This window comes from Chlamydotis macqueenii, chromosome 6, assembly GCF_036417535.1.
Source record: "Chlamydotis macqueenii isolate bChlMac1 chromosome 6, bChlMac1.mat, whole genome shotgun sequence".
Taxonomy (NCBI): domain Eukaryota; kingdom Metazoa; phylum Chordata; class Aves; order Otidiformes; family Otididae; genus Chlamydotis; species Chlamydotis macqueenii.
The window spans coordinates 15,697,279-15,840,164 of record NC_141561.1 but is presented as its reverse complement, the minus strand read 5'-3'; the positions used below and the strand labels follow the sequence as shown (position 1 = coordinate 15,840,164).

At 43.9% G+C, this 142,886-nt stretch overlaps 2 protein-coding genes across 11 annotated transcripts in view; both read left to right on the top strand.

Annotated features, from left to right (window-relative positions):
* Positions 1-7,118, top strand: part of CYP27C1 (cytochrome P450 family 27 subfamily C member 1) — a 19,485-nt gene extending 12,367 nt beyond the window's left edge. Inside the window, exons 6-9 of the mRNA XM_086751326.1 lie at positions 2,154-2,320; positions 3,098-3,176; positions 4,146-4,349; positions 7,002-7,118. Of these exons, the coding sequence (XP_086607452.1) occupies positions 2,154-2,320; positions 3,098-3,176; positions 4,146-4,349; positions 7,002-7,118 (567 nt within the window). The remainder of the gene's footprint in view (positions 1-2,153; positions 2,321-3,097; positions 3,177-4,145; positions 4,350-7,001) is intronic.
* Positions 7,119-25,864: 18,746 nt separating this feature from the next.
* BIN1 (bridging integrator 1) lies at positions 25,865-121,830 on the top strand. Of its 10 annotated transcripts, XM_086750607.1 has the most exons (20): positions 25,865-26,085; positions 64,923-65,003; positions 72,045-72,099; positions 72,548-72,642; positions 74,518-74,613; positions 78,889-78,996; positions 81,129-81,221; positions 86,424-86,509; positions 87,527-87,602; positions 89,602-89,684; positions 92,448-92,498; positions 98,133-98,283; positions 101,983-102,111; positions 105,031-105,138; positions 106,936-106,959; positions 110,464-110,556; positions 111,346-111,456; positions 112,866-112,967; positions 114,173-114,223; positions 116,232-121,830. In XM_086750607.1, exons 1-20 carry the CDS (start codon positions 26,002-26,004, stop codon positions 116,337-116,339), a joined length of 1,785 nt encoding a protein of 594 aa, XP_086606733.1. In that variant the 5' UTR covers positions 25,865-26,001; the 3' UTR covers positions 116,340-121,830. The 10 variants fall into 10 exon arrangements, with proteins under 10 accessions (XP_086606733.1, XP_086606736.1, XP_086606735.1 ...); XM_086750610.1 differs by lacking the exon at positions 81,129-81,221 and having other exon boundaries at positions 25,940-26,085; positions 92,448-92,492; XM_086750609.1 differs by lacking the exon at positions 81,129-81,221 and having other exon boundaries at positions 25,940-26,085.
* The last annotated feature ends 21,056 nt before the right edge of the window (positions 121,831-142,886 follow it).

The window sequence follows — 142,886 nt, the reverse complement described above, 5'->3', positions numbered from 1 at the left end:
TGAGGAAACATTAAGGTAATGTGTATATCTTCTCTCCTTTCATTCCAATCAGGTGAAATCAGTGTAGCTTGGTATTGACTGCACCATGACAATCAGAAGAATAAGAAAAGATAAAAATGAATTATGGTGTTGTATATATAATATATATGGAGTTATTGAGAATATCAATGAACACTGTTATTGTAAATGAGCAATCTTTAAAAAGAAATCTATATGAATTTGATAAAGAAAGTGCTATGTAGAACTATGTTTAATAGTCTTACAGTAGAAAAGATTAAAATAAGGAAAAAAGTAAAGTAGTCTTAAAGTAAAAAAACCTCTGGATAATTGAATTCAGATTTTTCTGATTTAAGAAAATTTGTAAGGTTTCTAAAGAAAACAAAAACCCCAAACAGTAATACTTCTGAATTCCAAAATAAGGAGCATATGCAAAGCTTGTTTATGTGCTGAAGATTATTCCATTGGTTAAATATCCCAAGGGCTTATGAGTTTGGAGAGCTTTTTGATGTTTGGTTCTTAAGCAAAGCACAGTTATTCATCCCATTCATTTTCTAATCTTTCAGACCCTTAATTTTCCATTTTTAGTGTCTGAGAGAGTTTTCATTAAACTAAAAGGACAGTGTTCAACTTCGTGCCAACAAGAGTTTCTCTTTCTGTTTGACTCAGCTTTCTCAGCTGGCAACAATCATTTTGTGAGAGGACGGTACTTCTGATTTCCGCATTTCCAAGTATAAGGCAGAAACTGAGGGAACCTTTTTTCCCCTAGTGCTGTCACTTCAGATCTCATTTTATCATAGAAAATGAAAGAGGTTTAGAGGATTATAAAAACTTTCAACAAAATTGTGAGGCAGTTTTTGGTTACAAAACATTTTGGCTGTCCCTGGAACAGAGCTAATTTTTAAGAGGTTATGAAGGAGCTGGGAACCTGAGAAGAAACAGCATTTATATGGAGAACTTCTGTATACAGCTGGCACAGTTGCCAGCTCCTCTGAGCTCTGAGAGGAATAGGGCAAGGTTGCATTTTAGCATGATGAATTTGCATTCTAAATTATCATAAATGTAAACCCAAAATAAGACATTTCCAGAAGCTGAGTTTTTTACCCATTCGTTGTTTATAAGCTTAAGCTTTGTTCTGCTAATGAGTAAGAAGCTGAAAATAAAACTCTTTCCTGCCGAGAAAGTGAAAATGGTTGTTTGTCTTTATTATACAAGTTGAAAAAAAGAAGTTTAAAAATAATTCAAGAAAATTAGCCTAGCAGTTACAATTTTTCTCTCTTACATGCTGTAAGATACTAAGAACAACACCAGTAAGGCCAGAATGATTACGCTGTCTCTCTCTCTGCCATATTTACTCAGGAACACTGAAAATAAATTTTTCATGGTAAACTTTCTGTCTTCAGTGATGGTTGTGAGGGAAACTGACTGAAGTAAGGCCATTTGCTTAACCTTAATGTCTTAGGTGCTGCTGATGGTAGAAGCAAAATGTCCTGAGTCTGTCCAGTATTTGAATGGGATAGTCCCTGAAATCCAGTAGCTTAAATACAGGGACTCACGGTTAAATGAATGGTAAATATTGGATCACAAGTAAAGAGTTGAAATACTCTACTTAGTTCCATGTTAGTTCAGATGGAGTGAGTTCGTGCTCTCAGAGTGCATCCTAAACCACAAATGTGCATTGAGCGGCAATTTTTCCAGCTGAGGTGAGAGAGGATTAGATGATGGGTTCCTTTAAATAATCTGGTGCTCCTGGCTTTTTTTCCTGTGAAATGTTTTTGTTGGGAAGAAAGGTGAAACACACATTGAAAACTAACAGTTAACTTAATCCATGGCTGTTTAGAGTCTTTATGTTTCAGGATTGTTACTGTGGTTCTGTTTGCATTTAGTTTTTCTGTTGCTTTTTAATATTCCAGTGGGAAAATATCAGCATGGGTTGTTTTGATATGTGGGGGATTTTTAGATGGAAAAGGGATGAAAGGAGGGGATGGTGAAGTCTGACAACATTCCATTAAGTCCAGATGTGAATCATTGCCAGTCTGTTTTATAACTTTAAATGCATGAAACACATAGTTGAAAAAATTGTTTTTCTTGACTTGAAATTATTTTTAATCTAATCTTGTTAGACTTGATGATGATGGTTGTGGTTTTTTCCTTAGACTTCTTTTACATTGTCCTGGGCAACATACTTGTTGGCAAAGCACCCTGAGGTTCAACAGCATGTTTATGAGGAAATAGTCAATAAGCTGGGGAAAGAGCAAGTTCCTGTTGCTCATGATGTCCCAAAATTGCCTTTGATTAGAGCTGTGCTGAAAGAAACCTTGAGGTAAGTAGAAGACAACTGCGATCATTAATTAAAAATTTTAATTCCCTGTAGATGTAATGGATTTTGAGTCCATGCTAATGTTTGTATTACTGCTATTTGCTGCTTCTGCTTTTATTTATTGTAGCAGTTGTGTCCAAGGATGCCCAAGCAATAAATTATATAATGTTTAATGTTTTTAAGCATGGTAGAAGTGGTATCATACATGTAGGACATGTCTGTTAAGGTGGGTAACTCAAAACTTGATTTTTGCCTTTTAAGTATTCGTCTGTATGATGGACTGTAACAACCTCCTCCCCCACGCACTTCTGCAGAGTGGTACTTTGCAGTGCCACTGCGATCACTTTAAGCTTCTTGACTTAAATTGAAGGCATGTGACATGCTTTTATATGTTTATACCAAATGTTCATAGTGAGGTGAGGGGTGTAAGAGGATTTTAGAGAAGGCATCAACAAGGGTTTTTCAGCTCCCAAGAGTGCTAAAATGTCTCCAGCTTGACCAAATGATTGCATGTTTGTATATGTGTAAAGCAAATAAATATATAGATCAAATAGCTCAGCCTCCAGTTATTAGTGGATAATTTTTCTCAAGTATTAATCAAGTTATCACAGATGATTCAAGGTGTTTGAATCTCCAAGGTCTTTCATACTTTTTAAAAACCTTTGTGCTGGAAATGCATATTGCATTCATATTGCATATTTGTGAATAGAAATTGGCATCTAAACATTTTAAGTTGTATTAGTTATTGCTATTGAACTTTTCATAAATATTTATCTGTAGGTTATATCCAGTATTGCCAGGAAATGGAAGAGTGACCCAAAAAGACTTGATCATTGGAGGATACTTGATACCTAAAGGGGTAGGTTCCACTGCAGTCCTCTGCAGAGAACACAGTTTAATCTTTGTGTATGAAATGTGATCTGTTACAACATATATACACTTCATTGATTTAAAAATACTTCACCAAGCTAGAGCATTAGGAGGAGAGTTTTTCAATAATACTCATTTATATGACAAAAGTGGATTTTGTAATTGACTGGTTTCTGGTGGTTGTTTTTAGATTTGGGTCCTCACCTGCTAATCAAATTTACCACCATGACTTGCTCTTAATATTCTTGAGGGTGGAGTTTATTGATAACATCTCTGTGCAATGTTACAATTTGATTAAAAAACATTAATTATTATTGCAGTTTTCTAATTCTTTGCCTATCAATTCCCTTGTAGAGAGAGTTTAATTTGCTTTTTAAGTTATGAGTCTTTCCTTTATACTATTAAAATATTAGAGATCATGATAGAACTGTATGGCTCTGCTTTAAATGACAGCACTTCTGTGTTAGAGCAATGTAGCTTTAGAACAGTCAGGATTCTTAATTCTTAATATACTTATTTAAATATTATTCCACACACATCCCTCCCTGAATTTATTTGGAAACTTCATCACATATTGCTGGTTTTTTTCCCAAGCTTTTTTTTTTTTTTTTCCTTCCCATCCTCCATTTTTCCTTTTCCGTTGTCTCGTATCTCCCTTCTCCTCTTCTCTCATGCTACCTTTTTGAGGCAGTTCCCAATACTTGTGACTTTTGTTCCCATCTCCTTCCCCACTGTATCTTCTCTAATATATCCAGCAACATTTCAAACAATGTGAAGATTACTTAATTTGACCAATTGAGAAAGGGATCTGATTTTCTAGGTATCCTTTTTTCTTCCAGAATTACTCATACTTAGTTTTTATAATCTAATATTGCAGTAATTACAGTACTTACAAATGGTTTTTATTTTGTTATGTATATTGGAGTTAGCTAAATACAAATATCACTTGTTTCCTCAGACGCAGCTGGCACTCTGTCATTATACTACTTCATACAGCGAAGAAAATTTCTCAATGGCAAATGAGTTTCGACCTGAGCGCTGGCTGAGGAAAGATAATTTGGACAGAGTAGATAATTTTGGTTCCATCCCCTTTGGTTATGGCATTCGAAGTTGTATAGGAAAAAGAATTGCAGAGCTGGAAATTCATCTTGCACTGATTCAGGTTAGAACTATGTGACAGCATTACAAGAAGAAAAATATATTGGTATGATTCTTTTCTAAGTATACCTTTTCTGGATACCTTACAGTGCACAAAACCTTTGTTTTGGAGTATTATCTAGCATACTCATCCTGCAAAGGCTTAAGAAATTGAAAATAATAATGCTTGAAATGTAGCATATTAATTAAACTACACTGCAGAAGAAAAAATCTTTATAGTACAAATGAAGTAAAACTAAAGGTAAGATTTTAAAGGAAATATATGGATTTAGTACAGAAAGTTTTATAAGCAAATTAGAAGTCTTCCTTACTGTGTATTAGAATGGTCACCTGCTCAGTGTCAGTATTTCAGTTATGAAGAATTCAGTACTTACAAAGATGGAAAATAGTTTTTATATCCTTGCATTGACCACAGTGTTATGACAAATAGTAGACTACTTCTGTTCTGTGGTTTTCTGTCCCTTCTTGTTCTTTCTTCTAACTTTATTATCATTTTAGATATACTTCATTTATAGCTATAGAAGTAGTTAGTACATATTGATATATATTGTTTTCCATTGCTGCATATGATAAAGAAAGCTTTCCCAACAGCTGCTACATGTTTTGTCATTTACAAGACATCCTTTAACTCAAATACTGAGATCAGATTGTGTAATGAAAACTCAAAGATTTGGAAACTATTTTTAGTTACTTAACTATTAAAATATTTAGACCCATTATATGTACTCAAAGCAAAGCTTGATTCAATTTGCCTTAGAATTTCCTTAAGTAAAACGCCTAGAGCAATCTCTGAACAATTAGCATCTGTCTTTCGGAACTCAGAGTGAGATAGCTCTCAGGGGGCTGGATAAAACAAACACGCTTGCATCTTTTTCAAAAGAAAGGAGGATCAAGGAAGTAATAGAGAGCCTGCTTTTGTTTTCTGGAAAGAAACTAGAACAAAATAGCACACAATCTTTTTACAAGCATCACGATGATATTTAAGTGATTTAAAAACAGAAACACATGAAGCATGGAGCTGATCAATGAGAAATTGTGTCAGACCAGTCTGATTTCTTTCTTTGACTTGATCACTTACCTTATGTGATGGATATAAAATAAACCATGTATTCTGACTTCAGGAAGTATTTTCACATGTCATATACATTGTTCTCACAATCAAATGAATAAAATTTGTTCCAGATGGAAGTACCTATAAAATGCATGCACAACTGGTTGGAAAAAAGAAATAGCTGGAGGCAGTAAGTTGTCAAGTATTTGCTGTTGAACTGGGAAAACATTCAATTAAAATTCTATAAGAGTCTGTTCTGCATTTGATTTAGGTTGGTATTTTCATTAACAGTGTAAATGATGGATTAGAGAATACTTTTAGAGTTTGCATAGGATACCAAGGTGGTGTGAATTAAGTTAAAATCAGAAGATGTGAATACAGAATTACGAAAAAATGGAGATATGTTCCAGAATCAACACAAAAGTGTTCACTAAGGACAGTTGCAAGTTACTCTCTTGAGAAGAAATTAAATGTGTAAATACAAATTGCTGCCCAACTGGCTGGGTAATTAGTACTATAGAAACAGACTAGAGTGATATAGTAAAAAAATTGTTCAACAATGATGATGCTAATTCTGTCTTACCAAACACTGGTGAATCCTCAGCTAGACAATGATGTGCAACTGACCCTGTGCACTGCATTTTAAGGACAATGTAGTCAAATCGGAGGAGATTCAGAAGAGAGAGAGATGAATAAGAATGAGAGGTTTGAAAAAGAGAAGAATGAGGTGAAAATTTGATCAAACATCTAACACTGAGAAGGTAGCTATGTGTAGGAAAATAATGCATTGTTCACCATGCTTCCTAGGAGAAAGATAAGAGAAGATTGCTTAGTTTATAGGAAAAAAACATTTGAGATTTTAAATTAAGAAAAGTTGAGGATGTTGCAGTATTTCTTTCTTGAAAGTTTAAAAATAACTAGCTGCAGTATTTTATGTTTAGCTTCAAAATGGGTGAGATAAATCTCTCAAAGTTTATTTTAGCCCATGATTTCTATGATTTATATTTGCAACTGATTCTCTCCATTTATTAAGTGTATGGAAATAGAGATTTAACGTATAGAGAGCCTGTGTGATTGAATTATATTGATTCTGTTCAGGAGAGGTTCCAATATTTGACTCCTTGAGTTATGATTGTTTCACTTGGTGCACTGGACAGTCGCTGTCTCGAGTTTGTTTTGTTTCCTTCTGCCCAGGAATAGAAATGCGTGCAATGGCATAGGGATTTTTTTATTGCTTGGTTTTATACTCGCACATATTGATTTCTATTAAAGTAAGTGAAATAAAAAACACAGAAAGGAAGCTCATGAGGTTTGAAAGAGACCTTAGTTTCTTTGATAGCTCAGACTATTTCATCTAGTTGTGAGGAAATTCTTCAGAACGGACTAGCTCGGTGCTCCTTCAGTCAGAGAAGGACGATCTTTAACTATAACCTTCACCTTTTAACAACTATTTTTTCTTTCCTTTGTGGGAATTGTGGCACTCAGACTCCACAGAATTGGCAACAGAAATTTTGTTTGAGAGTCTGTTGTGTTCTCTTTTCCAAAGCCTAATCTTCATCTATAATTTTGCAGCTTTTCTAATACTTATCCTGTTTATCTTCACAGTTGCTTCAGAATTTTGAGATCAAAATTTCTCCCAAAACCGAACCCGTTTATGCCAAAACCCATGGACTTTTGACTCCCGGAAACTCCATCAATGTGAGATTTTCTGACAGAAAGTGAGACTCAAATGATTTGGAAATACTTGTTTGATTTTTGTGGGAACAGACTTGCATCTTATGGATGTTTAATCATGCTTCTTCTCTGGTTCATAGGTATTTGGCAAAATGATCAAGTATTATGTTCTGCTTTAGTTCTAGCAGTACAGAAGAGAAATTACCTCTCCTATAATAGATAATTACACATGTTAAAATTGATACTGAAAAAATTCCTTCTTGCACTGGGAATCTCCCTTTACCTGGAAAGATTTATAGTAATAACAACACGTGCATTGAAAAAAAAAACAAAATTAAATTCAGACATGTTGGTATATCATTCAGTTATTTTGTTACAGTGCTTTGTCATAAAAGTCAACTACTCAGTGAGTCTGAGAGGATTACTATACAATATGTGAAAATTAGCTGTATTTATGAGTGTGTGTTATCCTGTTTCCTGTCCTCCAGTGTTTTTTAAAAGTTTCCACTTTTAATTATGCGATCATTTTTCTCTTGTCTGTGAAAACATTTACTCTACTTGTATTAAAAAATTAATACAGTAATATGAAAAGATGAAACAATACAATTTATGTCACTTTGTTTAGACTTAAAATACAGAACAATTAAAAGTGTATCCAACCATAATCCCCATAAAATTTTTCTATATAATTAAAAAAAAAATTTTAAAAATAAAAGTTTAAATGTTACATTGTAGAGTTATGAAGCCAGACATTGTCCTCATCACCAAAGCATAAGCTGAGTGGAATAGCACAAGCCATTTTCACTGGTCTAGCTAACATTACACCAAAACGAAATGTAATTAATAAAAATGAAGTAGTTGTTACATTTTTATCATTTAATTAAAATACTACTATTAACTGTCTTCACAGTTCTTCAACAGTAAGAACTGGGAACTTTCCATTCTAACAAGCTGAACCCATAGGCAGGTGCACAGTTGCCTTCTGCAGGATGAAAATGTGACTGCTGACGTATTTGAAAATTTTTTACTATCTAGTGTCTTAATACAAACAGTGGACACTTGAAGGGTTTTTTTTTTTGTAATTATTTTCTTTTTCCTGTGACAACTAACAGAAAAGTCTCTCTTGCATGATACTTTAGTCTTTAGATAACTTTAGTATCACAGCACTAACCTTATGTTCTCATTTGTGAGAGAAAGCTTGTACCTTGGGACCACATTATGCCTTGAACAACACTCAAACCTGCATATCCTAATATGAAATTAACTGTGTATAGTTAACTGTTTACATGTCAGGCTCTGACTGTTGTTTATTGAGGTAGTTTACATACTGATAATCCTAAACTTTTCAGACACATGCAGAATTAGAAAAAAGCTGTGCAACTCAGTTTTTTAAAGGACAGCATTTTTCTGTGCTCATCAAGACAAAGACAAGTTACAAATTAAATAACACACTGTAGTTTTAATGGTGCACATGAAATTCCACGTAGCTAACCACTACAGTCACATTGTTGTTTTATTTTGGTTACTTTTTTGTAGTGCCTTTTCAAGGTCTTGACAAAAGAAAATAAAATCTCCTTTGTATGGATCTCATACATAAAATAATAACACTAAGCAAAATTGATCTGATCTCTGAGAAGATTAAATGTTTACATGATGACTTTAAAATGTTAATCCTGTATTGAGTATATATCTGTACTGTAAGAAAAACAGGTAATCTGTGGAGGGTTTTTTCCTTGAATGAGATTGCCTTCTGATACTGTTTTCCAGGGCTGCGTATTATCATCTTTTTTTTTCTTTCCCGTTGTTATTTCCAATTGTTCTCATCTTGAATAGAATGAAGAGTGTTGTATTTGCCAGAGCCAGCTGACATCCCAAAGGAGATGTTTTGCAAAGGTCTGTTTAAAAGTCTGTGGACTGAGTATTTGACTCCATGACTCTGCCTGGTTTTGTTGACTTGAGGACCAAAGACCCCAAAGGCTTGAATCCAAATTTGGATTCTCTATGGTGCCCTCCTTTTGCATTGTCATTAGAAACTCCAGCCATTGCTGCATTGTAGTACATTTGCTACTCGGTATCAGTCCCTAAGTAATACAGTGTTGTAGAAGAGGGAAGAAGCATTCTAAAATGCTCTTTAAAGCATTTGAATCTTTCAATGAAAACAGAAAGCCTGTGACATGTGTTTTAATAGAGCATTTATCCATGTAAATTGTATTTTATACATAATAAAATATTTATACAGAATTTATAAGTGCTGGTTCTTATTTTAATTGTTATTTATAATTGCATTTTTCTTTAGCATCTTGAAGTTTTTAACTTGTTGGATAGAACTGGAAGATTCACTGCTACATGGGAAATTGTTAGTTCAGCTAGAAAACAATGAGGATTCATACAAGAATTTAAGGTGTGTAATGACCTGGCTGCAGGAGAGATAATATTCTGTTAAGAGTACTGTCATTCTGGAGGAAAGTTACTGGCAAAGTTACCCAAGAAATACCCTAGGACTGATTCTAATGTAATGTTTTGATTAATGATAATTGCTTAATACATAGAAGAGTATTAATGACATAAAAAGTGAAGGTATAAATTGTAAAAAAAACCCAAAACAACAGAACCCAGAATGTAATAGAGATGTTACGAAATTTAATAGCAAAAGACATGTATGTGGATAATAAAAATAATTTATTTGAGGAGCTCACCAGTTGAAAATGAAATGTGTAGAGAAAGACCTAGGTAATCACAGATGACTAGAAATCAAAAGTGTGTTGGAATAATGAAAATACAGCCTAGAATGTATGAGATGAAGTATAACGGTTGGTGAAGAACAGGTGAGACTGCATCTAAAGTGCTACGTACAGGGTGGTTATGGGTTCAAGAAAGGTGGAGTCTGCTTTGAACAGGTAAGGTAACTACTAAGATTACCAGGTTAATAAAGGTTCTGTGAGTGGCAAAAGGGTTCTACTACAGTGCTTTTTGCTCTACCTCCCTGTAGTTTAAGCAGACCACAAGCTTGCAGACCGAGTCCTGGCACATCTGGAAGCTATGTCACCGTGGGCTTAGGAGAACTTGTTTCTTGTGTCTTTGGACAAAAAAAAACCTGTGCTGACTTGATTATGCTTCTTCCGATTGTGTTAGATAGCAGTTAGTGGAAACAAGGATGTCTGCAAGAGACTAAACGTATCCTCAAAAATTTTCTTGTAGATATTCTACAAAAGCGCATTCTGAGAGAGGAGATAAATGTTCTCTTCAAGTTAAGGTATTTACTCCTTAAGGTAAAGGGCAATGCTTGCCCAAAACAAGTATCTCTAGGTAGCAATGAATAAATTGGTGTAGAAAGTTTCAAGCCATCAGGAGAATGAGAGTTTAGAATAAATTTACTGTGAGAAAATAGTGAAGACAAAAAAATAAAATCCCCAACCAGCCATGAAATGATGGATCATGGTGAAAATAATTCTATAAAGTGATTGTTTAACTGGAATCACTGTATTCAGTCAGTCTGTTCTCTGTTTTTTCTTACTCTGTTGTAGGTACATAGGCGTGGAAGGAATCTATGAGTCAATGCTGAAGTAGTCACAACTCCAGCAGAGTTTTATGGCAGTGGTGAATGAAACTTATGAGCTCCTTAAATATCCCAGCATTGATGTGGCTGTGAAGATGGAGAGTAGCATGCCTGGCAGCTGTGAACATGAGAGAAGTAGGCACTGGGGGTGTGTTGGGAGCTAGAAACATAAGAGTTGTGCTGTCATGCACCGGACTGGGGAATGGGAATAGAAGGGCCACACAGAGTGGAGGCTTTCGGACTACAACAAATAGATAATCTGTGGGACCATACATGAGATCAAAGTTAAGGAACTTGAGAGGTGAGCTGTGGACTGTGTGTAGGATGAGAGAAATGGGATGAGGCAAGAGCAGTTTGGGCACCTGATGTGTGCACTATTTGCACCATTTGAAAAAAAAAAAAAAAGGCCACTACTGTTTTTGATCATTGAGTTTTTTCCTTCTTATGTTGTCACATAATGTTGATAACTTAAAAAAACGCTATCATATAATTACTAAAGATTTAAAGATTTACATCTTTGGTAATGCCAGACTTCCCCCGTGCATGCCCAGAGAAAGACTCTGAAGAGATATAACAAATCACTAATTCCCAGTGTTGCAGAACAACACTAGTTTGCACTGGCAAGCTCCCGTGGAGACAGATGCATTGGAGGGTTTTTAGCCCCCTGAAGTGTCAATAGAGGATTTACAGGGTCATGTGAAAAGCAGATGCTAAGATGATTTAAAATGCTACCAAGTTACAGTCACAGGGCCGTACAGCTACTTAAGACAGATGTAAATACATGTGCCAGTACAATCACTATGGAAGATACCTCCAACTGGTGTTACACATTGGATCCTTCTGATTTTTGCAATTTGATCGTCTGTGTCATGGACTGTATATATTGAAGCATGACAAACTATGGTTCCCTGGAATGTGTGTTGGAAAATATTAGGGAAGAGGTCCAAAGTTGCTGTATATTTCTTATTCGTATACAGGTTTTCATCTAAATTTACACCAGCAGTAGTAAATAATAAAGGTAGATGAGAAGGTGTGAGTAACTATTTTGATACCTGATCATTTAAAAAAAAATTTTAAAATATATATCTATGCACAAAAAAAGAAAAATATTTTATCCTCTGTGATTAATACACATGTTCACATATCTTTTTTTCCCTTTCAAAGAAAACAGGTAAATGTATACCCAGAGCCTGCAAATATTTATTCGTGTTTATACTGAATTTAAAAAAAAAAAACACCACCAAAACTATGTAGATGTCATGTAGATATTTTAAAAATATTTTCATCTGAAAGTTTCCCCTGTGGTTTCCAAAGTAATTTTCTTAAAGGAAACCACGGAGAATACTGCACTGTGGGTTTGGTACCACTAGGTGGTGCTGCCTTTATAGTGTTCCTTAGGAAAAGTCAGTGGTTATGCGTCCGTGAAAAAAAAATTACAGCTAATAGCAATGTATTGACTATAGCTTCTTAAAGATAGAGGAGTGTTGTTATACTTGTTTGACAGGGACTCTTAGCCTTTGTATTTGTAAATGTGCTCAATTTGTGTTCACCTTTTGCATATGCTTGCTTAAAATCAGAAATTGCATGTAACAAATAGTACAGTATGTCCAAACTCCTGTAGGCCTCCTTAGAGAAAATCCAGCCTTTGTAGTCCTATATGCCTTCCACGGAGATTTATCTTTAACAAAGTTTGTTAATCATTGAGCCTCGACGCTCTACCTGTTATGCAAAATTCAAGATAAAGACAGTTTCCACTCTGGAGAGATCACAGTCTCCATGACATAAGAGTAAAGGAGACAGGAAATGACAGAGGGGGACGTGTTGGTTGTTTTAGGCACCATTGTAAACTCCAGTCCTGCATTGCAGTAAACAGCAGATCTTTTGACACCATTTAAAGAGTATTGTACCCCTCTTGGCAATGTTTGAAACACACTGTTTGCTGCCAAGTGTTTATCTCGTTGAGAAACAGTTAAATTGAAGCATAAACTCACTGAGGCAGCCCCCTTTACTCAGATAAAAGGAAGGCTGGCTCAGGGATTTTGGAAGGAAGTGTCTAAGGGATCAAGAACTGCAAGAGAATATTTGTGGCAGTTTTTCAGGATAAGATCTGCTTTTACCATTTTATTGTTTCCGATCAGTCAAATGTAGAATTGGTGTCTCAACCAGAAGCTGCAAGGTGTGAGCAGATTGTTCAAACTGCATTGTTTCTATGTTTTTGAGAGGAAAAAACGGAAAAAGTATGAATGAAACATTTTTCTTAAAGGCAAAAAGTTGTGTGCTTTCCCCTATGCGGAACATGAGTTATGAAACTGCCCAACTTTGCTCAAGTTCACCATTATTTTCTCAGAAAGCAAGTTGCTCTGGCAACTTCAAGAAACTAGTAAGCAATAGTAGCTCTTTAGGATACATTTAATAGAAGTTATATTTCTTTTGTCTGCAAAATTCAGGTCAGGATTTGCATTCAGGTTGCCACTTGTCAGCTGAACTGCACAAAGCTTGTGGGGGCTCTTAGCCCCTGACAAATACAAAATAATAGAAGTAACCTGAAATAAAGAATACTTCAGCAAAGTTGTATTGTCATGAGCCAGGAGTATGCACGTAGGCAATTACCAAACTGACCTGATGTGCATTATCTTAATAAATTGTCTGAATATTGGCATTTATGGGAGATTTGTACAGTTTAAAGTGTGTGCTGGGACACCAGCTGGAAAAGGTATAATATGATGGGACAAAACAGTGCCTATATGGAAGTATTTCATACAAGACATACAAAAGCAAGTCACAAGTGTTCTGAAAAATAGCATCATATGATATCTTTCCCCCCAAAAAATGCTGATGTTCTTAAAATTAGAAAGAATGCCAACATAAAAAGGCCATTTTTAACGTGTTTCATGGGAAATGGCAAAGAACTGTAGACAGAGAGCATGACTAACATGCTAAAGGAACTGCTGATGGAGAAATGTGTAATACATCAATGTTGACACATCCACAATTGTGGCAATCTAGTCTTAAACAAAAAAAAACCAAACAGTTTATTTAGGACAGAAGAATTTGTAACCTGGAAAATCTGGGATGTACAATTAAGTAAACCACCTATAATATATAGTAAAGATGCTAATTTATGATAGAATAGAAATCTTTGACCTGGTTCTGAGGGAAGTTGATAAGAAGGGATGCCTAAGAACTATCCTCAAATAAGTTCTTAGGTAATATAATAAGATTTAACCCACATTTACATTAGCAGCTAGGTTCCTTTTGACAATTGGTTATCAGCTCTTTGTTTTTCTAACTGAGTTAGTGCTTACCTTGGTTTACAATTGCAGGTGTAGACAAAGAGAAGATTAAAAAAAATTTAGATGAGCCTCTTTTACTCTCAGTAGCTCAGCTTGTGAAGGTCTGTGTCTCCTTTATGCAGATAGGGGTAACCACTTGAATTTGCCTGAAGATTCCCAGATACTGCAGAGATAGTCTCATCCCAGATGCAAAAAGGAAGCATTAACTCTAGATAATTAAAGAATCAAAAAGGTATGTGGGGAATTAGTTACACATATCTGGAGGGGGACTATTAAAAATCTTTATCTAAGATACCACTGAAAAGGCAATCAATATTTCACTATCACATTTATAGATGATTCTTTTATGTCATTGTCACAAATTAATAGGTAACAAATACAGAGTAATCATAACTCTGTCAAACACCAGCTATTTTCAGATGAAGTTGTATGCAGAACATAAGGACCAAATTCATCCAAGAAATAATAATATACTAGTTATTAGTCAGATTAGTTTTGCAATATAAATAGGTATCAGCACCAGAAAGTGTGGGCAGACTTCTGTCTCACTTCTATCCTATATTGTATTTTAAATGTGATTAGAAAAAATCACAACTGTTGCAGATTTCTGAGACATCAATCTCAGCTGGCAAAGCTTTCTAATTGATACCGTGATGCAGTTGATCAATCACCTTCTCGCCAGCTGAGACTGCAGGGAATGGCTACATTTATCCATTCATTGGCTATGTGAGATTAAGTTGAACCAGGCAAGATCTAATTCAGCCACGCTACTCTACCAAAGCAAATGTCTCTAATGTTTGTATGTTTGCATGGTGACTGTAGATTTTAGGAGTGAACAATTTCAGTATGTTGAATTTCACTTTCTAGATCTTCTGATGTTGGGTCATCTCGACTGGTAAGGCGTTATTGGGGAATCAGTAGTAGACATTAATGTTTTAATCTGTCATGACACTGGGCCACATTGGAATGCAAGAGTAGTACTTGTGATTACTGCAATTATGTTGATGTATAATTTAGTATTATGTATATTTATAATTATGTTTACACCTGATGTTGGCATTTCACTGCCTAATACTGTGGGAGAGAGCAAATGAAAGTTATGCAATTATTTGGGTAGAAAAAAATTACAAATAGCACACTATACTCATTTTCTGGCACAGAAAATAGTGGTCTATTAATGAGTTTCTGCCATGAGAAGTGGTAAAAATACCAATTGTTCAATTCAGGTAGAATTAAGATTAATTAAATTACAGGAAAATGTATGGTGGATGGGGAATAATCTTATGTTTCCCAGGTGATGGGTTAGGTCAGGGTCCTAAGGCTTTTCCACTGTATTGGCTACATCTCAGTGGAGAAAATCTTTCCTAGGTCATTTTGCTTCACCTTTATGACTAGTATTACAACTGCACAGTGTTAGAAGAAAGCTAGCAGAAAAGAGTTCATTACTTTTTAGATATCTTTAAGACAATGCAACAAGTGGAAGCACCCTCTTATTTCTTATTGGTTATCAACATGTATTTGGCATCTAAAGTTTGGAAGTCTAATGTTGGACAATTTGACTGAAAGAGTGATGTTTAGTCTCGGGACCAGGGAACAACGAGAATCCATTCTTTATTTCTCAGAGATTTGTAAAGAAGGACTGAAATAAGGAATCCTGTTGTGTCATGTTTAATGTTCTTATGGACTATTTTTTAAGAGGATGGCAAATCAAAAAGGGGTAAGAAATGCTAAGTAGAAGATATTTTCCTCGGTTGGTTTATATGATTCTAATTGCTAGTTTTTGTGACTGGTATTTTTGTAACCAAGAGACCAAGAGAAACAGATATCAAAAACAGCAATGATTCAGTATATTCTTTGTGATCAGCTGGACATTCCTAGTGGATGGGTAGGAACCTCTAATTGCAAGAGAATGGGGGAGAAGTACTTGTGTCCAAAGAACACTCTCTGTCCTTCTGTACCAATGAGCAGGAGCCTGTCAAATATATATTTTTTTTAAAAAAAAAAAGCACAGCTGATCTGATTAGCTGTATCAAAACATGTCTAGGGCACAGTTCCATCCCATATGGTATAAAACGAAAAATTGTGTGTGTTTTTATCTATATCTATATATATATATCTTTTCTGGTAGTTATGTAAGAAGGTAGACTTATTTGCTCTGAGTTTTGTAGATAGGACAATGTTTCCTCCAGGAAGCATTTCATTAATGACAAGGTCAAACCTTCTTGTTCTGTGCTGTAAAAAAACCTGAATATATAATTTCAGTAGGCTATGAGGAGTAGATGTAGTATTGGTAGGATTTGCAACTGAATCGTACTTGTTTGTTGCTCTGTTTAGGGAAAGTCAGATTGCTTGCCTTGACCCTGTAAGTCTTGGTAAACTGGAGTGTGATAGCATGCTAGGAAGGGATTTTTTTTTAATTTTTTTTTTTTTTTTTTTTTAATCCATTAGTTCAGAACATCTGTCAGCATATATACATTCAGAGGGTAACACTGTGCAAGATTATTCCTATCCAGGCACTTTGCTTTGTCTTTTTGGGATGGAGGACAAAAATACTGTTCTTTTAAAATAGTTGCCTTTTAGGTTTGCTACCAGTTTCTGGAAGCTAAATATGAGTAGCTACAGTGTCTTATTTTCTCATATCTCTTTGTGGGCACGAAGTTTACTGCTGGTCACAGTAGTGTGACAACAATATTAGAGGTATAAGCAAGCCAGTGACCTCAGTGAAGTAGGAGTAGATGAGGAACAGTCTCTTCCAAACACCCAGAGCTAGAATAAAGAACAACTAAATCCTTTGGATTTGAAAAGATCAGATAATAACTGAGATTTTAATTCCTTTTTTTCTTTCTTTTTGTAATATGACAATAAAAATTTCTAAAATCATAACACTGGTCTAAATGGTGTCTGGAAAAAAAAAATGTAAATGCCAAAGCTATCCAGACAGAGTGGGAGAAATTAGATGAGTTCATTATTTTTCTCTTTTTTTTTTTTTTTTTTTTTTCATGACAGACATTTTTTAGATGTTTGTTTGAAGTAAAATATTTGCAACAACCAGTTTATCTTTCATTCTTCTCCTTCCATATAAGATAGAATTACTGGGTGGAAGAATGTCCTTTTGAGAAAAGGGAGGGGAACACTAGCAGTAGATGGAAATGACAGGTTGTTTTCATATTTTTAGGTTCCCATCTCAAGCAAGAATTTATTTGACATATTTTCAGGCAGGTTCCTTTGTTTCCTTAAAGGTATTGAATGATGGGGAATGGAAATATCAAAAGCTTACCTTCATGGAATGTGGAGTTCCACTATTTGGATATTTCTGGTTATTTTCAAATTGTTATTTAGACTGAAATGTGTATGTGAGCATTGTAACCCATGAAACTTTCTTCTTTTCTAGGGACTGGTCTTTAGGAAGCTCAGCAAGCTTCCAACTAGTCAAACTCTCTCCCTTTGGCTAAAGTGTTAGATTCTCAAGCTTCTAGCGTAGATTCATCCATGTTCAGTTCATGCATTCAGCCCAGGGCTGTGCACAAGAAGTTTGATCTGGTTTATCCGAATTAGCTGGTTAAATGAGGTTAGTCTGGCACCACACACTCCTTTCGGACCGGGTAACTTCAGTTCTGTGAAACATCTGCCTGGATGTGGAGATGTGAGACTGCCTTCTCATTTTGCGCTGCTCTTTCTTGACTTTCTCATCACTGTACCATTTTTTGTCAAGTTTTTGACAAATATCAAACCAGGTGATGCCGATTGTGACCACATTCCCCTGTCACTCTTAGGCAGGAAAGGGATTCTCACTCCTCTTAAACTGTTAGGGCTGTACCTGTGATAGTTCTAAGAAGTCTGCGTGAAGGAATATAAATAAGGAAAACAAAGCATTTAAGGATTTCATACAGTAAAGCAACCAGCGTCTCATATGTGCAAGAGAAGGGGCTTACTGCTCCTACTCAACAAATTAGAAGCAGTGGGGAGAAGAGTACGAGGTTCTCTTGTTGTTTTCCAAGCAGCATATTTTTCCAATATAGAAACTAAATTTTTCTTTACCTCCATATTCAAGAGAGAAGTATCACGTCTCGTGTCTTCCCTTAGCTTATGTCTCAATGTCACTATCATCAAAGTATGCAAGGAAAGAAATGGCCAATGCATTCTTTAAAATATATGAAAATGTTGATGTGATGGCTTAATTGTCCCTGCTTTTCTTTGGTTTTGAGTTTTTGGGATTCAGATTTTGAAGTTTTCTTCCTGTATTGCAAAATTCCTAGTAAAGGTGCTGAGATGCTGCAACATTTCCAGACTTGTTCTTTGGCTTTCAGAGTAAAGTAGTAGAAATAGCATGCAGTTCCATCACTTGTACAGTGACATGTTAACAAAAAGTTTCACAATTTAAGATGTTTGGTTGGTTTATCTGGTAGGGTTGTCTTGTTTCAAAATAGTTTGGAAACAAAACAGCAATTTAGGTTGACATTTATGTTTATTCCTTCTAGCATGCTGATGACCCTGGTATCTGTATAAATAAGGCTGTGACTCATTAACCGTGGAGGACGCTTACTTTAAGACTCTGTAAATGTTTTCTACTAAATTTGTCAGGGGCACTTCAAGATGTCAGGGCATTGAATGACACGTAAAAATGTCACATAATCTGTGAGGAGAAATATATCAATTCTAACTAGGTGACCCTCAATTCTAAGTCTCTATAGTATTCCATTGCCAATCATGGATCAAATATTTGTCACTGAATAAAAGAAAACTGGTAATTTAGCAAAGCTGGAAACAGCTAAGTATTTGTAGCAATCGAGTGCAGTATTTAGAATTTAGGTAAGAATCTAGGTTGGAATAGGAAAGAGCTGTTCACATTAAAAACCATTTTAATGGGATCATCTGCTCTTTTCCTTCAGAATGGCTTACGTTTCATTCCTGGTTTTCTGAGCGCGTACTATCACAATGCATGGACCCACATTATTTTTAAAGTGGAATATTTGAGTGATGCAGCTGGCATCTAGATAATAGAAATTATTCCAATGCATGAAGGCTTACATACAGTAAACATCTACTTTAATTCTCTTGAGCCTGTTCTTTTCTTTCCACTAGAAATTAACCCTTCAGTGTGCACCAAATAATGATATCAAGAATAAAGTGCATGCATAGTTTGAAAAATTCCTTCAAGTCCCTATGATATCCACAAGCATTATTTTCCTGTCTTGTTTTTTTTTTTTTTAACTAGAAATGCAAAAATTTATATTGATTTACCTTTAATAAAAACTAGTGACTCTGGGAGTGTTTTTTTAAAGATGTACAACTAACTTGTAAATTACTTGTTTTGAGGTCCTCACTGTTTTTCACAGAATCTTTATGAAAGGCTTTAACGGAGTGGATAAAGCCAGCCTGTAGAAATGGCTGAGTTGTTGGAGGTAAGAATCATGTATTTGCATTTGCCTGTGTTGTATTTTCTGCAATTTAGTCCTGGTTCAGGAGTGGGTAAATATGATTATAAATGCCAGCATTTATTAATTAGAATGGATTGTATGGTAATGGTGTACTGAGTACGTGCAGAAGACTGCACTTGCCCAAACCAGAAAGTTACCATCCTCATTTTCTGAAACATCAAATCCCAAACACCAAAAGCAAAAAGTTGGATAATTTTGAAAACTGAACAAATCTGAAGTGATAGTGAGCTCACAGCAAACGAAGGTGAGATAGCTCTCCTTGAGAATTTGTGGTGAATGAGTCACTCAATTTTGTTACCAAGGAAATGAAATGAGGCTATCAGTAAAGGGAAGAAAGGAGGAAGACATTGCTGGGGCAAGGGTTACCACTACATAAGTCTACCTGGTATAGCTGTCACCAATGTGAAACCTTATGGTGGTATGTTTTATATAAAATGTTTTCTGGAATTCACTGATGTTTTGTGCTGTTGATATGGTAGCCTGGTGAAATGATATCCTTTGTGTGTTTCCACCAGATGGGCCATGTGTTCTACCATAGATATAGATGTGGATAAACTGGCCTATCTATTAGAATACATAATTAATTTCTATTTAAAAAATATTTTAATAAATAGTAGAAGGCTCCCAGAATTTTCAGAATAATTTCCAAAGCAAAGCACACTTATCATACAACAAGGGAGCAAGTAAGTGATAATGAAAAACTAAAAAAAACCTGTTTCATATGTGCCAAATCCCTTATTTTCAGGGAGCTAATCTTATTGGTGGCCAAATCCCCACGGGCAGAAAAGATAAAATAGCTACGTGCAGCTGAAATGGTACATAGATGGAAAAGACATTTGATCTGAATTTTGCAATTCAGTGAAAAATCTGCCAAAGTTTTGAGGTCCCAGTAAGATATATCATGAACACCACATAATTCTCAAGAATTCAAGCAAGCTTGCAATCAGAGGACAGTCTTCAGTGAGATAAAAGACAAAGTTTTAAGGTAGTTTTTTTTTTTTTCTCCTGCCTTTCTGAGGGGAGTCTTTCAGAACTTGGCTGGCAAAACTCCCAGCTTCAGAGCCTTCCCTGTGCTATGGTAGTAGGTATTTTTTTGTGTGTTTGGGACACGAGAAGAGTCACTTAGGTATCATCTTCTGTTTCTCATAACAAGATAGTGAAGAGATTAAACAGAAGTTAGGAGCTTGAGAGATGTTGGAGAGAACACCTTCTGGACACTGTGTTTAAATCAAACTTGTTTCACCTGGCTTTTGTTTAAAGGGACACAGAACACATAATCAGTGAGGTTTTCTCTATTATTTTTATGGCAGAAACTTCCTAATCCTTCCCAGCACCTTTCTGTGGGAGAGCAAAGGGAGAGTTTGTGTGAGAATTGTAGTCAGTCAGAAAGGAATGCCAAGGCAAGCTAGATAATGGTGAAATTGATGTCTGAATTACCCTTCATGATGTCATCAGGTTAACTGGAAAGACAGAAGTCATCTTTGCAAGCTCACTCTGGATGTTGTCCCAGAAGAATGCACTATCTGCAATGGAAATAAAAAAGTGAGCAGGCTTTTTAAGGCAAGCAAGGTTGGAGTCAGAACTTGATTAGATTTTTATACATAATATATTTTGTGTAATTTGTTGTTTCCAAGGTGTTGGATTTACTGTCTTAACTGAATCCTTCAACTGATGTTGCTAAAGCAAGGGACTGGTGCTGGCAATGAGCGAGGCCAACTGACTTTCAGTGTTACAGCTAGGGTTAGAGCCAGAACAAGACTATGGATCCAATAAACGAGAGGCTGTGGGGTTGTTTAAAATGGGATCCTCAGCTTTGAATACAACAAGAAATCAGGATTGAAATAGAGTCATCTTATGTTATATTAGTACTCGGGGGAGAAGAGCTTTAGAGTTCTTGGAATAATTTATTGCAAATAATATTATTTAGTATGAATATAAACATTTTAAGAATTGAATAATGACCATAAACATTTTTAACCCAGCTCTACTAAATATAAAAAAAAAAAAAAAAAAAACTTAAAATCAGAACTTCTTGCTGAAAAGAAAGAAAAATCAATTTTATAGGCTTTTAATCTTCTCTGTAATTGGAACACAGAATATCTGCTTCTAGTTCCATGAATGGTAGAGACCACTACTCTTACATTTAAAAAAATATTTTGTTTACATGAATTCAATTATACATTAAAGATTTTGCTGCTAGCAGCAGGGAAGAAGATACAGTTTGATTATCACAGCTTGTAGCTCTAAACACACACAAGCTACAATTAAAAGGTTCAAGTCAGAAAAATAAAGATATGTTAATGGACACATTGCTAAAATCACTCTTTAAAAAATAAAATTTTATACCAATTTAAATTAGGAATCATGAAGAAAACATCCTGCTTCCAGATGGACCAACTTGGCAAAACAAGAAAAATACTAACTAAAAAAAAAGATTCAACAGCAATTTGTCCAATAAAGGGAATAAATTGTACCTAAACTACGAAATAGTAGACTCTAACCTGGCAAGCACTCAGGCATATGCTTAATTGTAAACAGGTGAGCAGTTCATCTCTCTTTAATGAGACAACTGAGAAGTGAAATGCACTTATGGGGCTGAGACCTAACACAGGCATTATTGACTAGAGTATCAATGAATTAAGAAAGCAATAAAAAAAGCAGTGTTAGGTATGTACATATTAAATATGTGCGTTTGTGCTATCATGTTTGACAGATTTGCTTCTTCCCCAAGAACTGTGTAGATGAATCCTGCTGTCACCAGGGAGATGGACTACAGGTGGGTTTCATAACCCATCTGGCTTTCTTAATTTGAGCTATCTCAGCTTCTCATCTGATCTCCCTCTGTAGCAAAGAAGGAAGGGAGATGTTTCTAGCAACTGTTTTACCTTTTATCGGCCTTTGGAGGTACTGATTTCTCTCTTTTGACTATAAAAGGTGCCTTGGTGACTCAGCTTACATTAGACTAGACATGCTTAGCTGGTTACAGTTAGGTGAAATTAGGTGTCCTAGGGTCTAGTGATACAGTAAATGAGACAACTATGCACATGTTGAACCTGATGAATCTTATTGCATGGGATGGATGTAAGCATGAAGTTCTATTTTTTTTTTTTTTTAACTCCAGTTCTACAGAATCTGTCACTAACGGCTTCTCAAAGCTTAGACAGCTCTGCCTCACAATGGCACAAAGCAAAATGTATATAAGCATTAAGTTTCTAGCCTGTATGTTTATTACGATGTGCAGTCCTATTGACATCTAAAATTATTTACGTTTATGAGATTGTAAAAAAACTGTCAGCTTGAGATCAGAACAATGGTGGGTAGATGTGAGACTGAAACCTCTCCTGTCCACAAAGCAACAGCCTTCAGCATATATCGCCTGACTAAAATGGCTTAGATGATCGTTCAAATGCATAGCCGCTCAGCCTATGTGATATTCACTGGGTCATGCCAGGGGAATACCTTTTGCAACACACCTGGAGCCAGGCAAATCCTTTGCAGCTTTGGTGCTGATACAATCAGCAGAAATAACTGGGAAATGACTCATGCTGAGAGGTGGATGCTTGCTGCTAAGCCCAGCTTTTAAAATGTACACAGTTTGTCATCATTTTTCATTGTGGTGAATGTGTGTGTCTGGCCATTTTTGTTTCACAGTTGTCTGATGTTTGCCATGGACTCCTTTTCAGCTCGTGCTTCAGTCATTCACTTTTCACTTGAAAGGACGTAATCAGACAAAAATCCCTTCAAAACTGGTTTCACTGAAGAAAAGACCTAAGCAGGAGAAGCAAATATATGAGGTAGGATGGAGAGGAATGTGTTCTGACCCTGAAACATCTGCTCTTTTAAACGTGATGTTACAAATGTTTAACCACATGTGCATCTCTTACTCTTAAAAACTCAGCTAAGGAGGGGGAGATGGGGAGTAGGAGACAAAGAAAATGACATATTAATTATGTTTCCACATGATACTGAGCTGTGAGATGCTGCAAAAGTATACATGATACTGGACAAGAAAAGTAATATGAAAATACCTAGTAAGGCTGAAATTATGGGCAAAATGAGATGCATTTGGGAAAAATACACAGTTGTCTATTTACAGAAAAACACACAGACATATGAATACTAAATATAAAGCCAGAAAGGAATTGAATAAAATTGCAGCTTGAAGTACAGTGTGGCATCACAGGTATGTGCACACGTGAGTCTGAATATGTCATATCACTGAACTTTTCTCATATACAACTGAAGCACATGCCTAGGTATTTTATTAAATAGGAATAGTATGTTTACTACCATAATGGATTTAAACCAGTTTCTGAATGAGGGCTTTTGTCACAAAAAAAAAGCCATTGTCATAATAGGGAAGAAATGCAGAGGCACTCTTCTCACAAAGAGGTGTTGACAGGTTCTCTGCCCACAGTTTCTAAGGGCTCTGGAAGACAATTGTTTTTATTTCAAGTTCTGAATGAACAGAAATAGTACAGAAGCAGAAATGGGAAACAATAAATGAAATATAAGATGAAAAATCTGGCCCAGCCCTCTCAAGTAATCATCTTCAACGTTTTCCTGTTGCTTTTGATTGCAATGGTGAGTGCTACACTACTCCCTGTACGTGTGAAATTCTGAATACAAACAGCCTTCATCTGGCAAAATAAAGACAGTGTGAAATCGCCTTGGAACACAGGTAGGTTTTGGTACCACCTTTCACTTAAAATAGGTGTAAGAGATGCAAGTCTCCATCTTAAACAAAGGCAAATGCAAGTTTGTTAAATATCTAACTTGTCTGCAGAGCATTGGTTTGGTTGATGGGGTACTGGGTACTGTGTGCACAGAGCAGATGTGAGCTCCCACAAAGAAGAAAAGTGTGCAGAAGCGGGCTAGGAAGGAAGCTTCCCCACCACCTGACCAAGCCCCAGTGCATGGAGGTGACGGAAACTTTGGGGCCGAGTATTAGGATATGAATAACAGTGCTGAGGTGGCTTCCTGTATTCCAGGAAGCAGAACTTTGCCCTGTCTTGCAAAGGAACAGAGTTTCACGAAAGGTATTTGCACAGTAGGTCTAGCAAAGCCCTGTTGGGATGAAAGCTGTGACATAATTGCAGTGTCCACAGTCAGAGTCCAGGCTCACTGAAGGAAGGCAAGGGGCAGGGTACCTATCAGGAGCAACAGCTGATTCACAGCTGAAGAGTAACACCATACAGGCTAAGGTAGCAGGAATTCAGGGGAAGTTAAGCATATAAAGTGCTCTGTGCAGTCGTGGTTGGTTTTCTTCTGGTAAATGCCCCGTCACTGCAATGTCTTCTGCAGTGGAGACATACAAAGCACCTCACTCCACCATCAGCATTACTCCCTAACTGGAGCAGCCATCATGTGCAGCCATGCTGAATACAAATTCTTTTGCAAATCCAGAAACACATTAAAAGCTGCTACCACTGCACATCCAAAGGTCTGTACAGACATTAACTAATTAGTCATCCTAATGTTCTTGTGAGACAAGCTGGTAATAGAATCATAGAATGGTTTGGGTTCGAAGGCACATTTAAAGGCCATCTAGTCCAATCCCCCTGCAAGGAGCAGGGACATCTCCAACCAGATCAGGTTGCTCAGAGCCCCATCCAACCTGGCCTTGAATGTTTCCAGGGATGGGGCATCAACCACCTCTCTGGGCAACCTGTGCCAGTGTTCCACCAACCTTATTGTGAAAAATTTCTTTAGTTTTCAAAGAGACAGGGCTGAGGTGAAGGTATTTACGTGGGTCCCATAATGGGTTGGTACATTAAAGGATGAAATCTTCTGAAATTACAGCTTCCTTTTTAAAATCAGGGGTGTGATTCACTTACGGATACCCTTCTGCCAAAAATGTAAATTTATCACTTTACGTTTGTAAAGATCCAGGAATAATTTGAAAAGTACCTTTGTTGCATAAATTCAGGAGTATGGACAATCAGCGATAGCAATTAGTGGAAAAAATATCTTAAAACAACTAAGAACGCTGCTTCGCTGTGGGATAAAAGACAAGAGCAAACTTGCAGTATCGCCTACCTCAGATTAATCACTTGTACAGCACTAATCGTGACTACTAACGAAGACGGCTATAGCCATTAGCCAGCATCTCTAAGCAGTGTTCCTCATTTAGCTGTTTTTAGGTATTAGTAGCTCACTGCCCCGAGGTGGGAAAGCCCCTCAGCGTCTCTCCCAGCATCCCACCTCCCTCCTTGGATGCTTTCCAAGCTTTCCCCACTCTGCCTGCCTCCTCTGGCGGGTACCCCGCCGCAGCCTGGCCCAGAGGAGGCAGGCAGGGTGGGGAAAATCTAGCCAACACCTGCTCCTCCTCCTAGTTTTTCACCCCCTGCCAGCAGCAGCATCCCACCCCCAGCAGAGGAGATGCCCAGCTCTGCTGCTGCCGCCGCCACCTCCCGCGGCGAGGCGCGGTCCCTTTAAGGCGGCGCGGAGCGCACTGTCCCTTTAAAAGGCGGCGGGCGGGAGGCGGCGGCCGGGGCCATCTCCTGCCCGCCGGGGTTGTTTTTTTTTTTCTTTCCCTTTTTCTTTTTTTTTTTTTTTTTTTTTTTTTTTTTTCTCTCTTCCCTTCTTCCCCCCCTTCCTGCCGGCCCGTCGTTCGCAGCCGCCCGTTAAAAAGAGGAGGCAAGATGGCCGAGCTGGGCAGCAAGGGGGTCACCGCCGGGAAGATCGCCAGCAATGTCCAGAAGAAGCTGACCCGGGCTCAGGAGAAGGTAGAGGAGAGGAGATGCGGGTACCGGGGGTGACACTCCCTCCCCAAAGCAGAGATGGAGAAGGGGGGCCAGCTGCCCTCTCTGCCTGCGGATTTAGGGCCCCCCCCTTTGCACCCCGAGGATGCAAAATTTCGCAGTTGTGAGCTGCGAGGGGTTCAGAAACATGGCATCGGATTCGGCTGGGGGGGGCGGGGGGGAGGACAGAGCGCCGCACGTTTGTTTCAAATATGTAGATTTTTATTGTTTCAGGCGGAGCAGACCTTCTTTCGGCGGGGCTGAGGTGGTGCTTTATGCGGCAGATTCAAGCGCAGCGCTGCGTTTTGCGGTAGCGCTCGACGCGTAACCTCAGGGGCGGTGGGGGAAGGAGACGGGCGCTCGCCGCCTCATCTCCCGACGGCGCAGCCCGGCACTCGCCGCTGGCTTTCCTGACCTTCAGCCCCAGGTTTGGGAACGGTGGCACGGCAAAAACCGTACCGTCTTTGAAGATTGTGCTAATGTCTGCTGAGGGAGGGGTTGTTTTCTGAATCCCGGGAGCCGTTTCGCTGCACTCCACCCACTCCTGTGCCAGCAAAAGGTGCCAGGAATAAGCAACGGATCCTTCTCATGTTCATCTCTCTGGCATGCCGCTCCCGGTGCCAGATGCCGGCTCTGTGTGGGGATTATCGGACGTTTTGCGCAGGGACATCGATCAGCTGCTTTTATCCCAGGCACGCTCATCTTGGTTTTCAGTGATTTGCTGTGAGATGACATTGACTGAATAAGGACTGGTGTGTCTTCGAGGGAGGGAGGGGGAACGGATCTGCCCGCTGCTGCTCTCGTTCCCTGGGAGTTATCTTTAGCAGCTAGATTTAATCCAGGAGGTTTGGGATTGGATGCAGTGCTGGCCTGAGCCTCGTACCAGTCGCCGGCACGGTTAGAAAATGCTGCTGGTTCAGAACGACACTCCAAACCTGTTGGGCCTAATTTTGGACATCCTGCTTCCAGTAGTTTAAGCTCATTTACTGAGGCTAGGAGTGTGCTTTCAACTTGCCTGACTGCTTGGAAAAAAAACCAAACAAACAAGTGAATAGCAGATCTAGTATGGAACTGGCTTTGCTCCATACAGTAGAGTGTGGCTACATCTGTGGTCTTTCCCCTTGCTGTGGTTCCAGGAAGGGACGGGACAGGGAATCTGTCTCCTGGTATCTGGTCTACCCTGAACTCATCATAGATGCTAAATTCATTCTGTGTTAGCCACCAGATGGCAACCATATTTTTAGTTCATATTAAGGTAGGTAGTATGGGCTGAGCTCCTTGGCCTGCTGATGAAGTTATTGTATTTATTGGTGCAGCTTGGAGCCAAGTGTGGCCAGCCAGGCCCTTCCCTGGCTTCTTATCTGAACACAGGCAGGTTCTTTTCCTAGGGAGAGTTTTCCGCAAATTCCTCTTAACTGGAAATCCAGTTCACTTCCTTACTTATTCCCTGGTGGTGACTGGGGATGTGGGAACCATGACAACAATAATAACTGAGAGTTTAGCTGTGTATTGCAGGTGATTTGCACAATCTGAAATAAGTTGTTTGTCTCTTTATACAGCAAAAGCACAGCTACTTTTCTTCTAAAGAGAAAAGGAAAACAAAACCCAAAGCGGTTGCCTAATAAGTTAACACACATTCTAGGCCCTTTGGTTGTTGCTGTCCTAATGCAAACAAAATGACTTTGCTCTCTGGGCTCTTAAAAAAGAAAAGAAAATGACATTGCTTGCTTCATTGTCTGCCTGGCCCCTTCATACTGCTGCATCTTCATCGCTAGCAGTTCTTCTTTCATAGAGTCTCAGGTATTTTGCCCTTTTCTCGGAGGGACAGACTTTCACTGAGGCCAATATGTGAATGCTAACTTTCAGCTTGCGAGGAGAGATAGAGCTGAATACAAAGTGAAGAGGAAGGCACCAGTGGTTATGACACCATACTGGTCTTATGATGTTTAGTTTCAAACTGTGATATGTGACACTATGCTTAGGGTAAACCACGTGCCTGGAGGTAGGGGCCAGGTGTTTAAAAAATAAAAAAAAAAGATGAGCAGGAGTGTGCAGAAGCATATCTGAGTGTACAACAGACCAAGCACTTAAAAATGTATTAAGTTTTGGTGAACGGATGCTGAGTGTGGTTGAATTTTCCGTTTTGAGGCAAGTATAGTTTGAGGCTTCAACAAGCTGACAGTGTTCATTTTACGTATCCTCTTTTGATTTGAATCTAGGATAAAAATTCTTCCCTTCAGAGTGGTATCTCCCTCCCAACTTTGAGCCCTGAGGCTTTGACTTCAGCAATTTCCTTCATGGTGAATTTAAGCCTTGTGTTAAGCAAAGAATGATGTCTTTTTGTTCAATGCAGAATTCACACAGAAACACTGTACACATCCTTTTCTCCTTTCTGAGACGGCTATTATGTAAAGTATGTAAGATATTCCTTCAGAAGTATTGTTTGTTTTTAGCCTTTCAGCAAAACTATTGGCTATTTTTGGAAGACACTTTCTCAATTCTGCAGGAAATATGGGGCAGAACGTTTGACTATGCCGTTTGCAAATGGGCTGTGCACCGTTTTAACCTCTCTCTCTATTCAAAGGTAGGCTCAAGTACAATACGTGGCAATAATTTGCCCATTGTCCAGTGAAATGTATTAAATGAGTTGATACTTCTGTCCAGAGGAACCCACCTAACACAAAGGACCCATGCCACTGCTGCTATCTAATGTATCATCCTTTGCAACTAGCACTTAGGCAATTTAGGCTGGAAGTTGCGCTTTGTTCAGCCTGTAGTTAGCTGAAGGGTTTTCAGACCAAGATGTTGAGCTCTGAACCTTTCATAGCTTCTAAACTTTAAAAAATGGAGTAAAATTGTCATGCCTCCAGTGTCATGGTGCCTTGGAGAGAGCCTACTGTTTGCAAGCTCTTTTAAACTTTGCCAGTAAGGATTTGAAGTCTTTTTCCTTTATGCCTGTTAACCATCATTTCAGTTAAAATTTGTATTTCTGCTCTGTGATCAATCTTACACTTTCTACATTTTTAAAAATCTCCCCCATTTTCATAGTTCTCATTTTGTTTGAGGAGTGGCATGTTTCTGGATGTGTCAGTCTGCACACGCACAAACATTTCTGTTTTGAACAAATTAAAATGGCATCTTGGTGACTTGATGCAATCCTGCTTTCTGTCCTTGGCTGGCTTGGTTTATCCCACCAATGTTTACTGACGTTTATGTTTGCAAAGTTTCCCTGATTAAACCTTCTGTCAGGGCAAAGTTCTGCTCTCCTCTGGCTGCACAGTCCAGGGAGGCTGGGCTGCAGCCTTGGTCTCACAAGGGCTATTATGATCATAGCTGTTGGCAGCCAGGCTTGCTGATGCTCATTCCTTGCCCACTACAGTGCAAAAAAAGATGCATGTGCCAGTAAACCAAAGTCTTTGTTAAAGAATTTGCAGCCCAGCAAGGAGACATAACTAGGGACACCGTCCCTGAAAAGGAAGGTGGAGGACTGCTTTTGGCAGGCCACTGTGGCCTGATGTCCCGGTGCTTTTTCCAATTGATTTGTCTCATGTAACAATTGTGGTAGCACAGACTGTGTCCAGAAAGGATCTTTTTCTTTCTCAGAACCTTAGACTTTGTTTCTTTCCCCTTTTAATCCTTTGCTGGACATGAGCAGGTTATTTGGGTGGAACAGGGTTTGCAGAAGGCATGGCTTGTGTTTTGACTTTGCCCTGATAAGACTTTTTTTTTTTTTTTCCCCCCGATAAGGCAGGGCCCATAGATGGAGCATGGCAGGTGAGAACGCCTGAAATGAAATCTCAGCCCTATTGAAGCAGGTGGGAGTCTGTAACGATAAGCATCATCCAAGAACTTTAAACTAAGTTTAAATACAACTGTCTTCAGAATTCATCTATCAGAGGCTGCCTGATCTGCGGAACCTCTGCAGATGAGAGACAAGGCTTTAAGTAAAAAATGGTACTCTCTTATTGAGAAGTAAGTCTCACATCTACCTGCTTGGGAGGAGGGAAGTTGTTTACTGGTTTTCCTTCGAGATCCTCTGTCTCTTCAAAGCTTCTATGGTTTTTGCTTGGCTTTGCCAATCTGCCTTGTTGTGCCAGTGAAGCACAAAAAGCCTAAAGAGCTATTAGATTTGTTCTCTCGCTGATCCAACATGGAACTAACTTTTTTTTTTTTTCCCTGGAGAACTTCCCACAAGACAAGGAAAGGGCTTCTCACTTTATATGTTAGCTTGCTTTCTCAAGAAGGCTTAGGTGACAGGTAGAGTCTCAAAGGTACTTTTTGCCTAAAGGTTGCTGGAAAACAGGCGCTGGAGAGAGGGGGGAGGTCTGAATTAATGCCCCTAACATACAGATGATTCCAGTATGAGCTCAGGCTGTATTGCTGGGTATCAGATCATCTGCATGGAGCAGGGAGGAGGTGAAATAGGAAACCAGGCTCCACATGTTTCCTTGCCCATGGAATAGTTTGATTGGCAGGGTGCTCACAGTGCCCTGCTGAAGGTGCCCCTCTGTCTGGGTGTTGACAACAGATTTCTTCTAAGAAGCGGAATCTCAGAAAAGGATGAATTTTCTGATTGGAAGAGGCCCAGACCTATTCCTGGTCATTTTATCTTCCCTGTAAGTTCTAGTCTTACAGCCAGTCCTCTTCAGTGCAGTTCTTGTGAGATCAAGTTCTGTAAGATCTCTTTTTAATGAAGACTTTTGGTGAGGCCTTAGGCAGGATGGAGTTACTGTTGTAGACCCTATTGCTTGTGTGTCAAAGGTCTGATTCTAGAAGCTTTTGGAGTGATGAGAGGGCAGCTTAGGTTGACAGGTGTTAGAGTAGCTATTTTTTCCTGCTGTTGTGATGGTGACCAGACACCTGAGCTGCCCGCTGTGCGAGTTCTGCAGCTTCGCAAGGATTGTCTTACAGTCCTGGCTGTCTACCTGTACATGCAGGGATCAAGCTGTAATGGTAACTTGACATTATCATGAAGATAGGCTCAGTTTGCCCAAGCAGGACAGACTTGTAGCCCTGTCTTATTCAGCTGGCCACAGCTCAGCACGCGATGCTCCCGAGCGGGCTGGCAAAGCCAGGGTGCGCAGACCAGCTGCTTCTGCGGTGGGATAAGACTGTATTCATGTTGACCAGGAGACTGTGCATTCTGTGCCCCAGACCAATGAGATGGGAACAAATATTAAAATATGAATAAAGCTTCCTCTCAGAGGTGCTAGCAAGTGGAATAGAGCATCAAGGTCCATTTTGACGTTAGCCTGTGTTTTAGCCTTCTCTGAAGGGACTGCGTATTTGCTTTTCTCCAACACCTGCAATATTGAATGCGTGAATGCCAGCAAACCTGTACCATTCTGGCATTCGTACTGCTGAGCTAAAAGGGGATCTCTCTCACAGGAAGGTGTTGGAAGAGAAGAAAGTAATTTACATTGTCCTGCTAGTTAAAATCAATTTTAAATATGGTATTAGTTGGCTATTTAATACTGTCAGAACAGGAGTGAGGAACCTCTGCAGAGTTGCCTGTACTGTTGGCAGCGGTGCAAGGGATGAATAAATCTTGGCAGCTGTTTTTTCAGCAGGTGCATGCAAGTGACTGATGGACTACAGACAGTTCAGGTTTCCCTTGGAACATCTCATGGCTTTGCTAGCCTCTGAAGCTGCTTGATCTTCACAAAACTGTCAAGTACTGAGGGGTAGGTCCCGTCCCTTGTTCTTAGATGAGAATTGGAAACATAGTTATTAGCAGAAATTATTTTGTTTGTTTGTTTGTTTTAGATTACATTTTTATTATGCAAGTTTGCTTGCATAGTTGTGTTTGTTAGTTGCCACTCAAAGTACTTCTCTTTAAATTTGTAGTTCTGTGGTCTGGAGGAACAGCCCTTGTAAATGAGAACAGAAACTGTCCAACCTGAATAGGTTGGACGGTTGTTTAGTTCGTTTTTTTCCCTTTTTAAAGCTTCTCCTTGATTATGTTGGGTGCTTGCATTCAGGAAAGGTTTGGATTCTAGTTATATGTTGAGGAAGACTTGGAAGCCAGAGCTTGGGACACCACGCAGACCGAGGCAGAGGTCACACGGAATCATTGTGAAGCAGCTTTATGAAATGAGGAGTAGGTACTGTGTTTGCTCACACCTCTGCAAGTAAGCGTGTATAATATAGATTTTTCTACTGCTTAGGCTGTACTCGGGTAAACTTTGCTCAGACCTGTGGCTGGCAGGTTAAAGTTTTTGGAAGTCAGCATTTCCAGAGGGATGCAGTAAGGAGAGTCAGAAAAGCCAGACAGTGTCTCCTTTCTTTTTGTCTCTTTCTTTAGAAGAAAGGAGAAGTCAGGGTGGCAGTTTGTTCTTAATATAGGCTGCCAGGCAGGATGGAGAGTGCAAACTTTACCGATAAGGAGGAAAGCAGTACTTGACAACAACTACTAATTCTTCTGTGAAAACTGTGGACTGCATTTAATCTCTCTATACGCAGGTACCAAAATCTGTGTTGGCCTCTCTGCAAAGATTTGACATGCAGATTCAGGAAGCTGGTAACCTGTTCTGAAATTATTTATTTTTTGATAGTTCTTCATTGATCATGTTTGTTTTGTGTATTTTACGTAGCTTTAGATCTTTTTGTTAAACTTGCTTTAAGAGCCACACTAATTTCTCAGTTCTTTTCAAAGTTACCTTTTCAGGAGGCAGATTAGAGGTTGATATAGCCGAAGTACAAACATTTTTCACTGGGCAGTTCCTAACACGCTGCTTTGTAACGGTGGTAGACAGAACCGCAATGCTTGTTTGCCAGCAGGGGTGGAAAGGGAACTTTAATTGTGCAGTAATTACGGTGTTTGAAAACACAGCTAAAAGTGGTTGGTGGTTTATTTTTTTTTTTTAATTATTTTTTTTTAGTTCAGACTACTTGGCTTGATTGCACGTTTTATCAGGCCAGAAACAATAATGCAGGACTTACCTTCAGACTGAGCTCTGAGTTGGTTATTTGCAGAGTGAATAAGCAATTACCTTCCATTGGATTTATTTGGAGCGGTGCCAGTAACAGACGTGAACATATACTGAATAAGGTATAAAGACTGACATTTGAAGAAAATTTAGATCTCCACATCTTTTTTCTTAACATAAATGCTGGTCCTGTAGCTCTCTAGTACCGTTGTAGGTAATGTTACCCACTCCTGTAAGTTATAGTAAATCTTTTTTTCCTACTGGCTCTGGGATTTTGAGTGTGGAACGACCAACCTTATTTCCATTCCTACTTCCTCAGCCATTGGGGAAAAAAAGGGGCAAAGTCTTGAGGGGAAAAATTATTATTCTGTGTATTGAACCAACTTCTACAGTAGGAGAGTACTCTGAGTTTTTCTCCTTTCTGTCTGTTTAGACTGAGTAGCTGTTGCGAAAGGCCAAGCCTAGCTATGTGTTGATAAACTTGAGCCAGTGAAAGAATGTACCCACTCGGATAATGCTTCCCTCATCATGCATACGGACAGTATGATTATTTGTTAGCATCTGCAGTGTGATTGTATTCTGTATTACCAAAAAAGGCCGTTTCCTATCCTGAAACAATTCCAATGTAAATATTGGATAATCTCAGATAATTAAGATACTTCTGGTTTGTTTCAGTAAAATTCTGTATTCCAGAAGAGTTGAAAGGATTTTCAGATATTTTTGCAGAGGTTTGGTAAGGATGGTTTTGTAGACAAGGGTGGAAGGCTATTTTTGAACAGCAAAATTTTTATTAAAATCCATAAGCTGAAGAAATTGGTAAAAGGGATTTGCTTTCTTTGGAGAGGAAGAGCAGCTGTATGTGCAGGGCTGGGAGGGGAGGGTTTGGAGACTGGTGTGGTGGTGGCGGGTCAGAGGTGGGTGACGTGATCAGTTGATCGTAGAGCCCTGTAGTGGTACACTACATCCAGTTGCTCATCGTTTGGCACTTGTCTGTGAATGGCTATCAGAGTCAGTTGCTAGACTAGAACTTTTTGCCAAGCTGGAGGCTTTTGCTCACCTTATTCCCTGACCCTTGGTGAACATAAATAATTCAGGGAGAAAGTGTGTGTTATCAGGGCTGGATGCCCTTATGATAAGGCTGTGGGTATAGTAGGTGAAAAGAGCCGTGTTGCTGTGCTGGATGAAGATGATCAACTTAGAGCTGCGTTGGTCTTAGCTATGTTGTCTGAGCTGTCGGTCCCAAGTCTTCAGTTGAGGCCGTAATTTTTGAGGAGGCTCTTTGAGAAGCACATTGTGGTGGTGTTCCTCTCCAAAGACCATGTGGCCCAAATTCTCAGCGAGTACTCTGGCAAAGAAGCCAATGGGCTTCTCACTGCAGGAGAACTTGGCCCATCAAGCCCAGTTCTCAAATTTGCTGTTACTCATCCTTTAGCTCTTTGAAGCAGAAGCAGTCCTCTAAGGTATGAAAGGAAGAAGAGCTGTTCAAAAGCTGCTTGGCAAGAACAGACAGGAACTGATCATCTGTGTTGCTCCATATGTTCCCACTTCAATGGGACAGGCCACGCTCCGCAACTGAGCCTGGCCATGGAGGGCACTGTTCCTAAATCTTTCCCCCATATCTGATCCCTTGAGGCTATCACCCTCTGGCTCAGGGAGTCCCAGCAGCTGATCCAAATGTCCCTGTCTTTTCCCTTCGACCCATTGTGTATGCTAGGTGTTCCAGATCTGTCCTGCCTTTGAGAAACTCCCATCCTTCTTCAGCAAGGTGGTTGTGAACCCGTACAGGAGCTTTCCTAGCCTCTTAAGGGCTTGGCATCCAGCCTGTCCCTTCTGGAGTCCCTCTCACATCGTTTTGCCTTACAAGAGCTCCTCTGCTCCTCTCCCTCCTAGCACACACCTGCTCCTTTATCTCTTTCTTCAGCTCAGGCTTGTCCCCAGATGCCTTTTACGTTTTGTCCCAATTTGGTTGCTTCATTTTGCATTAGGGCCTGCATAAAAATAAAAATGCTTCTTGCAAATGTATCAGCATTTAAAATGGGTGTTGCAGAGGAGGAGGCGGAGGACTCGAGAAGGGGGATTTGTGCAAACAGCACTATTTATGCTATCAGTTCCTCTTACTCTAGTGTTACTGTTCACTATAGATAGGGTTTAATTAAGCTATGTTAAATGCCTACCCAAGTAACAGACATTGATGTTGCTGAAGTCCTGTTGCCTGGAATGTCATGTTGATGCCAGATAAATTAAGTGGTGCCATTTGGCCTTATTAACTACAGAGCTGCAATGTAGCTGCTACTCAGCTTCACAGTTGTGCCCACTTTTTTTAGTCTCTGATTTGCTATCTGCTTAAGGCCGGAGCAGGCAGAAGGTAGGGTGGAAATTTACCTGCTTTCTTGGATGCTGTGTGACACGTCCTGCCTCTTTATTTTCAGGGTATTGATAGATACATATTCTCCTTAGTCTCTGGCTTGCTGAAAAGCAGGAATTCTGAGGAACTCAGTATTTTTTACCTGTTTGCTTTGAATTAAGAGTGGAAAAACAGTTGCCCAGAAAGTTGTGAATTAGGCATACAATCATACATGGCCAAGATGGCTTGGTTGCACAAGGACACCTGACAGCTGTATGTTGAGTGGTCTGTCTCTTGTGCAGTTATGTGGTAGAGTGATAGATGTGCAGCTCTTGCACCCTGAACTTGACAAACCAAGGCTGAATGGTCAAGATGACCCTGATAGAGCTTGTGTTTTCTGGTGAAGCTGTGAGTTTTCAGCACCTCTGGTATCAGGCTACCTGCTTAAGGTGTCAAAGTTGAAGCATTCAAAGTCTGAAAACTCTGGCTTAAGTTCTTAAGATTCTTAATCTCCCACGCTTCTAGAGGTGGGTGCCTGCTTCTGGCTCTGGGTTTGGTCTGGTGGAAGAAGTCAGCACTTCCAAATGGTTATCCCGCTACCCTGTTTCCTGCTCTGCGCACCTGCTGCTGGAGCACGTTGTGTGAGTCTCCATCCCCTTGCCTCTAGAGAAAATCTTGTCTTTGTCAGACCAACAGTTTGAACTGACCCAGCCACTCCCACTGGGACAGCAATTTCATATCACCCTTAAACCACACCTCCAGCTGCTTCTTTTCTGCATGCTGATGCCCCATTACCATCCCTTTGGTTGTGCCACTTTACCCATTTGTCTTTCGAGCCTGTCCTCACAAATAGATGCATTTGATAGTAAGTTCTGGGTGGGGGACTATGGGAGAAGCAAGAAGCACAGGGACAGGGGAAAGACTAGCAACCTAGAGTGCTCGAGAGAGGATCTGCCCTGAGGTAAGGTTAAAATGGAAGTAAGCCCAGGTTAGACCCGATGCAGTTATGGCCAAATCAATGCAAGTATGACTGAATCGGCAGGACCAGGAGGCAGTGGGGTGATGCCTGAGCTGGGGCAGTGATCTCTTTCCTGGCCCAGCTCAAGTAGACCAATAGCTAGCACCCAGCTTCTTAATTTTGCATTTTCTTTCCTTTATATTCTGGCTCTCTGAAACTCTTGACAGAAAGATATAAAACAGATGAGGACAAAATTGAAAGTGAAAAGTCTAAATGGCATTTGCCGGGGTTTGTTTTTATTCTCAGAAGCTTGAGTGTTGAAAAAGCAGGGCATTTCCATGTTCTCTTTAAAGATAAACAGGGGGGTGAAGAGTAATGGATAGGAGAGGGAGATATCTATGTGTTCTTTTTAGCTGCTAAAATCTTTCAAGGAAAGGAGAAGATAAATAAAAAGCAGTATATTTTCCCAGTAAACTTCCATAAGGAAAGGCAAGCTCGTGCATTTATAGAAGGGGGGGAAAAAAATCCACTTTATAACACAGGGAGTTAAACCTGGAGGGATGATGATGTATCTATCAGTCAAATGTTTGGGGGTGAGTGAGGAGTGGGGACATCGAGATATCTGAGGAAGAAAAAAGCAAGAAGTATTCTTCTTTCAGTTTCTTGTATACAGTTGGTTATAGCCAAGAACCAACCCTTGAATTTATGCTAGGGTACAAGCTTAGTACATGGGTTGTAGCTCTCATACAGGGCAGGCAGCCTAATGCAAAATTATCTCAAGAAATGAGAGAGAAATACAGGAGTAACGTAACAAGACTGAATCAGCTAATGTAGCAGGAGCCTTTTGAAGGTACTTAGATGGTCTAAGGGTAGACAGACCCTGAACTGTATGCTAGTGTGTGAGTGTAGCACATTGTGACTGCAGAGACCACGCTATGACGTCACGTCAGTGAGAAGAAAAATTGCTCTTCTGTACTGTCAGAGCACCTCTCCTGCTGTGTTATGACTTAACTTAGACTTGAATGATGCTAGAAGCTAAACTGCAAAAATTGGTGGGGGCCTGGGGGGAGGAAGAAACGGCTTAAGATGTTGAAAACGGTCGAGGGCTAAAAACTTCCTATTAAAAAAATCCTGGAACATCAGGATTTGGGTCAGTGCTATATGCACATCAGGTGCCCCAGCCAGTTCATCAGCTCAAGACTTGTCCCTCTTCTCAGTGCCCTCTGTGGGAAAGATGTTTGATTTGAGCCTGTGGTTACATATGTAAGGGAACCGTTCAGCTTAACTGATTTGCCAGATGCGAGAAGGTGGTGAGAGATAACGCTTGCAAAACATCCAGAGAACCCTAGGTTTATTTGTGTGTTTTTGTAAGCATGCTGCAGAATTGCCTTGAGGAAAATAGCTCTTGCATCCTGGAAATGTACAGTGTATTTTCCTAAACTGCAAGTGTTGCTGTTTTCTTGTGCAAAGCAGTCCTTCTGAAGGCTGATATTAGAAATATAGAAGGTGCATTAATTTTCTCTTGCAACAACAGATTTTTAAGCTAGATCTTTATTTCCACTCAGATTTCAGTTTAGATCAAACGACTAATATTCACCTGTTTCCATGACCAGCTTTATGTTGCTGTGGTGTTGGGCCAGTCTTCCTCTTGTACTGGCCTTTTTGTCATTGTGAGAGCAGTTTCAAAGAGGTTTGTGCTACATCTTCGCCATTTCTGAAAGTGTCACTTGAGGGATTTTTATCTGTTTAAGTAACCACATCCTTAAGTTAGTGCCCTGTCTTAACAGGTAAGGCTCTTCCATCACCTCCATTTCTGTTTGTTTCATTTGTTTTTACCGTAAGCAGCAGCATAAATCAGTTGTTATGGTCAAATTAAAACACTTTGTCTTTATCCTTGATGGCCAGGCTCCTGGCTGAATTCACAGCTGATCTTGGAGCTCCAGCTGGCACGCGTGGGTGAAAAAGCTCCCCCCTCCCAGCGATTCGTGCGCATAGTAAGCTGCCTGTGACTTACTGCATGTAAAGGGGAATGAGGAGTGAGGCTACAGCTGCACAGATTAATGAAATCTAACTGATTCTCTTTCTGGGACGAAAGAGAAAGCAAAATGATGTTGCAATTCCTTGCCACCTTAATTAATTTGATGGTATTTGATGGGTGCTAACAGCAGCTTTCCTTTTCTGCTGGTTCACGGGTCACCAGTGTGGTTTCCCCTGTGAGAGGTGCCAAAGCCTCTTTTCCAGTTCCTGCTCAAAGGTGAGCGCTACCAGGGAGGGGTTACTATTCAGAAAAGCAGTCTGTTGTGATGCTGAAGAGTCTGAGTGGCTGCTTCTTCAGTCTCTCCATCTATCGACTTTGACAACTGTATCACAGTACAGTACATGGATACCAATGACCTGAACAACTTACAGGGGGAAGGAGGGGAAAATGATGCTGGTAGCACTTCTCAAGATTATTTTCTTCTGCATGAGGACAAATGATTCATCCAAATTCACTCTTGCATTACGTGAGAAGATGTCCAGGGTGGTATGGGAAGGGAACACTCTATTCAGGGCTGCAGTAAGTTGCTATTCAGCCAGCTACCCCTCGGTATGCCAGGAAGCTCTTTAAGCAGAATTGCCCTTTCTGCAGTGCTCATGTCTTGTTCTGGGGAGCTGACTCCGTAATGGACTATTTGGAGTCTCTAGAGCGTAATATTCCCAATTACATTACCTGCAGGGTCACCGTGCCCTCTTACACAGCTTGCAGCCAGAAAGTGGCTTTGCCCTGTCATAGTTATATGCTTAAAGAGCATTACTCTGATTATCCAGGAGGGCAGATTAATGGGAGTTGATGGGTAACTGGAGGAAGGGAGAGGTCCTCGGAGGGGAATTTGAGTCGTCAGACTTGGTATGTAGAACAGTGCGGTCTGCTCATGAAAAAGTAAAGCAAAGAAACAGGTCTGGGGGAACTGTCCTGCCTTGAAAAACTGGAGGAGGCAGATAGGAAGGTGTTTGCATGGGAAACTGGGTCATTAAAGTTGTCACTAGTGAGTTGTAGTGGTGTTTGAGGGTACTCAGTAAAGTCTTCTGGAATAAAATGTTGGGGAAGAAAAAAAAAATCCTTCTATCTCTCTAGATATTGGCAGCTAAATTGTAATTGCTCTGAAACCTCTGTTTTCTAGCTCCAGCACTCTCCCATTGTGTAAGAGGGGCTGAGTCCTACTTGCTGGGACACTGGGATCACAACTGGGAGGCAGCTGGACGTTCCACAGCGGCTCAATCTCTGGTACCAGTCATGAGTGCGCAGGGTTGGTGAGGAGTTGTCCACCTCTGTGGTGAACAGAGGAGGCCATGTGGCAGAAAGGAATGAAGGAATGACCTGACCATCAGAAAATTCTGATTCCCTGTGGCTGAGAACAGTAGTGTGTTGTACAAGCTGCTTGATGAGGAGAGGAATGGAAATGGTCTTCTAGTTGCAGGAGAAGGAACTAATGTGTTTTTAGAGAGCTGAACAGGAGCAGGATCCAATTGCGCTAGGGATAATGAAGAAGAGGAGAGAGCAAGGGCTGGAGTAAGGCTTCCAGAGATGGAAATGAGACTTTCTGCAGGGGAAGTGAAACTAGTGCCAGTTCTTACCTAAAGAAGTGCTACTCTAGAAGGACAGGAAAGAAAGGGATTGCCAAAGAAATCCCTAGAGAGTGATGATCTGCCTTGTCTTTCTGGAATGTGTGTTTGCAGGGACAGAGTCCTGCCCTTGAACAGCCCTTAACACCTCTGCTGACCTTGGCAGGAGTTAGCGTGTGCGGTGCTAACTGGGTCTGTCTTCAGAGCCCTGGAGACACAGATATGTGTGCTACCTGGTCCAGCGAAGTAATGGCAATGCAAGTTGTTTTCCTGGGTGAATTAAAGTTCACTATCATGAATGGGGCTGTGAATGAAAACCAGGATGCGATGATGGACTGGCAAGCCTTGGAAATAGTCCTTCTTGAGAGCCTACAGTACTTGCCTGCCAGCCTCCGCTGATGGGCAGTGGGATACAAAGGGACAGCTGAGGGTTTTGTTGAGGGAGGCACCCTGCAGCCCATTCTTCAAGCTTGGGGATGGCATGGGTCCGAAGCCAGTCATACTGTAGATGTGGAAGAGCGTCAAAAGCTTTGATGAATGTTTTTTAGCCAGAATGTGTAAGGGCAAGGGTTGAAGGGCTAGAAAAAAATATTTCTGTGTTTTCAGTCTCCTGATGCTGAGGAGCCAGGTGTCCTCTTCAAGGGATGACTAATTCCTTGTTTCATGGAGTGCAGAACAGAAAGCAAAGCATTTTTTTCTTCATCAGATGAAACAAGTACTTGTTTTTGGAGGTGAATTTGTCATACTTGGAATCTGCTGCCTTCATAGCTTCCTCCTCTGTTCCCCCTTGAGCTGTTGTGGGTCTGTTGAGCTGGTAGTAGATCTTTTCTGTGATGAGGCAGCTGCGGAAGATGCGGGAAGGGGAAGCCTGGGTTCTGAAAGGTATGTAGACTCTTGTGCCATGCTTAAGTGCTCACCTATCTCTGGATGATGAAGATTAAAACATGGAAAAGGATGTGTGTGGCAATTTTTCCTTCATGTCTCCCCCCTACTGCCACTTGCCTTAATTTTCCAACTGTAGTAACCCTCTGACAATAATTTTAATCATAGAATGTTGTCCCCAGTGGTAACGGTAGCTCTTCTGACTACATGTGCAGGTACCAACCTGGATAGATTTTTTTTTTTTTTTTTAGTGTGTTGTGTTGAAGCTGTGGCCAGGATAAGCGAGAGTGTTAACAACTAGCTGGAAAGTTGAGAAGACATGTGAAAACAGAATCTGTTTTCATGGTGACAGGCTGAGAGATGAAAATTCATATATAATGCTTTCTGTTGCCTATGCTGTCTGGCTTTGCTGCTTCCTTACTAAAATCCCTTGATCTGCTTTCTGTTTGTTGCTGTCATTCTCTCTAGTGTTTCCTCTAGCTGTCAGTCAGGGATGGCTTGGATTGATTTTGCCATTTGTTTAAACAAAAAAAAAAGGTGCAAGTCAGGATATCCTCTGCTGAAGTCAGCTGTGGCTGCTCTGGGAGAGTCTTGCAAAGCAGAGAAGAGGAGGAGGAGATGATTTGAGGTCAGTCAGTTCCCCTGTCCTTGTGCTTTGTCCATGAGGCGTGCTGGATGATGCAACTCATTTCTTTGGGCTTCAGAACTAGTTCTAGCTAGTAACATGTGGATGGGGAAAAAAAAAAAAAAAAAAGAGAGGCTTGGAGAAACTGTTGTGTATTTACCTGTGTTAGTGTATCTTGGGACGAATATCTGTGCCCCCTGGATGCTTCAATCCTGTCTCTCTCAAGCAGTAGATCTCACTTTGTCTGAGAATGACCCTGTAGGAATATTCTTTTGAGCCCTTTAGACTGGCTTTCACTGCACAGTTGGTATCCTTGCTTTTCAGAAAGAAAAGACCTTGTGTGGCTGAGATTCAGCCTGTGCAAAGCTGACTCAAGGTTGCAAAAGTAAACAGAGTTTTTCTTCCTGCCTTCACCGTCACCCAGTTCTTCAAAGCTGGAAGGCTGAAAGAGAGCTGGGAACACAGGCAACATCTTTGTCTCCTCCAGCAAGAGCTGGGCTTGCCTGTGTGTCAAAAGTCTTATCTTGCAAGTGTGTACTGATAACACAATGGTCTCAGCAATGGTAAGGAACAATTTTCGGGAGTTGTGAAATCGTGCACTTGATTTTTATCATGCCTCCTCAGGGGCTGTGTGAGAATACTAGCCCCACTACAATAGAAAGGGAAGGTGGTGATATGGAAAGACCTCATGATTTGTACAAAACAGAGCATCTATGACAAAAGTAATTTTTCAGTGCAAGCTTTTCCTGATTTTGAAGGGAACTATGACAGTTTCTCCATTCCTTCTGTAATAAAAATTAATGTTTAGTATTGATCTACATGTAATTTAGGGTTGCTTTGTACCACTATTGCAGACTCCTAGTGTTGGCACAGACAAGTTACTTGTTCTCTAGAGATCTCATTCTGACATCTACAAATGATAAAGTGATTCTGTGCTGGCGTGAAAAAAATCTTCGAGTGTGCGCAGGAGCCGTCGTGCATAGCCTGCTCCCTTCCTGACAGTGCCATTGCAATGCGGGTAGGACTGCCCTGCTCTCTGTAGCAGGAATTTATTAGGTTTGGGTTGTCTGTGGTGGTGAAGATTGGCAGAGAGAGACTGCCTGACTTCAGCTGGCATCTCTGGCTTATTTATGTCTCTGCTCTGGAGTCTGAGATGAGAAAGAAAGTGTTTTGTTTGTGCTTGCAGTGCGCTGGGGCAGTACCGGTGCTTCTGTGTGCTGCATTTGTTTCTTTTGATACAGAAGGAGGTTCTATGTCTGTTTTAGAGGAAGTTGTCCTAGCATTGCATGCACACTGGCAAGTGCATATGGAAAAATATCTGCAGCTGGATATTTGTGCTTCACAAGATATTGATGATCAGCTCTGATTCAGTATACATTTCTCTCCTTTCATCTGCTTAGCGAAGAACCTAACTTCTTGATAGCATCAGCTGCACATCATGAAAGTTCCTCCCTCCAATCACATCTTCCTTTCAGTCCCTGCACAGTAATCTGCAGCCATCACTGCAGCTGGTGAGAAGCCAAGTGCTTAAAGGCCTGGATGCGCTCGTCAGACAGCTCTCCAGAAGAAGGGCTTTCCGCACCGAGATCCAGGGCAAGCACCAGGAGCCTGGTCCTGGCGCTGTGCTCCCAGCTCCTTTTGTTGTAGGAAGAAGCGCCCCTGTTTTGACTGTTTCTGCTCTTGGAAAAACTTAAGCTGTCACATCTTACCAACACTCTGGATTTTCTGTCCTCTAATTCTAGACCAGCCAAAACACAGGCAACCAAGCCTCTCTTCTAAGCTAAGACTTCTTTCTCAGGATCCATATTTTCCCATAGTAATATCTATGTAGTTATTGTTCTAGATCCTCCTTGCTGTAATTTTTCTTTCTCTTCCTGTCATTTCTAACCTTTGCCTGTGGCAGCGATGCAGTCAGACCAGAATCCAAATGAAGCTGCCTCTTTGATCCTTGCCTGCATTTAATAATAGAGCTGTGCTCGTTACTGAGGAGATAACATAACAAGGTGCATTGGCTCTTCTCTCATCCAAAAGTTTAATTAGAGATTTGGGCAGTATACAATAATCTCTGTGCTGTGGAGTGGTTGTATGGAATGAGGGACCCCGGATACTCAGATAGGCATTTGGATACTCAGGAGTGCATCTCCTGCTAGGTAATACTTGTTACTGTTGGTACTTACTATACCTAAATGAAAGGCATGTGGTAGATATGGCACAGAGTTCATGATGCCTGTGAAACCTCTGGGTTCTGTGTTTTGTTTTCCTGGGAGCATTTGATGTGTTTTGGTACACAGTACAAACGGTTTGGCTATGCCAGAGCTGAATGTTGTTTCTGTGGAGTGGCTAGATAGAAGCTGGGCACACAGAAGTGCTTTGGAGTTTTGCTGTTACAGATTTATCTCCATAATTTTGAGTCATACTCTATGTGGCTTAGAATAGGAGATTCCCACTTCTTTATTTTTTTAAACACTTGAATCTCGGTGAAACCTTGAAGCATTATAGAAAGTGTGCAAAAGCTGAGGTTTGGAAATGGCTCTTGGTGAATGAAGCCAAAGTTTTCAGTAAATAAACTAGTTCCTAAACCATTTTGGATTTGAAAGAGTTTGTCTGAAAACATGACTGACTTATCTGCATCTCCTTTGTATAATCAGGAGTTCAAAAAAAATTTGAAATGCCAAGACTGGAATTCACCGGCTTATCTTGAAACAGAAAAAGGCTTGGCTGTGGTTCCCCTCTTTAGAAATGGGAGTGCATTTTTAGTTCTGTAGAAATACAAGTTTGGCAAGTCTAAACCGTGATGTTTTCCAGGGACTTCATGTATAGAAATGGGACACATTCTGTTCAAACTGCCTAGCCACTGAATCTAGTCCTGCAGCCAAAGATCCACCCTCACAGGCAGTGTGACTTAGTGGAAACAGTGGCCAACACTCTGTAAGAGAACGTAAGTAGGCAACTGCTGCTGAGAAAACCAGTTCCACCCCTTGCGAGCCAGGCTGGGACATCAGAAAGCATTGATTACTTTTAACCTGATCTGTATTGCTATTTTTAATTGAGGTTCTTCTCTCAATCCTGTTTGGCACATGGTCACTGAAATGCTTGGGGTAGCACAAGGGGAGACAGTGATGTAGGGGCAGGAAAGGGAGTGGGAAATGAGTCTGTTTCAGTGGCCTTGTTGGGGAACCTTTAAGTATTCATGAAACTATGGCCTCTCCAAAGACTCCTCTGTGCTTTGAGGAATTCTCCAGTCCAAGGCAAACTTTCTTTTAGTTGTGCGAGCAGGATAGTTCTGCTGTGGAAATGAGGATGGAGGACGTGCTCTATCAATCTGTGCTGGAGAATGTACTTCAAAGAAGTGTCATACTGTTTCTTGCAGGAGATGAATTAGAGCAGAGCTTTCAGCCTGGAAACTGTGACCATCACATCTCCCCAGAAGTGATTAGGTGACAGTATTTTTGAATGCTTTGTGTAAATAAATTGTCTACAGAAGATGGCTTCCACATCTCCTAGGCATTGCCTGAAGGTTTTTAGGATGATACCCTTCTTAAAAGCTCAGGTCCCTTTGACATGTGGCCCCCGTCAGTGCAAGTCAGAGGTGCACAGAAGGCAGGAGCAGCCCAGCCTATTCTTTCCTCTCCCGTCCTGTTTCCTAGTGCTGCTGGAATCGATCCCTGTTGGTTCTGGCGCGGCCGTGCTGAAAGCCACCTGGGGACAAAGGCTGCTTTTGTTGGGAGCTGCAGCCAGGCGCATGGACGTGCTTCTCGGCACTTGCCTCTTCCCGGGGCATCAGGCAGTGATTTTGCTGCCTCCTGGAATGCGTGTCCCTCAGCTCGGTGTTGTGGCACTGGCCAAGGAGTGTTTCCCCTTGTCATATTCTGGGAGAGAGAGGAGAGAAAAGGCTTTGAGTAAAGTGGTGGTTGAAGTTTGCACAAGAGGAAGCTAAATACTAGGTGCAGCCAGGTGCAGATAGCAAACAGTGAATCAGTAGGGACAAATAGCCTTTGTTCCCTGTTCTCTTATGTCTTCACAGTTAAAGATACTTTCTACATCTAAATCTCAGTTGTGTCTGTGGTTGGCTGTTTTTTTTTCCTAAAACCTGTCTCTGTTCAGACAGTACTAGCATATAATACTTTTGAAGCTGTGCAGGCTGCACATCACTAATACTGAAGTGCAGTGGTTGCTGGGGAGAGGTGTTGGAGGAGCAGGTTAGGATGGGAGGCATGAGCTGGGGAACACCCACCTGCTATAAGGAATTCTCTCTCTTCTTTCCCCTCCATGGGAGCACTTCAGGTTTTGTCCCTGCTTGGCTGTGGTCGCAGAGCTGTTAAAGGAGAGGAAAGCGAACCCTGGCAGGATAGGGTCCAGCAGGGAGGCTTTGTTCTGTGCCGTGACTTGTGGGGAAGAGAGACAGCAGAGGGTGTCTCTTGCCAATGAGGTGTCAAAAGCTCACATTTAGGCTTTGAAACGCTGTCTCCCGTGCCCAGCAGGTACTTGCAGCATTATCCAGTGTGGTGGGGAATTGGGCAGCTGCTGCAGCAACTGTTGACAGCAGCCTCAATGCCTACACCTTTTTCTCGCAGGTGATGGTAGAAGTATTTAGGTGATGGCCCTTGCCTCATGGGAGTGAAGGCACTGAGCGGTGTGCACATCATGTTGTTTTTCTGAGCTATTAGTGTGGATAGCAGCAGCCATGGAACACTTGCTGGTTGCTGTCATGATTAATTTTTACTAAAATCATGCCAAGCCAAAATTAGTATGTAGGAGCTGCCCAGGAGGCTGATGTGACTGTACTGGAAAGACATCTGTGTGGGTTAGCACGCGTCACGCTGACGCCCTCTGCACTGGGGAGCGAGGTATGTTTTTGCCTGCTTGCAGCAGTTCCTTGCAGTCACAACACGTGTGTTGCTGAATGTGAAGGTTAGGGGCTGGGTTGGGAGCCTTACTGGATGTATAACATGGATGTGCCGTGTTTGGACAGCTGTATTGGCAGACCTGGCATGGCTCTGTGTTTGGGGATCAAGAAGGGGATGTTACTTAATTCCCCTGACTTCTGCCTGGGAATTACAGAAGACAGAGAAACTTTTATAAGCTTTTTGGGAAGAAGACTCCTCATCAGTATGGTTCTTTTGTTTTTTACCCCACTCATGCCAGCTTTAAGTCTTTATTCATAATTGGAGTAGATTGTCTTGTGTTAGTCTAATGAGGCTTGTTCTTTTGTCAGACACACAAGGTACTGGCTGCTGTTGGAGGGATTAGACCTGACAGACTGTGAGTTGTGTCTAAGGTGAAGTTTTTTTTTCCATCTCCTTAGCTGAGCAGTCTGCAAATGTGTCAGTGGCATTGAAGGACGCTCCCTTAAAACCATTATGATGAATACACCTCATAAAAAAAGTCTCATCCACGTTCTAGATGAACTAGTGCAGGGCTTCAAACCTTTTCTTGCATTATGGGGCCTTAATTTTCTTTTCCAGGGTTTTGGTCTTCCCTGTAAATGCCAACTATACAGCTTGCTTTCTATAGTTGTTCCTCATGGGCCTTGAATTCTGCAGACCACATGCTGAAAACCACACGATGTTCTCTTACGTTTATTACCAGATCTGCAATTTCAATCAACCCAGTATCTTCTGGCCTTGCTGTCTGTGTAACTCCCTGTGCTGTTTATACTTTGAGATTCTAAGCAAATAGTAACATGTAGGCAGGTACCTGTAGTCCTCCCACATGTGCTTGAGTTGTCCTCAGCCTGCTTCTCTGAGCAAAGAGTTTTCAAATTCCCTCTTTTGAAAGAGAATTTAATTTAAAAGCTGAAGTCTGTGCATATGGCTCTGATTCTGTGTGTCCCTCCTTGAGCTCTCTTGCCCCCCTACTCCAAGACCGAATCAGCTGTTGGTGCACGAAATTCTTCCAATTCCTGCAGGTTGGCTGGTAGATACGAGCTTTTCCTTCCCTGCACTCTGCTCTTCTCCCACCTCCTTTTGTTTCTGGTGGCCTGTCACCTTGTGATTAGGACTCAGTGGAAGCTGTAGGTAACCTCCCTTTGGTTAGTGCAGTGAGTGATTCTGTGAATGTTACCAGAGTGGGAGCAGCAGCACTTGATGGCTTCTGTAGCCATATGGTGTCTGGTTACTCATCATGCAGGGGAATCTCAAGGACACAAGCAGCCTTTCTTTCTGCTGCTGCTTCCACTGCCATTTTTTTAAATTTTCTCAAGATATTTCTCCCCTCTGTTCCCCTAAATTATTCCCTCCAGGTTCAGCTAAAAAGGAGGGAGAGATAGCAATGGAAGTGTTAGCTTTGCTGTCCTCTCATTAGCAGGAGGTTTTGGGACATAGAGCTGGGAATGGATTGAACTCTTGGCAGCCATAGCTCTGCAGAATGGCCTGCTCCCTGGAGAAAGGTGTATCAGAGGTGCTATCTTGTTGGAGCCATGGGTGCTGAGCTGGCCAGGGATCAGGGTGAAGGAAGGCACGGAGCAGGATGTGAAAGTGGCGTGTGTCAGCCCTGAGAATGATGCATGGGGGAACAGCTCTACTCAACTTCCTCTCAAACTCCACCATTTGGTATGGCTGCCTTGGTCCAGGCATAAAGCTCATGATGCTATGTGTCACTCAAGTGAACGTGCTTTTCTTTGCTTGACAAATTTCTATGTACAGAAAAATTGCCCTTATGGGAGTATGTTTTTAGGGGTTTTCAAATTGAAAAAGATTGAACCACCATCCCAAAAACTAGCATGACTATTGCAGAGTGAGCTCGAACCTTTATTTGGTTCCTAACTTGGTCTCCTGCATCAGGAATCCTCTTGGCCCAGTTCTGCAGTGATCAGCACCTGATGTAGCAGATTTGTTTGTGGCAATGGCCTAAAATGAGAGTGGGGTTTTCTCTCCGCTCTGAAGATGTTAGATGAGCACAGAAACTGTACCTTTCATGTGTCCTTTGTATTCTTAAAGGTACTTGCTTTGTTAAAACCTGGTGACCCCCATCCAGGTGATGTTGAACCACTAGAAGCACAGAATGTTGGGTGAGTGCTTGTCGCTGTGCCTGTCCAAACACGGGCGAAGTTAAATTGCCTGTTCAGATCTGGCTGCCAGAGTGGTGAGATGGCTTTCCACCGAATGCCTCCCTTGTTGATCCCCTTGTCTCCACTGAGAAGGATGCTTTTTGGCAATGCATGGTGGAGGTTGCATGGCTGATGCCTATGTCTTCCTGGCTGTCTCAATTAATCTCGCCTCCTGACTGATAATTGCTTTCAGTGGCAATCAGAGAAGCAATAACTAACTTCTACAGCAACTCCCATGTGTCGACTGGGGCAACTTTCTGATGCTTCCTACAGTGCAGATCAGCTGTTGCTGTTTCTGCCTTGTTTCATGTGTTTGACCGCTGCCCTCTCTGTTCGCCTTCAGCATAGATGTGGTCTCCACTCTGTGGGATTCGTTCTCTGGGAATTTAGTTTTCTGAGTAGGTGAACAAAACCTTAAATCAGTCTAGTCATTGAAATCTTAGTTCCCTTCTTTTGCTGTTTCTGCCTTTTCCCTGACTTCAGCAGCAGCTAGAACAGAAGCAGAATGAGGAACCACCAGGATAAGGGGGATTGTGTCAAAACAGAAGTCCATCTCAAGGTGACAGTGGAGCAAATGCACTGCAAGGAACTGGGCAAGTGGAAAAGGCCCTTGCTATATTTCACATGTGGGACAAGGAAGGACAAACTGATTGTACATAACGATCTGGAATAAAAGTTGCTAGAATGTTGATTGTGTAGTGAAGATTCAAACACGGTACTCCGTGTTCCAGAGGCAGAAGCTTTTCAAAAAGCTGTCTGGGAGACAGATTATTACCCAGAGTTGTACACGACTGTCTGGAGACAGCTAATGTTTAAATGAGGCAGGTTTTAAAATAGATAACTTGCCCCATTACTTGTAACAAAGTGTTTAAAGGCATCCTATTGGATAGCAACACAAAAGCTTGTCTGTTTCTTTCTTGCTGTTTGGATTTCATCTTAAACTTTGTGACGATGATTGTGCAGCACAGCAAGCTGAGTGGAGTGCTGGCATTTAAGCACTCCGCTGGTGAATCTACCTGAAGGTCACAGCTTGGTGCTTTTGTCACTGTGGTGCTGAACTGGCTTTTCTTTTGCAGTAGAGAAGATGAGCTGATCTCTGAGCAGAGCCTGACTGGTTGCTGGATATGGCTGTAACATATCAAATAGGAGGCAGAAGTATACTACACTGAATTTCCTGTTGTAACAATGCACGCAGTCAGGTCTCTGGGTTTTTCCTACAGTGCCATCGTGTCTTGTGGCAGCACTGCACATCCAGCACTGAACAGAAAAGGAGTCTGGCCGCCTTCCTCTTAGGGCTGTCTTGCTGCAAGGCTCTGTGGGTGGCTGAGACATGAGTGTCCATATAGCTGCAGAGTGAGTCTGGGACTGGAGATCTGTTAGCAGGTTCCTTGGTCTGACAACTTAAGTAGATTGTGTACTTGAGTCCTTCTTGGTCATCTCATATAGTGCAAGGTGCCTATTGCATGTCAATTTTAACATGTTGGATATGAAATGAAATATAAGAGACCGAGAATACTCTTAGATATGGGGAGGGCTTCTCTGTTTCAAGCACTGTTTCTGTGCTTGAGGGTTTTGGGCGATGTTTTATGGCTGGCAGCTCCTGCAGTTTGTGTCCTAGGCAGGAAGCATGTTCATACACCAGCTCTCAGGTAGTCCCACAAGTTGGTTCATCTGCAGTGGGATGACTTTCTAGCAGCCAGTTGGCTAGATGAAGATGTACAGTGACCTGTTTGACATGGTAAATGATGAAGGTCTTTAGTCAGGAGAACATCCTCTCTCTTCCCCTGTAATGCAGAATGAAGAGGGTTTACAGCCTATATAACCTCAGATACCTGGATAGAAGCACTCAGATCCACCTTGTATCTCTTGGTTTGCACTAGTGTACACATGCTAAATTAAAACCTATGGGACTTAAGCTATGTAAGGTGGAATTTCAAGGCACTAGCTCTTGATGCTGCAAAGAGAATCTAGAAAAAGTTCACGAAATACTGAAGTCTTGGCATCAGACACAGATTTAGTTACTGGAGATAAAAATATCCTTCTGGTGGTGCTTTCACAGCCCATATTGAGTAACAGAGTGAACTTCACACAGCTGTGCAGATAGTGGTGATATAACCAAGGGTGGGGCATGGCATCTATTAAACAGCGATGATTTAAAAAGAGTCTCCCTGTGATCCAGAGATGAGCTTGAGTTTTACCTGAACTTGCTCTCGGCTGCTTCCTGGTAACCATTTGCAAACAAGCTCTTGGGCAAGAGGAGATAGAAGCAGCCAAATGCAGTTCTGGCCTTCCTTTTCCCATGAGTGCTGCTAGCTATAGAAACAGGCGTGCTTTAGCCACGGAAGGTCAGCAGGGCCTTTAGGCTCTGGACAGACATCTGATTTTATTGTTAGCCTGTATAACAAGATTAGCACCAAATGACTCACAGAGCAAGTCAGGTGGCCTTTAATCTTCTGTAACTGAGTTCGTATGAAGGCATTTTCATTATCATGACAGAATGTGGCTGAAAACTTTCCCGAAACCAGGTCTTCAGTGACAAGTGTTTTCTGTAGGAGCTCTTTAATCAAAACTAAAAATTGAAAGGGTGTGGGGTTTTTATTGACAAAAAGCTGAAAATTTCCCCAGAGGACTCATCAAAAACACTTTTGCTGTTAAGTTTTTGGTGGGAGAGAAAGAGATGCATTCTTCTTAGCTCTGTGTTGAGCCCAGAGGTGGTCCTGAACTTCCTGATAGAGGGCAATGGACGTCACCGCTGAAGCCACAAGTTATACCAGATTTTCTTCTGGAGGACGAGTTCCTTTCCTGCTCCTGGGCTGCTTTCAGTCGTGTACTTACAGGTTACAAGCTGCTAACGGTTGCTCCAGCACGAGGGCTTAGTGTTCATAGTATTAATAAGTAGGTGACTCTCCATAGTAAATGAAATCTGTACTAAACAGTGGGTGTTACAACACAGACATTCCCCTTTCTCTTAACTGCTTCTGTGATCGTGGCTGGCTTTATACCACAAGTACAGAGGGCACAGCAGAGTTTGCTCCCATTGTAGGTGCAGGGTAGGATTCAGACTAGCATAACTTTATTTTGTCTCCATTTCAAGCTTCCTGTAAACAGGAATAAAAGGAGTAAAATCAGAGCCACCCTCCAAATATTATTTTATATGTCATCTTGAAAATGGTTTGGAGTTTTCCTTACGTTGAAGTTAAGCTAATTCCTTTTTTTTTTGTTGTTGTTTTAAATGACAAACATTAACCTGTGTAAATGCTAGGTGGCTTTATCAAGTAGTGTGATGGGGTGGGAAAGGGAGTTGTATTTTAAAAGTGGGAAACCTGGCTTGTTAATGAAAATGTGACTGGAGTTAATAATTTCTGGCAAGGTAACTTACCCTCCTTGTAACTTTACATCTCTCCCATCCTGCTTGTTGTCTGACCATGATAAGTTTACGGTTCTGCATTCTAATAGCTCAAGAGTTTTAAGAAGGACTTTGATTTGCACAACTTCTGTGGGAGGGAACAGAGAAGCCCAGACTCTGATCCCTGAATTTCCAAGACACCCCTTGAAGCACTTCTGAAAATGTGCTGAGGGCCAAGTCAAATGTGCAGGAAGGGTGAGAACTGCGTGCTCAACTCTTTTTGCAGGAGCTGGGACCACTTTTAACTGTGGCACTACTTCTGTGTACCAGGTGTATAGGAAAAGCATGTGAGGATGGTGAACAGAAGATCACTGAGCCAGAGGGAGGCCAGGAGAGAGTAGCTGGGTGGCATCTCTTGAGCATGTGGGTGTCTTAGCAACCTTTATGATTCTGGCTGATACTTTTTTCAGTCTTACGATGACAGAGAAGGATTGAAGGAATGACTATGACTATGTCTGTAGGCATGCAAGTGCTTTTCAGTGGATGATTTTCAGATATTGGATAAACAGAAAGATGATTAGTAATGTGGTGGGCAAGGAGTCCTCAGGTGCTGGTGGCTGTAGTTCCAGTGATATGCATGACTAGGGACCAGGATTTGGGATATAGCTCCTCTCCTTTAGACACTGCCCATGCAGAAAACTTTGCTCCATGCAGAAAACCAGAAATCACATCTACTTTTTCTCTAGGAATTGTTTCTGCTCTGCCTTTAAAGGTCTGTGTTGGAAATTTAAAGTCTATAGTGTGTAACAAGACCTCCCCTTCTCTGCCCTCTTCCGTGCCTGAGGTACGAACAGAAGTGAGTGGGCAGGGTTTTGTCTAGAGCGCTGCTGTAAATCTGGAGTAATTCAGCCAAAAGCAATGGGATTTTCTGCCAGATCACTGAGAGTCTACCTGTTTCCCAAAATCTTACATTCTCAGAGAGCTCTTTTGAGAGATGAAAGACTGCAGGTGCACGGCTGCCTCCCTCTCGCTCTGTAATAGGATGCGACTCGGGGGACGGCTCTTTGCAGCACACGTGTGAGCAATGATGTATGTGCTGTTCTGCAGACCAGAGGCAGGTGCATCAATTCATATAAAAAATGTTTTTGTTTTCCATGAGTAATGCAGATCCACTTAAAATTTCAAGCTTTTCAGAGCAAGGATGTAATGTGAAGCGGTGAGGTGTGGGGCAGGGCCTTAGGAGAGCTGCAGTTTGCTGCCAGTTCCTCTGGTTATTAATGGCCACAGCAAGGACTCGTGGGTTCTGAGAATAGGCTCTGCATTTGCTTTAAAGGAGACAGCTGACAATGATGTTTGATACAGCAATATGTCTCTGCCTGACTTTTGACTGACAGTGACACAAACTTGCTCTCCTCCCAGCCATGGCTTAAACCTGGTGACATTTGCAGCAGAGCTAGCTTCTCCAGTCTAAGTTTAGACGGTGATTTTTGTGTTTGTCTGCATGTGTGTGCTTAGTAAGATAAAAAAGCAGGAAAGAGCTTCTGCAAATAGAAATGGAACAAGAACTTCAAACTGTGGCTGAATGAACAAGGGAGGTGTTCAACCTGCATGGATTTTCATGGTCTGGTTGCTGTGGATCCTTGTTTGAGATACCTGAGCGCTGGAGGGTTATACCACGACAACCTACTTTGACACTTTTGGTTTGTTCTCAGGAAATATGTGGTAAATATTCATATCTGTGGGACTGTAAGTTTGACGGGTGGTTTTGGTTTTTTTTGGAGGAAGCCACCTTGGAATTGTCTGGTGGCCTTAGGCCCACCTGTGTAGAGCTAATGACATGTGTTGTGGGTGTAACTGGAAATAGCATGTGATCTTAGCTGACTGCTGAGACTTAATTTCTTGCCATGCATTCATGTTAGTCTTTCAAAAGCTTCTCCTGTTAATGAACTCCTCCCCCAAGAGAAAAGTCCTCCTCCCTCCCACAGCAGACAAGCCCAGGAGAATGGAGCTGCCCAACCTTTGAAGGTCCCTTCCAACCCTAACCATTCTGTGATTCTATGAAGTGCTTCTCAGCCCTGCCTTGAAGGATGAGCATGTTGGAGAAGCTGTTGCTGTCCCGTTCGATCCTCAAGCAAAGTGCTGAAGCACAGTGTGAGGGAGAGAGCAGGTCCTTGTCCATGGGTAGCTGAGCGAGAGGTGTCCTGAGCTCGTGCATAACTTTACACTGTTAAATGGTGGCTGAGTGGGAACAAGTTTTGGTCACTCTCACTTAGAAGCCTATTTCAGATCAGTGACCTAAAGCGGGATGGTTTTGTCTCCCATTACAGACCTTTGGTAAGCCTTCATTCTTCCAGGAACATTACTTTCTTCTGACAGTCTTCTCCAAGGCCTGGTCTGGCAAGAGGTCGTATAATCCAGATAGAAATAACTGCCTTTTAGACTTGGCCCTAAGGCCTAGGTGCTATGTGTACTCCAGTAGATGCATGAAGGATTTGCACCTATGTTCCCCTGGCATTATGATGAAAAACAGACTATGAAAGCTGGTGGAACTCGGCCCTTTGTGAACATCATGAACAACTTACTGGCCATATGTTTCTGGAGCATTCACCTGTGACTTCAGACAGTGTAAGAGAGTTACTTGGGCAGAGAGATCTGATGGCAAGTAATGTAAAGAAAAGCCATTTGTGTAAACCAGATGAACCCATTTCAGAAAAACACTAGCATTTAGAAAAGTGATTTCAGCCATCCATTATAGGGAAGGAAAGCTCCTGGGTTTGGCTCTTTTTCGTCTAAAATGAAGGCGCAAATGTACTATCAGGGCAGAGGGACTTCATTGCATCAGCCCCTTCAGAACTGCTCCGTCACGTCAGCAGTCCGCATGTCTTTGCATCTGCTTTACCTCACTTCTGAGTTCCTGGTCAGGAACAATTGGCTACCTGTGATGTGTGGGAAAAGATTTGCTGGAAAGGATTTTCTTTTACTGTTCCTTTTCCTCTCTATTTTCACTTCCCTCACTCCTTGCTCTTAAAGTTTGCAAAACTACACTTACATAAGCACTGCTAGCAGTGTTTTACGCTGTCACTTGATGTTTGTCGAGTGAGCTGCGTCTTTTGTCTGCAGGAGACTTGGGGATTTTTGGTTCCATGTGCTTTGCAGCCCTTCTGCCCTTTGCGAAGCTGGAAACGTGGCCCAGATTCATTCTTGTTAGTGTGATAACCCGTTAGTACTGCAGCAATTCTGCAGGGTAAAACCCCGGGGTCTGGATCTCACTGTAACCAAATCTGGAAGAAGAAAGGCCTCTTGCCTTGAGGTTGTGTGCAGTCAGCGATCATGCAAAGCAGACCAAGCTTGGAACTGCACTGGTGCTGTGATCAGCACTCCTGGCTGCCTGCATCTGGGATTTCTGGGGCATGGAGTACAGGTGCGGCTGAGAGGGAGGAGTTGGTCCACCAGCACTCCTGTGAATGAAAGGTGCAGAGCTCTGCTGATCTGATGAACCTTATTATTTCAGTAGCTAATCATGGAGTAGTACCAACATCCCTAGGTATTCCATGTGACATCTGTAACGATAGGAGAGGTAGATGGGTACTGCCTTTCTTGGAGGAAGACGGTAATGGGAAACTTTATTTCTTTCCACACCCCTTCAGATTAAAGAGAATTTTTGAGCCATTTCACAGTAGCTATGTACCTCCCTAATGCTCTCCTTGAGTCTTTTGCAGCAATTTTAAACAATCACCCCTGTATTGGTTCATGGTCCGGTTTTTAATGCTGATTATTGTATGGTGCATAGAGGGAATAAAGACAGTCTGAAAAGTTTTTTAATAGACCCCTCTTCAATTGATTTACCATAACAAAGTTTCCTCAGTGTGCCTTTTCCTTCTCCTTTGGGGTTGACAGCTCATGTCCACTTGTTGGTAATATATTCAGCATCTGTCAACACTCTTCCAGCCTGGAGCTGAGCAGTGAGCCTTCTTGTCCAAGGCTGGTAACTGAGCTCTGAGACTGCTGTCAAAAATAAAAGCTGCTGAGCTTGAATGAGATCTGGTTATCTGAGAACTAGAAACTGAGTGAAGGACAGAAGTGACTGAGTTGATAATTAGGAGCACTTAATGTTTTGCCTTGGCTGGGAGATCTTGATGTGAAGATTTGAGAGGAGAGGATGAGCATGAAAAACTACTTTCCTTGAATTGCTTAAGGGTTGTTGAGTTGTTTAAGGATTTAGCAAAAAATGCTGCAGCTCTAGCATAGGAAGGAGCCCTCTCTCTTCTGCTCCCCCCAAGCTTTTTAAATAAAGGAAATAAAGAAGAGCACCCTGAGGTGCCTCTCCTGCTCTCTGGCTTCATATGCGAAACTCCCAGATACAGGTGCTTGTGGAACCCTGTTTGGTGCAGGTGTGACAGAGCTTTAGCACAGCACCCTTTCTGCCTTGTGGTAATGTCAGCTGGCCTTTACATCTTCTGCCACGTAGGAAAGAGACACTTGAGAAGTGAGCGCTGTGTAGAGGACTTAGCCGTGATCAGCAGGGAAGAGGGGGCAGCTGAACTACTCGTGTCCTTGCCTGCTGTGGGAACACATACGTGACTGGTAACGCGGGGATGGCATCCCCTTTCACACTGCTGGTAAATCGTGCCTCTGGTAGGCAGGATGATGAAGTGTGCAAGGACCCAGAGGTCTTGGGTGAAGCACATGGTGCAGTTAGGAGTAGCTCGTGCCCATAGGGCCATCGCTACAGGCTTGTACCCTGCGGTTGCTTCAAGGAAGGCCTCCGAGTTTGGATCAAGGATGGCAACTGCTATAGAAGAATCTGCTGCAGCCAAACGATCCTCTTTTCATGCTTCCTAGAAAGAGGGGAGTCTTCAGCAATGTATTCAAAGGAAAGTGCTGAAATAGGCATTCCTAGATGAGTGTGCTGCAACATGCAGCTTCAAAAATGGGACAGGTCCTTTGTGTACCCCCTTCTTGGGGATATTGGGGATATTACTCACTATTTATGACTCGGCCTTAAGGGTAAGCTGACCATCATTCCAAGCCACCAGACCTGAAAAAGTCTTGCACCTGCTGTGCTTATTTCTACATTTTGCCTTACACCTGGCATGATCAGAAACAAGGGTATATTCTTAGGATGGTAATTTCAGCCTGGTGAAACTTGTTGCTATTAATTTTATCTGAGCCCATTATGGGGAAGCGGGTTTCTCCAGAAAATAATTCAGAATGAGAAAGTGGAGCTCCTGGTTTTTTTTTTTTTTTTTGTTTGTTTCTGTATTGATTACAGAGTGAAGAAGAATGAACCTTGTAAGGCAGCCTAATGTGACCACACTGAGTCATGCTAAGCTAGAGAGATGTGTCCTGAAGGTGCAGGTCACAGTGAGGCTGCTCTTTAGTAGCTGTCAGGGGCAGATATTTGAGTTGAACAGTCAAGGCAATACAGCATGACTCTTGCTCCTACAGAAATTTTGCAATATAGTGCTGTTTGGGGAAGATGGCCATGACGTGTTTCTTTGACGATAGGTTCCATGCACCATTATTATCTAGTCACGCTTTGTTGTGTGTTACACTTCTGACTATGATATGGATGAAGGACTGAGGTCTTTTAAGTGAGGATATTTGTTTGGAGACAAAGTGATTGACCTTCTGTTGCTGTCGTCTTCAGGATTTGGGAAGACTAGCTTTGGAAGTGCCTTACAAGGTCCATCCCCTGTGTGGAGTGGGATCAGTCCAGCTTAAATCACACCTGAGATGCTTATCTAACCTTTTAAAAAGTCTTTTGTTAGCAAAGGATCTCCATGCAATCTGCTCTATTTTTCTTCTTCACTGTTAGTGTATTTTGGGGGGATGTTCTGAGAATTCAACACCACAGTGTGACCAGGAAAGTATATTTTCAGTTGTTTGGTTTTTTCCCTAGTCAGATTGGGTTTTAGAATATGGCCAAGCATGCAAACTGTCACATTAATTAGAGGGACGCCTGTGAAAATCAAAGTCAGTATATCTTGAGCTAAGCACTCAAAACTGGTCATCTCATCTCTCTGTACCTCTCTTTCCCATTTGCCAGCTGGGGATGCCAGGGATAAATGTGGTGACTCTGTGTCATGCTGAACAAACACTCCTCTTTACAGCGGGATGGATGTGACATTGGACATGGATTTTTCCAGGTCATTCAGGAAGTCTCTAACAATGGATTATTGAACCCTAATTTCCCAGCACTTAGCCCAGTGATTAGCCCTGTCTTTGCAGGGTCTATTGAACCTTGTCAGCAAGTAAGAAGCAAACAAGAACCGCTCTGTCTGCACCAAGTGCAACATAGCCCTTTCCCATCTTCCAGTGATCTGAGGGTATTGCTGATTGCTCAGCCACAGGAATAATTTTCTCAATTTAAAATGAAGCGTTAAGATGTTTGGAGTTTCTTCCTCTCCACCCCCATCCTCCTTTGTTCAGTTGTTTCAAAGAAAGACTTAATTGTGCCAGGCTTGCATGAGGAGGGCCAGGCTGTTCCCAAAACCAGCCTAGGGCAGGCATGGAGGGCAGGAGGACGTGCCCTGCTCCCAGAGAGGGTCGGAGGGGGGAGCAGGACTCCCGCTGCCGCTCTTGCTTTTCTCCCAGAGTCTGAGTGTAAAAAACAAATTATTCCATTATCGCAAATCTGCTTCGTTGAGCAAGTCACATTTCATTTGGGCAGAGAAGAAACCAGGCTTAAAAAAAGCTAGTGAAACTTCCTTTGTACCTTACTGAGTTATGTGGCTTTGTGCTTTCCTTCTGACTTGGACACTTTTTCTTCTCCCTCTCTTCAGAGTAAAACATCTTCCATGGAAGAACAGGCAGCATCCTGAGATCAAAGATTTATTTGTTCTGTTGCTCGTTGACCCATTGGCACATGCCAATTTGTTGTAATTCAAAATTAGTCACAGTATTTATTGGCTCTGTGCCCAGTTGGTAGCTGGAGATAATGCACTGGAGTTGGCAGATACAGCGAAAGTCAGAGGCATCGTTTATGGGGGGTGGAGAGGACAGGGTATGGAGTGATTTAGGAGCATTGGGCCCGTGTCCGTAAGATGTAACCCCAGCCACTTCTCTGATACAGTAAGGAGTGAGATGTGGACCTGTGGGTCTCAAACTGTATCTGCTCTGGCTGTGAGCTTAATGACTCTCCCTTCGTCAGGGCCGGACCACCCTAAATTGAGATGTTTCAGGGGCAGATTTAGCTCTCATATCCAAAAGCTGCATTTCTTTTTTGCTTTCCTATTCATCACCTGCATTCTCTAAACCGGTTTTTGGTCCATATGCCATGAAAAGTAGAGTTTTGTTAGGTTACTGGTTCACATAATGGGTCTACATGGTATTCGCTGAGAATATTGGGTTTTCAGGGCTTTTGCAGTGGAATTGATATTTCAGAAGAAAGCAAAGGAAAGTGCTGAGTGAGAGCTCTGGATACATTAAACAGCTGGTTTATATTTATTAGAAAGCATAAACATGAATCTGTTAGTCACAATTTAGGGCAAAGCAGAACTGCTTTTTAGTTGGTCTGATGCTGCTGTTTGGTGCTAGCTGCTGCTGCACTGCCAGCGAATGTTTGTCCTTAATGGTGGTTGCTGCTCTACATCAGAGAGTTTGGTGGTCACAGAGCTGATCTCCAGATTGTTTTCCTCGGTGCCCAGTGCTCAAAGCAGAGCATGGGAGATCCTATGCTGAGCAGTGCGGGGGTTTGCCCTTTGGGAATGCTTCCTCCCATACACCTGGAAAAAAAGAGGGTAAGCAGCAGCCAGATGAGATGCTTCCTTTCGAATCAGTCCTGCGGAGCTGTGGTGTTTATGTAATGCTCAGTCACTCTGTGAATCTCACAGTCTTGCTTTTGAGAAAAATCTGCAGCTCAGATTTTCCAAGCAAACTTTCGATTTTGCTGGGAAAAGTTCCTGTTTTTTAAAGGCTATTTCATGCCTTTACTTCTCTGACCTTCGCTAGCAGAATGCCAGATCTCTGATACAGAGGATTTCTGGATTTCTCTGTCACTTCTGCTGTGTTATCTCACTTCTCAAAGTATATTAATTCAAAGCTTCCTGCAGATAGTTCTGCCTGCAACAGCGGATTACAAATACATTCACAATAGGAGAGAAATGTGATCATTTATTTATTTGTTAATAGCATCTTGGCTCCTAGGATCCTGAAGTGCTTTTAAAACTTCAGTCAAACTCTGAATCTCCTTGTTGCTTGTTGCTTTTATTTAAATGCAGGGAAAATTAAGGCTCCATGGGTAGAATTTGGAGGTTCTGCAGTAGTTGCTTGGGTGCCTGTGATCCTAGTTTATGAGAAACACAGACCACCTGTAGATCTAGCTAACTGTTGGAAAAGACATGGTTTCTAAGCAACACTGGAAAATGGTGTTTAAGTGTCCAGATATGTCCGGTGCCTGAGGCCAAAAATGTTGGCTGGGATGACATTCCCATCCTGTGATAGTGAATCCATAGTGAGCCAGGACTGAATCCATACAGCCAGGGCAATGCTGTAGCCCCCTCTGAAATCCATCCCACACGGTGTTTTGTGGGACTCCGTATACAAAGTATTCCCTCCATGAGCCTATCTTGCACTGTCTTGAAATGATCCCTGTCCTTATGCAGTGCCAAGACTTCTGAGGTCAAGGACAGACCAAGGAGCCTAGCCATGGTTGCTTCTTAATCCTTCAAATGCCAGATTCATGCCCGCTGCCTGGTGTGGTTTGCCTCCAGACTGCAGCTGACAGATCACACCATCGCTTATCCGCCCTGAGATTTGGGAGCCATGGTGGGGTCCTGACTCTTACCCTGGTAAATCTGCTCCATTAATAGCTATCAAAGAGCCTGAAGTTTCCATCTGAACTTTATCTGGCTTTGCAGCAAGCTGGAGGATTAAAGACCGTCGCAGGGGAAGGCAGGGAGCAGCCCTGGCTCCCTTGGAATAGCCTGACCTATGACGGCACGTACCGGCCTGGGGAGGGGAGTTGTTCTGTGAGCTCACGGGTTATTAGCAGTGAGCACAGATGTGCCTGCGGTCAGCAGCACACCCAGGGCCATCTGCTCCATCCCAAACTGGTCTAAGAGGTCCAGAGGGATTTGTTAATGTGGTTTGTCTGTATGGTTCTTTGATGGGAGAGCTGGGAGCAGGCTTGAGGGCCAGCCTTGTGGAGCCATCATTTGATGCTGCTCAAATGACCTTAGGGTTTGACCTCTGGGTTGTTTGTATGGGGCAGGTCTGTTTTTGAGGGAGAGCGATATGAGAAGATAAGCCTTGCCCTGCTGGAGCCAGGGGCTGTTGTCTCTCCCATAGCAAGTAACAAAGGGATCTGAGTGGGCCCTGTGGCTGGGATTTGCCTATAGGGCCGGCAGACGTGGGGCACAAGCTTTCATCTGCCACAGAGGAGAAGAGTGTAGGAAGCAAGAGCAAGTTTTGTGGTGTAGCCAGGGATTTACTTCTCACAGCCTCTCTCCCGTAACTTGGTTTTGTTTTTCCTTTCTTGTTCTTTTGCTGGCATCCCCGAGTCCTCTGTTTCACCCACACCGTGTCACCACTGTGGAAAAATGCAGGATTTCTTATTACTTCCTCCGCCTGACGTGCGGAAAACGGACTCCACAATCTATAAGATTGTAAAGTAGGTATGCTTATTCAGCGCTGGGCAGCATGGAGGGTCGCTCCTCCAAACGTGTGCAACGTGTTAAGCAACAGATACAGTATTTATGCATCATAGACATGCGTATTCATAGAATTCCCGTGGACTTGGTTATATATTAATTAGGTTTCCGAGAAATCGTTATCATAAGTTTCCTCCCAGGACAGGTTATTCCCCGGTCTCTGCGTCCATCTCGTGTCTGTGCTCGGGAGTCACAGTCTCTCTGGTGGTCGTTCTCTCCTCCTTATCACTATGTCCAGCTGCGTGGATTCAGACCTTTGTCCTGCTTTGTTCTTGCTGCCAGGGTGGTTTCTTGATGACTTATCTTTGCTGGTTCCCAATTTCCTTGGTTATTCCACCCTATCAGTTGGTTCTTAAGTTCCCTTATCTTGGTCTCAGCCAGTGTGTCTGTACCCCCTCAGGGTGTTCCCATCTAACTTATCTTAGCTCTTGCTAGAGCATCCTGAAAGTATCTCCTTATGTTAAGTTTATGACTCTACTGTTCTTTCTCTCAAGGTTAGTAAATCATTGATCACTATTTATCAGCTTGATTCCTTAGTATTAATCCTTTCTTTCACCCCTTCATTCAGAGCTGCTCCTCAGCTCAGCATCGCTGTTGCAGCAGTTTTTTCCTTAGAGGCAGGCTGGGGGTTAGAGCCCTTTCCAGTGCCTGGCGTTTTGCAGGGCTTGTGCAGAGCACCCCAGCGTGGTGGAAGAAGATCTCAGCTGGACAGATGACCCCAGACCCAGTGTGCTTGTCCCCAGAGGGACAGTAGAACTGCAGATAAATTGTTGGACACGGGGAAGCAGGCGCATGGCCACCACAATGAATTGTCTGTGGGTGCTGCTCAGTGTTTTATACCAGGAAGCACTGAGGCTGCTCTAAACCTTTGACCCTGGCGACATACTCCAGATTCCTCCCAGTTTAACGCTCTCCTTCCCCCTCCCCTCCAGGCCTGAAAGCATTTCGTCTCCTGACCAGCCAGACAGATGCATTGCCCCATAAAAAGGTCCTTTGTATCCCCAACACTTCTATTGATCTGCACATTGGGAACATCATTCTCCTTTGGAATTTGCAGCTTGCACACTTTCTCGTTGGTCATGGATGCCTCTGACTTTATGGGTCTTTGGACATCTAGGAAGTCACCCAGCAGGTGGGAAATCCAAGCCCCATAGATCCAGTGGCCTAGAGGAGTGCAGCTGAACACAGGGCCTTTAAGCAGCATCCTTTCTGGAAGGGGTTCACCATACTAGCTGATGAAAAAGATGAGGCCATACTGAATCCTTCTCTCTTGCTGGCATGGCAGAGAAATGTGTAGCCTCAGCAGCAGCGTTGCTGTGGCGTGCACTTGTCTTCAGCTGGAGCAGATGAGCAAAGAAGGCACCAATGGCTGGGGTACAGGACTCTGTCCAACCAGTGTTGCCTCTTCTGTTCTCCAACAAGCTCTTCTATGCCAAGGGTTTGAGAGGAAGAAGGGAATATTTGTGCTCTTCCCATCCTGCTGCATAGACAGGTTTACCAAGAACGTTAGGTGCTTGTAACTGCAATGTTTGCTACTGTCACTTGAGCTGTAGTTAGTTGTGCTTCCAATTCTGGAGGGTTTTGATTCAGCTCTTGATCACAAAGTCTTCATCTGTAAGTGTCCTTTCTGCACTTTTGTTGACACTTGAATACCTCAGCAATTCCTGGGGGTGAAGAGAGGCTGTTGAACAGAGGGAGAATGAAAAACAGTGATTCCCTCCTAGACATTCAATCGCAGCCTAAATAAGGAGATTTAAGCGGAATAACTGCACAAATTTATCACATCTAGTGCTGGCATTGGCTATTGTGGTCAGGGTTGAGCTGGGAATAAGCGTGCTTATATGGGGGAGAGGGGAACTGAGATTAGCCAAATAGACATAACACAGATGTCCTCTCCCTTGGCTCTGTAAAAAGATGAGTGGGAGCCAGTAAGTGCATTGGCAGTTTGTAGCAGGTCCCTTCCAACTGACAATATTCTATTCTATTCTACATCTTGTTGCACGGACCTTCTCAATGCCATTTTGGGGACCAAACAGGAAAGTCTGATCCCTGCCCTGCAAGGGAAAAATCCTCTTTCCGTTCTGAGAAGATCCGTGGGTAGCCAAGGGAGCTGCAGGAAGCTGGTTTGAGTGGCTGTCACAGCTACCTGGCAGTCCCTCAGGGTGCTGCTCTGGAGACACTTACTAGTGGCCTTCCTGTAGTCCTGATGGCAGTAACATGCACCTGCTTCTCTGTCTTGACCCTCTTCCCTCCAAGACAGGCTGAACATGATAGCCGAGGCCTGTGGCTAAGGGACTGCTGTGCTCAGCAGAGCAGGAGAGACTTCAGCTTTCCAGTGCTCTCTGCCTCTTGGGCAGTCACACTCTTACCAGCCAGGGCTCCCTTGCTTTTTGAAGTGTTCCCTCAGCGCCCTTTCTAGCTCATCTCTGGCTCCTCAGAACCTCCTGTGACTGAGGACTGGCTGGACTTTTCTCTGGTTTTACTGGCCCTGTGAGACAAGGCTTTTTTTTTTTTTTTTTTTTTTTGCACAGTCAAGTTTATTTTTTATTAACAAAGATGTTGTAATCGAGCGTAACCAGCTATAGCTTACATCCTGGTCTCCCTGCTGCTGGAGTTGCTTGGGACCTGACAAATAACTGCTGCCCAGCCCTCTTGTGATGGACCTGCCTTCCTGCCCGGAAAATGAAATGCTTTGTTCAAAGCCTGGGAGCGATCCACTTAGCTGCATGGAGAGATCATTAAGAGAGAAGTGTGATAAGGGAAGTGGTCTGATAAGGGTTTTTTCCAGGCTGTGGGGAGCTGCGCTGCGCAGGGAAGCGGTGAGCGGAGCAGGGCTGGCTGCTGGCACTCTCAGACATGACACTTGGACTGAGTGTCCCGTAGATACATGGTGTAAGGTCCCCAACAGCCAGCTCCTGCCAAGCATGTGCCGAGTGAGAAAAGGTGGAAAGAAGGTGGGGCTTTCACTGCTTCAGCCACCTTCTTTCTCTAAGGAGGTCCCTGAATGGCTTTCTGTGTCTGAGGACAGTCCAGCTGTTCTGGGAGCAAAAAACCCCACCCTGTTAAACCAGCATAAGTGTAACCACACAACACAAGGCGCATTAGGGATGTGGTTTGTTTCTTACTGGTCCAGGAGTTGAGTTGCTATTGCGTTATCTGCAAAAACCGTTAGACCAGTGAAGGGCAAACCTCAGTCATGCTCTTTGGTACAGCAAAGTATAAGAGGTCTGAGCTCATCCTGATTAATCTGCAAGTCCTTTTTAAAATTATGACTCTGTGGAGAAATATTCCAGAAATTCTGAGTGCAAGAAAAAGGGAAACTTTTAAACTTTCCTTCTTTCAGAATCATGAGCAAAAACTTGTAACTGTTTATTTGTCTCTGCTTTATTATATTTGTGTTTGAAGTCTCCTGTCTTTCTCCTCTCTTTCTGCAGGTCCTTCAGAAGCTTGGGAAAGCAGATGAAACAAAAGATGAGCAGTTTGAACAGTGCGTGCAGAACTTCAACAAACAGCTGGTAAGATAATTGGCAATATGTAATTACACCCTGGGTTTCGGTATTCACTTCCAGTCATCTGTTGGAATAGGCAATTAAAGCCTGTTAAATTAAATGGTGCCATAGGCCTGTTGAAGTGACCCACAACTCGTAACTGTTCACTTACCAGAAATTACCCTGTCTTCCAGGGTTGCTGTCATGGAGTCAGTGGGAGCATATGGTGATAAATAATACTTGTTCTAAATCAAAGTTTAGGAAAAGAAGTAGCTCAACTGGGACGCTTCCTTGAATTAGCAGATGCTTTGTAATGTAATTTTTCCTGCTGGGCTGGGCTGGAAGCAGAGACATGAGAACAATACTGTGTCTCTGAAAGATGGATAGGATGGGAAACAGATTAGAAATAAAAAATAAAATGGAACCAGGAAGATTGAGTTTCCTAAGTGCAGCGGAGGGCAAAAGAGACAGAGAAAGCCAACGGTGAAAAGGGAACATCCTTCCATGGCCAAGATCTAAATCTGACTTCCTCCCCATCCTTGCACAATCGCTGTGTCAGGCCTGAGTCATTATTCTTTCACATGGCTGCTTCATCCCTAGAATTTAGCACACACAAATATTTTAACAGTGTAGCAATTCTTCCCCACCCTTCTACTTTTAAACAGCAGTCGGTTTATATGTTTAGCTGGGTGTGCCTTTTTTATCTGGAGCTTTCAGTCACCCAGAGAGGGGGGAAACATCAGTTACCCCAGGGGATTTGCACCATAGTGCTTGGTGTTAAGGAAGGTGTTGTTTCTGTTTCATTGCAGGAAATGCATGCCACACCAAAGCTCAAGTGGTACTGAGGAGATCCTTTAGCCCCATTGTGCCCAGAAATATTTGGGACCTTTTTCTGGGCTGCTAGCAGCAGCTGTGTCATGTTTGTTAAGACTCAGCAGATGTGGTTATGTGTTGCAAAACCAGCTGAGAAGGGATTTGCTACAGTTGAATATAATGAAAATCTTTCAGTCTGACTTTGACTTATGTCTAATTGGAGCTGACTGCGGATTCCTGGGGACTGGTGCTCATTCTCTTGGCAGAGATAGTAGCTGTTGCTCCAGAAGTTAATGCAACATGTCTACAGCATGTCCACCAGTGATAGTGTCTTGTACACAGAGAAATACAGTTTGGCTTCTTGCTGACTACGTGACATTACCATGTGTGACTCTTCTGTGTAATTTTTATGTACCGGCACTCAGGAAATAGCCCTTTTAAAGGAGAAGGACAGAAAAACTCAAATCCAAATGTCTTGATCTGGCTGTCTGGGATGGCTTCAATTTCCAAAGCCACGAGTTCCACTTGGCCACTGAGAAACCTGTTAACAAAGTGCTGCCTTTGTGCCCTTTACAGCTGAATTTATTTTCCCATCTTGCAGGGGCAGGCCATGAACTAAATTCTCCAAATGATTTATCAGGAGCTCTACATTTGCTACTTGAGTTCTGTTGGTTTTGCTTGGCTCTTGGTTTCCCAAGATAAATGCAAACAAGATAACTCACATTTATGGTTTGCATTTATCTAGATTGTTAAGATATCCAGGGCTGAGAAGTTATTATGATGCCAAGCGGACTGGGAAAAAAAAATCAACTGTATGTGCATATATACACACTTGTTTTTGTTTTTATATATGTGCTATGTGTGTGTAATATAGCTATGTGTGAGATTTCTATGGCCTTTCCTTACAAAGTCTGCTCCGGTGGAAAATGTCAGTCTGGAGGAGAGCTGATCTTTTGCTGCCGGCTTGTGACAGAGCAGCTCTGCTCTGGAACTGGCTGGGGTGTGACCAGACAGTGGCCTTGTTTGCTGCCTGATTGGAGGCTGCTCTGACTGTAATGACTGCGTTGGGCCACTTTGACACAGGTTCCCGTGCGTGGGCTCTCGATGAATGGAGAGCCAGTCTAAAAATCACGTACTCATTTTCAAACAAGGTGTCTTTTGGTTGAGGCATCGCACTTCCCAGCTCTCTGTCCATTCAGGTTCATGTAAGAGCGCCACTCTGAGGTCTCTGAACGGTAGGAGCTGTTTAGCTCAGGTGGGTGGATTTGCTACGTGACAAATGAGCTGAACGTAACCGTGCTTCTGCAGGGCTACAGGGCTCGCCTGTGCCTCTTGAAGGCTTGACAAGCAGCACAACTGGCCCCAGTATTACTCCCTCGTGACAGATTGTCTTTGGCAATTAACCTCCCAGAAAATTCATTTGAAGGCCCCCCCCCCCCGCCTTCCCTTTCACAGCGTGACTTGTGTCAGCCACCAGCACAACGGTCTGTCCTGGAAATTGTCCTTGCAGACCTGGGAGCAAGAGATCTACTGCAAAGGTGCAACACAGCCCCTCCTTGAGGTGTGCCAGGTTTTTGGCATTTCTTCTCCTGCATTTGAAATACTCACTGGAGAGACAGAGTGGGAGGCTGGTGGCAGCCCTTACACCTGGCACTGTGTTGTGTTTCTGCCTGGCAGAGCGGCTGGGTTTTGATACCTTTCATGTGTGGAAGTTCTGGGTTCGTTTACAGTGTTTCACACCAAACGCATGAGAGACAAACTGCTGCTGGCGCGAGCTGCATCCGTCTCTGCCCGTACTCCGCAGTGTTTGGCACAGCCTCAGCCTGCAGAGCAGGCAGTGTGGACTTAATCTTTGCTCTTGCAGGGAAGGTTTGGCTGTGGACCATGACAGTCAGTAGCTCAGAGAGAGACTTGCTGTCCAGGGGAGAGCCCTTCACACCCAGCAGTTTCCTTTCCAGCCCTGTGTAGCAAAACAAGTTTAACAACTTGCCTGGTACCCCAGGATGGGAGCTTCTCACCAGTTGTTAGTGCTTTGTGTCTTAACAGCTCTGAACCTTTGCTGAATAGGGGCTTATCTGAAGCAGTTGTTTCAATGCTTTCCCCACTTCTCCCTCCTTTGTAATTCCACAGTCTCTCTTCCAGCCCTAAACTAATCTAATCTGGAACAGGACGTTACCTGTCCCTCTCAGGTGTAGAACATCCCTGCTGATAATAATCCTTCACATTGGAACTGTAAAACCAGGGGGGTTATGTAAAAGAAGGGGTTGCAGTTTAATGTTAGAATGAAAGAACTTCTTTTGAAAATTTGGGTGGAAAAAAGGGTTTTAGGAAACCTCTTTGCTACCAAGAAACAGCTCTATGGAAAATCGCATAGTTAGCTAGTGCTCCAGTGAAAGGTATTGCACATAACAACCCCCTCAAAAAAACCAAAAAAGTACAAAAAGAAACCAAATTTAACAAAGCTGTAAGTAATAGGTGGTTCATTAGGTCTTTGGAGAGAGGTCTTCCAACCCCCCAAGCATAGCACTTCTATTTTTAAATGTGCATCTTCCTGTGCATACTGTCCTTCATAGTATACCTGGTTATGTTATAGGAGCACAGGGTTGAATTACACTGTGGCTGCGAGTATGGCAAAACGTGCTCCAGCAAGATGACACGTGTTTGAGTAGAATAACTTACTGTGGTCACTTCTACACAGAGACAGTGACATTGGGCCTGTGCAAAGGTTTTAAGTCAGTTTGTTCATGCAGGGATGAGAAATTAATACGGGGTTCAGGACCAGCACTGATCTTCAATTTTTGTCCTAGTTTTACTTTCCTTTTGTGGAGTTTTTGTACTTTTTTATATATATATATATATATATTTTCTCTCTCTCTCTTCTCTTTTTTTTTATGTTCCTGCAATTAAAAATTTACTATGCTACTAAATTTTTGAACATCTTTAGATTGAACCGTACCTCTATAACTTCCCTTTGCACACCCTTAATCCTACTGCTCTTTGATAACTGGGAAATGGATAAATTTTACAGATTCCAGTTTAACTCTCTTCACTGTTGTTGTTTTGGGGTTTTTTTTTTTTTTTTTTTTTACCTCCGAGTTTAGGAAGCATCTTTTAAATGTGCAGTCAAGGGTTTCAGAAGTTTCTGTTCTATACAGTATTTGACAGCATCTGACTGCGTTGTGAGGGGTGTTTGTGCAGCAGCGTGGCTGTACTTGACAGCTTGCTGTAGCCTGCTTGAAGAAAGCAGGTGCTGCATGCACAGAGAGAAAGCAGTTGCCAAAGCTTCTTGGGAAAGCATTAATACTTGAAGTAATAAAAAGAAACCCTCGTAGCAAGTGAGGGAGCTGCTTTACTGGTGGACAAGAAACAAAGTAATGGAAATGCCAAAGAGGGACTTGGATGGGAACTTCTGGTGCCCAGGGGAGCTGGAGAAACAGGATTCATGGCAAAACTCTGAACATGGGCCTCTCTTTGAAAAATTTTTCTGCCTGCCGATCTCATGGGCTATAAAGTCCATTCACTCTCGCTGGCAGGCTTAGTACTTTTAAGAGGCTTGGGTAACCCCATAGTCATGGAGATCAGCTGTAACTCTGACTTTCTTAGTCACGCCTTGCTGATGTTTAAAGGCCACTCCGGTTGCAGGATGCAGCACTGCATATTGCCTGCACATCACAGCGAGATGAATGATGTTGAGGATGCCTGGAGAACACAGAAGACTAGTTGTGCATTGCTGCAGTTGCACATTCCAGTATTTAGGCCCTGACTTGCTGATTTTTCAGGTGGTCTATCTAAAAATCTTGGTTTGGTGTTTAATTGTGATGCCAGTGCACCTCTCAGAGGATCCTTTTGTCCTTGTGGCTTTGGGACTGGATGTTGAGACTTGAAGAGTTCATGAGTCTGGGTTCTGTCATATGCTGCTTTGGCAGGACTCAGGCAAGTATAGGCACAATTTGAGAGGTGGTTTCTAATTTAAGGTGCTATAATTCTGAGAGTTACGGTTCTAGATGTGCCCAGGTGTGTGGTGGGCAAGTTCTGCAAAGGACCTTCCCTGCCTATGAGTTTCTGATAACCTTGAAGTTGTGTGTTCAAATGTAGTAATTTTTAAAAATGATACAGCTGCAGGATGATAGTGTACCCATCTGTGGGATTTTGCATGATAGTTTCTTCTGTGTCATTTCCTCTTGTATTCTGATACCTGATCTTGCCAGTTCCGGTCAGTGATTTCTAGCATGGACCAATTTTAGGCAGACAGCACTGCTTTCCTCTGAGCCTTTCTTGCTTCCTGCGCTGGGTACAAGCAAACAGATATTACAGCTTGATTGAGCTGCTGCTTGTCAGCTCAGCCTCCCTGATGGTCCTCTGTGTCTGTGCTCTTTGATTACTCTGGCATCTCTTCCCTGGTGGTTTCTGGTTGCACTGCTAAGAAGGTCTCATCTGCCTAGGCTTCCACATTCACTTTAAGCTAGCAAAAAGCTCTACATTTGTTTGCTCTGTGTTTTAAGAATGCCTAGGACTTCTGCAGCAGATGTGGCCATTATTCCTTTTCTCTTGTGCTCTCTTTGGATTGGTTCCCAATGCTTCTCCAGACGAGGACTCTGACTTTTTTTTATAGAAGTGGCCCACTCTTTCCCATCCCTTGTTCCCTTTGTTGATGGCAATAGGAGAAGAACAAATGTGAACTCATCCAGAACTTTCGAGGCAAGGAAAACAAATCAGGCCATAGTGTTTGAAGCAGATGGATTTCTCCACAAAACTATGCTAGCACTGCCACTGCAACAGCTGGGCAGATTTAGCCTCTGCTTAGAGAGCGCAGCTGCACTGAGAGCACAAGGGATCACAGCGTGAGCTCAGTTGAGGCAAGAGATGCCTGAGTGGTGGGGAGTGCTGATGAGAAACATCTGCTTTTGAAGCTAGTTAGCTCTGACACAGCTGTCAGAGATGTCCTGTGAGCTCCCAATCTCTGGAGTTGTCTTCAGCTACCAAAATACATTATGCTGGGGGCCCCTGCAATAGGACGCAAACTGGGAAAGAAGAGGAGGAGTGGCAGCAGGCTGTGAGGAAAGATGTGAGGCATAGCTGTTGCTTTCTTGCATTCTTGTTTTTACGTCTACTTTGGGGGATAGTGAGGATCCAGTGAGATCCCACAGGGTAAGGGAAACCCTTTTGTAACAGATCTTTGCCTCTCAAACTTTTCCTGCACTACTTGCCTACTCCAGAGGCTGTCTGCACACAGGTATCCTCAATCCTCAAAGGTTCCTTCCTTTGCTTTGACATGCTCTGTGATGGTGCTGGTCAAGTTCTCAAGCCTTGTTCTTCCTTCCATTTCTGTTTATGTAATGTCACAGTCTCGATTTGGGAGTATTTCCCTGTCTGTATCACTGTCAATGACACATGGCAAGGTAGAGGGGAGGTGGGCGGGAGTGTGCTTATCCTAGCGCAGGAGAGCAGTCCTGTGGAGACTGCATGTACGTGTTCATGTCTGAACCAACTTTGCTGTAAAAATCTCCATGACCCTTTCTTGTCTGGGTTCTTGTACTGCACTCAGCTGTGTCATCCGAAGGTTCAAATTGGCAAAACTCAGCTCAGCTTCTGGTTTTAATCCTTTTCTTTCCTTAGTGAGTGTGATCTCCTGCTGGCAGGCCTCCTCCACAGTGAAGCTAAAGAAAAAGATGATTAACTCTGTTTTTGCAAGCCCTGCTGCACAGGACAGTTTAGACAGGATGTCTAGGCAGGTCAGAGGTCTATTGTACCCACTTTGCACCGAGGTTTTGGTTTGCAGTGTGGCAGGAAAAAAGTGGTGAGGTAAACTGCTCCCAAACCAGTATGAAATAAATCAATTGCATCTGTCTTCCATCACCTACAGGCTTCCTTCAGTTACATTTGTTACATAGACCCCACTAGCCCTTGGCTTCTAAGCTAATGTTGCCTCTAAGACCCTCTCTAGTTGCTTGTACGAAATCAAAATAGTAAAGCTGTCTCTGCTGGGAAGAGCCGATCACAGCTTTACCCACATTAAGTTACTCGGTACATTGGTGGTATCGTTGGCCAAACACGTGTGCAGGTTACTGGCTGTGAGCTTACCATGTCAGAGAGCAGTGTGGTCTTCCTGTTAATACTTATGTTTCTTGTGGTCATAGGGCTGGTGCGTGGCCCATCCGCAAGACCGTTTTTCTTTATTTAGAAATGCTTGACTCCTCCTTCTTACACTCTGTTTATTTGAGGGAATAACTGATGGTCTTCCCCTTATGTTCACAGTCCGAAGGCACAAGGCTGCAGAAGGACCTCCGAACCTACTTGGCTTCTGTCAAAGGTAAGATCTGCATGAGCAAAGGATTGTTTGGTTTCTAGTGCTCACCTGCGCGGTGAGGTTTCTGCAGCCATTCCCTTCCTGGTGTGTCCACAGGTATGAGTGGTAGGAAAGGTCAGCCTTGTCTGGGTGGGGAATCTTTCAGAATCCTTCAGGATCAGCTGGGATGGAATGAGATTGTGCTTTGATGCTAAACAGGTGGTGCTGTCTTAGCAGATAGACTCTCACCTACTAGGGGAGAATGAATGCAAAGGATTTGATGCAGCTGCATCCTTGGTTCCTTTCTCCCCCTAGTTACCTTCCATCTCTGTGGTATCAAGTCAGACATTCTGTGAGGAAGAACTTAGCATTTGTTATAACCCTTCTGTGTCCCCATTCCTCAGGACGAGGGTTAAACTGTGAGGAACACACCATTTCCTTCTTTCTGAACCAGTTCCCTCTTCTTTCCTAGCCATGCATGAGGCCTCCAAGAAGCTGACAGAGTGTTTGCAGGAAGTTTATGAGCCGGATTGGCCTGGAAGAGATGACACAAATAAAATAGCAGAGGTAAGACTCTGTCTAGGATCTGGGGTCACCAGGCTTGGTCTGTCAGTGAAGATGAACTTTGGAAGCTATGTCTGTGTGCCACATTTCTTTCAGGCATGTGACTCTGCAGAATTGGAAAGACAAACTCAGCACTGGGAAGAAGGGAAAGCTGAAGTGATGTGGCTTATATTTTTGTCTATGTAGAACACTGTCCCCCGGTGCTTGAATGCTACACAAAGCCATATGCTTAAGCCCACAAGCAATTTGTCCCCCCAGCAGTGGCTAAACAGGATGCCAAAAGAGAGTCAGTAGGGTCAACTGGATGTATTGTTTATGCTCTGTGCCAGACAAAGGGGAGGCTAAATCTATGGCCAAGGCATGGTCAGAGCAGCCACTGTGTAGCTGCAAGAAGCTCCTGCTCAGAGCAGTACCAGCTGCCATATTTTGGTTGCCACCTTGTTTGTCTGAGCCATGTGTTACCCCAACCTGCTGCTGTTCTCATCCCATGGTGGGGGGATGCCTGTCCAACTTGCCCAGGTGTTTTCTGTGGAGCTTAGGGCACAGCCTGCCATTTGTCAGCTTGGATCCCCCTTGGCATGTGTGTGTGGTGGGTCCAGCTGGAGGCAGATGCTTTCTGCTCTCTTGCTCAGCCGTTCTGCTGAGCAGCAGATGTGGCAGTTCAGCTCTGTGGATCCTGCCATGAGGCTTCAGGACCAAGGTTTTATGCAGCTGTCTGTGGCATTGGAGCAGTGGGGAAGGAACAGAGAAAGCAGGAGAGGGATTCTTCCCTTCCTCTGCTGTCCCCTGCACAAAATCTCACCTGAAATAACATCTCCATCTTGCCCAGGAAATACTGACTTCAAAGCAAGACAAAACAAAACTTGAACGTTTACAGGTCAATTCTTGCATTAACATGGAAACTTTCCATTAGGAAGTGCTGTTGCAGTAAATAATGGAGTTGTAATTCGACTGGTTTCACTTCACATTCTCTGTTGGCCCTTTTTCTTCCTGAGCCACTGCAGTGCCTCCTGGGAGACTGTCCCTTCAGAGGGTTTGAGCCAAAGAGGTCAAAGGGAGCATGAGTCCTCAAAACTAACTGTAGCTGCTCTGAAAGTCTGCAGGAGTATTTCCAGCCCTTCACCACCCCCTTTAATGCCTTTGTTCATATTTCTCTATTTCATGAAAAGACAGGCAGGAGAAAAGTGCTATTCCTACCAGAAAAATTATAAATTCACACATCAGGTAGGCATTTTCCTTAATATTTTGACCAAACCCCTTTGTTCAAGTGGAAAAACAGGAGAAAGAGGCAATTTCAACCTATTCCGAAGTGTTGATGGGAAATTACTGTGCCTGAGATAACATCAAGGATACAGCATGCACAGGTTAGGGTGCAAGCCTAGATGTGAGGGCTGTGGAGGCAGATGGTGTGAGGGCTGCAGACGGCTAGAATAATTTTCTGTTACTGTTAATTATTCTACAGAAAACAGTGTTGTTAGTGAAAACCAGAAAATGGTGACTGGCGGTGTCAGGTGTCTCTTTTTTGTGGCTGCTGGGAGAAGGAGGTAAAGCCAGCCTGACCTTCATCTTCCTTCCATTGTATGGACTGGGGCTAGCCCTGAGGGGGGGCAGGCAGGCCCTTAAAGGAACGTTCACGAAGGGTGCTGTGTCCTTGGAGAGATCACCTGAATTAGCAGCGTCAGGCTTTCTTCTCTGTTTTTACATTTCTGATGTGACTTCTCTTTTCAACTAATTTATCTGCTCCTTAGTTACTCCAAAGAAATGACTATTTCTTAAGAGCTCTGGGGGATTGAAATTTTGACTGCAGCATTCATGGACAAAAACAGAACTGCAGATCTCTGTCTTCTTAGTAGTTAGCTCATTACTTTTGTTTTTCAGAACAATGACCTCCTCTGGACGGATTTCCATCAGAAGCTGGTGGATCAGGCACTTCTGACCATGGATACGTACCTTGGCCAATTTCCAGATATTAAAGTAAGATTCTCTTCAAACCTTTTGATCTAGAGAGTCACAGCAGATGGAACTGTGTAAGGATCAATTTCTTACATCCCCACCTTATTTAGGAGGATGTGTGTGCTGTGCTGCTGCAAGCTCTCCTTTTAGAGCAGCCAAGATCTTTGCAACTCTGGGTCATGTAAAAATGTTTTGTTCTCCTTTTGAGCTTGAAATGAGAGTGAAGAATCCAGGGGAAAGTTGCTGAAGAGAAAACATAAGTGTGAAACAGGAGGATCCATAAAATTTCCTATTGTATCACAGTGCAGGAGGGCAGTGTCAGCTATAACACACAAGCTCTCAGTCTCTCTTTTCAGTCCTTTGGTTTTTTAACTTCCTTGTAAGTACAAAACATTGAGGAAGTAGTGAGTGGCTAATGTGCTTTATGGGTAGAGGCTGGTATGGAAGGCAGATTTATGTGTGTTCTCTGAAGTCCTGCTGTGCATATCACCAGCTTTTTGCAGAAAAGGGGGAATGCTGGATAGATGTCTTTTTTTGAGGGACTTTGTATCCAATAACCTGGTTTTGAATTATGTCCTCTCCCTTCCCCTACAGTGATGTCCTCTACATTTGTTTTAAGAAGGTTATGCAGGAAATGTCCACCATATGGAACGCTAATAATGATATCACCATATGGGAAGTATCAGCTTGGCTTCTTCCCAGTGAAAACAACCCTTTCCCCACCACATGTCTGTTAAAACGTTTGTCAATATTTGTTGCTTCAGGAGGATCATGCTGTGTCAAAGTAGGGGCAGGTCACAGGCTTATAGGATGAGCTCTGAACAGCAGTGTCCTTACCTCCTGGAGCTCCTTGTCTTTGCTTCGTTTTTCCAGCTTCTTTTATCCCTGGAGGTCTGAAGTGAGGAAGGATAAAGAGACTTGCTGTTGCTTTCCACGCGCTCAAGGCTGTAGAGCTGATCACTCCCTGTAGCGTGTTGCCACGTACCTCAGCAGCACAGAGACTCCCGAACTGCTTCCTAAGCAGGTTTTATTTCAGGCTCACTGTAGGCTCAGACTTCTGCACTGCTTCAGTCCAGATCACATTTTACCAGCCTTCTCGGCTGTGTACTGGGTCACCTCGGAGTACCACATCTCTTCCACGCTTGGTATCTGAGGGATTTCTTAAGTCTGCTGGGGTCCCACTGAGTTTTTACAGGAGCACAAGATTAGGACCAGTGAAATACACCAAAACTCAAGGTGTTAGGCACTCAGCTCCCATGGATCCTTTCTGTCTTCCATATGGGCCACTAAGGTGTTTATTACTAATGTCCCTTTCTCAGTCTTCAGATGATGCTCTGGAAAATACGAAGTTAATGCAGTTTTATGCACAATTTAAATAATGCTTCAAAGAGAGCACTACTCACCTCTGCTTCCCTTCCTAAAATGAGTGAGAATTTGGCTTTTATTGGTTCCTACAGTAAGACAGGGGTTTATTTCACAGAGTTAGCTATTTGTTTAAAATAGACTTTCCATGGTATGAATTTTAAAAGGTCTGTATGTTTTTATTGGTAGTTCAGCTGAATGCATCATCCTCCTTGCCCCAGAGTAGTGAGAAGTGCTCAAATCAAATCTGATTTCTTCAACTGGTAGAAACTCTTATAAGTGCTGTTAAAGGTTGCTGCAGTTGTACAAAAGTGTAGTTTGGCTTCATGTAAGAAATTAGAGTTCTTGAGGGTGGCAGACAAAAAAACCCCAGTCTTATGTAATTTACAGAATATTTCAGTTGTTTTTTATTATTATGGTAATAGTTTTCTGGTTTGTGTTATCCACAAAAGCAAATTTTCTGTTTTTCTTGGAATTCTGGCATTTACTGTGATAATGAAAGATGATTTATGTGGAAAAGATGATTTTAATTTCTTTATTTGAAGACCTGTTTTTTGTTAATGGCCCAGTAATCCAAATGTCTGATGAGTTAGATCACGCATGCCTTATTTTTTGTTAAATCCTAACATTCTGAAATCCCCTTAACTTGAGGGGCTGGAAAAATTCCCTTGAATTTTTTTTGACTTTCAATGGGATCCACAGCAGGAGTCTGAAAACATAGCATTCCTTTAGTAAGGAATTTTTATAAGTTAAAGGGAATAATTTTTAAATGTTGGATAGGGAGGGGTGAACAAAGCTTCTCTATCTTCTCTAACTTGAAAAACGGGAATGCAAAAAGTAGTTTATCCTTTCTTTGCAGGTCAGTATCTATAGCTTCTTGGGGAAGGACTCTTGCATAACCTCTGACATATCTGAGTGTTTTTAGTTGAGGTTGCCGAGTATGCAGTAAGAGTACAGGTCTCTGCAGTGAGCTCAGAGAAGATGAACCATAACCCAAGTTCTGAATAGCTGTGGAACTGGCAATTTTCTGTCTTGAGCTGAAACTGGTGTGTTGTTTCTACTAGGTTTGAAACTTAGGAGGAGGGGAAAAAAAGTATTTTATTTATTGCAAAGCAGTAAACTCGCTTGGAGTTCGAGTTTTACCATCAGATAGTGGTGGGTAGCTTCAGCTGTCCTAGAGTCATCCAAGGAAACTACCCTGCAGCCTTCCAGGACTGGGCTAAGTCCCATTACTGCCATCACAGGCAACCGTGTGGTCAGTGGTTACTCCAGGGGGACTTGCAGTGTATCTGCACCTCACAGCGTTTCCACATGCTCTCGTAGAAATGTGAGAGTGGAGGTTAGAAGATTGGGGGCTGCCAAAAGGGGCAGGAGTGACCTTGTTGAGAGGTGGGTGACATTGAATCAAACTCCTGAGTGGGTGGGCAGGGAAACCTGGAAGTGGCTGTTTGCCATGTCACAGCGGTGGGCAAAACTCCAGCTGTCTCTACCAGTCTGACCTGGCGGAAGAATCCTGTCAAGATCTTAAGACCATAATCTGGCCTCGTGTTTTATCTGGTGTGTGTGTAAGATGCATTAACTAGCATCTCAGAGATTGTTGTGCTGCTGGAAGCCCCCTCTGACATCCTGTCTTTGTGCCCAGCTGTCAGCGTGATGTTGGCGAGATGTCTTCTAGTGACCTCAACTCTTAGGTGGCTCAGCATCTTCGTGATTCCTCTCTTGGAGTAAGCTGAGGGCTTTGAAATTGGTTTGGGTGTGCACATGGCTGAGATCCTGCAGATCTGCCATGACTCACACAGAGCTGCACCAGCCTTTGCTGAAAGTGCAGAGGAGCACGTGTAGGAGACGTGCGAACTGGTCCCAGCTGGTCTGGCAGAAGGATCAGCCCTGAGTGTGGTTTTGCAGCTTATCTGCAGGAGTCTAGGTAGAGGAGACCGCGTCTCCCTGCCAAGTGCAGTGGAGGGGAGGGGAAATGTGCTTTTGCAAGTAAATCCCAATGATGCCTCTTTATCTTGCACTTCGAATTTCCCTGGGTGCTGTGGTTAATTAGAAGCCCTCCTGGCTGTTTGCCATGCCTTTTCACTCTGGTTTCCCGGCCTGTCTCTAGGCTGCTGGTTACTGACACTGGACCAGGCTCTCCAAGCTGAGGTGGTGCTAAGGTCGGGCTGGGAAGACCTGTGCTCCAACCCAGATAGTCTAGGGTGTTTGTGGAGAGTGTGGGGGTAAGGGTCTAAGGGGGATGGATGGTTCTTAATCCAGTCGGTCTGAGCCTTGCCGAGGTGAATCTCTGCTGGAGGAGAGAGCCTGAGGCACCTCAGAGGAAGAGGAGTAATGGAGAATCAGGCCACAGGCCTGACTGTCTATTCTGGATTCTCACCCGTGGACCTGGGTGGATGCGGTCTCCTCTACCTGGGCTCCTGCAGATAAGCTGCAAAACTGCACTCAGGGCTGATCTTTCTGCCAGACCGACTGGAATCAGTTCTTGAGCCACGAACTTGCACCCTCAAGAACTTGAGCCAACTGTACCAGACTCATGTTCAGGAATAGAGTCCTGACAGGTCCATGGGTGAGAATCCAGTATAGACAGTCAGGCCTGTGAAGTCTGGCCTTGGGAAGCACCAGAGGTACAGTTCTGAAGACATTAATGTCACCCAGAGGTGGGGCCTGGTTTTGGTTGAATCCCTTTGCTTTCCTGGCTGAGTGTGCACTCTGAGGAGCTCCTTCTAGAAAGGTGCTTGTCACAGGTGGCTCCCAGGGCCACCTCTCTGGGCAGCCTGTGTGGAGTATCCAGCTGAATGTCCTTGTGTGGGCAGAGCATGGGATGCTCTGGAAGTTGAGTGAAGAGGAGGGAGGGTTTTCCTTGAGAGACTCTGGGGTTTTGGGGTTTTGGCTGCTGGGGAAGATCATCACAACTCTTTTCTTTATCTTTTTTAGTCTCGTATAGCAAAGCGAGGAAGGAAGCTTGTGGATTACGACAGTGCCAGACACCATTTTGAAGCCCTGCAAACTGCAAAGAAGAAGGATGAAACCAAAATTGCAAAGGTAAAGAAAGCAGAAGGATGTGCAGCCATCCTTTCATTTCATGAGGTCTGCATTTGCCTACTGAGCAGTTTTTAAGTGCACCTCTAGCTCTTCGTTGAGTGTGTTTTGTTCAGAGAGGTGTCATGAATTGGTGAAGTTTGGCTAGGTATTTCCTTCTAATTTGTTTAGTTCTAGAAAGCAGAATGGTCTCATCTCTGTTGTGTTGGTTCAGACTCACCATCATCAGTGAGCATCTCCTGGTGGCCAGAGCCTGGGTGTGCATTTCCTCAGATGCTGCAGGACCAGTAATTTCTGTGAGGAAAGCCCATGTATCTCTGGGGGAAGCAAAGCGTTGCAGTGCCCCAGCAAAATGTGACAGTTTTTCTGCTTCTTGGGGTTCTGTCTCCCCATCTTATAGCACTGGTGAGAGTAAGTGTTTGAATGTTGCCTGAGGTTGATTGTATTTGTGAAGTTATCTCCTATTCTAAGACAGAGACCCTTAGAAGCATGAATTACAGCTTCGTTGGTGGAAATGCACCCTAAGCATACTCGATGACGTTGTTCTGCTGTCTGTTGGTCACAATTACTGGACAATAAATATGGCTGAAAGCAAGACAACAAGAGTTTTCTCTTGTCAGGGTGTGATTTCTTTCGTGCCTGTGAACAGCTTGATCTAGGGTTAATCCCAGAGCATACCCAACATGCAAGTGCAGAATTAAAAAAAAAATAAAATAAATGTAATTAAAAAAAAATTTAGATTTTCTTTTAAATATAGCTGAAGAAAGATGATAGTGTTGACCTTATTCTAGAGGAGGCGCATGGTTTGAATACCTACCCAGAAAATAAGCTGTAGATTACTCCTGTACCCTGAGTGGATTTGGACCCACGTGCTCCACTCCGCAGAATGGGTTTTGACACAGCAGAGTAGTCCAGGGCTGGGGAGATATCTTTAACTCTCAAATGTGGGCCATGGCACATCAGGACTCTTCAGGCTAGAAGCAGTGCAGGAAGGAAAGAGCCTGGATCTGCATCTTTTAACTGGGCTGGGAAGAGTTGTTGTCCTTTGCTTAGAGTTGTTTCTGGTAGGGGGAGATACGGGCCATGTGAGAGACACTAGTGTTTCTCCTGCATGGAAGGTATAAAGATGCATCTCTTCCCCGGTGCAAAAGATCTGCATTTAATGGCCATTTTTAAGCTGCAGGTCATCAGTCATCTGCTTACCCAGTGCATGCATTGTGATTAACCTTGACAGACAAAGGGGAGAGAGATTGATGGCTCAGGTGTCATTGCATCGTTGTGTGGCAAAGCAAGTCTTGGTTCTGTATGCAAGGCATGAGGCCCAGCTGGTTGTGCCTTCTGTTCAAAGCAGAGCTTCACTGTGTGTGGGGGTAAGAGCAGAATTTCCCTGGGGCGTGGTATTGCTATTGGTGTGTGCCTGTGGGATCTTTGCTGCCATGGAAATGGTTTTCATAGGAATTCTTCTGAAGGAACTCATCTGAAATGATTCATTCATCATTTTTGTAGGAAAGAGAAATCTTGTTTATGCCATAGTATACAAATGGGAACTGACTTGATTGCTGTTTCATGGTATAGTAACACAAACAGCAATGCAAAGACTTTTTGGAGCTATATGGTCTTTTTTTTTTTTTTTCTTATCTAATACATGGATGTTCTTTTCCTACTCAGGACTCCTGCCACTTACCGCTAAACCCACAACCTGCCATTATAATAAAGCACTGTGGACTTTCAGCTGTTGCATGCAAATAATTATGGTGTTTAATTAATCCTGACCTCTCTTTAAGGAGCTCTCACTTCGAAGCCATGACTTGGAGTAGGGTTGTCTGTGTGCTAGGTCACTAACAACTGTGTCTGTTGCTCTTTGCAGCTGCCTGGCTGGTCTGCAGTATCCCAGCCCACACTGGAGCGTTAATTACTGCTAAACTTGGCATGCTTCAAAGGACTCATAACTGATCGGTCCCAGGATGTTTGTTTTTTCTCTTGCCTTGGTGATACTGGTTTGGCCCAGCCTCTAAATACACTCTCCATTGTAATTTTAATTTTTTTTTTAAATTCTAAAAAGATATATGTTTGTGTCTCTCTTGTTCTCTGTTTATTTTTTTCTCTTTTTACTCAAACATGCTCCCTCCCCCCAGCCTGTTTCGCTGCTTGAGAAAGCTGCGCCTCAGTGGTGTCAAGGGAAGCTACAAGCTCACCTCGTTGCACAAACTAATCTGCTCCGAAATCAGGTGACTGCTGATCTACCTGGCTCTAACCCTGCATGCGCTATTTTGGGCTCTAGATCGTACCATGCCACTAATCTCTAGGCAACGTTCACTCTAGTCCCCTCTGCTAAGCGTGTCCTTGATATTCCTGAGCCACAGTGGATGTGTGGAAGCTGCTGACGAATGAATGAATCTGTGCCTGCCCTGTTGATTTCTAATCAGGTGTGTTAATACTGGACTGTTGTTTTCTCCCCTTAAAATGAAATGAGGATGAAGAAAGGCTATGGAATAACACCAAGGCACAGAGTAATGTAGTGTAGTTCCTCCAATTATTCCTTGCTTTTTCTTCTAAGAGAAGCGGTTAATTTTCATTGTTGCTATTTCAAAAAAAAAAAAAAGGAAGGAAAAAAGGGGAAAACATTGGAAAAATTGGCTTCTGCATTTCTGCTCTTGAGTAAAGCCAGAAAAAAAGCCACATTGCTTCAGAAGCAATTTCTGTTAAAAGCTGAGTTAAGTTGCAACAGTCTCCCATGGTAAAATCCAAGTTTCCAAAAATGGGCACTGTCCTGGCTCTAAACGAGCTGCTTCCAGGTGTGCAGAGGTGTCTGCGGAGGAGAAGAGGTGAGCCCAGACCAGGGAATTTACACCTCCTGTAATATATTTGAACAGCTCTGGGTTGAGGTCATGGCTGAGGCATGTGGCAGAACTTGGCTGAACATGGAAGTTACAGCATCTTGAGGGATGTGAGAGCAGCTGAGAGCAACTCAGAGAAACTACAGGGAATAAGAATTTCACTTCTACTTGCATAGGTGAAGTGTGGCTTCCTGATGAAATCTCCCTTGGTATTTACCTTGAAGCTCTTTAAGGGATAAGAAGGACGTGACAGAAAACAGACAGTGAGAAGAAAATGCTTTCAATGGGCAAGGGATAGTAAATCATTACCCAAACTGGGAGAGCGCCAGTTACCTGCTCACAAGTTCCTGGTGGGCTCATCTGTTCTCATTCAAATGCTCCTACGTTCTCACATTCCTTGTCAGCAAATGAATTTTGGTTCAGAAACACTAAATCACTCTCACTGTATAAAGCACCTGGCTTTTTCACAGTCGGTTTGTGAGTGCGGATCAGGGAAAACATGACATTACCACATCAATAAAGCCTGGGGAAGGAGCAGCTGTTAGCAGTCTGCTGAAGATGCATAGCAAAGGGAGGAAATATGTATTCATTCTGGATGGAAGGGAGAAGGGCATCTGGCAGGCTGCCGGGGGCTTTTCCTGTGCCTCCCGGTGCTGGGAGCGGCCTGCGAGGCTGTGGTTCTTGACTGGTCTGTTTGGCTGGTGGTATTTCTGCAGGACTTTGAAGCAGGTACGGGAAGTTTCTCAAGCCACAAATAAATAAAACAGCTCTGCGGCATTTTTCCTCATCGCAGATTGGCTGGGGTGACTGGGAGTGGTACCGCAACTTAAAAACTGCCTGGAGGAACAGTACCTACCAGTGCCCCCTCATCCTTTGCACTCTGATCTTAGGCTGCTGAGAGTCGATGGATCATTTCACTGTACTGGGTGTCTTTGCCCTAAAACCGGTGACAAGGGGTTATGGAATCTTTGCACCCACTCTGTTAACCTCCTGCTAAGTGACTTTAATATTTTCAGTCACCCCAGATATTTTCGAATCAAGTTAAGTCCTCCTTTAGGTTTTTCCTCTTTCATTCTTGAACTAAATAATACTATTGCCAACCTTAATTTTTTTTTTTCTACTTTTGCGAGTTTTTGATGTTTTGATTGAGGACTAACAAAAAAAAATCTCAATGAAGGAGATTATTTTGTATTCTGAAGTGTAGGTTTTCCAGCTTTTCTTCACAAACATGAGTAGGCAGGAAAAAAAATAGGATTCAGTTTTTGTATTTGCATGACTTCAAGACTGGAGGTGTTGCTGACAACCCTAAATCTCATTAAGCTCTTGATAAAAGCTGGAAGGCTAGTGACACTGCGTTTATCGAAGAGCTTCAGAATGTTAAGCCTCAAAAAAACGTCCTTCCCCTTGCCAGCAGCCGTGTTGCTGTCTCTTTTTGCCTGATTATTTTACAACCTCCAAGAAAAAATGGGCTCAGCAAGACCTGTTATTTCTACTGTAAAAAGCACCCCTCCAGCGTGCAAACTGCTGGCTTTAGGCCTTTAGCAGATCCTAACAAAAACAATACGGGGGGGGGGGTTTCTGTAAACTCTCCTGGAGGGTTTGCTGTTGCATGCTCTCAGTTACAAATTTTGGTGACTGCCCTTTTTGAAACAAAAGGGAAAATGGCTTAGAACAGCAAATTCTTGCCTTTTTGCTAAGCTCCCCTCAAATGCTGACTACAGACTATAAAGCAGCAACCTCTTTGGTGCTGCAGTGATCACAGAACGCTATTTCTGTCTGTAGGAGAAAGCTGGCAAGCTGAGTCCTGGGCTGTGCTGCCCTTCCGAGGCAGATCTGGAGGCTTGGGCCTGAGGTGAGGCACCCAGCCTCTCCCTCCTTACCCCTGCCTCATGGATGTCTAAACTATTTACTGAGCAGAGCCTAACTACCGCAGTTCACAGCGTTTGAAGAGGGATGCTCACCAGATCGCCTGAAAGCAGCAGGCTGAACATTACCAGACACTTATGAGTGCTGGGATGCATGATGGTAGGAAATGTAACGTGGAATAACCGCTCCCTTGTCACAACTGAACTGGTTGTGTTTAGCACCCTGAGCCTTGGCTAGCGGGAAGGTTAGGAAAGCATTTGTGTTGTCCAGCTGCTGCTCAAACCTTCCCCCTTTCAGGCAGGGAGAAGAGAGGGAGAATTTTCTGAGGTCACATGTCATGTACCTGGGTATTATGTCCTTCTGCCTCAGTTCTCCATCAAGTTATAAGGATGACAGCTGAAATAGTGCACAAATATGGTAGCCATGCACTCTGCCTCTGAAACCTATGTCTTTTCCTCCTTTCCTGCATGAACTGGCATTTCTTCCTGCAGGGCTCATGTTCATCTTCAGCCCCAGCTGGAAGCAGTCAGTCCTGTCCAGTATCAGGACCCTTGCTTCCAAGTCAATAAATCCCACTGGTGAGAAGATCCCTGGGCTGACAAAGGAGTGAAGAATTAATTCAATGCTCTACCTGGGACCGAGAGCACTAGCAGGGCCGCAGGCACTAGGTGGATCCCTCATTCCTGCGGCTACTCTAGAGTGAACGTTGCCTTCTGTTATTTTTGGCTTTGCCTCAGGATGTCACAGTATTGCTTTCTAGGTTCTTTGACCTTCTGAAGGGTAAATGAGAGGGGCAAAAATTGTTATTAATATTTACTGTATGTCAAAAACTAACAGCATTTAAGGGTGCCTCATCTCCCAGCTGTCCTGTCTCCTGGGTTGATTTCTGGTTCCAGTCTAGTTTGGAAATTAGAATAAGATAAAGCTGAAGGATGAATTGGGATTTTTTCCTCCCTTTTAAAATGATTATATTAGAAACATTCATTTGTAGAGGAATTTTAAGGCAGAATGAGTCTTTGTGATCATCATCTCTGATCCAGCATAAACTATGTCTCTCTTTAAATAGGCTTTTTGTTTGTTATGTGCAAACTCTCTTGAAATTTTGGGTTTTTCAGTGAGTGTGGCAGTGAAATACAGGGGTTTCTGGGTAGAAGCATCATTGCCCCATTCCCCCCTACCTGTTCCTCACAAGGTCTGCTTAACTTTTGAATACCTTGCAGTTATGTCTTTTTCTGGGGGAAACTTTCTCTTTTGATCTCGAGTACAAAGTCTTAGCCTTGCCTTTGGCAGCAGTGGGCGACCCTCTGAAGAGTGGAGCTAGCTGGAAAGTAGGAGCTTCTGTGGCTTGCTCATAAGTCGGGAGAGAAATACAGAGCATAAGGATCCTACACAACACCGTGAGGAACAGGACTGAACTGAAAAATACTTCAAAGTCCCTTCTCCCGTCAATCCTATCGTTGCATGTACCTTACACTAAGGAGCAGTCGGCTGGATTTCTTTAATTAAGCTGGCACAAAGAAGATAAAACTTCATTTTGTAGAAGGGGTAGGAATCTGACTGCAGGCTCATAGATCCAGTTCCCTGTTGGCTTTTGGGCTCTTTGCAGAGCCCTGTGGTGATGTGACACTCCTGTTGTTGTCACGCATATAAATAGGCCCTTGTGCTGACCTTCTTGTTGAGATGTGTCGTCAAGTTGCTCATGCAAGGGTTACCATCCTGCATCCCACCGCGTAGGGTTATGGGAGAATGCTGTGCTGTTGCAAATTACAGGATAGAAATATTTTAATGACCAAGCTTTAAGTTTTAAGTCAAGGCACTGAAAAGAGGAAGAGGTCACCTAGGACAAATATGGGAAGGGGAATGTGCTTGTTGCTGGTATCTGCTGTCAGCAACAAAAACCAGGATCATTCTTTTTGTCACTGAAACCAGGCAGAATTCGTGTATCAGTGTTGGGGTCTGTTGGTGTCTAGGTCAAATGAACAGATCGAATTTAAACTCTCAACTGGGAGGAAGAGGTCCTGTACAAGGCATATTTCCTTTGGTGTTGGTGGCTGACAGCCAGCCAGGGGTTGCTCTTGTGTTAGATCCTCACTGATAAAGAGTATGTGAGACTGGTGAGACCAAGACCTGCTGCTCAAGCGCTCCAGCCTGGCCTCCTGCTGGCACAACTCATGCTTTGCATACCCTTCCTTGCTTCTCCAGTCAGCCTTGTGAGAGAGCTGTATCAGCCAAGGATACAAACCTCCTCCCTTCCTCAGAAGAGATGAGGCTTTGGCATGACCTTACCTGAGCAGAGAGAGTCCCCACCAGGGAAGGCTCTTCTTCAATACTATTTGGGGTGGATTTACATTCTTTCAGAGACCTGGCAAGGGGTGGGGGCCACTATTATCTTCGTCTGTATCCAAGCTGGAGGCTGAACTGCCTGACCAGCTCCATTCAGTTTTTGAAGCCAGGGAAGTTTATAAAACTTAAAACACACTAGGGAATGTTTGAATTACTTTGAGTATCCAATCAGGGAAGTCCATTGAGAGAAAACCTGAGAGTAACACGAGGTCATCAGGTCACTTGTGATGCAACTCTGGTTCCTGGGAGACTCATTTGGGATAGGGATGACCCCATGCCAGAGTTTTGCCTGGTCTCCCAAGGAAGTCAAGAGTCGCAGTTGTCCCAGCCCTGCAGAGTACCTGTGTGTGCTGGAGCTGACAATCTCACTTCTTTGTTATTAAGGCTGAAGAAGAGTTAGTAAAGGCTCAAAAGGTCTTTGAAGAGATGAACGTTGATCTGCAGGAGGAGCTGCCTTCACTATGGAATAGGTGAGTGCTAGAAGTTTTCCCAGGGGCTGATTAGAAGGAAGTGAAGACCCAAGCTCTTGTATTACTGTTCTCCTTTGCTTAGGCTGGGTGTCTGCTCTTGTTTTCTGGATCATTTCAGAGAGTCTGTCCTAGGATTCTGCCCAGGCAGGTTCACCTTGGGCTTTCTGTGCTTTGCTTCATGATTCTTATTAAAAACTTAGTTTTATCACAAAGGGAAGCTGTGTTTCTATGCTTTGTCTGGTTAATCCCTTTGCCCCACCAACTCTGCCCAACTTATACTGTGAACAGCAGAGAGAGCAGGCTGGGCCACTAAGATTTTGGGTGTGGAGCTGGCTGGCTGGAAGGAACATCTGCAGCTGAGTGAGTATGTCAGCTGACTGATTAAGGGAAGATGAGATGTCAGAGGGCTGGAGAGAGCCAAGAGGTGATGCCTTGATCCCTATGTCTCACCTTGTCTAGGCTCCTGCTATTCAGCTGATCCTTCTGCTTTTATATTCTTCTCTGTAGCTATTGTGTGCTTTCTTACTCTTCTGTCCCTGAAGCAGTTTGTGCTTTCAGCTTCCCCTGGTGCTGAGAGACTTCAGAGTGAATTAATATCTGTCCTTCTGCCAGTTCCCCCAGCTCTCCCCAGACTTCATCTGCACCGCAGCCTCTATGCTTTTCCTTTCCATCACTCTACCACTGGCTCTCTTTTTTTCCTTCTTCTTTCCTTCTTTCCTTTTTCTTTCTTTCCGCTCCCCCTGCCCTGCACTTTCCTCTTCCTTTAGCTAGCAAAAATTCAGATCCTATCCCACCTGGCCTTATCCTCACCTTGGACATGTTTGCCTCATACCTGGCCTTTGATCCATCACCCCCTTCACGTTTCTCTGCTGCTCTTCTCTTCCAGCATGTACCAGACTTGACAGAATTGAGTTTTAATGGGAATGGTAGGTGGGAGGTAGCAGAAGGGGCAAAAATTGAAAGTTTTTGAGGGCATTGTGTCCATTAAGTTCTTCTGTCTCATTTTTCATTTGGCAGTCGTGTTGGTTTCTACGTCAACACATTCCAGAGTATAGCAGGCTTAGAAGAGAACTTCCATAAAGAAATGAGCAAGGTAAGGCAACTAACAGCTTATCCTACCAGCACACTCTCTCCTCACTGTTACTAAAAAAAAAAAAACCAAAAACAAAAAGAAAAACAACCAAAAAAACCACAAGAAAACAGCATTTGCCCTATGTCAGAGGAAAATGTTAACCCTTCGTTTTTCCTGAGCCACTTAGGAACAAGGCTGGCTGAGATAGTGATGTAAAGGGATGGAGCACAGGGAAGAGACCACAGGGCCATGCGTCAGTGAGGAGTTTGTGTCACTCGGCAGGGTTCATTTGCAGATCCACAGAGGGAAAGGAAGCCACAGGCTTATCTCCTGCTGCCTTTTCTAGTTTGTCTAGAATATTATGGATCTGTAACCGTAACCTGGGCATTCTCAGCCTAGTATCTGTTTGCCTTCTCCTCTGCCTGGCAGCAAGTTGTTGTGAGCCCTTGTCTGTCTAACCGTGGGGATGAAGACAGCAGGGAATGTGCCAATCTGCAAGTCGGCTGGAGACAGAGACCCACGTCACTCTGGTCCCTCAAGAAGGCCTTTCCCAGCTGTATTTCTCTGCTTTGGCTTCTTTCCTGCCCTGTGACTCAAAAGAACGCATTTGAGCACTTAGCATGGCCCTTGCATGGGCTACAAGTTGACCATGAGTTGGAAATCACAACAGTAAGTAGTGCTGTAACCTGGTGGTGGCAGGCTGAATCCTGGTGCTGTGTGCCAGCCTCCATGAGAGACCTCAGGACAGTCTGTGGGAAAGCCCCCCAGTGCCGCTTTCATTTACGAACGAGTTCTTTCACTTAAAAGCTAGAGAAGTCTTGAATTCCTTAGATCTGTGCACTGCTCCTAAGAGTTGCACGCCCTCTGTAAACGTTGCACTGATCTTGATAAGTGACTGAGAGCCCAGTTGGAAAACTTTTGTATTCCTTCCCCTCCCCAATGTCATCCTGACAACAAGACAGCCGCTAAGCAACAAGCAACATTATAGTCCTTCAGTTCCCAGCAGTCAGGGGCCCTCTGCCTCGGTGTAATGCATCAATTTTGAGCGCTGCTGACATTTCGTGGGGACCTTTCCAATTAATTGCCTGCTCTTCTCCACTGAGGGATGAGGTGATTGTTAAGAATAGGGAGGATTGTTATAATTACCAGTTTGTTGCTGTTAACTTACATTCAGCAAAACATGGGAAAGATGCTTGTTAGACAGGAATTCTCTTCTTATATCAAGTCTTGGATTTTTCTTTCCTGAGGAGTTTTGTATGAGAGCAGGGCTTTTGCTTTGTTCCATAAGAACCATCTGTTTCTTGTTACTGCTATAGCATCCAATTAACTGCTGGTGTTGCTGGCACGGTGCCTCCAGCATTGATTGCATTGGATCTCTCCTCTTACCAATGATAAATCTGGCATCTCATCTTATTTATAAATTGTCTGTTTCAGAATAGGAGTGTCTGGGGTGAATATTGCAGCCTTCGGTCCCAGGGAGAGTTTAGCCCCTAATATTGCATTTCTGCAAAGATGTCCAGGTCCTGCCCAAACCGAGGTGGCCCAAGTAGCCTGTGAAGTCAAGGCTTGTTGTTGACTGGAAGCCTGGCTGCCTTTGGCTCCACAGTTGAAATGGCCATATCCCAAGCTTTATAAGCAAGTCTGAGGGACAGCTTTGCTACAAATCCAGAGTGAAGCTTCAGTTCTAGCATGTTGACCTGTAGGTAAACACTCTGCCCGCTTCTGCAGTGGTGCCTGGTGGCACACTAGTGGGAGCAGGTGATAGAGTAGCGAAGAGGATGATGTGTAAGGGAGACAGAGCATTCCCGTGCGGTGCCAGCAGCTCTTCAACAGTTTGAGTGCTCTAGCATTTCATACCCCATGGAGGAGTGGAAACAGATGTAGGGCTGTTCCTCTCCTGGGATAGCTGAGTATGTGCACATGTCTGGGCACTAGCCTGTGTTTGGTCAGCCCAGACTCTCCTCTGGCATATGGGCTCTTCTCTCATTCTTTTTCTTTCTTTTGTTTTTGTATTTTGCAGTTGAACCAAAACCTCCATGATGTCCTGCTGGGTCTAGACAAGCAGTATTCAGGCAATGCCTTCCCCGTTAAAGCACAGCCCAGGTCAGTAACTGTGGGAGTAATGTCTTTCCCTCAGCAGGGGAGGAGGGACAGGGATGTCTCTGCCAGGGGTATTGAAACTTCCATGTTGTCAACTGGGGAGTGATTTGACTACCTGCACAGAGCCAGCCAGTGTCCTCCTGAGGCTCCCTAGAGCATGGTCCAGGATTGCACGTGAGGCTGGGTGACGCAATGCAATACATCTTACCTTTCTAGACCAGCATCTGGAGGCCTAGCCTAGGTGCTTATATTTAGGCAACGGACTCTCAGCTCTGCTTTTTTAAAGTTGAATTCCGTGCACCGACATGTAATACTGAGCTGCCCTTCCTTCTGGGTCCAGTTGCCCAGCACCTGCCCTGTTCTTTCCCTCAAAAGCTTCCACCATGTATCTGCAGCTTGTGAGCTTGAGCTCCAAGAGCCTGTTTGTTTCCCCAGCTTCCTCTTTGGCCTTCCAAACTTGGAACCACCTGTTTGCCAAAGCGTTATGCCCCTCCTGTGTACTCAGCCGAGGTGTTTCCTCTGTATGTGTTGTGGAAGTAGATACAGCCTCACTTATATGAGGCCTCCTGATCTCAGAGCACTTCCAGTCTGCACAGATGCAAGGAGTGAGTGTCCTCCAGGCCTTTAGTTTTCTTTCCTCAGCTGGGACCAGTCCTGTATGATTAAGTGCAAGTCTGCACATTCTCTAGCACTGAGAGGGAAGGGAGAGGTCGGGCTCTGGATGAGGCTGTCTGGCTCCCATCCAAATGCACGAGTGATGAAACAGTGTCGGGCTCTGGCTTCCAGCTGCTGCTAATCCCGTGTGCCGAGTGAGCAGGAGCACAGCCTGAGTCCTCAATTGGTGCATTGATGGAGGGAGGAGGTGAAGTCAGCATGAAGTAAGGGCAAGTTGCAGTTCGAGTGCACTGATTCCAAAGGGCTAGATCAGCTGTTGAGACCTTTGTGCTCCCTTGTCACTCCTCCCAGTTTGACCTCCTGTTGCAGTCATGTGTAGACTACTTGCATGTCTTGGTCCAGCAATGTGTGTGGTGTTTGCCACCTCTAAAGAAAGAGGGTGTTTGAGTTGAATTTGGCTCCTGAATTTTGGATTGGTAACACCAAATTTCCAAGATGCTAGTAGGAATGCTTCTTGTGAAAATAGTGTCTTCGTCCCAAATTAGCATGTAGTGTCTGTTGATAATCACAACTCAACAAGACTGAAGCCTCCTGAGGAGGCCATGGTGCCCATCCTCTTGCTTTCATGTGCTGTGTTGCCTCTGATAGGGGCAATCTCCAGGGTCCTTGGAAGAGGATGAGGTAACAGGACAGATGAAGGCTGTAGCCATTGCTTTGTCCAGCTCCTTCCTCCTCCTTCCTTTCTTCCTCAAGGAAGTGATTGCAGGCTGTAGTTAGTGACAGTGTGGCCCAGACGTGTTCATTGTTGTTGTCGTGGGAAGTTTCTGGCCTGAAAGAGGTTCCATTGGGCATCGTCCTTGTGATTTCTGCCACTACAAACTGCTGGCTTTGTCTAGGGCTGTAATGGGTGCCTCGGCTGCAGTTCTGTGTTCTTTGGCTGGCTGTGAGACCACATGGCCCTAAAAGCAAAAAACAAGTGCACGTACAAAGGTCCCTGTGTGGGTAGCAATCTGAGTGCTGCTGCTTCATCACTTACTCCCTGCATCATGGCTGAGATGCCAGACCTGCCCCAGAGTGACTCTCTTCCTCCTGAGCACAGTGGAGCAGGGTGTTGCAGGAGGATGTAGCAAAGGTTTGCCAGGGTGGTGAGTATATTTTGCAGTGACCAGGGAATGCCGTGATGCACTTCTGTCTCTCCTGCACATCTGGCCTCTCATTGTGGCGCAGGGCTGGAGCAGGAGCGCGCAGGAGGAAATAGCCCTCACTGATCTGATTACCTGTTGTGGTCTCCAGTAGGAGCAGATGCTTCCCTAGCCCTTCTCTACTGGGAAGAGGACTGGAGATGGATACAATGGCAGGAAATGAAAGAGGAGGTGTGAGAAGAGAGGCAATTATCTGTGCACATCATTATGGCGTTCATGCGAGGCCCTACAGAAATATTGCTGTGGCTGATGAATCTGATGCTGGCTGTGTAGCGCAGTAGCACAGAGCAGCTGGTGTAGTTTGGGGAACCTCAGACACACGTTCGGGATTTATTTCTAAAAGAGTTTGAACATTCAGAGCTCAGATGCCTAGAAGACCTGGGAGATTTGTAGCATTATCCTAGTATGATTGGGCAAACTGGAAAAGATGTAGTAGGAGAGCTGCTGTTTAGGTTTCTTGTATAAGACTGCACACAGATCACATAAGTAAAGGAGAATGAGGAGCTTGTTTTTTTTTGTGTACCAATATTTACAGGGGAGAGTGAGGAGCTGTGGTTACCTGAGAAACAAAGACATTTACAGTTCTGTGCTGGTCTATACAGTTTCCTTTTTCTTCTCCGTGTGCACCCTGGCCTCGTATTCAAAAGAGCAGCGAGAAACACTAGTTTGCTCATATATGTGTCAATCTTCGATAGGCACAAAACCCCCTCTCCTACCCTCTCCAAACCAGGCCATAGCTTTCAAGGGAATTGTGTACATGTTTCTATGTGTCTGTATATATGTGTGTGTGCCTGTGTGTGTGTGTGTGAGAGAGAGAGGAGATCTTGTAATCTTGATTACAGTGAGTTTTGTGGCACCAAGTAAATGGGTGGTCAGAGGCTTAACTTTTCCTCCCTGGTTTGACTGTGTCATCCTGTAACGGAAATGATTTGCGTGCCATCCTCAACAGAAAGAAAACTAAACTGTTCGCCAGGCTGAGGAAAAAGATGAGCAGGTACCGGTATGGAGAGCAGCATTTTGATACATGTTTGATTTCGTTCCTAAAACTGGAGAGGCTGTTGCTGGACTCTAACAGCCTGGCACGTGTTAACCCTGTGTTGGGAGAGGGGTTCTTTGCATGATACCATGTGTTCATGGCCTGCTGGGTCCTGCTGAGATCTCTCTGTGTCTGGATAATCCCATTAACTGCTTGTGTGCCTGGTGTGAGTCCTTGCTTTGTTTCCTATCTAAGAAGGCAGCGTGAAAGCTCAGGCATTGTCTGTTCAGTTGTTTTTATGTGACTAAAAGTGTGATGCTGGGTTTTCCATGGGAAATATGGGTAATTTTGGTGATTAACAACTTCTAGTTTTACCTAGTGGGGCTTGCCCTTTTGAAGAGGTCTGAAATCCTGCGTTCTCATTCCCTGCCTGTCCAAGGAAGACCTTGGACAAGGCACGTCTTTCACACTCAGAAGTCCTGTCCTATCTACCTGTTGCAATTGGAAGGATGATGAGGTGGGAGGACACTTTCAGCTTTGCTCCTTATTTGCTCTGTTCTTGAGGATTCTCACTGTCTTGCTCCATTTAAAATTTTGTGCAGGGCTGAAGGAAAACAAAAGCCTGTTGTCTTTTATAAAGACTAATGTCAGCATCTTGCCTTTCAAGATAGTGATGGCATTGAATAACTGGATTGCTACAGTGCCTAGAGTTACCATAGCCAAGGTCAAGGACTCTAACAAGAACATGCTCTGGAGCAAAGTGGGAACTGCTGCATAATGACATGGGAAACATCCTCTCATTTTTGTTTTTCTTAGTCTTTGTATTGGTACTCCCTCCATGGGGTTCTTATAGGAAGGAAAAAAAATAGATCTAAGATTATGTCTTGCCAGCAATCAAAGCAAGTGCTGGTGGATTGGGATCCTTGCTTTTCTGATCCTGGCTTCCCACTGGCTAGGGCAAGTCACACAGCCCTTCTCTTTGTCTCTGCTATGCATCGTTTGTAAAGTGGGAGGTTGGAGGTTGGAGAATGGTAATTTCACAGGCAAGCTGATGGACAGATCTTGATTTTGTATCCTTAATTGAAAAGTAGTGAAGGAATGTCTTGTGTTGTTACTGTTCTGAGGCTTTCTACTGTAGGAAATGGAGGATTCACGGGAATACCTCTCTGGATGCCTGCCTCTGGTCCTTGGCTGGACCAGTGTTTGTACCTGCACTAGGCAGGATGTCTAATATTTCCAGTCACTGAGAATGGACGGATGCTACAGCAGAGGGAGAGCTAGTAAGTCTCATCTTGATGGGCTTGAGCCACAACATCCTCCTGCTCAGCCCTGATAAAGTGCAAGTGGCCCAGCAGTTAACGTACCTTACCTGGGCTATGCTGGGGGTTTCTGCTGTCAGTGCAGCTGCTGGGGTCACAGGGAAATGTAACCCCTGGTGCAGGGAAGGAGGGTCTGGAACTCGGTCACTCTTTGGTCTGCAGCAAGAATGTACATTTGTGCCACTGTATGTTTGGGTATATAGGTGCTTTTTCCTACTTTCTCCCTCCCTCCCTCCCCCCCCCCCTCTCTTTTTTTAAAAAAAATAATTCTCCAGCCTGCTTTGGTGCTAAAAGGATAAATTACTTTTGGCTAAAAGGCCAATCTGAGCCTTAGCTGAGATGCCAACCTTTTTTTTCTTTTTAACTTGAGAACTTGGCAGGGGGTGACTGTTCTGTTTTTACCATATTGGAAAGTAGATTTCATCCTCTAGCGCAGGATTGTTACAAGCACATGGGAACCACATCTGCAGATGTTACTCTGCTCTTCCACAGTAGATGAGACAGGCCCACGAGGGATCTGGGAGCTCAGCAGCATTAAAAGAGGCTGGGGGATTTTGGCTTTCCTGTCAGCTGCATTAGACCCTGTTCCCAGCTCTATTTGCAGAAGAAGGTTGACACTCCCTTCCCTTCCCTTCCCTTCCCTTCCATGCCTGATACTCCTGGATTTGGCATCACTTCCCAGTTGCTCATGGGAAGGAAAGAGAGTGAGCAATGACCTTGTTGTTTTGAGTTGCTTTTACTGTGGTACTCACATGTGGTCAGTGGGGACAGTCCCCCCCACTCTTGCTTTTCCCTGTGTTTCCTGGAGTAAGCAGTCAGTTTGGAGACAGGACTTTGCTCTGTGTGGGCAGTGTGTGCTCCCCAGGGACTCGTGAAGGACAGAAGATTCTGGTGACAAGCTCGCTTGACGCTAGTTGCACTGGCTAAATGCGTGAAAGCAACAAGTGCAGGAATGAAGGTGGCGCTTGGGGGCTGGAAAACGCTCAGCCAAAATTAGCACTGGCATTTTCCTAGGAGGATCAGCCAACACATCAAACAAGCTGTAAATAGTAGTGACTTAATGAAGGCTTTAGTGTGAGGCCCTCTCAGCCCGTGTAGGATGAGGGGAAGAAACTGGGCTGCTTGTCATGTGGGAGCCTTTTACCAATGTATCTCCAAATTAAGTCACTGCTAGGCACCAGAAGTAAGGCACTATAAAGCTGTTTCATGGCCTTTAGAAAATAAGCCTCAACATCTTTCTCACTGGGAGAAATGGCCTCTTCAGATTCCTAGAAGGGAAAGTCTACTTTTGTGCTGGTAGGTCAGCTGACAGCCAGTACTCCCAGTGTTCCTGGTGTAGTCCGGGCATTTGAGGAGTCCTGGCTGTCTAGCTGTAGATCACTGTGTCCCCTATCTACTCCAGAGTTCTTTCAACTCTAGGAAAAGTATCATGTATTTTTTTCCCAAACTCTTATAATCAGAGGACATTTTTTGTCATTTCCTGCCGTGCAAATGTCATGAAGGTGAAGTGTAAGGTCCTGCACATAGGTCGGGCAATCTCAAGCACAAATACAGGCTAGGCAGAGAACAAATTGAGAGCAGCCCTGAGGAGAAGGACTTGGGTGTGTTGGTTGATCAGAAGCTCAACATGAGCCAGCAATGTGCACTTGCAGCTGAGAAAGCCAACTACATCCTGGGCCACATCAAAAGAAGCGTGGCCAGCAGGTCGAGGGAGGTGATTCTGCCCCTCCATTCTGCTCTCGTGAGACCCCGCCGGCACTACTGCATCCAGCTCTGGAGCCCCCAGCATAAGAAGGATGTGGATCAGTTGGAGTGAGTCTGGAGGAGGGCCACGAAGATGATAAGAGGGCTGGAGCACCTCTCCTATGAGGACAGGCTGAGGTAGTTGGGATTGTTCAGCCTGGAGAAGAGAAGGCTCCAGGGAGACCTTATAGCAGTCTTCCAGTACTTAAAGAGGGCCTACAGGAAAGACGAGGAGAAACTCTTTAGCAGGGCCTGTTGTGATAGGACGAGGGATGATGGTTTTAAAATACAGGGAGGTACATTCAGACTAGATATAAGGAAGACATTTTTCACAATGAGGGTGGTGGAACACTGGACCAGGTTGCCCAGAGAGGTGGTGGATGTCCCATCCCTGGAAACATTCAAGGTTGGGTTGGGCTGGGCTCTGAGCAACCTGATGTGGTTGGATATGTCCCTGCTCCTTGCAGGGGCGTTGGACTAGATGACCTTTAAAGGTCCCGTCCAACCCAAACCATTCTATGATTCTATTCCCTGGTGACTCCCATTTATAGCAGAACTTCCTTATCTTCACCCTCCAACCATTACTTCTTTTAATCTGTAGCACAGCCTTGTCAATTTTGTAGAATCCTTCACACGGTCTGCTGTTTTGAAGTGATTTCTGGGGACCTGTGAGGAAGGACGTTGTAGGCATATCCAGTCAAAGTGAAGAGCTGCAGGGGCTGGCGTACATGTTCTTTAGTCCCCGCTTTTCCCTTTTTCCTCTTCCTTTCCCTTTTTTCCCTTGGTGTCTGTACCCCTGGTTGAGAGCTGCTGGCAGAGAACGTTGTTGGGTTTGTTGCATCATGTTGGTGTGCTGCTGGCATCGGTGTCAATCAGAAACATCTGACCTGCATGCGGACCTGAGAACAAGTGCTTTGTCGGGAGATGTGCGTCTGGGGTGTGGACATGGGGAAAAAGTCGGGGAGATTGGGTGAGGGCGAAGTGAATGAAGGGTGGGAAGCTTGAAAGCTGGAATGCTGAACAGGAAGAGGTGCTTGCTTGGAAGGGGAGGTTTGTTGAAATGCCTTGCTGTCCCTTCCTTCTCTTGCTCTCCCCCTACTCGTGAGTGTTTAGGAATGAGGCTGTCGTGCATGTTAGTCACTGACCACCACACCTCAGGCATCCAAGTGTGAGTGGATGTATGTGTCTGAAGCTGTGGGCTCCCTTGGGACAGAGCGAAGAAATAATCTACTTAATGTCCCTGCAGAATCAGGTCTGCATTGCTCTAGTCCTGGTTCTATGCCAGGATTTATTGGCCTAAGTTGTAGGAGAGGATCTGTTCCTTTCAGCCTTCTCCCAAGGCCTTTAACTTTGCAAGAACTGCAGCTTGATAAATGGAGACAAATACCACTCCCTGTAGCTGAGGTTGCATAGCCCTTTTGCAGTATTCTGTAATATTCTGTTTTCAGCTGTGCATAGTTTTGCCAAACTGTAACTACTTCTGCTAGAATATCCCCTACTGGTGCCTGTGCTTCTGCATGACTTGAGGTAAATTGATTAGTTGCTTTTTGAGAAGCTGAGTTTCAGCCAAGATGATTCAGCTGTTCCTGAGAATTAGGCTGGGAAAATAGTTTTACCTTTATTCCTGTTGAAATTCTCTGGTAACCAACTTTTTACTAAATCTCTCATGATTCTGTACTTTGAAGCACAGACTTGACACTTGGCCAAGGCGTGCCCTTAGGGAAGGACGTGTGCCTCTTGCCATTCCTTTGAAAAATCTATCCAAATGTGGCCACGTTGCGAACCAGCAAATACCCTTGGCATATGCTCCTTGCATCTTAATTCCTTGAAGAATCTCTCTTGACTGTGTGTCAGAAGCAGTCTTGGAATAAGGACCAACTGAAAGGGCAAGGGCAGAAGGGGCTTATCATTGAAAACAAGGCTGGAGAGACTTTTCAAAATAGAGAAATTTTTATTAGTAGCCAGAATCTCACTGTTTCTCCGCTGCCTGGAATGATCCGTGAAACCTCTGGCTACTTTGCCCCTCTCCCAGCTCAGCCAGTTCGTAGCACATGGAGGAATATGATATTCTGTGATTACTGCTTTAGTTCAGGTGTTGCAAATCTAATAGGCATAACCCATGCAGGTGTCAGTACACCACCATGCAGAAAAATTCTTACTGGTAGAATTTAAAAGTAAATGAGCTGCACAGAACTCCTTCCTCTATCTGCTTCCCCAATATTAAAAGACTATGACTTTAATGTCAGACTCTTTCATTAGAATCTAGCAGAATTAAGGATGCCTAGTTGGTTGTGGTTTTTTTTTTTTTTTTTTAAGTTTTACTGTGTCTGAGATAAAGTATATCCATGCAGTAGGAATTTAGTGAGCAGCTTGCTGTGCAGTAATGTTGCAGTGTGTTGGACTGCAAGTGACTCAGCAAAGATATTTCACAAAGGCTTGTAGAGGGTTTGAATGTCTTCGTCACATGTCTGGGCAGCGAAGCAAAGAGATAATGGAGGCCACTGATCTGTGCTGGTTAGCACAACTCCTGCTAGGCCTGGCTCAGACTTCTTTCTCTCTTTCTCTCTCTCTCCCTTTCTCTCTCTGCTTCCTTCAGTGACAGCACCCCAGCGAAAGCAAATAAAAGCCCCTCGCCTCCACCAGATGGATCTCCCATCACCAGCCCTGAGACCAAGACTGTCAACCATGAGCTGGAACCATCCACTTTGGAAGCACCTGGGGCAAGCATCCCAAAGTCACCATCTCAGGTAGTGTCCCCATGACATTGACTGTATCTCTGCGGTGTGACCACTGATGGCACAAGCTCCGTGAGTCAAAGACATCCATCAGTTGCTTTTTTGGACCTCTTCCTGCTACTGAGCACAGAGAATATGACATGACAGTTGTCCTTCACTGGTTCCTGAGAGGTTCCTGAGAATGCAAGTTGCTCATGGGTCTTCTCTATATTGTTTAGGGAAGAACTAAGCTCTGAATGCTTCTGCGGGGGAAGGGCCGGTAGTACATTTTGCTGTCCAGTAGGAGAAGATGATCCAGGGAAGATGGAGTTGGAGCTGGGCAAGGAAGTTTGTTCTTTACATTTGAATTAACCTGTGGAATTAAATGGTCCAGTTTCTTCTCAAGAACTTCCATAACTGAGGAAGGTTTGAAGAAAAAAGTTTAATATTGATAAAGGATAACATCTGTACTTTGCATGATGTTTTAATTTAATCCCAAGATAAAATATTATGCTATAAGTAAAGGCATTATATTCTTACGGTACAAAGAAATCAGGTGGGTACCAGGAAGAAGACTGTCCATTATATGGAGTCTGATACCTTCCATGTGGACTTTGTTAGTTCTTTTCTTACACAGGAATTACGGAAGGTATTGGAATTACGGGATTTAAGGAAAACAAAACATTTACTTCCTCTTACCATCCCTCTATTGCTGAGTAGGGGGAAAGGCTTAGAAGGGAAAAGTAGTAACTAGGCCAAATTTATGTCTGGTGCCAATCCTTGCGTTTCAGTAAGTGGGACACCAGGGAGGACTCTTCCAGGAAGAATTAAAGCTGAGAGGGGTTCTGGCCAACCTGGTAAGAGAAAACCTATTGTTTTTGAAAAGAGATGAGTGCAATCCAGAACCTCCTTGCTGTTGTCCTAAGTAGCAGTGTGATGCCAAATCCAGGCCTGTGATGTTTCAGTAGTCTCTCACAATGTTTTTCCCTCCACTGCATTTTTTGTTTTCAGGATTATCTAGAGTCGAAAAGGGAGTATTTGTACATTGGCAAAAGGGTCTTTTCCAGGCCTGTGGGATGTGTGGATGCCTGGCAGTGTCTTTTCAGGACTTCAGGGACTCTGCACCACTGAGCATTGCACAGCCTAGAGCGGCTCTGCTGCCAGCCTGGCTAGGACCTTGGAGTAGGGTATGTGTATGAGGGAGAGAGGACAGTGCATTTGGAATGGCCTTTCTGTTTTTTTTTTTTTTCAGAGATTGCCATAACTTAATTGACATTTGGAACAAGAAGTCGTACAGATTTATCTAACTGTTCACTGCAGACTTCACCCACCCTGCCTGTGGACTTGTTTTGCTGAGTTTGGCGTCTTCCCTTTCCTTTAAATAGCACACATAAGCCTTGTTTTTGCCAGCCTGCAAGTGCGTTCTCATTCACTTGCTGCCTTCCTGCCCACAGGAATGGGGCTGGAGGCACCTCTTGTCGAGCATGCAGAATATTCCAGTGCAGCCCTGGCTTGAACCTCAGATGGGCCACAGGCAAGAATGAAATGGTTTTTGCAGCTAATGCTGCCACCGCCTGGCAGCTCTTCCCCGATCTGTGTTTAATTCATTCTCCTGGGCTTCACTACAGCGAAGAACAAGAGCTCCACTCTGTATTCATACCAGGTGCTAAGAGATGGAGCTGGCTCCAGAGGGAGGGAAGATGAGGACAGGGGTTTGGTGCTCAGAGCCAAGCCTGGTGTCTGTGTGGATAAAGTCTAGAAACTAGGTGTGTGTCAGCTTGCCAGGCAGCTGGAGAACACACGTCTCATCTCTCAGCAGTGGTCAACGTTAATGCTGAAATCTTCACAGGTGTCATTACTTTTGACCTCTGGGTAAGTGATTTGTTCTAGGGTTCTCCTGGGGAGGCTTGAGGCCTCATCCTTTGGGGAAGTATGGAGTAAAAAGCAACAAGCAAGGACAATCCTCTGGACTCTTCCTGGCTGAAAGACTAATGCAAACTGTAAGCAAAGGCTGTGGAGAGAACAGCCAGCAAAAAAGAGACCAAATAAATACTAACTGAATTTTGAACTGTTCCCTATGCCAAAAAGTAGCTCTCTTACTGTCCTTTAATCATCGAAACCAGCTTATTTCTGTCTTTTGGAAGAAGTGACTGCTATCAGCTCGCCACACTGAGTAATTTGATGATGACACAGGACTTCAGGTGTCTGTGAGATTTCAAAGGTCAGACTTTTGCTCTCAGTTACGCCACTGAAACTCTGTAATGACACTTCTGAAATCAGAGCAACTGTGTTGAATTGAGACAGGTAAAGCTCTGTGAGATCCAACTCAGCAGAAAAATTTTAGAGGGTTTGTTTTATTCTAGGCAGCAAAGTTGTTCATACTTGATGAATTTTCAGGTATAACCTGATGTCAATATACAATCCTATTGCCTTTGAAATGTGGATTTAGACTGCTGTTGGAGGTGATGCTGGACACTGTGGGAGTGATGGTCTCCAAGACACTAATGCATTGGAAGGAAGGAGGCTGACTATTTTAGAGAAATAAATAGCAGAAGACTTGAGATCTTTTGACTTTAGAGTTTGTAACTGGAGCCTCCCATTTCTGCAGATGGCTGCACTGTTCTGAGAATAGCTGAGTTGGGGCTGTTCAGCCTGGAGAAGAGAAGGTCCCAGGGATACTTTACAGCATCTTCCAGTACTGAAAGGGGGCTTATAGGAAAGACGGGGAGAAACTCTTTAGCAGGGCCTGTTGTGGTAGGACGAGGGATGATGGTTTTAAAATAGAAGGAGGTATATTCAGACTGGATATAAGGAAAAAAATGTTTACAATGAGGGTGGTGAAGTGCTGGCCCAGGTTGCCCAGAGAGGTGGTAGATGCCCCATCCCTGGAAACATTCAAGGTTGGGTTGGACTGGGCTCTGAGCAACCTGATCTGGTTGGAGATGTCCCTGCTCCTTGCAGGGGCGTTGGACTAGATGACCTTTAAAGGTCCCTTCCAACCCAAACTATTCTGTAATTCTGTGATTCTGTCTCCATTTGGGAAGCACACGTTCATTAGTGTCAATGATCATTGGTGAAACTGAGAGCAGAGTTGGGCCCACAGCAGTCCTGACTTCTCAGGAGTTTGAATTGTTCTTGCCTAAAGCTGAGAAGTGGTAAGATGCCATCAAGAGCTCCTTCAGACCTTTCTTACGGTACACTGATAACCAGTGCACCAGGAAACCAGTCCTGGGCAGATCAGAGTTTGTACTCATGATCATCTACCCATAAGAGGACAAATTGAGTCAGATCTCTCGTTCCCTTAGGTATGGTAAGTATGGCAAACGGAGGAAATGCTGGCCTGGTCTATTGAATTGTGTTCTCAGTAATTGATCTGCTCCCTTCCCAGTGGTTCTTTTGAAGGTTGCACATGCTTTAATTATGTATGCATGTCCTGTCAATGCATATTAATTGTGTTACGCTTCTCCTCTGCAGAGGGAAACTTGCCCACAGCTGAAGTGTAACTAATGATGCCAAACCTTCTCTGGAGGCGTGTGGTTGTTTTCTTGTTTTGTTTCAATTTAGCCCTTCACTCTCCCTCCCTTTCTCTTCAGATGGAGTTGATTGGACCGTGCTCTGTGCCTGTGGTTGTGATTTCCCTCACCTTCAGTTTTTGTGGCTAACCTGGTTCCTGTCTCTGGTTTTTTTGGGTGTCGCCGTCTGTGCTGTGGCCGTGTGCTCACTTGCATGCAGTTGAGGAAAGGGCCACCGGTGCCTCCGCCTCCAAAAGTCACCCCCTCCAAGGATATCAAGCAGGAGAACATCATCAGTCTGTTTGATGACAATTTTGTCCCTGAGATAAGTGTGACAACCCCTTCGCAGGTTAGCTGCTATGGCCTGCCTTATATTTGTCTACCTCTGAACTTTTCCTTTTGACCTTTCTTTTCTTTGGAGGTGTCAAACCATGAAACCTGGTCAGGTGAAGGAGGAAGGCAAGCTCAGCATTGGACCTAAGAAGGCAGAGGGTTAGGTAGGAGGCTAACTTAGAGGGGAGGGATGGCTAAAAGGCAGCTGTGACATTGCCCTTTGAGAGCTCTCATTCATAGAAGAAACAGGAGAAATACAACTGATGAAGATGCCAGAAAGTAATCACTGCGTTTGTTCAGCAGCAGTGCACATGGATTATGACTGCCCTCATGTCGCATGATAGGCTCTCTCCACACCCACTGATCCTGGGTGTGGATGAAGCTTATGTTTTCTGCTCTTGTACATCCCCAAGTGCTGATCCTGGCATCAGTGCCAGTTCTGGGAGAAGGCAGTTTTGTGCTCTGTGCCTTCACACATGGACTTTCCGGTTTAAAGCCCACACCTGCGCAGGAAAGGCCAACAGGAATTGCATGTAGTTCTCTTTGCAGAGAACAGGTGCCTCCAGTTTAGATGGGCAGGATGTGCCTGCTGTGAATTCAGGGCTGCTGATGCAGTCTGTCACTCTTCACCAGCCAGTGGTTGCCATCAGAATATTTATTTCTTGTCATATGGCACCTTTTGAAGTCCTGAAAATGGAAGAACATTTCCAAATTATGTATTTTTCTCTTCACTTTCCTTTTGTTTTGTATCATTGCAAGAGAGGATGCCCAGATGGGGAATTCTGTGTCGGATCTAGGAGAATGGTGGTCCTTATGTATATAGGAGCCTGACCAGATTTCTGGCTGTATCGTGAGACACCTGCATCTACTTTTTTTTAATATATATACACGTATATATATATATTTTTTTTTTTCTTAAATACTTGTTAAAGCCTAAGTAATGTCTCTATCAGTGCTCATCTGTGACTCATTCCCTAACTTTTCCTTGCATCATGCTGCTCTGTTGCCTCTGGTTTGCCACCTTCCGCCAGCTGCTGAGGAGTAGAGGCAGAGTGGGGAGGGAAGGAAGTCCATGTCAGATTTTGCATTACAATAGGTAAAGCTTGCAGAGCAGAGAGATGATTTGACAGCAGTGTTGGAAGGGGGCACCACAGGCAGCTGAGCAACCTTCTATCATTCTCTATGCTTCCTTCTCCTGTATCCAAATGGACAGATCTATCTGCCTCATGCTTTGTGTCATATGTTTCCATGTGAATGCCAGCCCTTAGCCAGACATACTCCTCTACACTTGAGGAGTGTCCTCACCTACAGTGTCTTGACCCAGAATGGGATCTGCTATGGCATTCAATCAGATGGGAGTTCTGAGGGAGGTTTCTGGTTACCAGAATAATCTTCACTGAAGCACCAAAGCTGGTAGCATTCAACGTGTTGCCCAGGGCCGTTCCTGTCAGATGTCTTAGCTTCAGTGAGTTGTCTTGTGGGAGAACTAGGTAAATGCAAGGGGTGTTAGCCTTTGTGTCTAAGTCTTAAATGACAGGTAAGATTGTTCCATGGCTGGAGCCTTTGGTGTCTTGCCACCAAACAAAACTGAAGATGGGGGTTTAAGGCCTCTCTGGTGGCCTGGATATGCTGGAGGAGTGTGCTAGAATGCAAGCTGGTTTTAGCATTCCGGTCAGGGTTTATTATTCTGAGATGGGAGAGCTTGGTTCCTTGTTCTCATGCCTGTGGATCTCAAAAGGAGATGTTCATAAGGGAGAGAAAAATCTGTAAGTGAATTGGAGTAAGGAGAATTTTAGAGGAGGTGAAGGTGATGGTGGTGTGGGTTGTGTGCAGAGGACTTTCTCTTAAATGGTGCTGCTTGTGATTTTCCAGGAGTTTTTCCATGATAGGACTATGATATCACTGTGGAGACCAACCTGCCAGACTTAGTGTGTTGTTGGAAAGGTAACTGAAGCAGTAGGGCCAGCGAGCTTGGAAGGTCACTGGAAGCAGGGACAGATCTTCCTGGAGATTTCCTGGAGAGAGCAGCTTTCTCTGAAGTTGAGTAGAAAGGAGTCTCTTGTAGCGGTTAGGTTGAATCTAAAAATCAGAAGTGATAGTTCAGTTTTGAATATTAATGACTCGTGTCCTTTGTAGTGACTATTTTATTGATGATAATCAGTGAACGTGCCATCAGTGTCTTCAGCTAGAGCATTAATCAAATGGAGTTATTCTGCTGACTTTGAAGAGAGTAGCAAAGCCTTTCAAATTTATGCTTTGTTAAAAGACTCGCGTGTATGTTTCTGGGATATCTTGAAATGGAAAACTTTGGAAATGGCGCTTTTTTTTTTTTTTTTTATTATTCAGGAGTTATTCCAATCCCTCAGCTAGGGTGAGGTGCCATAGTCTGTCTCAGGGGGCAGGAGGAAACTAGGAGCTTTGGAAGTTAACTCTGAGGTCCCGCAGACTTGCCTTCCAGAAGTTTGAGTGTTTTTCTGCCTGGATCCATGTTCCTGAGATAAGTTGTATGGATTGTGGCTCTTCTGTATGTGGCAGACTTGAGTCTGTCCTGGACCTTCAGTACATAGGCAACTGGATGAGCTATGGGGAATGGATGTATATAGAGGAGAAGCCCTTCTGAGTCAACAGTGGCAGTGATCCTTTTGACCACAGCAGGTCAGGTGCTAACACTGTGTCTGCTCATTTGGCCAGGTGAGAAGGTGAATGAGTCCTGTGGAAAAGAAAGGGTTGGGTGTGGTTTACTGTGGCAGTGGTGCAAACTGCCCATGATTTTAGGCACCAAGCAGTCAGGAGTCACATTAGATGTTTACATTGCCACCATGTCTTCTGCGCTTGCAGCCTTAGCTCCTGGATATCACATACCCTCCCTCAACTGTGCGTGCGTGTGTGTGTGTGTCTAATGCTCGTACTGCTTTTCTTCCTCACTGCTGCCAAGTTTGATGCCCCTGGGCCCTTCCAGGAGGGAGCCAGCCTGTTGGATCTGGATTTTGATCCCATTAAACCAGATGCCACTGTGGGGAAGACCCCCACACCCGCCTCCCAGGTTGGTTCATATCACCATTCCTTCTCCCTTCATAACTGCCTTGTTGCCAAGTGTGGCGTGACCTGCGCCCATGTGAATGATAAAGTGGACCTGAGCTGTGGGTGGCTGGGCTGAGTGCCCAGACCTGTGCCTTGCAGATGGGCACCTTGGTCTTCTCTGCTGGATGTGTAAGTCCAGTGAGAATCAGGTGGCTATTAGCCTTTCCACAGTCTGGCACTAGGTGTTTGTGGGATGCTTGTGCTTTGGTCTGATGATCTACCAGTTGACAACTCCTTCAGCTTAGTGTATGTCCCACCCTAGATTAGCATCCTCTGTATGCTGTATGGATTTAAACTGTTACTCTGTGGATGGGAATTCAGCCTCAGTTCTGTGCCTCTGCTATAAATTGCTCTCAAAGGGATTTTTAGTCAACAGACACTCTGATCATCTGCAGTTGCTTAAGGTGAATAAAGTTGTAGACGGATATTCAAGTGATGTGAAGGCCTTCTTTTTCTGTGTATAACATAGCCTCTGTCTGTAGTTAAGAAGTAGCTTCCTCCCTGAGCATAGTGCTGTGCAGTGCAGTATCAAAAAGGAAGATGCCTGATTCTAGGGTGGCCCGTACCTCGTCCTGTCCACTGTCAGAGACGGGTGGATGACGCTTCATTTTAGGTCTAACTGTCTGGAGGCTTTGAAGTGCATCCTGAATTTGGCTGTTGTCCTCAGTGACATATGTATTTCATACGTATGAAATAGTTATTTTTTTTTTTGCCTGTGGTTGCCAGTAAAATTTGTAAGAAACATAACTGGGATGTTTTCAGTATTTCTCCGGTATCATCATGTCGAGTAGGCCTGTATGACAGATTTTTGTAGCAATAAGACTTCTCTTCTTAGAGAGATCAAACATGAGGCATGTGGTTCTTCTAAATTAGAATACTGTATCTGCAAATTACTAGTTGTTATTGTAGTTTGATACACACCGATATGGCAAGCTACAGCTTTCTGGAACTTCAAGTGGGCAGATTGGCATTTCGTGTCTGCTTGCCTGACAGAAGAAGCTGCATGCCAGGATAAGCTTTTTAAAAAAATTATTTATTTTTTTCTCTGAATCACCAGTTATAACTTGGATAATTTGGTATACTGGCGTAGGATATGAGTATAAATTTGACTTAAAATGGAATTATTTGTTACCCTTCCAACAAGCAACAAATATTACACTGAATGGGTTTTTCAAAACTGCTCAGCAATACCGTACTTGGTGTTGTAATGTGTTTATTGTTAGCTTCAGAATTTGTTAAAAGAGTCTGAAATCAATACTTTCTAATGGTAACCAGAGTACAAAACCTAGCAAAAACCACTGTGTTTTCAAAGCAGTCAAATTTATTTCCTGTAGGATAGGCTCTACGGCAAGGAGGTTAAGATATTTCACTACTGATTCACAGACAGTTGAAGTCTTGTTCTGAAATCATACTAACTTTACTGGGTGTTGGATATATGTGAGTGTATTTAACCCTAATGGACCACAAACTCATGAGGGTTTTTTTCTGGGCTATGTGGTCTGCCAGTGATAACTGAATGTCGCTTGGCTGTCTCCTTTCGTACCAGAGGTAGAAAAAACCCTTACTCAAATGCCTTGGTACTTAAATTGGAATATGCAGTGGGGAGGGGTGTATAAATTCAGATTAAAAAAAAAAAGAGAGATAAGTGCTGTTGAATGTGTATGTCTGCTTTTGTCTGATCAGCATCTGTAATGTTTGTACTCACTGAAATGATCACGTATAAACATGTTTTATTTTTGTTGCTCTTTGACATGCTTAGTCTTTACCTTGGGATTTATGGGAGGTAAGAACTTCAGATGGCTTTCATCTCTCATCATGTACTGTGCATGTGCCAGTGCCATCTTTGTGCACATACCCATCTCTTTTCCCTCACTGCTTTTCCTTTTTGCACATCCCAAACCAGAGTTGCTCCGTGTACTGCTGAACCCACTTTTGCACCTTCTGTGAAGCCCCAGGAACAACCACATGTTTGCAAGGCAGATCTGGCACTCCGAAACTTATGTCAAGCGCACAACCCCATTGCCTTTCCCTGCTAACTCACTCATCTCTCCATTGGCATGATGCTGTGACATTCTCCTCAAACTTAACCCCACTGTGGCATCATCCTCACCCTCCACTCCCCAGTATTTCCTAAACTGTGTACATCCTGTTGGTCTTGGGTGCGATGCATAAATGCTTCAGCTGCCCCTTGTCCTTACTGCCTGTTGTACATACACATTTGGAATTATCTGTGGTGTTTCCTGCATTGACCATCGTTGCCAGAAAGGCTGATGTGAAACAGCTCAGCCTGTGTCTACACTGAAAGTTAAGTGCAGGCCCAAGACTTACGTGGTATCTGCCTCAACCTCAGCTTTGGAGCCTGCTGACAAGGGAGACCCTACACACACTCTGCATCTGAGCCAAAGCCAGACCCTCATTTATGCCCTCTAGATATGTTGGGCCTGGGAAGGTCTCAAATGGCTGAAAACACTTGGTCTGGGTACTCAAGGCTGCCACCTGAGCTGGCTATATCCCATGGTGCAGATATAAGCACACGTCCTTGGCTTGTCTTGAGGAATTGAGTCCTGGCCACCTTTTCATTCCCAAGGGCCAGATCACCACCTAAAGCCAGTAATTGGGAGGGCCTGAGTTGACCCTTGCTGAGAGCCTGGCCAGAGGACGCACTGTGGACAGTGATCTCCTTCACGTGAGCTTGGATCATGTTAAGAAAGATGTTTCCCTTGTGTGTTTTATCAGCCATCAGTGTTTAACATCTGTCATTCACCTGTGTGTGCATTGTCAGCCTGTCTTAGTAAGAAAGAAAGGAAGTCAGTGTTCTCATAAGGAGAGATCTTGTGCCTTTCAAGTGGATGGGCAGGGGTGAAGCGTGACTCTATCTGATTGAGCTGTGCTTACAGTCTGGTGCGTAAAAAGTATTTGGGGCCATTTCTCCCATCCTGGAAACTGATTTCACTCAAAGGACAATTTAATCAACTGGAGAATGCTACTAGACAAGATGTTCTCGCCGTGCCAGTTCCTACCTTGGCATACCGTACATGATTAAGGAGCAGAGCTCCCTATAGCTGGGGAATATTCCTCTTGCTCCTCAAGTCTTCTGAAGTGGTTTTTCTCTGGTGTTACTCTTAGCTGTTGATGAGAGGAGACTTGTTGCATGGTTACATAGTCTCATGTGCAGTGAGGTTAACAACTGCATATAAACTTGGATCCAACAGAACAAGGAAACTTGCATTTGGTGTGTATGGTGCTGCTGCTGGAATGAGCAAAGCTTTCAAACCTGGCAACAGCAGTGACCAATTCTTGCTTTTCTCCTATAGTGTCTTTCCATGATTGTAAGTGCTTTTATAGGCCTTGGAGTGCCCACATATACATAAAATAGAAAAATAAGTAGCTGACATGAAAACGCCCTTTGTTGAAATCCAGGGAATTAATTTGGATTAAATTTCTCTAGTTATTAAATACTGGTTTTGCAAATTAGCTGCTTTTAAAAAAGGAACTCGCGTTAAGCTCTTTTTCACATGTCCACAAAAATAAAACATGCTTGGCCAAATAGAGTTGGGCTGGCGTCTGTCCCAGTTCCATTTTCATTGAATCACAATATAAAGCAACCCGGGAGTGAATCTAATTAAACAGGAGAAGCCTTTGTAGCATTTCATATGCATACATTTACCTTAGCACTACCAGAGCTGCTGTGGGAATCCTCTGCAGGACGGGAACAGCTCTGCTGTTTATAATGTCCTCTGGCACTGCAGGCCTGCGGACACAGTGATGGGGAGAGATGAGGAAGGATGTGATAGGAGAGGAAAGCATGTGTTAAATGGCACCATTGAAGCTGCTGAAGGTAATGGCTTTTTGTTAAATTAAGGATTTATTTCATTGTTATTGCTGCTGTTACTAGGAAACTTCTTGGAGCACTGCCGGTGCATGGCTAGTAGCCAGATGGGTGTAGGGTTAGGAGTTACCGTGGTCGTTACTTTACACTGGGCTTTTGAGACTTGGGACTATGAGAATTGCAGCATTAAGAAATCCGGACAATGCTTTGTTTTGAACATGGTTGTATTCAGGGACACATGTGTTTACCACATGTATGAGGCATGCAGGCATGCTAAAGCTGGTTTATTCACGTGTGTTAAAAATGGGAAATACCTGTAGAGCAATCTCTGTTGTATAAGTATAAAGTGAGTATCTGCTTAAATTCTGCACAGAGGCACGTGTGCTATCTGGTATAGAGAACAGATGGATATAGACTAGCCATGAAGACATTGGGGCTGCAAATTAGACCTCTGAGATTCTTGTCAGAAGTTTTCCCAGGTACTGCCTGGCCAGTCTCCCAAGGGGCTGATCTGCTGCATAGATGCTGCCAGATCCAACTTCCTGCTTTGCTGCAGTTCCTGGGAGGGGCAAATTAATATCTTTAATTATGGGTTAAAACAGAGTTAACGTGACTTCAGGTAAGGGAGAATAAAAACTTGAACTGCTGGAAGTGTATCAGAGGTGTTTGGTCTTCTGTCGTGCACAGAAACCCCTGTCCACAGGCTCCTTAGAGCAGTCTTTGCCAGGCAGTGATTTGTAGGTGATGCTGAATATTTCTCCCTGGTGGTGGCAGCTTCCTCTCCACCAACCCAAATGTGTGCACCCACCATGTGGAGTATTCATAGTTTATTCTTACTAATAGAATAGTCACAACAGAATCCAGATTCATGACTCTTTGGACGTATCCAAAATCAAACTGAGAGAAAGCGCAGTTTTCCGTTCAGTTTTAGTGCTAATATCATGTAGATGCTGGGTCTAGAATAAGTTCCATATCTGGACATCTTGTTAGCATGCTCTTTGTTTCTGGGAGTATGCGAAGGCTTAAATATTCCTTGATTTTTGATTCTTGGAAGTAGCCCATTGAGAGGTCCTTGTCCCTTGGCTTGCAAACACTTGTATTCACATACAAGTGGGCAATCTATGTGTAATAAGAGATGCTGTGCATGTGTAAGGCAGGTCTGCTATTTAGATTGTGAAAAGAAAGAGGCACGCAAGATTTTGGGCGTTGCATTGGTTTCCTCTGGAGGATTGCCAGCTGCGTGGCTGGAGTGAGGGAGTGCAGGCTTTACTGGGATTTCAGTGGGTTGCAGAGAAAGAGGGAGACAGAACCTGAGCAAGACCCTGAGGTTTCTCACCGGCTTGTCAGCAGATGGCAGCAGACAACAGCATAGAGCGCTTGGACAGACTGAGCTGCACTTTTCTGCACACGTAGCTGTAATGAGCATAACTTTCCACCTGGATGGCTTTTGTATTGCAGCCTGCAGAAGCAGCCCATGCAGGAGCTGAAGCAGCTGGATCATCATCAGCAGCTGGAGCTGAAGCATCTAAAACTGAAGGTGATTCAGGATCGGTAAGCACCTGGAGGGACAGTAGTCCTTTCTCTCCATCATATCCCTTTTGTCATACGGCAGATGTGGGAGGTTGGGCTGGGAAAAGAGATGAGTGACTTCTTGGAAAAACACACCCCTGCCACCCCAGCAGTTACAATGCTCTTATTTAGAGGCCAGACTTAGCTGTTGCATTTTATCTGTGTAATACTTAGGGAGAAGCTCTGCTGGAGATCCACAAAAAGAATTGTCCCTTCACCCACCTTGTGAAGCTAGCCCACAGCCCATGCTGTGCTAAGCTTGTGTTGTCTGCTGGATTCTTCCTTGTTTGCCATGTATTTTGCCTACCCTGTCCTCTGGGCTCTGCCTGTGTCCCTTGTATATCTAGGGTTCTCTCTTTTTCCTGATACTGATACCTTTTTAGGGGATTGGAGTGGGTCCCATCTCATGGCCCTTGGTTCCTATAGGCTGTCACATTTGAGTTGTCTGTCTGACAAGGGCTCTACAAGAACTGCATCATGACCGCAGTGAATGGGAAATGCCAGGTATTATGGGCCCAGAAAAACTCTAAATCCTCTCTGCCGTTCTGCAGCCTTTGGCAAAGGAGCACAGTGTTCACCTCTCCTCCCCTCTCGCTGTTGCCTCTACTGTCCCGTGGGGTGTTTTTGTCACTGACTGGTGTGCTGGGAAAACCCACTGAAGCCATGGGTAGGGTTGGGATGTGGATCCTGTGGGGTTGACTTGGAGCTGCAATTTTGGATTCTCTTTTCTCAATGGCTCTTTTCCTTCCCTGACTGCTGCTGCCTACCCAGAGCTCTCTGCCCGCTGTTGTTGTGGAAACTTTCCCTTCTACCGTCAATGGCACTGTGGAAGGAGGAGCTTCATCTGAAAGAGCTGACATGCCCCCAGGATTTCTGTTCAAGGTGAGCACGTGGTGTGGCATTGAGTTCCTGGTGACTTTTTTTTTTGTCCTGTAATGAGTTAACTGCTTTCGCTCAGCATGGCCATGAGCTATGCCTCATTGAAAGGGAGAAAGGAAATTGAAGGAGATATACACCTTCCTCTCCAGCAGCCCAGCTTCATGCGATTCCAGTTTTTTCAAAGTACTGTATAAGAGCATTGGTGTCTAAATGTCTGGCTGGCTATACAGTAAAACCCCTCCTTCTCTCTGCTGCAGTTATTTCTGTCGCTGGTGGCGTGGTAGTCAGTCAAAGACTCTGGGTGGAAGGCAAGAAGTTGTACTCCAAACTGGAAAGATTAAACTTTGATACAAGTGGCAAATGAAGAAGAGTTGTGTACACCAGTGGGGACAGAGGACTTTGTGTCTGGGGAAATTAGAAAGCCAGAATGAACAGAGAAAAGTATAGGATTAGACAGGGAAGTATGGTGGGTTTCCAGAATATGCTAAAGGTCACTTGCAGCTTGTTTCGAATGTGTGGAAGAAGGAGTGAGTCTGGGTGAGGACAGGCCACAAATTTAACATACATAGTGGAATATGGTAGCAAGACAGCACAGATGCATCAAGCCCTGAAAGTGAGAAATGACACTCTCCTCTTTTTTTTTTTTTGTTTAACTTGCTATAGAAATGCATTTCTTCTGCTTTATTCATGTCTGTGCATATTTTTTTTTCTTTTTCTGGGAGATCTACCAAAAGCAGAAGAATGGTAAAACACTGAAGAATAGTAGGAGGCTCATCACATTTAGACTGGTTACAGGCAGCATTATAGACTGTAGTGCTTGAAGTGGAGGGCTGTGATATGAAGTAGAAAAGCTGTAACGCAGATGTTGATAGGAATTAGGCTGAATACCAAAGAGAAAACATGGCAGGATACAATCACTCGATGATCCAAACTGGTACTCTTCCCTATGTTTCCTCTCCCTGCTTGCTGTGACAGAGATGGGAGGCTGCAATCTCTAATACTCTTGCAATCCAGCTGCAAAAGTAATAGAGGGCACCATTTGAGTGAATACAGGCTTTCTACCCTCTGAGATTTTTAGACCCAGAATTCAGCCTTCCTAAGGAAGGATGGAGAGGTGCTGATGCATAACAAGTTGAATGAGACTCACCAGGATGCCCTTGTGGCAAAGACGAGCTGCGTGCCAGGCTGTATGAACAAGCAGGCAGCCATTAGATTAAGGGACTTGATTATTCCTGTAGAAGCGGCATTTGTGATCCACGGTTGCCCTGCCTCCAGCAGCAGGTTGGATGAGATGGCCTCCAAAGATGCCTTCCAGCCTGAATCATCCAGTGAAGGCAGTAGAAAGCCTTATCACCCATTACAGAGCTGAGTGAGAGAAGGCTGGCCTCACCCACGCTCTCCTCTCCCCGTAGGTCCAGGCCATGCATGATTACACGGCCACTGACAGTGATGAGCTGCAGCTGAAGGCTGGGGATGTGGTGCTTGTGATTCCGTTTGAGAACCCTGATGAGCAGGTGAGTGGGGAAGACAGGATGTGAGCCTGGGCCGGGAGGAGCCAAGGGGATTTCCAGAGCTGCTTCTTCCTCCACTAACAGTTGGCTGGCTGGATGCAGAGCCATCAGTTTGTGGCTGGGAGCTGGCAGGAGAGCCGGTTGTCCTTGAGCTTGAGATTGGCTTTCTGCAACAGAGGGGAGGACTCTGCTTGTAATTGGAAAGTGGAGACATTATCCTCCATAAAGCATGTGAAATAGCTGTGGCTTCCTGTCCCCCATCAGGGTGTTTGAGCCAACACAATGGCTTCCTTGATCAGTGAGCCCAACAGAGCCCATACTTTGCCTCCTCACTGCTCCTAAACTTGATGCACATTCCCTGTGAGCACTACAGTGCAGACTGTGGCATTGGCAGGAGTGACCCACAGCTTATGATTATATTTATATATTTGGAGCTCTGAGAAGGCAGCTTGCTGCGGATGGTGTCTTGCACTTCAACATAGCAATGGCTACTTTGAAAATACAGTATTTGGTCAGGAGATGGCAGCAGAACTAAAGGCTGGAGCCAATTGCTCAGCCTCAGAGTGCAGTCTTCCTGTCCATCTCCAGCTTGAATTTAATTGGCGATGTTTTTCTTTAATCTGAGCTATTTCTAGAAGCCTTGCGTAAATCCTCCTCACTTACTGTCTTTGAGGGCTTCCAGCTGATAAAGTCTGCAGCAGTTTTACTACTTTGGCTGATGGAAGTGTTGATTTTATAAAATTCATGCTCACATCTCCAAATTTATGTTTGGAAAAGTAAGGGAATTCTCCAAATTGATTCAGTAGTCACCAGCTCTTTGGGTTTGGCCAAGCCCAGACAAGATCTGATTTCCACGAGGGGTAAAGGGAAGGTGATACAGTTCACTGGCCACAGAAGATTTGGATCCTATTTGTGGCTCAGCTGTCGGCTTTGTGAATTATGGAGGCAAATCTTGCTGCTGCTTGTGAAATGCGAGCTATAATGTACCAGCACTTCCCACAGAACTAGGTGCTCTGGGGGAAAGAGACAGTGATTCCTTCTGGAGCCAAGACTATTCACTGAGTGGGACTGCCCTGCACAAGCATTTTGAGCATTTCTTTCTCAGAAAGCTTTCTGGATGGGAAATGAGTGGCAGCTCCCCTAGTTTCTGTGGTAGATGACGATATTTGCGGAGCAGAGTTTTTCAATGCCCTATGTTTGCACTCTAGCTGGATGTGGGTGCAACAGCCATGAACTCGAGACTCTCCAAGCTGCAGAGGGTGAGCTCTGAGTGTTGCTAACATGATGCTGTAGCTGCACTGAAGCCCTCTAACCCTCCTACAGTGTATCCTGTGCTACAGCTCATTTCCCTAACCTCAACCATACCCAGCCAGAAAACGTTGGCTGTTAACATGTGCATGTACTGTGCACGTGAATGGAGAAGCTTAGGGTAATAAACTGTGACCCATGTCCCTATCTTGCAGCTTAGGTGTCAGTTTGTGGGTACATCAGCCAGGCCTGGATTCATCTCTCTTGATAGAAGAAAGGGTTGAAAGCAGCAGTGCTTCTAAGCTGGCACTTCAAGTAATGTGGTTCAAAATTGTCAAGGGTCAATCTGGGTCCTCGAATCTAATCCCTACAGCTGAGGAGACTCTTTGCAGCAGGATGCATGCATGCAGTATGGCACAGATACAATGGATGAGCTTTTGGGCTTGCCGTGCTATGAGCTGGAAGCTGCCTTCCAGACACTTGGGCTCGGTGTCTTCTGCCTGGTTGGTTGTCTTCCTGATTTATGGCAAGTCGGTCCTTCTGCAGCCCCTCAGCTGGCTGCTGCAGATGGGATCCTGTCTCATGCCATTCCATGACATCCCTTGAATGCTGAAATCCAAGGCAGCCACAAGGACTAACAGAGCCTGCAGGTACCCAGTGCAGCCTGCAAGGAGCAGGAAACTCATACTCAAAGGCTGGTCTGAGCTGCCGCCTCATGAAATGTGCAGAAAACAGCACAAGAGGGCAGAAGCTGCAAAATGGCAGTGGAAAGCAATACATGCCCCATGGATCACCCCTGGCCAGGGCTGCATCACTCCTGCACTGTGCAGGTACGTTTTTAAAGAACGTGTTTCAAAAGAGGCATTACTTGGCCTTGGGTAAATACCCAGATAACTCCTGCCAGTTCCAGGAAAGCAGAAGTGTCAGAACAACTGTGTGAACCACACGCACGCATGCCGTATTTCCCCACAGCTTAGAGCATGTGGTTGCCTGAGCACTTCTGCCCTGGCAACTTATGTAGTTGAGTGTGATAACAGGTCTCTAAATGAGCCTGGTGCATGCTTTGCCCAGAGGAGTGGGTGCAGAACAGGCTGTTTGGAGTCGGCAGTCCCTCATACAGCTCTGTTGCCTCATGGTGCAAACTTACCCCCTAGGCTCACCCACTGCAAGTGCTCACATAAGTAGCTATATTTGCATGCCAAAGGGTTTCTTCTGTGGTGGCAGGTCCAAGGTTTGCAGAAAATAGGGTGGTTGCACACCTGAGCTGCAAGCAGTGCAGCTTTCCCACCTTGAATATCTCATCTCCCTCACATGCTTTGGATGGAGCAGAAATCTTGATGCTAGACATGCTGCAGGCAGAGCCTGAGCAGGTTCTACCAGGCAGGACTCCATTTGCCTCAGTGAAAATTCATCCCTGTTTTTAGATGTGTAGGTTTGGTGGCTGGGGAGGACCCTTGTGAGAGACTGAGTCTTACATCGTGTGTAGCACAAGTTTGGGAGTTTTGCCAACTTCAGCTTGAATCAAGCCCAACAGACTGCTGGGTTTTGGGAAGATGGATTGAGCTCCTTGGCTCCTAGTTCTCATGGACCAGAATTTCAGCATAGCAAGCAAGACTCATTTTGCCTGTACCACCTATCTAAAATGCTGAAAGGTGAAATAGGCGATTCCCATCCTGTAGCTCTAGTGACTTTCTTTGACAGAATTTCTCCTGCTTCAGTGGGTGTAAATTATGAAATGTTTCTGTTACACTTGCTAATTGTTCACAGTTTCACTGTCTCTAGACACTCTGGGTCAGATAGGAGTTTTGGTACCAACTCTGGTGGGATGTAGCATTCTCCCTGTTTAAAAGGGAACAAAAACATTTTTTTCCTTCTCCCCCATCCTCTTCCTGGATTGTCTCCAAGCCAACTACGAGCATGGCTTTGATAGTGCCTTGACACCTCCTTGGTCTGTACTCTGTAAGAAAAAGCCCTGCTTGCATCTGTCTCTCAGCATCTGATCTCTGTCTTCTCCTCCAGGACGAAGGATGGCTGATGGGCGTGAAGGAGTCTGACTGGATCCAGCGAAAGGAACTTGACCAATGCCGAGGGGTTTTCCCAGAGAATTTCACGGAGCGCGTGCAGTGAAAGCCCAAGCCCACCAGCTGCGTTTCTGCTGGAAGAAAGCAAATTTTCTCGTAGATAATTGAAAAAGAAGAGCAAAATGAAAAGAAGAGAAGTTTAAAGGAACAGAAGTCTGGAAAAAAATGTTAAATTTAAGGGTGTGTTCTTCTCAAAGGGCAAGGTTTCAGAAGTAAATTGAAATTGAAAGTGTTATCAAAATATATACATATTAATAATAATAAGGCAAGTCAAATACCCTATGCTCCCTTTGGTTTTAACAGCATTTGGATTCAGAGGACTTAATGCAAAAGCAACTCAGTGTAGTTCTCCAAATACTGCATTGACTGAATTGGCGAGACGTCAGTCTGATCCCTAGAAAGGCAGAATTTGTCTAATGGCTTGAGATCAGAAGCTGCATTTGCTCTTAGGTGGGTTTAATCGGTTTTGTCTTGAAGGTGGCTTGCATGGCAACCATAAAAAATTCAGCCTTCCCTACGTGTTCAACCTACAGTAGGCCAAACTTTCTGTTATGCTGTTGAAAAAAATATTTAGTGTATAGTGTTCACTCATACAATGTATGTGTGTGTGTGTGTATTTTATTTTCTTTCTTTAAAACAATGTGACACAAACTGTGATTTTATACATGTAAAGACAGAAGAAACTCCATGGAAAGGGCATGGAGAAGACAAAATGTGTGCAGCTGTGCTCAGTCCAAAGTTCTTTCAAATGCAGGTACCTAAATTCTCACTGTAGTGTTGGCCTGTGAAATGCTAAGGTGAACGTACAAATTCAAGAGGAGAAACAAGACAAAACAAATGGATGCTGTTTAGATGGCTCTGAAATTTAGGGAAGGAAATCCCTTGCCCCCCCAAACCCTGTAGACGGTTTCAGAAAAGCTTAGATTCATGTAGATGGGAGATAGCTCTCAGATCTGGCTGATTAGTAAATTTGCTTTTAACAAAAGATATAAGGGAAGAAAAATTTTCTTCTGGAAGAATATTCTAAGAAAAAAAAATTTGCTTTCTGTTTTTTTAATTGGCATTGTTATTTGTGGAATTGTATTTCTTATTTTCCTTTGGAGAGTTCTGCAAGTGAAATATTGTTAGATCAGCTTTCTCCAGTGATGCGCTGGTGATCAAGTTAACCTCTACGAAAACTGGACTCTTGCAATACTCATCTAAAATGGCTGCATGACTTCGTGATAGTTTAATGCATTAGAAAGGAAGGCAAGAACATCAAAGTGTCAGTGTCAAGAAGACACTCTGCAGTCTAATACTGATGCTGAGACCTTTCCTATACCTTTCCTTTGCTCCTGTTTGTTTTTGGGTTTTGTTTTTTAGTTTAAACAAGCAGATGGCAAGGCTGTTTCAAAGTGCATATTACACTTGTTGAAATAAGCCAGTCTGGCCCTCCAAGACTCTGAAGTCCCACAAAGGTACTTTAAACTTTACTTGAATACTGATGCAGCTGGCAAGCAGGTTGAGCTATTAGAATTTTTTATGGCTCTTTTTCCCCCCTCATGACCTTTTTGCCTTTAAGGGATTTTTAACAGTGAGGTTACCTCCTGCTGTAAATGGACAGGATCGCTCTCTGAAATAATCTTCCTAACTGTTAGGAGCTGGCTTTTGTCAAAGATGCACAGAATGCTGACACACACTACTGAAAATCCCACCTTTTCCAATCTGTTTTGATTATTTGTAGGATAACAGGAAAAACATTGTAGGCCAAAATTGATTTTTTTTTTTTTTTTTTTTTTTAATTTTAGTTCAGAGGGACAGATCAGATTTTGATCAGAAAATATATTCTTTAGAATGCGAGAATTACTGGAGTTCCTCCTGCTTTCAGCTTGGGAGGTGATCTGTGCTAGTTATTTACAGCATGTAATAGGCATCAAAATCTGTCCTCTATACCCAGTTTTTTTTTTTTTAAAGAGATATGCAGAAATTTGTATTTTACATCACTGTTACAAAACCCAATAGTATTTAGCAGTAACTGCTCACAATACAGAAGGACTGGACTCCACAAGTTACAGTATGGTGAGCCATTACTTTAGAATACTGCCCTGTTTGACTTTGTTGTTGTTGTTTTTCACCAGGGTTGTCTTTATTATTACTCTTTTTTTTCCAAAATATCTATTTTTATGCATTTGTGACTCCCATTACTCCTTTAAAGAATAGTCATAGAAGAAAAATACATTTAAGTATGCATAGAAATATATATATTAAAAAGCGGGTTGATCCAATTAACATAATGCTGTCAGCTTAAAATGTTTATTTTTATGCAAAACCTGTGGATTTTTTTTTTTTTTTAAAAATAAGATTCTAAGTACCAGAGCTGTGATTTTTTTTTTTTTTTTTTTTGTCTTGCAAGTTATTGTTCTAGAGCATTTAGAAAGCTGTGCTGATATCTAATTTATTGTGGGGTTTTTGCTGTTTTTGTTATTGTTGTCTTTTGCTGTGTTTGAACCAGATGACTGTCCCAACGAAAATCTTGTAAGGCCTTTTCATTTTATTGAGCTTGCAAAGCAACTATCCAGTACTGTATTGTCCCTGCAGAAGTGGTGACACTCTGCAAAAAAGGGATGTTGTTTTCAGGTCATGTGAGTGATGCTCAAATACTGCTAGTGGGGAGGATGTTGAGTCTCTCCATTTGCTCCCCTTCCAGCCCCAAAATCCCAACCCCCAAACTCTCTTGCTTAGAGCAGGTAGGGTGGGTTACCTGGATCTTGCGTTGCTCACAAATAAGTGGTGCCAGCACATCTCAGTCAAACGCAAGATCGGACCCACAGTTTATAAATTGCCTTATATGAGAGTAGGATGGCACAGCAGGAAGCTTGTAGATGGCAATGTTTTTTGGAGCTGGGAGATCTCTTATCTCCTGATGTCCTTTGTAAACAGCCACAACTCCTCCCATTTTCAGTATTTTTACATCTGTTAAATACCTTGGTTCTGGTTGGTATTACCTGGTGAAATGAACTTGCCATTTGCTTTGGCTCAGGACTGATTCAGATAAAAAGAGGGACAGGAGACTCCCAAGTAGGCTGTGCCCACGGTGGTTTTTCAGTTTGCAGGCTGAACTGAAATGTCTGGGGACAAAAGTTGTAAGGGTGACCTGAGACAATGTTTTTTTTTTTCTTTTCATTTTCTCAGTGAAATGAAAAAGGGGAAAATTGAAACATTAAAAAAATCCTTTCAAACCAAAATGAAGCGTTTAAGTTGTAGCATTGCTTTTTCACTTTTTTAAAAGCATTATGACTTGGGCTATAACAAGTTGCTTTGAAGCAAAAATGTGAAACCTTTTGTTTCGAGAACACTGAAAAAATGTTTTAATGTTAATAATCTTTTTGCCTTTGCCTTTTTTTTTTTCTTAATCTGATGAGTGGTTTCAGTTAACACTAAACTGCAGTTTTTGGTGAATATTTTATCCACTGAAGAGAACCCAAAGAAGCCTATTGCCCAGTTCTCCACTGGCAGGCACACTGGGCACGTTTCAGGGGTTACTTGGTATCTGGCCTAGCAAAGCTGCTGTTCCCCGTCTGATAATCTTCTACTTGGTTGTTTTACTGGGTGAACAATAAAAGCATCTCTCATCCCATGCCATTGACTGGTTTTGTAGTCTGGTTTAGGAAGATGTTCTTGCTCTGTCGGTCTCAGTTTGATCACAGATTTATGACTATAGATTTTTGATGCTACTCCAATTGGAGCCCAATTCCGTTGTACAGTGGGAATTATCATTTGCCAAATGTAGGAAAGAAATAAGCCATTGCTTCTTCTCCCTTTTTCTATCTTAGCAATGTCAGTAATATATCTTTATTAGGCGTAATTAGGGAAAGGTCCCAGAGTAAAGACGAATGCGTTATTCCAGGCAGACTTGTGCATACTCTGCTGCTTTCCGTTGGCGTTCCTCAGCTGTCTGCTTCTACCACCTTCGTGTTTCTTGGCTGTGAAGGTGATGCAGTAAAAGAGATTGTGCAGGCTTCATTCCAAGTGCTGAGAGCTAGTCCTGCTTTGTGATCTGTTTGCCACAGTCCTTGAAGCCTTGTTCACAGCTGCCAGGACCCTTTCTTGTCCCACTGTCCAAGGCAAACAGGTCAAAGGGATCTCTCTTTCATGAACTGGAGCAGGTGGAAGGGCTCCATATTCTGCCTGGAATTGGGATGTTGGCTCAGTTAAGTTTTGCAGCAGCCTCATGAAGAGAAAAGGCTCCAGGCTAAGGAAAAACATGATCTTTTTCATTTTGGGATGATGCACTGGCTGCCTCACCTCTTGGTTCCAGGGAGGTCCAGAACCTCTTTATTTAGGGCTGAGAACAAAATGCGAGCGGTCAAGATGTGCATGGTCAATAGGATAGTGGGTGTCTCCTGCAAAGGACACTGAGTTCAGAGTTTCCTCCCTCCTGCTCTGTTCCAGACAGATTGAATGCTCTCTGCCCACTAGCGTAGATGTTTTGGATGCTGTGCGGTCCATATCCCGAAACAGTGAATGTCCTTTGCTGGGCGGTGCCTCTGCTGGATGTCTTTCTCAGCCCTTTCTAGGAAGAGTTACCCATCTTTCACAAGAGAAGGCCTGCGTGCTTCTAACACAGTAGCCTCTGATTTCAGTAGTGTCTGTGTCTTTCAGCATCTGTCCCCAGTCTCCATCTCCTGCTGCTTCCCAGCATCTCCCGTGCTGTTTGAGGATGATGGTAGCGTAGGGCACTTCCCACCAGCCTAAAGTGCAAAGCTAGCAGATGCACAAACGTGTCCATCAGCAAATCCTACACAGTGCAGCTTGGTAATGCTGGTATCAGGAAAACAAGCAACAACTTTTCTTCTCTGGGCTGCCAAAGGGAAGCTATTCCTTGCTGCACAGGTACCATCACACCTGGCACTGGTGCAGACACTTCTCTACTTGCATGCTATGGTTTAGGCTTTTCTGAGTAGCAAACTCCTGACGGAAAGGGGTCCTGCGTGACCGACAGGGCCGAATTGTGCCACCAGACCTTGCAGAGCTTGGGGTCTGTTGCTGGTGCACAGTGGCTGAGAATTAGAGGGCTGCTTCAGCAATGTTTGTGAAACTAAATGGAGAAGCTACAGCTGTGAAGACTGGTCTGTATGAGCTTGTACTTTGATGTATCTTACGGCTGTAATTCCTTCACCTGTTTTTACAGGGTATTCTGCTAATCCTGTCTCCAGTCTGCATTTTGCGTAAGTGGTCCCTACTTGAGACTTGCCAGGTGCGCTCCTGGGTTTATTGCTTCTTTCTAACTGAATCAAATGGCAGTGATTTTGGCAATGTATTGGCAATCTGTTTTCCTTCTGTTAATTTGGTCTCTCGAGTTTAACCACAATGACCTGAGAAATGTTTGGGTTTTGAGTGTTTTAAAAAATATTTTAATTTCTGTTTTGTTTAAACAAAGCTGAACAACTCCCATTGTATTCAGAGCTGTGACGCCCAGTTCCAGTGACAAGTACTAGATGGATTTGTCCCATTTTGTTTCTTGGTGATGTTCAGAAATATAATTTGTGTCATCTTAAGTCATGCGTCAGTTTTTCTTTTTCTCTCTCTCTTATTTCCCCTCCATTATATTAACAAGCTGAAACAATTCAAGGCTTCTTTCTCCTCAGAGAGGTGAGTAGCTTCAAAGAGGCTTGATTAGTCCAGGCACTGTTAACACTGAGAGTTCTTAGAAAAAAAACATGGGATGGAGAGGGCGATGCTCATCCTTCCCTGAACAAGTACAACAGCAGAATAAACTGTTCTGGCAGCCATCTCTGTTTCGTACTGTTGTGAGGACCTGACACTGGATGCGTGCAATGTATGAAAAGACTTGAAACCTTTACTTTTTAATAGCTGTTATCCCCAGGGTGATGTGATCTTCATCCTCTAAGGCAAGTTGTTTGATGAGGGTGTGACACCCAACGGATGCCCTACCCCATCTAGCCAAAGATCTCCCAGCTCCCTTCTGCCTGTTGGTGCACCTGGGTGAGCTCTTAAGTTCCAGGCTGGCTTTGGGGTCTGCTCTTTACTGGGGTGTTTTCTTCACCTGTAGAAAGGGAGTGTTCCTGCACGTCAACCAGAGTGTTTTGGGACCTGTGAGGGACAGGATTAGAGGGATTCACAGTTCATAGCTGACTGTTTTGGGGCCATTCCCTCAGATGCCTCATTCCAGACAGGCTCAGGACGGCTGCACGTGGGACACGGTGTGTAAACAGCAAGTGCTGACCAAAGGCTGTAATATGATCTGATGCAAATTGATGCCAATTAGCACTTTGATGGATGGACTGCCAGAGTCCTCCGCTTTAGCATGCGGGTGCGCAAGCCTCAGCCAGTGCAGGGAGCTGGCCAGACAGTGTTTGCACGGTTCCTTTGCTTCCCGACGGCCTGGAGAGTTCAGTGCCTTTTAGCCTCTCACCTCTGTGGCACTTGGATGGAGCTGAATCAAACCCTGCTGTGGAGGGAGGGGAAGAGGAAGGCTGTGCCCCTGAAACTATTGCTGCAGTTGGTGCCTCAGGCTTGGCTTGGCATCGTCTCTCCTGCCAGGCTGAGCCAGGCCGAGCCAGGCCAGCTCTGCTGGGGCTGTGTGCACAGCTTGCAGGGCAGGAGCAAAAATGCCGAGGCACGGGGACTCCATGCATGCCTTCTGTTTGCCCTTCCTCATGCAGTTTCATTCTCGTTGCCCAGAAATATAAAGAAAACAGGGGAGGGAAGAAGGCGGCCGAAGGGGAGCAGCGTGCATAATTCATTGTCAGCCGCCTCTGCTCAGCTGCGTAATTCATTCCCAGTGATGTCTTCTTGCTCCAGACAAGCAGTGCTTGGGCTTGTTGGCCATGTGCAGGCTGTGGCTACCTGAGCTCTGGCAGCGTGTATGGAGCAGGAACAGGCTCAGCGGGCCCTGGGTGCAGCCCTGAGAGCCCTCACCATGCTGCAGGGAGAGCTGGGCGGGCTTCGATTTGGGAATGCAGCTGGGGGAGGATGCCGCTACAGATGGAAGAGGCACACGTGGCACCGGGTGAGGCTGAGGTGCCTGGGACTGGGCAAGGTGGAAGCCAGGGCATTAGATGCTGCAGCAGATTGAAATGGGCTGGTGTCAGTTGCTCCACAGCATTCCCACGTGAAGGGGGAAGTTGGTACCAGGGTTGTCCTTCAGCGGCAGCCCATGCCACCTGGGAAGACCCCATGGTGGGGAGTTTGAGCCCCAGAGCAGAGCTGGGAGTCACTCTGCGACCCCAAGGAGAAGGTGGGAGTTTGGGGCAGCTCTCGGCAATTTCTCCTGTTTGCTGGCTGGGTGAAGCCGGCGCGCTTTGCGGAGCAGGACTGCTGCTTCAGCAAGTGGAGGAGCCTCTGCTGCCTGTCTCCTGCACTGCTCAATCCACAGAGCCATTAATAACGGTGTGGGAACAGGAGTTCAGCAAATGCCCATGATTAATTAGCTCATCATGGGCAGTTAATGGCCAGCCTGCTCTGCTGGGCCCTGTGGTGCAGGTAATGGAGTAGGCACCACTTCTCACAGGGCAAGGTGCAGCCCTCTGCCAGGTGCGATGGGCAGAATTTGCAAGCTGTTTTGATGCTCTGCTGATAGGTATTTGGTGAGATTGTTTTTCCAGATGCTGCAGGGAGAGATTTGTAAGGGGACTTGCTAGTTATTGGAGCCAGGTACTCAACTGTCTGTCAGGGGCCCAATCTAATCCCAGCTTTTCTTTTCCTAGCAGTGGCATTATCCCATGTCTTGCCAGCGTTTGGGAGCGCTGCCTCTTACTGAGGCTGAATGGCTTCTTCACGTGTACTCTGCTTATCTGAGCAATTTCTCATGAATTAATATATAGAAATTCAGGTACCATCTATGCGGCATCAGGCACAGGGTGGGTGGCAGAGCCATGCAGTAAAAAGGACAGGCAAGCAAGGCTGTGTTTTGAAATCTAAGTGGGATGAAACGATCTGTTGCACAGATGACCCTGCCAGGCAGGGGGCTGAGCTCCACCGAGTGCAGGTCATCGCCTCCGTCCCAGCTGCTTTGCAGTAAGGTAGGAGAAAAAACTGCTCTAGCAGGAGTGCAAGGTATTAAAATTAAATTGCACACGTTCATGTTGTTCAGTCAGCATGACACAGCCCAAGGTGTGAAATGAATGTGATGGGACTGGGGCTGCTGTTGCATGATTAAGAGGAGCAGAGCAAGCTTGTCCTGTGTCCTAAAGGAGGATCATGTTCCCCTTCAGGGCACCTTCTGTGATTGCCACGATGTTAGCTGTTACGGCAGAAGTCAAGGGAAGTCAGGGAAGGCTGTATGTCCTGCCTCACAGAGCTAGTGATGTACCGGATCAGGAGGACAGGTATTTTATTTTGCTTTTCCCTCCTCTATCTGGCAGCTCCCGGCACTGCTCACTGGGTCTCAGGCTTTCTGCTGTGTCTGCCAAGCATTGTAGCTCTTTCCTGTATGACACAGATGTTTTTGCAGGACTGTAAATTACTCCCATCCAGTTATTCTTTTATGAAACACTTTTCCTCCGCATAGTGAAGAAAATTCAACTGAAGTTAGTAATTAAATGTTTACTGTTAAGTACTTTATATATTATATACTATAAATCATTCCATCCATTAAACAAACCATTTAACTCCCCTTAACAGCATTATTGTCTGTTATTAGGTTAATCAGCATTCACATCCTGTAACTCTGCATTTCTATCTAATTAGCCTTTCTTTCTTACTTCATGTTTCTATTTAATTAAGCTCAGCATCAAAGCTGAATTCCCTGTGCACAGCACTAGGAGAGGACTTGATCCTTTCAATGCCCAGGGAGGGTGAGGGGCCCAGGTTTTAAGCAGTCTCCTTGGATATCTGCTAAGGTTTTCTTCCCTGTTTAACCCTAGAGAAATTTATGTCCATGTAAGAAACTGTAGGTTTGACACCTTCCCAATTATCTTCGATTATCAATGAGCTTCCCTATGCGTGGTGGCTGCAGCTGGTGTAAGCATGCCAGAATGACTGTGTGGAGCATCCAGCCACTGCTCCAGCAAGAGGACTTGGTGAGTTTGCTGCTCTTGCTTTTGCCTCCGAGTCTTTCTGGCCCTGTGGATATACTTCTACCAGGTTACTGGCAAATTTACTGTCATACAAATGTCTCTGTGTGTGGCATTCCTGGGTAAAGGCACTGAGAGCTTGCAGTGCTGGGAGTCTGACAGACGCCTGTTGAAAGCTCTCCTGTCCCATCACTGAAGCAATCTAACTTGCTGTTCGTGTACTACCTTAACCACTTAAGATTAACTTAAGGTTAACCTAACAGATATCCACTGTTCCTTACTATCCACACTGGCATTTGAGTGAAATCTTTGTGAATCCATGGCAGTGCTGGTGATTGACCTGGTGTCTCCTCAGAAGATGACCTCACCCTGAGCTAGTCCATGCTAGTCCAAGCTGGAGCAGTGGTGTGACAGAGGATATTGGCAATTTTTGCCCCTCAGTGAAGGCAAGTTTGTTCACCAGAAAAGAAGAAATACTGAAAACAAGTCAAAAGAAGGTTCAGAGATTTTTAAATCTGGATCACATCATCTCACTGGGGGTTGAATTCAGGTATGTGCTGGGTAAGGAGTTTATTTTCTTCCTGGCTAAAAAGGCAGGGGAACTGTGTTGTGAGAGGCTCACACTTCACTCTGGATGCTGGGGTAAGGATCGGCATCTGGGAATAGCTCATATGTTACCTGACAAGGGGAAAAAAGTGCATGTTGGTGCTCTTCCACTTGCTTCCAGGCTCTAGCTGTGGGTGAAAGCCGGGGCTGGTGGGACAGGATATAATACCTGCCTGTGCATGGGGCTTTGTCAATGAGCATTAGTTTTACATCTAACTCTACGGGCCCCATTTGACAAACCTTTGCAGAGTTGCTCAGGCTTTGATCTCTGGAGAGATGCACTTCTAACTGGTTTGCTGATGTCACTGACCCATGACATGGGTGAGTACGAGGAGGCCGTGATGCTGTGCCCCAAGCTGCGTGAGGCTAGGCTGGGTTTTGAGCGCTGCTGTGACACTGTAGCTCGTATCATGCCTGCTGAGAACATGATCTTTTGGCATAAATGTGTGCTCTGTTCTCTCAGCCCCCAAGCCCCTAGGGTCTACTACAGGAGGCTGTCAATTGTAATCTCTTCCCTCGGACATTTATGGGGATACCCAAGGCACCCAATGTGACAGCAACACTGGAAAGCAGATTAAATAGCAGGCAGGGAACACCTTGCTTGTCACCACTTAGCATCCAACTGCAATGGCTTTGAGGAATTGTCTGGGCCCTCCAGAATCCCCAAGCAACTCTTTTTGCTAGTACCAGTCCAGAACAATCAGCAAATTGAGTTCTTTTTATTAACTTTAAAAGAAGACATTAGCCTCAGCCAGGAGAATAAAACCAATTTATGAGGCAATTAGCTCTGCAAAAACATTTCAGTCTCCTCAGAGCAGCCATCTGAGGAGCATCTTATTCCAGCTGCACAGCTTCTTCCGGCCTTGGGTTTACAGCACACTCCATTTATCATAAATAATAATAATAATAATAATGTATGAGCAAATAGTTTCCTGATGTGTGTGTGAGACAGCCAGGAAGGCCGCCTCTGCCTGAAACTAGACCGTGTTGTTGGCTTTCTCCCTTCAGGTGCCATTCCTGTGGCCTGTTACGGTTGTGATTCATTTTGATGCTCAAGCTCTTTATAAGCAGTATTATCTTAGGTAGGCTTTTCATGGGATCTGCAACAGGGTTAGTTACAATCCAAAGAACTTGAAGTACATGAAGAGGCCATAGCAGCAGACTCAGAGAGCTCTGTGCCTCTTTTCCAACTCCCTTTGCAGGAATTGCAGCTTTCTCAATCCACAGGAATTGCCTGTTAATGCTGGAAGTTTGGGCAAAAGCCAAAAATAGGGTCTTCCTCTGCCATTATTGTTTTAATTAAATGAATTCTGGATGATGAAGGTGGTGCAGGGATGAATGTGAATTGGAGATGACACAAAAGTTTGATTTGCTACTTGTGGGCTAACCTGAGACTTCCAAATTTGCCTTAAAAGCAAATAGAGATGAAAAGTTAAAATTCAGTTTCAATGAACTGATGCAAAATATCATTCTGCCAAACCCAGAACTCCTATTTTCTGTATTTTTCTATTTAAACTTTTCCATTTTATTATAAACAGATGTTTCCTGATTTTAATTACATGATGCTGTTGTGGAAATGAAAACCCAAACCACTAGACCATAACATTTTTACTACAAATAATATTCTCAGCAAAGTTAGTGAAGTTCTACAAAACTTTGATTCTGTTAAATCAACATTTTTTTTGACATAAAGTGATGCAGCTGGAGGAGTGCTGACCAGCTTTGCTTGGCTGATAAAAGCAGCACTCCTCAGGAGAAGAGCCCCAGGCGTGCACCATTTTCACCTCCGTCAGCAGGAGAGAATCCTGTCGGCCTTAGTGTGTGGTAAGAAACCCAAGAGGAAAGAAAGTGCAATTGTCTCCTCAATTATATGGGATCACATTAAAATAGCCAGAAAAAGAAAGGGCTGAACCCCAAGCTTTTCAATATGAATCAGGATGCCCAAAAGGCAATTTCCTATGGAGACTTTTCAGGTGTTAAAATGGGGGCTCTCTGTACCTCTGTTTCTCTCTGAGCCCTTTTTCTGAATCTCAAGAAGGATGTACCCGGCCCTGAAATACAATAGTCCTTACACTTATTAGGCTAAACAGCATGAAAGGGCAGGAGAAAACTGATGAAAGCCAATGTTCAGAGTCACAACCACACCAGTCCTGTTGGTTGCTGTGACTCCTGGATACAGCCGTGGATACAGAGTAGGAATCATGGATCCCAAACAGGCCTTCCCAGCCTGGAATGGCCACTGCTGCCTTTGGTTGTTGGATGAAAGGCCTCACAGGACCACCGCCTCAGGCGTGGTGGCTGCAGGTGAGGTGCCTGGAAGGCAGCTGTGTGAGTGACCCAGCACACTCAAGCCTTTCGCAGCGACTTCCCATACAATTTCCAGTTGCGCATTTTCCTCGTACTCCATGCTGCAGATTAAGCGTGGGATTTACAGCCACTCAGAAGTACTGCTATCAGTAGCTTGACTAGCCCAAGTCTATCAGTGGCTTTGAAGGGATTTTTTTCTTCTTTATTTTTTAAAATCCTCTCCTGCCCCACTTCTTTATCCATCATTGAGTTAAAGGTCTGGTTAACATCTCCTTTGGAATAATTCTGCCTTTAAATTTTGATGACTCAGTGAGTCCAGCCAAGGCTTTTTAAAAGCTTTTAATTCTAAGCTTTGGGGGTTTTACACAGCTGGTTAAATCTGTTATGACTTTTCTTCATTCCCACTTGAACTTTCTACTGTTCTGGTGCTCTTTAACTCCTGCAAGGCCTCATTTATGTTCTATCAAAGCACTTGCACAAGGAGAGGAATGGCTCTTCCAATACCCACTTTTTATTAGTGCGTGGGTGTGTAAACGATGCTGTCACTGAAGGGATTGAGTGTAGCCTGAAGAAGAGACAGCTTCCTGAGGTATAAGTTAGCATGGCTGCACCATTTGATACGGAGCCTGAAATGCTTCCTCTCTGTGTGTGTGTGTGTGACACACCATGCACATACAGCACTAAGGCCATTTCTGCCTCTGCCCTCCCTAGGCCTGTGCACAGTGCTGTTTATTTTATGTTCAAGGAGTTTTCACATCTTAGTCTGTGTGACCAGGAACACTGGTGCTTCAACAAGCCATTGCTGGCCTTAGAGGAAGGACTGGACTCAGCCTAGTTTTAGAAACTGAGGGGTTGGTTTTATGGTCAGGGTTGGTGTCAACCATTCCACTTGCTGAGCAGAAAGCTCTTGAGCTGCGGAAAACAAAATTTTACACTCCCTGGCTAAAGGTGAAGGGCCACGTTGGCACAACAGTAGCAAAGAGAGCAATTTTTCAGCAGCCGTTCTCTGCGGGACAGCCAGTCAGGACGAGCCTTTGTGACACCGCTGCTGCTGGCAGCCATGGGTGTCTCACAGCGATGGCAGCCCTCGAGCACCTCTGCTTCACCTGCCTTCAGGTGTGAGGTAGTCACTAAGCAGTTGCTTGAGTGGAAAAAAAAATAGTGAAGAAAACGGGGGGAAAAAAGGGTGAAAGAATACATTATGTTGTACTTTGAAACCGTCTTCTGTTATCTGTGTTGTTACACGCATCAGCTTTGATAGGCTGTTTAGTCGTCGTCTGGCCAAACATTCCTGTGCTGATACACAAAAGCTGTCCCACTTTGATACTCGCTCACACAAACATTAGTGCTGCTATAGTGGAAGCAGCTGTCAGCTGGATAATTGCATGGAGGCTGCTGGGTTTTCGTGCGGATTATGAAGCGATTCAGACATCCTAGTGGGAGGGTACAGCGCGATGTTTGGGCTGGATTTTCAAAGGTGTTTAGGTGCTGGAAGATTCAGATAAGTGCCTGTGGGGACTGACAATGCCTGAGAAGCGTCTGTGCCTAAATCTTACAGAGATCGTGGACGTTTTGGTGTGGGAGCTGCTGAGGTGCTTCTAGAAAGTCCCATTTTTAAGAAGAAATATTGGTAACATACCTTATGTTGTGGAGAGCTGCAAATATACAAAAATACCCAATGCCAAGATAGGGTAAACAAGATAAATGTATAATTTGATATCCTTGCCATTGGAAATGGATTTGGATTAGATGCCTTTGAAATATTGGAGATCATCTCTAAGGAAGGGCAGATGGGTCAGGAAAGAAAGTTCAGCTGGAACAGGCTTCAGGAGAGCTGGCTTTGGTCTTTGCCCTGCCCCAGACTAGCTGCACGATCGCAGGAGGTTGTGGAGGCCCAGGCTCTCAAGAACATAGCAGTTGAGGCTGGTTCAGAGGCTTCTCACCCAAGTCCTATTTAGTCCCTGAACAGGTTTTGGTGGCCACTGTATCCAATTTCCATCAAGAGTTATTAAAACACTGATCTCCTTTAGATGTTTGGATATATAGGATTTTCTGTTGCAGAAGATTTTACACCTGCCCCATTCCACTGGTCCGCAGGGGGAGGCCCATGCCTGGGCTCAGCCCAACGGGGCGGGCAGCAGCCTGAGGAGCCATTTCGCACGTGCAGAACCTGCCCTCAAAGGCCACGCACCTGCACGACAGCCCTGGGTGGGAAGTGGCCACATGTGGCATCTGTCACGGCACATTCAAGGGTTTTGCATCAAAGTGGAGTTGGTGTTCACTTCTGCTGTGGGTGCAGGTTGTGGGCTCAGGGTGATGGTTACTCTCTGCTGGCTGGTGTTGGGCAGTACCCAGGGGCCTCCTGTGGGATGAGATGGGCTGCTTCTCTTCTCCAGAAGTGACACTGTTAATGTTTTCTCAGCAGAAAACCTATCACAAAAAGCCCGGTATCATGCAAGGCTGATGCGTGTCTCCTAGGTGTTGATCTTCCTTTTGGGACAGACTAGAAAAAACACGTCTCTCTTGTAAATGTTGTTTCAGAAGGGATGAAATGTCTTTAAGTGTTACCACAGACAGCACTGTATGACTTTGCTTCTTCAGATATGAGGTTACAGGGCAGCAGGCCATCTTCAGCTGTCAGACACGGAGAACAAGTGGCACTCTCCTTCTCAGGCTTCTTTCAGGTTTGATTCTTCTTTACAACATTTGGGTCTTGCTCTCCTCTTCCTACAACCAGGGTCATGGCTGGCTCAGGAGCTGGATTTTGACGGTGTGAGTCCTTGTTTGGAAGCAGTTCTTTTAGAGCTCTTCTAGGACTTGCCACTGTGGCATTTGGGGCTTTTGCTATGACCCTGCTGCTGCCACCGTATTATGGTTGCCTTCCTTCAGCAGAAACATCTCACGTGAATCTCAGCTCTGCAGTGTCTCAGCCAGGCTCTGCGTCTGGGGGAAAAAAAATCGGAGTGGGAGGGATGCTGTGGGGCCCCAGCAAGAGGCATGCTCCTGACATCCAGCTTCGTGCTGTGGCTGGAAATTGTCTTACAGGTATCATTGGTCCATGGGATGGGATGGAGGAAAGCTAATAGGCCTTATCTCAGCTGGGGAAAAGAGCTCTGTAATTAGGATAAAGCCCTACAGCTGCCAGCTTTGTAATTTCTTTTCTGCTTTCTTACTATGGGGAAGTGAGTTGTGTTGCCTGCTCCCCAGAGGATAAATTTTTTTTTTTGGTCTGAGGCTGAATCGGACCCAGGAGTGTGGTCTGGCCATCAGATAGAGAAGGGCAGAGGATATAATGACAGCTGGGCAGGTTTTTCAGCAAAAAATAGAAGAGGAGGCCACCTTTTCCAGTGAAAAGGAGGGAGATGAGGAGCTGGGGAGTGTGTGTTACGATCATTAGCACAGAGTTTAGAAGAACCGGCAGCACCCTGTGCTTTGAAGTCCCGTTGGTAGCACTTAATAGCCCAGGCTTCCCGCAGAACTCCCTCAACCTGTTTGCAGTCGCTCTTGGCAGTGAGACCGGTAGATTTATGTGATTTTACAGGCGTAGAAAAGAGTTGCTTTGCGGCGTGGCACCGTTTCTCCTTAATGGACTCTGTGACAAAACAAATTTCGGTGGTGTAAAAGTGCCTCGGCTGCTGGACCATCGTAGTCCATTTGCAACACCCTGCGGTGAGTGAAAGCCACAGGATTGGTGATGGCCACAATGAAAGGCAGTGAAAGAGCTGATCACACCAGGCACTTATAAAAGGACAGACTTATGGCAGTGACCTGTGCATTACAAAGAATATAATTCTTTTTGCTCCTGAATTCAGCCTGATGCTAAAGAGCCAGTGTGCTGAGTGTTGTACAGGACGTCATTGCAGACAGGGTATCTCCATGAACCACCTGCCAGGGAACCTGTGTGTGTTACTGACACGCTTGTACATGGGCACATTTCTTCCTTCAAAATGGCTTGGCCCCTGTGAGGAAACAAAATAGTCCCTGGGAGGTGGGCAGGTCCCCTGGGAGCAGTGTGGCCTCTCGGCCATGGGGAAGTTGCAGGAGGCAGGTTGTGAGCAGGGAGGGAGGTGTGAAGGGTGGCCCTGGCAGAAGAGTAATAGCATACTGTGAGGAGGGAGAGGAGGTCTTCCAGTCAAGGCTGAGACACAGCCACAGCTTATAGTTAAATGCCCAGGTATGGGTAAGGAGTTTTATGCCATGGTGCCAAGCAAAGTCTTTTTCCCTTAAACATTTCACATTTCATCTGGTTTGGAACTGCAGAATTTCTCCCCTTCAGGAAGGCTGGGAGGTTCAGAAATAGCTCTAATTTCCTCTTCCCTTTCTGTATATGCAGAACAACCAGGGAATCTGGATTGATGGGCTGGTGTTACAGCTGACACCTGACAGGCTTTTATCTAGACAGTGCAGATACGGGTGCAATTTTGACATATTACTTGGACTTTAGGCACGAGATACATCTAATCCACCTTGGAAACTTATTATAGAAGATGTCTACAGCTAAGCCAGCAGTCCAGTGCCCAGGAGGGGAGAGGAAAAGCACTTGTAGGTTAGAATGCCTGGCGCAGACCAGACAAAGTTGTCCCCTTTGGCTGAAGAGGAATGGAGCCAGCTAGCTGAGATAGAGACAGCACCAGCTGAGTTGCCTATGTGTGATGGTTTAGCCCGAATTACCACACAGTTAGGTGTGGCGAGCACCATATGTGAACAGAAATGGTTTGAATTGTTCCACGAGCGTATAGGAGGATTGAAGTTTTCCATGTTCAGCCAACATCTCCACTTAAGTACACGGACTGACACAGAGCAGGAGAGCAGTCACACTACCTTTGTGGACACATGACCAGAGCAGAAGTTAGGCATGTCAGATTTATTCATATCTAAACCAACTTAGACCTGTTCTCCCTCCAGCCCTGTGGGTATCATTGGAGAAAGGTGACTTCTAACAGTCCTGTTTACAATCTGGTTCAGCCACCTGGTGTAAGACCAACACTTGTTGATATTGAAATGAAATCTTGCGTAGGTCCCCATGCATGAGTGATGGGTCATATAGAAGTACCCTCAGAGGACAGAAGATCAGCCACATGGATGCTGGATGCGTGGCATTGACTTTGAATAAGTGGGGTATACGTAGAGGGGCATGATCCCTACTCAGGTCTCCAAAACAATGCAGTCTGCACAGACACAGTTGTCTGAGAGTCTGCAAATTTTGAGTAGCCAGGCTGGGAGCATTGAGTGTACTCACACCGCTGCAACAGTGCATGGGGACTGGAGTGTTGTTCCTGGGGTCTCGCACCATCTCTGGCTTCTGTGATGTAGCCCCAAGGTGGTGCAGAGAGGAAAGGGACTTCCTGAAGCCAGAAGAAATTTGAGACCTTTCTTCATGGCTACAGGAGCGGCTGCTGAAACCAGGAAACACACAGATCCTGTTATCTTATGCAGTTAAACTTGCTCTGCCTTGCAGGTCTGCATATCTGCAGGAACAGCTCAGGGTGGCAGTGCTGCCTTGTAGTTTGAACCATTTGCTGGGTTGATTTCTTTTTCTTGCTGACACGCAGGGAGTTGTATCCTCAGAGTGAGCATTAGGGGTTTCATGTGAAAAAAACACAGATGCAAACTGCAGAAATCTGTGTCCCACCATGCTAGGTTTAATTAAGGGCATGCTGAAAAAGTCCCTGTTCAGTAACACCTCTCTGCAGTCACACTGTGTTGAAATTCAAGTGGCTTTATGGCAAGGCTGAATTTGGGCTCACATCTGGCAATATTAAATCACTGCCCTGTAGGAAGAGAAGGTTATTTCTATTTTCTGCGTTTGGGTGGCTACATGTGCCAAACACACATTTCTGCTGCAGCTGATAGAAAGAAAAAAATGTGTAACCGCTGTAGGAAGCATTGGAAAGGAGCAGTGTAAAATGCCAAGCCATTGATTGTTAGTGCCGCCTAATCCCAAAGGAAAGTGTAGCCTTTGAAGGACAGCACTTCATTTTGACATCACCTGGCTGGGCGCTGGCAATGGCACACGTGTCTGGTACGGCCGTAGCCTTGTGGGGCGCTGGTTGCTATTCCACTTGTGCTCTCGGCACTGATCTGTCCCCTGGGAATGACTGACAGTGTTTCATGTGTTTGAGAAAATTCAAGCAGCTGATACATGGATGCAAAATCTACCTACTAAATATGTTTCATTTATTTGCCTGTGCAAATTGTTATCTATGAAATCTATTTCTCTGATGTAATCTACCCATCTAACTAATTGATACAGTTGTATGTGGCAGTGAAAACACGGACTCCGTGGATGGTGTTCCAGAGACCTTTATTGTTAGTCAGCATTAGTCCTTTATAGTCTAAGTTACACGTGAAGTGCACACACTTGATCATCTAATTTGATTGGTAGCAATACACTGTTTACGCGCCTTATGCTTCATTTGGATTGGTTATAGTTTTTTGGTTGTCTTTACTATTTTTGCCTTTGGTATTTCCTTATCTTGTTCTAGTTGCTGTTTTTTTTTGTAACTGAGCAAGTGGTGTTCAAGGACATAGCCCAAATTCGTCAATGTCAAACAGCTGTGCTGCACTCTGCCTCCACAGTTGTACACATAGAAATGAAGACAATGGGGCATCACCTTTTTTCCTAGGCATCTCCACTTTATCCACCCAAAAATCATTCTCCAGGTTGATTTTAAGAATTTCCCTTCTTTTTCCTGGGTTTTCAGTGTAGTCTGACTTAAAGTCCCTATGCTATCTAGTTACTTTTCCCTTAAACAGCAGATTGGCTGTGTGGATGCTTTGCGCAGTTTATGTGAAACCTGTGGCCCGTGTGTTTAAAAACACATCTATTTGTTCAGGGCTTCTCAGACAGAAATAAGGCAGCCCTCAGGATGTGTAAAGAGATGCAGAAACACATTTATGTGTCTATGTATGAATCACAAATCCTAACACACCCCCATTTGCAGGGGTTCTCAATTTTTCCCATGGGGAATTTCAGAATTTTTCTGTGATGCATCGCTCAGGATTATTTTGCCTATAACATCCCATCCTGGTTCACTGGCAGATTTAAGGTCTGAAATATACTTGAAACTTTGTTAATTTGGGCAGAAAAGAGTCTCTGCTCATTCCAGGCAGCACTGGGGCTTCCCCTGAGCTTCGGCACTGCCCAGGGCAGTTAGTTGGCTTTTGAATCATGACTTCTGCTCCTCTCCAGCCAGAGGCTTCCCTTGCCAGCTCCTTTCCCCTTGCTGTGCTTTGGATCTGTTCTCTGTGCAGTGAAGTAATAACCCCGAGCCATGAGGAGGTTAATTATTGAGCTTACAAAGCAGAGTGTCAGCAGTGCTCAGGCAGAGCTGGTCATGGTGGTGGATGACCATCTCCACTTATTTCCAAATCTTGTTTTCTACAACCCTCTGGCTACATGGAGTCAAACTTGGTGCTGCCCAAGGGGAAACGACTCCATCAGAGAGAATATTTACTTTCTGTTCCTGCGGTCACTTTCCCTAAGCATAAAACAGCAGGGATATTTTGCCAAGGCTTTGGAGACTCTTTGGCTTGAAATGAAAAAAAGGCAAAGCACAAAGAAGTAGGAATGTGTAAAATGGAGCCAAACACAGCTTTCTAGGATTTGCAAACCCCACAGAATCCAGGCAGGGCATTTTATCCCTCAGAGCAAGGATAGCATTTGATTTTTTGGGGGATGAGAGATTCTGTTGACTCTCTTCAGTGTGAGTCTCCATGGCTGTGCTGCTCCTGTTCCTGCTAGAAAGGGAGCACAAAGGCTCCTGTTCCGTAGATATGGGCAAGAATTTCTCAGAAGCGTCAGATGTCAAATCAACATTTTCAATCTCTTCTCTCTGCCTGAGTTGCTTCTCCTTCATGTTTCTTTCACTGCTTTTCTCCTGCTAAATCCTCCCCCTCCTTCTCCCTGATCAAACCCTTTCTCTCATGGCAAACATCATTACTACAGCAGGCAAGATGAAATACGCCTCAGCCTACCTCAATCCCAGTGCAGAGAGAAACCCAAGAGAGAAGGGCAAAGAACAGCAAATAAGGAGTTTTGCAGAATGCCAACATAGCAATGGCAGTGAGAAACACAAGACAGAGCTGTTAACCACACAAGGAAATAAATGCTCCGGTGGGAAAAATCATACACTAATGCCTATTAGCTTAATAGCTCTGTGGTTTAGGCAGAGGGCTGAGAGACAGGGGGTCTGGGCTCTGCGTGCTGCTGTGCCGCAGCCCGGCTGTCGCCTGGGAGGCTGGATGCTCGCTCTGCCCTTGGTTGTCTTTGCCTTCAGCTTTGCCACTTTCCAGTGTAAAACAGGAACTGGTTTCTTCTGTGGTTGTCAGACACAGGCAGAGGCCAGCAATGCTGGGAGGAGCCTGCTCTGATGGATGAAGGAGTTTGCCACCTGTGTGCACACGCTTGTGCACGGGTGGGATCTCTCCCTGTGTATGGTTCCTCCTCTCCCATCTCACTGTCTGTGTGGAGGTTGGAGCTGAGTAAATATCTGCGCACTTCTCTTCAGAAAAACTCTACACACAGCGTGCCCAGTCCAAAACCGAAGTGCTCTGCAGGTGTTTTGTTGGTTGTTGGGAGTTTTGGGGACTGAACCTCAGAGCAAAAAGGCCATGGAGAAAAGAGAATTAAATGGAAGCAAATGGCAAAGCCAGTCCAACAGAGAGCAGGAGATAATCAACAATACCGGTTTACCAGGAAGGTTTATGAAAGCTGGAGAGCAAAGCTTCCCTTGGAGATAAGACAAAGCAGCAGCTTATGATATACTTTACTTCATAGTGCTTCCTGAAAAAGAGCCAAGGGCGTTGTTTTCTGCTTTAATATTTTGTGTTAAACATTAAAGGGATGAAGGCAAGGAGCCTGACTAGCTATGAGTTAATTGGAAGAGCAGAGATTTTTAGGCTGGGGAGTAGAGGGACATTATTGGTTATTATTAGACTTTTCAGCTCACAATGGACAAGTCAATATTTTTTCCTTTTGACTGCTACTGTTTCCTCCTTCAGTTGTTAAATCCCCTCTCTGCCTAGAAAAGCCCTGCTTTGAAGAGAGTCTGCTCATACCTAGCGAATGGCCTAAGGATGCTGAGCATTGAGTTACTGGGGCCACAGCAGGTCAGTAACTCGGTGTGAGCACTGCAGAGGCTGGATTTGGGGAGCTGCAGATCTGTGTTTTCTGAGGATGAAGTGCACCTATGCACACACACACTCACAAAGTACCAATCCTTTTGCTGTGGGAAGGATGAGACCTGAGGGAGGGGAAATAAGGGGATGAAATGCTGTGTTACAGAATGTTCTGGGCAAGAAATTTTAAAGAAGAATGGCCGAATGGGGGGGGTCCTACTGGTGACTTAAGGTGTGAGACCTTTCTCACTTTAGATTTAGCCCTCTAAGGCTGCCAGGAGTTCACATGAAAGTAATTGTCAAGCAGTGGATAGATGGTGATGGGATGTACAGGCTTCGGCACCCTAGGGGCAAGAGGGGTGTCTAATGATAAGAGTGTTGCCAAATGCTGCAAAAGGCTTCATCAAGCCAAGTATTACAATTAGCTGTTTGCTACTGCTCTTTACATTGCTTAAAAGGAAGGGCAAAGTTCCCTACACCTGGAAACTTCTGCAAGCATGGGGATGAATTTTGAATAGACATTAAAAAAAAAAAAAGGTGAAATTTAATATTTTTCCTCTTATGGCCATGTCACGTCAGATTTACTGCCTTGCAGTGGCTGGCAAGAAACTTATTAGGAAATAATACTGCTACCTCAGAGCTGGGGTATTAATTTTTAATTGATTACTTCTTTGTGACAATGATGGAAGTGGAATATCAAAGATGGGCGAATAGTGTAGCACATGCCCTTGCTGTTCTGGAAGCACACACTGAGCCTCAAGCTGTTCTCGAGGCTTTTCTTTCCCAGTTGGCTGAAATAAGCCTGTGCCAGCCTTCTCCTGCATCCTGCTAGCATGTGAACATCTCCCAGTCTTTAATGCATTCATTATCACCGTGCCACCGCAGGGTGACGGATGAGGAAGCGAAGGCAGGAGGGAGGCTTAAACCCTTTGGTTCCAGTGAGAATGAATCAGTGAAAGATGGTTTATTGGGCTGATGAAAATGAATAGAAATCCCCTGGCAGAGGAAGGGAGCTGAATCTGCATCACTCCATGATATGAGAGGGACATCCAGGGCATACAGGGATGTGTTGCGAGAGGACTGCGGTGTGCTACTACTGCCAGAGAGGCACGAGCACGCGTCCCTGGCTCCTGCAAATGTCTCGCCACGACTGCTTCGCTGACAGCCCGATGCCATTCACTTGTGCGTATCACCAAAATCCAGCTCTGCCATTTGAGTCTCTCCGGGCTTTCCCATAAGGTGGGTACCCAAGGCTCCAGCCTGCCCCAAACGCTCCCCCAGGGCTCTGGCTGGAAAAGAAGCTGCTCTTCCCTTCAGGCTGCCCTCTCTACCTGCCAAACATGTTCTTCACCAGAAAGTGAAGCATCTGTTGCCTACACATGGTGAGACTGAAAAGGCAATATTTGAGGATAAAATGTGAAGGGAAAAAAAATTACTTCAGTTGCAGCTGCCAGCGGGGAGCAGCATGTAATCAGGGAGGCTGAGAGCTCGTCAGAGGAATACCAGCCCGCAGGCCCTCACTGGGTAATGTCTCTCGCAAACCATGCTTGCCACAAATGGGCAAATATCTTGCTTTTTAATATCCCAACTGAGGACATGGCCCCTCCGTGCCTGCACCCCCTCAAGCTGAAGCTGTTTGCCTGTAATGTGAATCATGAATGCCATTTTCCTGCATTGAGCTGCGTGTCTCCTTAGGAACTTCCCTTGCAGCCGTGAAGCAATAAAGTTTGGCTTTCAAAGAGCAGGTACGATCAGAGCTTCTGGTGGTGGGAGGACATTCATGTGCATACCTATATGCACAGATGTTACAAACAAATTAGGGCTTGTTTTCCAAAAGGACGTAATGCCTGATTTTGGTGTGTTTGGCTTTGTAAACTTAACAAATCTTTCTCAGATAACATAGTCACAAAAAAGTTTTCAGTCCCCCTCAGTTCAAATCTGTTATCTCAGCTACATCACTGTTTACTTCAATGTGGGCTGGGGAACAGGGTCCCCAGCCTTCTCCAAAAAACACGGGAGGAGAGAGCCAGCTGCAGCTGACAGATGCAACGGATTGATACTCTGTGAGTTTGTGTGTGTGTGTGCCTATGTGCACTTCATCCTCAGAAAACACAGATCTGCAGCCTATATGATGAAAGAACTTTGAAGCTCGAATAGCAAAGCAAGCAAGAAACAACGGGAAGTGTAAAACAATTTTTTTCTGTTGGCCTTTCTGGTTCATAAAGAAATTCTCCAGTCAATCCTAGTGCATTGTAGAAGCATAGTTGGCAGGGAAAGCACAAGTTAAAAGCAACGTAGTGAGTTGCTGTCTGAAGCTTGTTTCATTCATAATGCTGATTTGCCCTGTGCTGGGTTGTATGAAGACAGTGTGTTTCACACAGGCTCACACTGCAGCCTCTTGAAGGCGAGTCTTGACCTCAAAGAAATAACGAAACCAACCTTGCTCGCTTCTTCCAGATGTGCTTTCTCCCTTCCACAGGGCTCAGAGCCAGCACTAACCAAAGTTGTGGCTCCTTGCTTGTTATGCAAAGCAAGTACTAGTGCATCTTAAAGCAAATTATGTGCAGTCACAGACTTCAGCTTCAAAAAGTTCCCAATGGGGCTTGTGACTTAGCATAAGCAGAAGGCCAGAGCCAGGGAATGCAGAGGGCAGTCCTCCAGGAAGCGGCTGCCAAATTTAGTTCCACCTGGTCTTGGAGAAGAGGAGGCAACTTGTTACTTTCTGTTTTCAAGAAATGGAGAGGTGGAAAAGGCTTCCCAGTTCTCACCAGTCTTACATCCTCGTCTGACTACTCGGTGCTCATTGAGGGACTGAAACCAGCACATGGAGTACCTGACCCCAGCGGGAGCTGGATTTGACCACTCTGATTTACTTGAGTTAGAATTTGTCTCCTAGAAACTGGCTGAGAGCGTCATCCTTTACTGTCACATTCGAGTTTGGGTGGATGAGCATAATTTCTAGCCACAAGAAGAAAGCTGTCACTGGCCAGTCTGGCCTGAAAGAGAAGACAGACATCTGCGATGTCAGAGAAAGAAATGTCTACTAGCTGGACACTAAGTGTGCTAGCTCTTCAAAAAGTGGCCTCTTTGTACCAATTCTTCTTTCTCTGAAGGATCAAAAGCAATTCAAGAACACAGAAAAGAGGGAAAATAGAACTGGGACTTACAAGCAAAAAGACTCTATTGTGTATCAAGTCTGAACACATCCCCTGGTTTACATTTCACTGCTCGTCTTGGGAGAAAATTCAGTCCTGAGGTTTACCTTCTCCTCTGCACTGAACACAGCGATTATGTTCATCCTATTCAGATTCCAGCCTCAATTTTTCTTCCTTTTTATAAAGCCTGTGCTGTTATTTTCCATCCATCCACTCTTACAGTTAGAAAATGTACATTTGAGATGTTGATTTGATTTGCTCTTTCCCTTTGGGAATAATGGATGTCATGGTGTTTAGAAAAATGGAAAGAAAAAAACCCTTTCCATGCACCAAAGGGTGTGGAGAGGAAACCATATTAAAAAAATCTACGTCCTAAATACTGTAATCTAGAGCTGACAAAGATGGTCATAGACTTGTTTTCTTTTTCTAGCTCAACCTTCCTTTAGCCGCTACAAAAATTTCTCGTAACTCCTGTATCTCCAGGAAGTTTGACCAGCGTTGTCTCAAGCTGTGTGTTTTCCCCACTATTAGTTATTATTATTCCTGACTATTATTATTATTACCATTTGTAGAATTTTTGACTTTTTAAGATTTTCCAAACAATGATGACATTTTGCTTCTTTCAGTCCTGTCTGATACCTCACTGTAAGTGTGTGTGAAAGGCAAATAGACAGTTGTGGTGTAAAGAGGAGCTCTGGCAAATTTACACAGCTCTTTCCCCCTCCCCACTGCCTGCTTCTGTAATCTGACAGTAAAATTGGATTTTTGGTATCTCTTTAACACTCCGAAAAATAAACCCTTTTCATAACGTATCATTTTCCAAGGTAATTTGAAGAGAATACTTTTCACTTTCAAATTGCCCTTTGGCAGATTTGAAACAGCTGTTGTTTTGTGAAAGCTCTTGGCATTTAAAAATGCTTTATAAGAAGGACAAGGAGGAATAATAAAAGAAAAAAAATTAAAGTTCCCAACCCTGGCTACTTCACGTTCCTTCTGATCTGTCCAGGGCTTTTCAAGTGAGCGGGAACATGTCGACAAATGCATTCTGAAGAAAATCTCATTTCGACCCTAAATGGTGCTTCACAATTTCCAATTCATGCTGTTGCCATTTTTACAGGAATTGATGGCTGTCATTGTTATCAAAACTGACAGGCCTCTGGTAGGTTGCACAATCAGCGTAACCTGCTCGAGCCTTTCATTATTCCCAAGTGGCAGATTCTCATGATATCTCTCTTTTATAGGCATTGCTCGTTTTTATTTCTCATTTGACATGGCTCTTCCACTCGCTCGCTGCTGGGGTGCGGAGATAAAACGGCTCCTCTGAAGTTAGAGGAACAGTAGTTCCAATGCGCGCCGCAAGTGGTTGGTTGTTTCCGTCCTTCCAGCACATTTCTGATCAGACATTGTTTTGTTTGCTGAAATTAGCAGTTGAGTAATTGCCCAACTGCTTCATTCTTAGCCCTCGTGCAGGCAGTGTTTTGCAGACATGCAAATATCCTCTGACAGCAAATCCAAATCAAAGGTTTTGGGGGCTTTTGTTCTTGAAAAGATAAAGAGGACACTGTTTCCGTTAAGCCAGTTTTGTCTAAAAGTCTCTCTTGTGTTGGCTGGCAGAACCTGAAAGGGTGCTGAAAAATCCCCTGAATGACCAAACTGGGCATCAGGCTGATAAATGGGATGAGTGGAGATGGGGTGACCAGCTCCTTGGGAATGTGAAGGAGCTGAATGGAAGATGAAACTCCCTGGAGCAGAGAGATGTAGACCTGCACCGAGTACAATATAGTCAACCTGAAAGGATGATATCCTCCTCCCTCCCACGTTTTCTCATTGATAAGACTCCAGCCAGAGGCTCTACTTAAGCCTGAATAAGGCCTACAAATGCCCCATGAGCTCCTTGTATACCACAGTTGGCACCAAGGGATAAAAGAGGTTGTACTGTATAAGATTTGCATAATGTCAAGTGGGAGATTCCTGGTAGATCTGGGAAGAGATCTACCAAATCCTCCAATATCATCCAAAAGGATGGTGTTTGTCCCCACAGGATTCCCATACGAATCTCATCTTTCCTTTGCCCTCAGTCCCAGCTGTGCTTTCAGCATGATTTTTTTTTTTTTTTCTGTAACTTAGCCTGGAATTGTTTTGCAGTTTTTGTTTTGCAGTTTTTATTAATGAAGATAACTTCTCTATGAGGAAACTGCTGTGATTGTCAGCTGTGTCTGTCCTGCTCAGAAGGTGATCTGCAATGGGTTTCTCCCAGCCACTGGACTTGGGGACAGGTTTCTGAAGGTATTTACCTAAAGGCATCAACTGGAATGTGAGACCAACTGTATAAATGTAGTTCTGTAGCTGTTACGTGCTTGTACTTACAATTTAGAGGGAATGTGAGGG

Bases quoted from the DNA above. Each gene is read 5' to 3' on its own strand.
- BIN1 (XM_086750607.1), top strand. From the start codon at position 26,002: ATGGCCGAGCTGGGCAGCAAGGGGGTCACCGCCGGGAAGATCGCCAGC. The intron at 72,643-74,517 runs GTAAGACTCTGT...TTTGTTTTTCAG, and splicing joins ACACAAATAAAATAGCAGAG to AACAATGACCTCCTCTGGAC. The intron at 89,685-92,447 runs GTCAGTAACTGT...CATCCTCAACAG, and splicing joins CCCGTTAAAGCACAGCCCAG to AAAGAAAACTAAACTGTTCG.